General features: G+C 32.3%; 5 protein-coding genes across 6 annotated transcripts; 2 read left to right on the top strand and 3 right to left on the bottom strand.

The window, feature by feature from the left end:
- Window positions 1–1256: 1256 nt before the first annotated feature.
- LOC124360395 (DNA-directed RNA polymerase II subunit RPB7-like) lies at window positions 1257–10443 on the bottom strand (the record flags this gene model as incomplete). The annotated part of the gene is made up of 4 exons (XM_046813997.1): window positions 1257–1368; window positions 2165–2198; window positions 5906–5977; window positions 10324–10443. Coding segments are annotated over 4 exons (246 nt in total), but the record flags the coding sequence as incomplete, so codon positions are not given.
- A 7556-nt stretch (window positions 10444–17999) lies between these two features.
- LOC124360394 (conserved oligomeric Golgi complex subunit 2-like) lies at window positions 18000–25246 on the top strand. The gene is made up of 5 exons (XM_046813996.1): window positions 18000–18134; window positions 19144–19300; window positions 20233–20506; window positions 21585–21762; window positions 21923–25246. Exons 3-5 carry the CDS (start codon window positions 20238–20240, stop codon window positions 22016–22018), a joined length of 543 nt encoding a protein of 180 aa, XP_046669952.1. The 5' UTR covers window positions 18000–18134; window positions 19144–19300; window positions 20233–20237; the 3' UTR covers window positions 22019–25246.
- Window positions 25247–25494: 248 nt separating this feature from the next.
- LOC124360393 (dnaJ homolog subfamily C member 17) lies at window positions 25495–44639 on the bottom strand. 2 transcript variants are annotated; one of them, XM_046813995.1, is made up of 8 exons: window positions 44356–44639; window positions 44067–44183; window positions 40611–40739; window positions 37077–37235; window positions 32155–32364; window positions 30818–30898; window positions 26929–27156; window positions 25495–25664 (listed from the first exon to the last, which is right to left on the bottom strand). In XM_046813995.1, exons 2-8 carry the CDS (start codon window positions 44133–44135, stop codon window positions 25560–25562), a joined length of 981 nt encoding a protein of 326 aa, XP_046669951.1. In that variant the 5' UTR covers window positions 44136–44183; window positions 44356–44639; the 3' UTR covers window positions 25495–25559. The 2 variants fall into 2 exon arrangements, with proteins under 2 accessions (XP_046669951.1, XP_046669950.1); XM_046813994.1 differs by having other exon boundaries at window positions 44067–44638.
- A 29175-nt stretch (window positions 44640–73814) lies between these two features.
- LOC124360392 lies at window positions 73815–84274 on the bottom strand. The gene is made up of 3 exons (XM_046813992.1): window positions 84101–84274; window positions 79022–79144; window positions 73815–76758 (listed from the first exon to the last, which is right to left on the bottom strand). Exons 1-3 carry the CDS (start codon window positions 84147–84149, stop codon window positions 76583–76585), a joined length of 348 nt encoding a protein of 115 aa, XP_046669948.1. The 5' UTR covers window positions 84150–84274; the 3' UTR covers window positions 73815–76582.
- A 2527-nt stretch (window positions 84275–86801) lies between these two features.
- LOC124360391 (signal recognition particle 54 kDa protein) lies at window positions 86802–117230 on the top strand. Its single transcript, XM_046813991.1, has 9 exons — window positions 86802–87048; window positions 93303–93479; window positions 98982–99211; window positions 103618–103768; window positions 106124–106272; window positions 109377–109638; window positions 111630–111738; window positions 113618–113884; window positions 116201–117230. The coding sequence occupies exons 1-9, from the start codon at window positions 86971–86973 to the stop codon at window positions 116305–116307; spliced, it is 1530 nt and encodes a 509-aa protein (XP_046669947.1). The 5' UTR covers window positions 86802–86970; the 3' UTR covers window positions 116308–117230.
- Window positions 117231–117818: the final 588 nt, after the last annotated feature.

Here is a 117818-nt window from a genome sequence, read left to right as displayed (position 1 = left end):
CAAAGCAAGTGAATTGTGTACTGATACACATTATACATTAACCTGATAGCTGACCCAACTGACATAATGGCACAATATGCCATTAAATTATTCCAAAATGTGAATTTTTTAAAATGTCTCATTTAGTCTCATATCTGTCTAATGTATGTGCAAGCAGTTAATTGATGTGATCAAGCTAGTGTGACTTGTGTACTGATACACTGTAACATAAGACCTGAAGAGCTGACCCAACTGACAAATGGCCATCCACAACAATATGCCAATGAATTTTTAAAATGTGATTTAGTCTCATATTTCAGTTCTAAATTTATTGAATTTAAGTGATGAGCAAAGACAGTGAATTGTGTAACTGATAACACTGTACACATAAAACCAGATGAGCGGACCCAACTGACTTATGGCCCATCACAATATGCCATGAATTTTTTAAAATGTGATGTTAGTCTCATATCTGTTCTAAAATGTATTGACTTAATTCTGATGTAGCGAAGCACGTGAATTTTGGTACTGATAAACTGTAACACATATACCTGATGAGCTGAGACCCAACTGACATATGGCCATTCACAATATGCCATGAATTTTAAAATGTGATTTAGTCTCATATCAGTTTCTAAATGTTATGTTGACTTAATTTGATGTGCAGAGCAAGTGAATTGTGTACTGATACCCTGTAAACATAACCTGATTGAAGCTACCCAACAGACATATGGCCATCACAATATGCCAAGAAATTTTTAAAATGTGATTTAGTTCTCAAATCCTGGTTTCGAAATGATATTGAATTAAATTGATGTGCAAGCCGTGAATTGTGTAAACTGATACACTGTAACATAACCTGATGAATTCTGAACCCAACACTGACCTATTGGCCATCACAATATGCCATGAATTTTTAAAAGTTAATTTAGTCTCAATATCAGTTATCTAAATGTATTCGACTTAATTGGGACTTATTTAATAACTGATTAAATTGTCCTTCTCCGTGGACTAATGGTTACAGTCTCGGCTCTCTAACCGAGAGATCACGGGTTCAAATCCCGGGGAGGTCCAATCATGTACTTTGTACTTTAATAAAAAACCAGTGCACTTCAAAGCCGGCATAGCCGATGCTGAGGCTTAAATGAGATAAAAAAAGACTGATTAAACATATGTCACATGTAACTTTTCAAATGTTAAAACACAACAATCATAATAATTCAATTACATAGAAGACATATTGTTAAACATGACAAAGGAATAATATAATAACACTGTTTCAACAAATTGGTTTATTTTACAAAATGTTTAATAAAAATAAATTATAATTTCTTTTCAATCAAAATAAAACTAAGTGTTTCTGTCCCATTCAGTTGTTGCAAACCAAACCTGAAAATAAAAAATACAGATTATTATGCATTGTACAAAGACAATTGGATTAAAATATAACAACTGATATTGCTGATAAACAATCAACTTTTTTAACAAGAACCCACAACCACTGTTGAATGAATATTGCTTTCCATTTAAAGAAAAAGTACAAAAACCTATGGTCATGGCCATAATAGACTTGTGAGGGAGAAAGGAGAGAGAATGACCAATACTACAGTGATTGAGATATGGTTTGTAGGCTACTTGTTTCAAGGATCTCATACCGAAAAAAACTACTATGTCCGATATTTACAAATGAGTGAGTTTAAATAATGTATATAGTGTAAAAAAATTACTGTACCTCAATTTTCATTAATTAAAAAAGTCTCAATGTTAATTTAAAAGTCTTAAGAGTGTCTGATGTAAAGCTCTACAAACTTTTATACTTTATCAGGCGTTCAGATCTAAAGTACATCTGAATGTATCAGATTACTGAAGTCAAAGGTTTACAAATGAACACACACTTGGCTTCATCAGTGTTTAAGGTTTATATACTAAAATGTGATGTTAAATAAGTTGAAAAGTACTTTGAAGAGGTGGTCTTACAAATGCATAATAAAAAAGATGTAATGGTTACGTGTTTTTTTTTTTTTATTTATTAAAACCACTTAATTTCCATATGACCCTTGAATTTTTATATCTATCATATACCGTGGAAGCCCTTGTTTTAGATATTAAAGATCATATCACCCATAAAAAAATCATAAGTTAGTTGTTTCACCTCAGTTGTTTGTTATTGTAATAGGCCACTCACCTAAGTAATCGTCCATTAATGTTCCTATGGCGAACTGAAATACAAAGAATCAATTATTAAAACTATGTAGGTACATACATCTTAATAATAAATAATAAAAGAAAGCTACAATTAATAGAATATGCCTAAATTTGAGGATTTATATTTTAAAAACTAAAACAGTAAATTTTTAACAAAAATAATGAATTATTAAACTCTTAAATATTAACAAATAGCAATGTCTGTTAATTTCCTAAATAAAAATGCAATAAAATATTACTTAATTTCATTTCTTACCATATTAAATTGTTAATTTTACCCTTTAGTCATACTAAAAGATATTAAAATACAGTACAAATATATTTCTGCTTACAAGTTTATCAGAAATATATGCTAACTAGCTGTTACCCACGGCTTTGCACGCTATATTTAGAACCGAAGTCCTTATATTACTTAGTAAAAGCACTTATGATGTAAAATGATGGAGTTCTATGAAAATTTTAAAACGTAAGTAGGCATACATCAAGTATATATTATTTAAGTTCATGGTAAATATAATCAGAGTGTAACTTAATTATTACATCATATTTTGTACGTGGAAGAGCATTTCTGGTTAAAATTAATTAATTATATTTGCAATGTCACAGCTGAGCCTGCATTATTATTATGATCAATAAAATATAAAATATACAGGTCTCGGAAACCTACTTCGGTCAAAAAGCGTCTATTTCTAGCCTTTATCACATATTTCAGGTCTAAGATATTTCCAATACCATAGTAGAGTTTGCCTTGTCCTGATGAAAAGATATATACTTACGTAGGACCGAGAAGCCTACTTCGGTTAAAACGTACCCTACTTCAGATCGTTTAAATTCACTTACTATGTCACATTTCAGCTTGCAATATTTCTTCAATCAAATTCTAGATACGTTCGATTATGCAGTTCTTGGAAATCTACTTTGGTAAAAATCGTCTACTATCGGCTTCTGTAATCTATTTTCAGTTTAAAATATTCAGGGACATAGTTGTTTGTTTTGTTGTCCTGATGAAGAAAATATACACATACGTAGGACCTATTACGGCCAAGGGGAAGTAATACTTACTTCTTATGTACTTTCGGTATAAGGGGGAAATCCTTATTAAGGTTATGCAACATTCCAAAATAATCGTTATTAAAGTTTTGCGTTACACTTGTTTTTTGGACTGTAGCCAGGGAAAGAATGAATCATTGAGACATTTTAGTGTTCATTTCTGTTTTCCAAAAGCCACTGTTAAAATGCCATATCACAATGTCAAGGAAGCCCACAAGTTTAAAGTAACTTATGTGAAAACATTCATAACTTTGCTCATTAAGGTTGATTACATAGCAGTGTTTAAATAATATTTAAAATGCATTAGATGATTTAAATTTGTCACTGGTGCGATCTGGAATAAAATTTTGATATTAACTTTTTATTTATTATCCGCATTGCACTACTGATCAAGCACTGTTTACTTAATATTTGATCAAATTTAAATGTAAACAGATGTTTCAGCCAATTTGTCGACAAAACTGAAGGTGTGAACAGCTGTTTAGTGCCAGTTTAATTTGGATTATGAAACGTAAAAACTACATTCTTTCTGAATTTCAAAATATTCCAGGTAACCTTTCTTATCTATTTCTTCATAAATACCTTTCTCAGATTTCAATGAAAATTTTACAAAAAGAATTAACCGAATTGGTCCAGCTGTAGAGATTTGCGCTTGCCAACACATTTTGCGATTCATTTTTATATTATACATTACCAAACATAATGATACTTCAACATACTTTACGTTTGGGTAGCCCTTTCATCATAATTTTTATTTTTATTTTCAGACTATCTTACTTGGTAATATATTCCACTAGAACATAATTACCTACAGTGACATAATATCATGTGAAACACTCCCCTATATTAACTTGCAAGTCAAATGGAACATGAAGCTCTAAACAGTTAGTCAGAATATTTCATCAGACTAATACTTCTGAACTTTTCAAATACTTGAAAATTAAATTTATTCAAGGAATAACTAGAATTGAGATATAGATATTGTTCTAGTGATTAAAAAAGTATGGAGGACGTTTTGGCCTAAGCAAAAATAGGCTGTACACCAGCAAAACCCAAACATTTAAGCAATCTGGCTCCCTGATATCCAGGTTCTAATGTGGGAACATATCATTTGAGTAGGGACAATATCCTGAGACTTTCAGCTCTCTATCTGGTAATCAACAGATGTCCACCTTCTAAACTTGCACTCACTCTTATATTGTCATTTATATCAAAATTTCAATAGTAGTTGGAAGTCGGGTTTGGTATGCCATCCAGGCGAATCTATTATGTGTTTGGATATCCTGCAAATAGACTTGCATTGTATATTAATTATTCAGTGTTTTGTGCAGCAGCTGACACAGCTGAGAGATTACTGTGCGACACTCCAGCCATCAGAGTTGTTGTTTATTTACGTATAGCACCACCCAGGTACATACAGCTTAAGGACTGTGGCAGAAGCGAACAACACCATCTCCAAATTGGAGATATTCTTTCTTTGAAACGATGATCCACTGTAGTTTGTGACCCTTTTCTGAAGAAGATTGTGTAGATACTTAAACCTTTCCAGATGAAACACGGCCACTGCCCATTCATATCTAGCTTCACTAGCGAATGAAACACGGGCTCTACAAGGATGGTGTAACGTTCATACAACGCTAGCCATGCAATCAAGGTGAATCGAGCAGCAACAACGGCTGTCCTAAGTGAGCTATCTGCACATGAAATACATCCAGTAAGGATGGCTGTGTGATCTAAGGCACTACTCATAGACTCGGGAGTTAGCCTTGGAGTCGTGGGTTCAATTCCCACACCTGACATTAGGGACTTTTGTGTTCTGGTGTACATTTATGAGTCACTGGTCTGTGTGGTAAAGCCGGTGGGACACCTTAAGTTAACGTTGGTTGGCTTTGGTGAAAGTTGACGGGATCAATGATTTTCTCATATAAGTGTACCAGACCCAAAACACCCGCTTTGTATTTTTTGTCTTCACTATTAGAAAAAAAAAAACCACTTGATTTATGTTTATTTTATGCTCTATGAGACATTTATTATTGAATCATGACCATAATAATAGCTTTCAAGATTTAAAAACCATTTATACTACTTATACATCATAAGTACGACGTCAAAGGATTAACTGAACATTTAAATACAACCTGATAGAGAAATGAGCACTTTGAGTCCTAAAAGGATTCACTGGAATTTTATATATTTGTAACATTGTTGAAAATTATTTGCTTTAAATACAAAAATTTACATAACAGCACTAAAAATATATCAAACAATGTTATAAACAAAAAAATACTTGGTGCTGTCTCTCTAAACAACTACTACTCCTGGATCACTGTGCAACTGAACTCACAGCGGTTAAAGGATTAAGAGAGAAAACTTATATTCCTTACGTTTCTGGATCTCAGTATGGATATTTTTATTGTTATTATTATACTACAGATTGATAAAACTGATTCTCTAGAAAATCACTTAGAGGGTATATTAACTATGGTAGTAACTGTCAGTTGTTGGAATCCACACTGAAAATAAGTACTTTATATATCATTCTTTACATATTCTCAGTGTAGATCGGATGGGTTTTAAACATGGATTAATCAAATTAATATTTTACTATACTCAAAATTATTGTAACAATGATAATGATAATAGATGAACACATAGTGATCTTGTTACTTACAATTCCCGAAGCATCAACTCTTGTACCAACAATCTTCAATCTTATGTCATCATCTTCTTGTATAACAACATCCTGAAAGCAATGTTGCCATGAATAAGCTGTTATAAGAGTATCAAAATTCAGTGCAACAGTATGAAAATAATATCAATACTAAATGTGTTTACACACAGAATTTTAAATTTGTCATTTATCTTCATATGTAAAAATCCATTGAAGAGATTTAACCCTCCGGCTGGCGCGCATTTGAGCCTTGACTGGCACCCTGTTTTGAAGCTTCGTGCAGAGTTTTTAATTTTTTATCCTGTACAATTAATTATTGGAGAAAACAAAAAATCTGTATACATCAAATTACTCTGCAGAATATGTTGTACAATATAAACATAATTATAATTTGACTTGCCTAAATAATGGTGGATGTTTGATGATCAGAACTCAAAACTTTTTTTTTCAAAAAAACACTTTTTTATATTAAGCCATTACAAAAAAACTCAAAATTAATTTTATTTAAAAATCTAAAATATGCATAATGTTCACTTACTTATGCACAAAAAGAAAATACATAGTTATAAACACTTTTATTTACAAATAAAATTACAATTGAAAAAAACAAGACTATATACAAGCACTAACAGTTGCCGAGTCGCGTCACGCGGAAGTAGTCTGGAGCTTTTAGCGGCCAGTAAAATAACAAATATTCACATATATATATAAAAGTGAATACATTATTAGAAGGCTTGGGATCTTGTGATTAAAGTGATATAACTTTTATGCGATTCGAGCGGTAATTATCGAAACTATGACGTAATTAGTAGACGATGTTTAATGAGTCGTATATTACGACTCTGCCAGTTCACGGCGGGAAAAAATGAGTCGTAATTTACGACGTTGCCAGCCGGAGGGTTAAGAAATAGAACCTATTGTCATTATGGAGAAAAACCATAGGCCCGATAAGAGATTAATTTTTTTATAATCACAACTCTTCGTACAGTTTATTATTGACAATGAATAATTTGAAAGAATAACAGGTTTCGTACGTTTGCCATTGTTATTTGTTACACAAATACAACACTGTTTTGAGTATTGGAACCTATCCTCTACTTAAAATGTCAAAATCCTTCGGGCATAAGAATACGCAAACACAAAAACTAATAAATACCTGGTAATCAACTAGCCCAATTCAAAGTTAACAACAGAACAAGTTGCACGTCGCAAAACTAAAGCATATACCTGAGGGTCTGAAAATTATTAAAAGTATTAGTCCTGCCACTACACAAAACAGGCACGCTAAACAACAAATTAGCAAACAACAAGGAAGGAAAGAGACTAAGGAAAAATCAATATAGCAATTACAGGGGCACATCATCTGAAACAAAGAGGAACAGGAGGTGTGTCTGATTTAGCACACCCTTGCCTGTAACATCAGTTTAGCGTCACAAAAGAAGGTGCTAAATCAGTGCAGTGGCCGTGTTTGTGTTCTGAATAGGCACCACCTTTTAATATGGGGGTCCTTATTCAGCACCTTGACTGTGTCCATGTCCTGATTCAGCACCCCCTTGGTTCTATTTTTAGCAGTCATGAGCTTGCTGCTCTCATTTTACTTTAACCTTTTTTTCTTCACTCCTGCTACAATAAATATTCCATGCCACAATGTCCAAAAATCTAATTATGGGTACCTAACATTTATATATTCATAATTTAGTTATTTAAACTGCATTGTATAGCAATGTTTAAATAATATCCATAATTTACATTGTCGTTGCTGTCAACAAGTACACTTTTACCCCTAAAAAATGCTTGTTATTTACTGTTTTATTTGAAACTCTACTATATGTTTTCCATAAAAAGATTAATTTGGAATATTGCAGAATTTCAAATTGTAAATAACCACACCGATCAAGCCTTTCTTACCAATGAACAACATTTTATTTTTATTTATATATAGATAAAATCACAGATAAATTATTTTACGTTTTTTACATCAATGTGACCATGTATTTTACAGCTAGCAACAATATATAAATCAAGCATATTATTTATGTTATTCTGCTCAATATTCTCAATAAATTACTCAAATAATGCCCTAATTACGACATGGAAGTTTTTCTCTAATGCCACTGGTTATATATAGTACTTGCACGTTTCTTTACATACAAATAAATTTGCCAGTTAACACGGTTTATAGGTAACAGAAGAATTGGCTGTTATGGCATATTATTACTTGTTGTGATAACAGTTTTAAATATACGAGTTTATCATAATGTATGTATTAACCACGAAACAGTAGCGGAGTTTAGACATTGTGTGAATTAAATCTTAAAAGGAACAACTGCACGTTAATTGTCACTAATGTTTATTTCCATAATAGCAACTCCATGAACACGAAAGACTGGTACCCCTTAACATTACCGCATTTAATCTAATATAACACATATACTAACGAATACTCCAACGCTCAAAGCGCAGTATTTTATATTTATAACATTAATGATGGAAAACATCTGAAACCTCATTATCCTTTGTAACATTGGTGATAAACATTTTGGTAGGTCTATTGCAAAAGAATGCATTAGTCTTAAATGTATGAAATGACTAGGCTATATTGAAACTGAGTTGTTCTAATTCAAGGCCATGACAGTGTCCTTGCACTGAATTAGTACCCCCTTGAAATCAGGGCGTGTTAAGGAAGCGTCCCAAAAAGGATGGCAATGGGTGGGAGGACGCCTCCAACCCTACGTTTGTGTTCCTGATCTCAAAGTCAATGTATGTATTCAAATTCAAACAAAGACAAATGTCTGAAAATCACTACTCCTTTCCTGTTGATTTCACAATGAAATTATTCAACAAGAAACAATATACAAGACATAACAATATCTTCCAGTTCAGGTTTATGACCCATCACATTAGCTTCTCATTCATTTGGACATATTATTACAATTAAACAACCCAGCACTGATAACCCCATAGGCAACTTCCTCTTTTAAAGTACAGGCAGGCAAAGGTCACTCACAATGGTTTTGAGAACGAATCTCCACTCTATAAAATGTAAAATGTTCAATTATATTTCTAATAAATTTATAGTTCTTTTTTTAATATCAATATACGATTCCAATTTTTTATTCAATTTAAAACATCATGAATTTTTGTATTTTTTATTGTAAGAAGGGATATGTTTAATATCTATAAATTGTTTAAACTTGTTCAATATTATTTTAAGAATTATTTATTTCTGAATTAATGTTATAATCATTAATGTAGATATTTTTATGTGAAACAACATGCATGTTTAATATAATCAAAAATATTTTTTTTAATAAAATGTTCTCCCTTGATTAGCAATGCTAGAGGGTTAGATATAGTCATATCCACAATGTAATAAATGCTTTTCTGAAAATAAATTAACTTTGAATTTGAATTTATTTTATGGAGTAGTTTCTTCTAATTAACTAAACAGAAAGACAAGATGCAAACAAATTCCTCCGTCCATTCGCTGGATGAACGTTTGCGGTGTGAGGTGGACGTCCAATGCACAAAATCCGTCCAGTGGATGGATGAATGTTTGGTGTGAGGCGGCTTTAAGATTTAACACATATTTGAACCTTTTGTCATAGTTATAGAGGTCCTGACACATATTATACTCAACCAAATTTTATTTAAATACTTAACAATAATATATATTTATAATTTTTTTCTCAAGGTATCATTAGACAACTAAGACAAAGAGACCAATATCTGCAAATTTCTACCAATAGTCAGTTTGTATATGAGTAGCTATCATGGATTTAACCATCATATATGTATGCAACACCTAAATGTATCAAAGTAAAAACAAATATGATATGAGAAGAAATTATTGTTTGATATTTTTAACCCGTTGATATCCTCCTATTTCCACCTCTACTAAATCTTGCTAGCTGACAATAGATTTTTTTCTTTGGGAAGAAATTATATTGATTTAAAAAAAACCCCAGGTTGTGTACTTGTAACCAGTTCTCTGTACTTGGATTATTACTTTACAATTTATCATCGCTAAATGCAGATTATTTCTTAAACCTGTATAAATTGGAAATGTTTATTTTTACAACAGTACAATGCAGATTGCTATTACTCTGGTTAAAATGATTATATATGTGTGTCTAAAAGTTTAAATAGTACCTAATCAAAATTTTATCCACTTAGATAATATAATGTTCGGACCATTGTGCACCGCCAAACATAACAAAATAAAAAGCCGATTTTGTTGCTGTAGCTTTCAATCTATCGAAAATTAAACAAAGATTTCATGAACTTAAAAAAAACATAAACAAGTCTATTACTCCTTTTATTAGGAAATGAAGTCAAATGCGGGTTTTTGAGTTCCACGTAAAGCAATTTTGAGATTATTCTTTCATATTTTATCTTTAATAATGAAAATACATTACCTCATCTTTAGACTTGTAGCAGGGAGGATTGAAGTTTGGACAAAACTGCATATCTGCTGGAATAGACTGAAACACATAATGATAATAAGAAACAATTTTTGTACTCTTAAATAGATTATAATAGACAATAGACAAACTTCTTTATTTACATATTCATTAAGAACAGTTATAGAGTCACATAATATTATTACATAAATATGGATGATGAATGTTTATACATTTGTGTTTCAGTTAAAAAAAAAAAAAAAAGTCAAGGTACATTTTGAAATCTCCATGTTTCATTGCAGGCGTTGAGGAACTCGTCCAGTGAATAAAATGGTTGATTTACTAGGATGTCATGCAGTTTTCCTTGTAGGGCACTCCTCTTCAATCTTCTCATTGTTTCTGGGAGAGCGTTCCACAACTTCCGGCCGATATAAGATGGTTTTTCTCCATAAATTGCTGTGCGATGTGGAGGCAGAACGTAGTTGGCTGCATGGCGAGTGTTGTATGAATGGATATCTTTCCCTGTTTGAAGACCCAGGCTGTGCACATGTAGAATTACTTCTTGGATGTATAGAGCAGTGACGGTCATTATGCCGAGGGTTTGGAAGGCTTGTCTGCAGCTTTGTTGATGTTCAAGGTCAGCGAGGATTCTAATGGCTTTTTTCTGCAGGACAAGCACCTTGTTGAGGTTTCCGACAGAGGATCCGCCCCATACAGCAATCCCATACCTCATATGGGTTTCTACTAATGAATAGTAGGCTGTTTTGGCATTTTCTAGGTTTCCAATCCATTTTATGCGCCGAACAGCATAAATACCTATGCTGATTTTTTTGCAAAGGCCATCCACATGCTCTGTCCAGCCGAGATTTCCATCCAGAATGATTCCAAGGAATTTAACATGGTTTTCAATTTCTACGTCAGGTATTTTTGGAATGTAGTCTTTTCTTTTACTAAAGTTAATCTGTATGGTTTTTTGATGGATTTACAGCCAGGTCATTTTTTCCTGCAGTATGTCAGTGCTTTGCAGAGGGAGTTGCAGGCGGTTGTATGTACTCCTTCTGCAGTGTCATCCTTTATTAAGAGTGTTGTGTCATCAGCATACATTACACAGTTGGTATTGTGATCTTGGATGTATGCTGGGAAGTCATTGACAAATAAGACAAAGATGACTGGGCCCAGGACTGATCCTTGTGGCACTCCACGTGTGACTGGTTGTGGGTTTGACTGGTAGGTGTTTTTATGGCCAAGTGTAATGTTCTGTATTTCAACTACCTGTGTTCGCCCTGACAGATAGCTCATAAACCAGTTGTTTGCTATGCCAGTAATGCCAAGAGATTTAAGTTTTTCTGATATGAGGTCATGTCCTAAACAGTCAAAAGCTTTGCTATAGTCAAGGAGGAGAGCAGAGATGTACTTTCCTTTGTCTATTTGGTCAATTATGTATTCTACTAAGCTGATGATAGCTGATGCTGTTGATTTACCTTTAAGAAATCCATGTTGGCAGTTAGTAACTATGTTATGCTGCTCTAGGTAGGTCATAAGTCTATTGAGTACTACTTTTTCTATTATTTTTGAAAATGTTGGACGAAGTGAAATAGGACGGTAATTTTGAACTTCAGTGGTTGGTCCTTTTTTATGTTTTGGATACACTTTAGATTGTTTTAATGCAGTAGGAAATTTGCCAAGTCTAAAAGATTTGTTTATTATGCTGACTAGAGGTGGTATAAGCTCATCAGCACAATACTTTACAATTTTAGCTGAATATTCATCCATTCCACTGGATGGTTTTGATTTAAGGGAATAGATGGCAGCTCTTACTTCTCTGAAATTTGTGGGGCCTAAGTTAAAAACAGTTTGGCAGTTGTCTACTATAGACTGGTCATTTTCATTTTTATCCTGATTTCCAACTGTTTTCTGGTTGCTAAGTTTCAGTGTCGTTTCAGCAACTTGAGAGAAGAAAATGTTAAAATGTTCTGCAACTTCAGATGGGTTATTCACGACTTTGTCATTTATTATAATACTGGATTGAGATGGGATTTTGTGTTGTCCTTTTCTTTCATGGTTAATGACTGTCCATATGGCCTTGGTTTTGTTTGCAGCTGACTCAATGAAGTGTGAGTTTGCATTTTGTCGTAGGGTTCTAAGTTTGTTGTCATAATTTTTTTTTCCTTTCCACCATAACTGCTTTATCTTGGATATTTCCTGTCATTTCATATTTGTAAAGTGCCTTTAAGAAAATATCCTTGAGGTATTTTGTCTCATTGTCATAGCACAAAGTTTTTTGGTTTGTTTTCCTGTTGCTTTTCTTCTTGGGGCAAGCAATGTCAAGGGATAATTTCAAGACTTCCAGAAAAATATCGTAAGCTAAGTCAGCATCAGGGGCAAGATTGATAGTATCCCATTTTTTGTTCATCAGAAGAGATTTCAAGTTATCTAGGTTGGTTGGACTGAATTGTCTTTTGAAGGAAGTTTGTGGCAGAGTGTTTATTTCATAGCCGTTTATCTGACATATCTGAGCAGTATGATCAGAAAGTCCTGTTTGTAGAATGACTGTGTCAATGTTATACTCAGGTATGTTGGTGCATATACAGTCAATTGAGGTGGCTGTGTCATGAGTAATGCGGGTGGCAAGTAAGGGCAATCTTTTGATGTTGTGTGTGTGCAGTTCAGTTTCTAAGATTGTGTTGTCTATGGTTTTTTTCATCCTGTCTATGTTAATATCTCCGATCAGCACTAGGTGTTTATTGTGTGCTTGTGTGTAGTCTAGGATGTTTGACAGAACATTTATACTTGCCCTTGTATTTTCTCTGGGTGACCGGTATACTCCCAGGATGTGTATGTTTCTGTCAATTGATTCTACCGACACCATAGCCGCTTCACAGCAGAACTCTTGACATAGGTGGGATATAGCGGTTTCTTTGGTGCTGTCTGCTAGAGTGTCCTCTGCATAAATAGCTACACCTCCCAGCTTATGGCCTTCTCTGCTAAAGTTTGCTATTAAAGAGTATCCTTCGAGTTTAGTACTCTCTAATTCTTTGCTTTTGAGGCCATATTCGGTAAGCACCAAGATATTGGGATTTTTATTACTTAGAAGGTGGTTTAGCCTATCAATCTTTTTATCAAGTCCACGAATGTTTTGATGCATTATAATTAGATTTTTTCTGGGGCTTTTTTGAGGTTTGAGTTTATGAAGTATCTGGTTTTGAATTTGGTCTGCTTCTGGTAGGTGTGGACTAAAAAATGTTCATGTGGTTCTGGCTGAGATTCCGGTACAGTTATGAGAGTTGAAGTTTGAGTGGCTTCACTTTGTGAAATTCTATTAGTGTTTGTAGGCAGTTGGGATTGCTGGATGTTGGATTTTTCAGCAGCTTTTGCCACTTGAAGGGAGACACTAAACTGATTAGTCTTTATAGTCCGTTTTTTGCTCATTCCTGTTGTTACTGAAAGGTTTTGTTTTGTCCGTGGTGTAGTCAATGTATGCTTCAGTTTTTTACTACAGGTTTGACTGACTCCTGGCATTGTAGTTAGGCTTGCATCTGTCATGGTTAAGGCAATAGTGGGCTCTGCCTTTGTTGTCCTTGCAGGTATAAACAGTTTTTGGTTGCAGGTTTGACTAACTCCTGAGGTTGGGGATGGATTTTTTTCTGTTGGTGATGTAGTCAGGGTATTGTTCAGTTTTTTTTTCTGCAGGTTTGGCTGACTCCTGGCGTTGTAGTTAGGCTTGCATCTGTCATGGGTAAGGCAATAGTGGGCTTTGCCTTTGTTGTCCTTGCAGGTATAAACAGTTTTTGGTTGCAGGTTTGACTGACTCCTGAGGTTGGGGATGGTTTTATTTTCTGTTGGTGATGTAGTCAGGGTATTGTTCAGTTTTTTTCTGCAGGTTTGGCTGACTCCTGGCGTTGTAGTTAGGCTTGCATCTGTCATGGGTAAGGCAATAGTGGGCTTTGCCTTTGTTGTCCTTGCAGGTATAAACAGTTTTTGGTTGCAGGTTTGACTGACTCCTGAGGTTGGGGATGGATTTTTTTCTGTTGGTGATGTAGTCAGGGTATTGTTCAGTTTTTTTCTGCAGGTTTTGGCTGACTCCTGGCGTTGTAGTTGGGCTGACATGTGTTATAGGTAAGTCAATAGAGGAAGCTGCATTTGTTGTCTTTGTAGATAAAGTAAGTAATTTGCTACAGGTTTGACTGACTCCTGCGAGAGTGTAATTTATGTTTTGGCAAAATGCACTTGAAGCCATGGTCTTAATAGATAGCTCCATTTGGTCAAGCTTTGAGTTCATTTTTGATATTTCCAATAGTACAGCGGTTTGATTAGTCTCATATATTTGGGCATCCCCCATAGGAGAAGTCTGTGAATATGAGCTCTTGCATACTACAGCTGTTATTTCTGTGTTTTGAATTTTTTCTTGCAGTATGGAGTTGCTTTTTTCTAGTTCTACTATTTGTTTTGCATAGTTATCAATCATTTGACCCAGTTTAAGGTCGTTATCCTCAGATGAATTCTGGATTTCTAAGCGCAGTTTCTTCTCGTTTTCAAGTTGGGCTTGAATATCTGAATTTAACTGTAGAAGATTTTCAATTTTTGTCAAATATTTGCTTTCAATGTTTTCCATCTCTTCCAATTTCCCCTCCATACTGATAAGTTTGCTTTGGAGTGCTAGTTTCTCTGATTTTAGCAATTCGTTCTCAGCTACTAATGCTGATCCTATTTTGGCAGCCATTTGGAGGTCGTCCTCTCGACTGTTAGAGCCTTCTATTAGGTTGTTTTCAATAAGACTCATTTCTAGTTCCAGTAGGGTGTCTGAGGTATTTAGTGTTTCTGAGTCAACAATTCGGTTTGGTAATGGTGGTGTTTTAGATATCCTGCATGCCATGCAGTGCCATTTTTCAATTTCATGAGTGGCCCTTTTTTTTAAATCTTTTTATAAAATATTTTGGCATCCTGCATGGTACCATTTTGCACATAGGCCTGTGCATTTAATACCAGAATATTTTACTCCAATATTGCATATACCACATGGATATTTAGTGGGCATTTCAGAGTCAGTTTAGTAGAGGTATTAATAGAAAATTCTTAGTAAAAATAGTCTGTATTAAGTAAAAGTAGAAAATGATAAATAAAAATGTCAGATATTTAAAACATAGATAATTACTCTGTAAGTAGTGATTTGCTACAAGCTAAGTATTTGCTGATGACAGCCAGTAAGTAGAGGCCGTGTTGTCTGAGGTCAGCGTCACAGACGCATTGTCAGCAGGTGTCGAGCAAATATTCCCATCTGCTTGACCTAATAGCTGGCTCTATCTGTTTTCTAGCAGCTGGTGCTCTAGATAGTGTCTTGTTGGCTATGACGTCACTGTTTTGTTTAGGTTTTATTCAGCCTGTTATTTATTTACTTGTTGTCAGTGGAAAAAAATAAATATCAGTAGTGCTATAAAATAATAAAATTAGTTAGAGAATTGCTTGAGTTTGTTATATTATGTGATATATCTTGAAAAAAATTGTTGCAGTTGTTGATCTAGTTCGTGATGTTTACTTAAAGTTTTCTTGGATTTTTATTGTCTTCAAGGTATTTAAATGTTCCTTAAATAGATGATACTAAACTTACAGTTTAGAAGTATTGATTGGTGTGCAGTTAAGTTGGTACTTTGTTGATTTTCCCACTTAAACTTCACTAAAATGTAGGATCACTTTCACACTAGATGATGGGTGTCCGCCATGTTGGATTTACTTTTTATTTGTAAATCCAGGTACAAATAAACCTCACTTTGAAATGGGGGGGGGGTGGGGGGGGGGGGGGGTGGGGGGGGGGGGGGGTGGGGGGGGGGGGGGGTGGGGGGGGGGGGGGGTGGGGGGGGGGGGGGGTGGGGGGGGGTTAATCTAGATTACACTGGATGGCTGCTGGGTAAACCAGATCAACTGTTTTTGTAGTCCTAGGTGTCTCTGAAATGTGAAAATGATGCAAAGGGTTAGTTTTTAACATTTTCATTACTGAACTCTTAGACCTCTTCAGATTGCAGGAGTCAAGTCTGTGACATTGTCAGATTTTGAGCTACACCAAACAGAAGGTGAAGTTAGAGCTAAACTCAAAATTTGTATTGAAAAAACCCCTTCTCATCATGGCTGTTATGAGTAGATGTGACAAAATCATAAAGGTACCACACATATAAAGGTACCTCCATATTCATTTAAAGATTAATTCCTTAACAGTGCATTGTATTATGGATACTATAGTATGGAATGCAATACTGTAGTTGCAGACATAATACAGCTGATGGTGACCATTGAGTGTTACTGTCCTTGCAAGCACTTCGCCTGCCTGGCCATTAGTGGTGGTTCAGAAGTTACCTTTAAGCTGTTGATCTCCAGGTTATGTGTTAGAGAGAGCTTCTTAGTCCTAACTTTTCCCAGTAAAATATAAGACTTCCTTAAACTTTATATTAAATGAAATAAAAACATTAAACCATATTATAATGAAGAAATTCAAAATATACTCTTAATATTTGTGGATTACTTGTGTAATTCTTTACTGTATGCTTGATTGTTTAAAAAACACCTGGTTACCACTAACATATAAGAACAAAATTACACTGTGTTCATAAACAATTGCATAATATAATAGGATCAATATTGGCTGTCGTAAAGTTTATTCTAATTAAATGCAAACTATTGTTCAAACTTCATAATTTATGGGGTCATTACTTGCAGTATTTTAATTTAATACCACATGTTGACAGATCATTCACTTATAATGGGAATGATAGTGATCTTCCCATATAAGTAATGTACACTATTACTGCAGCATTTGGTACATCAATATAAAACTGGTGACTCCTTCTACTAGTGGTTTTCGGGATAGCTTTTGTACCTCAAACATTTATGTGTAGTTGATTATTAGGCATAAATTAAATGTTAGGAATGAAAATTAACTCAGGTATTTATGCTCTAAAACGATTATCATTTCTTTGTAATTTATTCAGTGCTTTAAACTGTATTTCATGCCCATATTCAGTCATATGTATCCTATTGAAATAAGTGTCTATGGCGGGACCTCAAATCAAAATCAAAATAAAATTCTCAGCCTTCAAAAAAAAGGTGTGAGAACCATTTGGCGATTAAGAAGTGACGATTCAGTCAAGGAACATTTTACCAACTTAAGAATATTGACAGTGTATATCCAGTATATTTGTAATACAATCATTTATGTAAAAAATCACAAACTCAAAATTTAAAACTTTTAAAGAGGTACACTTTTACAATACCAGAAACAAAAACACCATTATATTACCTCATCATAACCTAGAGAAATTTAAGAAAGGCACCACCTGTGCTGAAATAAAATTGTTAAACTATATTCCCAAAGCAATTAAGGATATAAATGAATTTAAAAACAGAACAAACTATTATTAAAAGATTTTCTTTTGAAGCATGCTTTTTATTCACTAGATGAATTATATTCATTAGGACAGTCAGTATAACTCATAAACATACAATAGTGTTTTTAAGGGTTGGTTACAACATATTAGGTCTTACAGTATGAAGTAAACATTGTTAAATAGTAGTTTTTAATGTACTTGACACTATTTATTGTATATTTTATACATACTAAATAAAGACTTTTTGATTTGATTAGTATTACACACATTCAGATGGCGTTGAAGGGGACAAAATTGCTATTATAAATATTGCTCTACTACCAATTGTTCACACTGCATATTATTGTAAACTTCAGATTCTAATAACATAGTTATGTGACTTTTTCAGGTTTTGGAAGTTAAATTTACAAATATTGGGGACGATATTTTACTTGGAGCAGTGAATTACTAAAGGTAATGTTTTAAGCTCTTATTAGCTCTTTTAAATATTAAAAATATTGATGTATTGAAATCACATCAAAGTTAACTATAAAATTAGAAAACAGGGAAAGGTTTGAATTTTTTTCTAATCATCATAATTTGTCTTTAAAAAATAATCAAAAGCTATTTAAAATCTGTATGTAAACATTATTACTGCATATGTATAGTATGTTTCCTTGGGACCCTTCCCTGATCTTTTTTCAGTACACTGCACAGTTCTGATCATGTTTATTAAAATTTTAAAAGCCAATATTCTTTTATAAGAATGTCAAAAATATCAGCATATAATGAACATGTTGCCTTGAGTAGTCTCGTCTCAAGATTTTACTTGATTTAAAACTGCATCTTTGATTGCCAAACGTTTTATGACAGTTTTCTAATGAACATAGTAGTATGTTATGTATATGAACATCTGATGACACCATACTGTACAGTAACATTTGATCCCAATGATTATATTCTGGACCACTAGCAGACCAAGTGCTGTTACATTTAAATAGAAAGCATACATTTTCATGTCATCATATAAGTTTTTCTGCTGATGGGTGGTCAAGGCAATTGTCCAAAAATAATAGGGCCTTTAAGCTTATAGACTGGAGTTGATTCCTTACAGCAAAAACAAAAACATTGTGGAAACAGTCTGAAATATCTCCCTGTTCATCCACTCACTTTTCTGGCTAAAATACTCTACAGGAAACAATACAGTTCTTAAATGTGCTTGGATTTTGAATTTTGTCTGTTAACGGAAAGTCCCAACTTGTGGGATTGAACAAAGAAAAAAAGTTTACTGTTCTTTGCTAATTTTTCACCCTCCAGTTTTTCTTGCCAAACAAGGAGTTTTCTTTAAAGTGATTTCCAGCAAAGACAGGGAAAGTTACTCACAACCTGCTTGTTATTGTTAGTTATAAATTTAAAAATATTATTTTTTTATTGTTGTAATAATGCCAGACAAGTTATTTGTGAGTGATAATCATCTGTGCAGAAGTCAGAAGAGAGTAAACTGAAGGTTGAGATAGAAACTTGGGTTTACCTGTACTCAGACTTGACTGCCCTGGCGGAGAGACTGGACGAACTGTTTACTGTGGCCAGTAGTCGTCTGCTGCCTGCAGTCTCTCAGACCACGCGGGACCAACTACACAGTATGTACTAAAGCATTGTAAATTAATTACTACAAATATTCAATATCATATAAAACAATTTTTTACTAATTACCTATTTGATATAAACTGTTGGAAAAATTATAAATTTTTTCAAGTAAAAAACTTGTAAATAACAACTATATTTAACATACTTTTGCCATAACATAAAGACAATTAAGATAGAAGTCAAGGAACAAAGTTTGAAGCTGAGACATTCGCTGCTCTGCTATGTATGTAAGTAAATTACTCATAGTTATACTTATTGTATAATCGTGCATTGTTGACACACGATTACTGTGATGATTATAGATCATATGATCAGTGAGTGGATGGGTTGCAATGGCCTTAAAATTAGCTTGAGAAAGTGTACTATTTTTATTGTGCTCCACACAGTCTATGCTTGGCGTCATGCTGAACCGTATTCTTTGATCTTATCACATATTCCATCTAACATGTTATAGACAGTCAATGTAAGTTTTAGTTTTTTGTATTATTGACTTTGTATATCTTGGAAAGAGGCATGGAGCAAATTTAGGCACTTCAGAATTCTACAGTTGAAACAGTTTGATTCGATTTGTGTTAACTCAAGATGCTGCTGGCCCCTTACCTCTAAAACCGTACTTAAATTATTATTTACAAGGCATTATCACCATCATTGTGGAGCTCTTGTAATGAAGGAACCACCATGTTTCTATTAAGGCTACTTTACAAACATTAAGGTGGAATTGGAATTGAGAGATTTTATTTTGGCTCTAATAGTGTTCAAAAATTGGTATCTTTTGTGAAAAATATACTTTTATTAAGTAGAAAACTGTTCAAGTACTATCAGGAGTTAGCAAAGAATCGTCTTTCTCAAAATCTTGAAAGTTTTTACCTATTTTCTTTTTACTCTGCCTACATGAAAATCATTACAGAATAATCTATATTTTCAGAGTGCATGGATGAGTGGAAAGAGAAGTTGAAATCACAACTTGGACCAGTAAGTGGGCGTCTAGTGCGATCTGTAAGCGTAGGGAGTGTGGCAGCATTGAGACAGGTGAGCGAGGTGCCACGACTGTACCGCCGCACCAACCGAGATCCTCCCACCAGAAGTCTGCCATACATAGATTCTATGTTGGAGGCTCCCTTGGCCTTCCACTTAAAGCATCAGTCACACCCTCACACCTTGTTGTGGCTACAGAGTATATTCTCAGACATCACAGATCAGTAAGTCGTTTTACTATGTTATTTGACAATTACCAGCAAATCTGAGAGAAAGAGTTATTGTACAGACGACGGACTGATCTTTTGACCCCATAATCAATAGGCATCTTCCTTAGGCCAACTTATAGATCAAGTTTAAAATTTCTAGAACTTTAGCATCAGGGGTTATTGTACAAATGAACTCTTGAAATGAAAACTAAAAAGCCTTTTCACCTTCAAAATCAATAGTCATTTTGCTTGGGTCAAGAGGAATTTATAGATCAAGTTTCTAGGACCTTATTATAGCCCCATTAGAACAATGTTAACTTCAAACACTTAATATCTTATTTTTAATCGTAGAGTCATATGAGATGTATCATTTTAAAAATCTGGTTAATAGGCATCCAAGCACTTAGATCTTTTCAACATTTTTATTGGATATTTAGGAAACCAAACACTTTTGTGTTTCATTGGTTAATTTTTATTTTACTTTAATGGAAAAATTAAAAAGCATTTTAATGCATATTCATCATACCTTTAAAATGAGACACCTACCATATAACGCTACAATAAAAAATAAGGGTGTGGAAGTGCATGAGGTTTAACATTGGTATTATGGGGAAAAAACTCAAAATCACTTCTCTACAGTCGGCTGTTTATTTACTTAAACACACTTAAGTAAATAAAGTTCAGGCTTTTTAGGAGATTAGGTGATGCACTTAGGAATTTTGCTCTTAATTGGTGCTGTCTGAGATCGTTGTACTTTTTGTCATATTCTCGACCTTCTACTTTACCACCTATTCTCCTTATTTTGTTCTGTAAGATTCTCTCACAGGCCAGTGGCCATTGAGGACAGACAGAATAAAGGCATTGAGGGGCTCCTTTTTTAAATATATTTAAAAACGGTATTAAATGTACTTACTCAGCAAGCATCAATTCTACAAGTAAAGTATTCCAATTATTATTTATTTGTGTTTAGAGTTGTGTTTTACTTCTGATCCCTTGCCTACCAACAAATTTAATAAATGGAAGTACTGCAATAAACTATCCTATGATATACTGAAATAGTGATTCTCTGTGTTATTGAAATAACTTTTTTCAGATATTATGTTGCGGTTATGGGTGTTTTAACATCCGTCCAGAAAACAGAAGAGAGTTTAAGAAGATTGAAAAAAATTAGAGATAAGTCAATAGCCACTGGTTCAGCCCCTGACAGAGGGGGTGATGATGATAAAATAAGAATGCAACTGTATTTTGATGCAAATTATTACTGCAAGAAGGTAAAGAAAATGTTTATTTTTAATTTATTGAAACTAATTCATGGAAAGGTATTCAGATTATGTTCTTATCATATCATGAATCTATATGTGAAATTATTTTTATTAATGAAAGTCTGCATGTATCATTTTGAAGTAATTCTCTCTTTGATTTTATTTTCAGATAGAAGAGCTGGGAATAAAAAAAGAAAATGTTGATCATCTGAAGGATCTACTAAAATTAGTTGAAACACTGCACAATAAAAATGGATTGAAGTAGTAATAGTTTTTGCTAATTAATTCCTGCTTTAACAATATACCATTTGTACAGTAAGTTTAAAACAAAATGGGGATACAACTTGCTCACAAGTGTTCACATTCTCTACAGCCTCGATGATTTATTATTTAATTTTAGTCAAAAGTGATTATGTCTTCGTGAGTTTCACTAAGTGGAAGTTTCACATGTTATAGTGATATCAAGTGCCTCTTGTAATATTAGTTGGCTGTATAAGAACGCATCTTAGTATTCTTTGATTATTTTTATTTCCCTCGTCTTTATATTATTATAACAATATTTTATTTATTCACAAGTCTGGCTTTTACTCTTAAATTAAACATTTTATTATTTAAGGATCAGTAATTTATCAGGAGACTATCAATATGCCAACACTTTATCAACCTTCATACAGCTTTTGTTGAATTAATCCTTTTAACCCATCATTTTATTTCATGCATTTGCCAAATTTCTAGGTAAAAATGGTTCATAGTGTAGAGGTGAGAAAAATACATATAATTTTCTTATTTTTGTATGATAATTTTGATTTCATTTTTAAATAAGTGTACTTTAAGTAGAATAACCAGACAAATAATTTTACATAAGTTCAAATTTAAAAAATTATAAATGTCTGTAAACAGTCTTGTTTTAAGATGTATTTTTGAGTTTTGACATTTATGTAAGGTAGAAAAAATATGGCATGCATTAGAATGTACTTTATGAATACACAAGGTATAGCCAATTAATTGTATTGCTTTGTAATTTTTTTACACAATTTCTCAAATATATAACTATAATACTATAGTCTACATACTTTTTTAATTCCAAAACATTGTATTGTAAAATAACACTGAAACATGTTATATTTCTGAGAAAATACATGCTTACATCATGTGATGGCTAACACCAACAACTAAACTGCTCTCACACAGATACAATGCCAGTTGCAAGGTTTGTGGTTTTCGCATGTAGCTGATTTCTTGTCTAATTTCTTAGCCTGGTTGCATTCGACATTTTACAAGCCAGTTACATTCAAATATAGAGAATTTCGATATAATTGACATTGGGGTTTTTTATTAGACCATCTCTGTCTGATATATCCAACTCTGGGGCTAAAAGGATTAACTCATTGTTCACTGAAAAAGAACTGTGTACGAGATACTTTATCATGCAACGTTATTCTTTTGCTTTTTAATATTGTTGTGTTGCATATAAATAGTGAAAAAACTTTAATCTAAATATTAGTGCCTACATTTATTTTGTTCTTCTATTTTGAATATGTTATGTTGACAACAAGGTTTTTGTTTTTTTTACAATAAATGGTAAGCTCTGCTAGCATTAGTGTTGTATAAACCTGTGTTGCTTGAATTTGTTTACAAGATATCTTTCATTGTATAAACACCACCAATTAATATTAGATGGTTATTTAATATAATTTTATAAATTGTATTTTCATTTCTAATGTTTAGAACAGAGCCAGGCAATAAGGCAATGATAATGTGCTGATATAGGAGTAAGCTATTCATGGTGTGGGAGTAGTGTAACTGTGATGTAGACCTGTAAACTGATCTTTGGAAATGATTTATAAAAAAATAACTAGTTCACAACAGGTTGATATTTGTACATATTTTGGAAATGTCCAAATTGTCGTAAATGGTGGATCACAAAATTTATTTTGTTAGCAAACTATAGGCAAGTATCTATAGTATGAAATCTTTTTTGGAAATTTAAATACTGTTCAAATTTATCAGTTATTAAAATTCTCAATTATTTCCAATTATAAAATACAGTACTATTCACTGTATTTTATAAATAACAATTTTTAATTAATTAATTAGAGCAGTGTTTGTAGTTTCCTGAATATTTGGTGATTTAAAGACAATAGTATCAGTGTTTATGACAATTTTAATTTATGTCAATAGTACATAAAACCTACCTGGTAAATTAAAAATCTAATTGAAATGCCAAAAGAATCCAAACTTGTTGGACATTAACAACAATTTCAGAATTCTCATCATATTATACAGTAGCAACACCATGATGGCACCTTTAAGTCTTGGAAGGATTGATTTTTATTTAATTTATAAATGTCATTAATGTTATTGTGGCTTTGTATAACTGATATTTGTCAAGTATTTTGCCATCAACTCATTTGATAATGGAATATTGTCGTCAGTTCTTATACAGATATAATTTATTAGTCATAATATATTTCTCATTGTAGTGGGTTTTTGTATTTCCTTGAAATCATCAGGTTATTGTATTATGTGATATTTATTCAATTAGTGTTGTGTTTGTTGCCCTGTTTATTTTATACTGATACTTAAACTTTCAACAGTTTCAACTTTCTGAATAAACAAATATTATGTTAATTACTTAATTTTTTGTCCACAGAGCTACAGCCAAAAAATATGGCAGACAAAATTATTGTAAAAGTATTAACAGTTTATGTTATTCATAATAGTTTGCAGTAAATCATAAATTTGTAGTAATAATGATGGGAATGGTTAATTTATTGTGAATATATTGAGTTAAGCTCCATTTTACATTTTGCTTAGTGCAGCATTTGAATGAAATATGACTTTTTGTGAATCGTTTTAGGTAGAAGTGCATTTCAGATTCCAGGAGTTTATGTACCATTGTCAGGAATCAGATGCTGCACTAAACAGAAGGCGAAATAGAGCTAATCTCAATATTAACATCTCTGTATTGTTGTAGATGTTTAGGTCAAATTTAGAGTAGCCTAATGCGTTCATAATTAATGTTTTTGTGAGTTTTGTCAACTATTCAGAAGTAGCAATTTGTTATTCTTCCTATATGTGATTTACAAGTTTTTGAATTGCCTAGTTTGTTATCTGGTTTTGTTTAAAGGAAAAATATATTTCCTGGCCACTAATTTAAATATGGGATTTTACAGGCATAATCATTTTAACAAGAACAGTCATAGGGTTAGTAATCTTTAACTAAAAATCATAATTATATCATTATCATAATTAAATCATAATCACTTAAAACACTCATTGTTAAAGTAGTCCTTTATTATTGATTTCCAAATATTTATTTTAATTGCTGTGTTATAAATGAGTATTGAGAGCAAATATTCTAGTTTGTAAGTAGGCCTACATATTGTATAACATGTATAGTGTAAGATATGTACATAATACGAGTAAGAACATATATTATTAACAATTTTCATTTTGTTTGTATAAATAATGAATAAACATTATAGATCTACTGTGTTTTATGGTTTCTTTACACAGTTGTTAAACAAATGTACCGAATCTCCCAATTAATGTCAACTCATAATAAAAAGAAATAATAGGTTTTCTATGAAAGATTACTAAGGAACATTTAACAGATACCACAGTAAAATTGAGACAGTTTCCCGGAATCTTTCAGTCAAACATTGCTTAGTTAAAATTAATTCACTACTAACACTATAGGAAGCAAAGGTTGTAGAAAAGAACAATAGACACTGAATATACACTTGGAAAATATTTATGTACACAAAATTACAATAGATTCAAATAATTTGAAATTGCTAGTGTCAACTTCCTCCTCTTTCTACTACTCTTCTTTTTTCTTCTTCTGCCTGCCTCATCCTTGATAGAACTGCTGCCTCAAAATCCGTTTCTTGTTTTTCTTGTCTATTCTGAAATGAAAACAATTTATACAGAAGGTGTAACAGTCTATAAGCATAGCCAGTTTATCACTACTCGATCCATTAATTAGTATTTAAAGGACTCCTGATACTACTAAATTTCTTTTAGATTAAGGAAAGTTTAATTCTTGCAAAACAAAAATTATTTTTTTGAAAATATATGTAGTTTTTTTTACCCTTTTTCAACTTTGAGACTAGCACAAAATACGCAACTACTTCATAAGTTGCTTAAGTCAAAGTGATGATGTTTATCAGAAATGTCAATCTTTTTGGAATAGTTTAGTTCAATGGAACAAATAGATATTGTTTTAGTCTGGGTTAAAGCCATGTTTTATGTTTAAATAAATCATATATGTGGAGATGACAGCGACTCAAAATGAGTCACTGGCTAATAGGCGGGTTAAGTTACATGAGAATGATATAGAGAAACTTGTAATATTTTCTACGGTTTTTAAGATAAATTTCTAACTCAAATAAAATTTTGCAAAAAGTGCATTTTTTAAACAAGAGAAATATTTTTAAATGAAATTTAACGTACAATACTAGAATTTAAAAAGTGTTATACGTAATATTCTGGATTTTTTTTAAAAGCAACATTCCAAGCCAATTTTGGACAAAATTTATATTTTTCTAAGTTATCAAGCTATTATGTTTTGATGTTATATTTTATTAATTGTAGCTTACAGAAGTACACAAAACAATATATATTTTTTAAATTAATGTTTACAATAAAAGATATATATATATATTTATTTATATTATATGTATATATATATATATTTATTTATTTATATATATGTATATATATTTATTTATTTATGTATATGTAAACCCCAAAAAACCAAAAAGATTTCGTGTCTCAATCTAAGGAGTGCCATGGAAATGCAAAATGCAGGCCTAGGTCAATATGTATATAATATTTAAAGTAATAATTATTAGAACATAATGCCCCAAACTACACTTAAAGGTTTTATTCATTATAAAATGGAGGCTGTTGAAATGAAATCAATATTTAAACAACAACCATTTTAAAGGATCAGTGTTTTTTTTAATCACTGTTATAAAAAAAAGTTAGAGCTCTTTCAGTACTTAATCAAAGTGTACTATTTTCTAATTTATAAGTTTTATTAAATAAAATTTGGATTATTAAATATCTTTGTGTTGGCAGCACAGTATATACAAGATTACAAGATCCAAAAGAGTGACAGTATAAATTATGTTTGGAAATTACTAAAAAATGTAATAATAAACTTACCTTCTTAAATATATCAGACCCTGGATGAAAGCAAGGGAACACTTTAGATTGGGAAGTAGAAGTGTTGGTTGGTACAGAGGGGAATATATTCATTCCAGGCTGAGTAGTAGTCACATTTGGACCTCTGGTTGCATTAAACGGTACACCAACACTGGGAGGCCTTCCTCTCAACCAACTCACTGACAATGGGTTTGACAGAAACCCCTGTTCCAGCCGTTGTGCATTTATCTGTAAAATATATTGTAACCAATAAACTATTCATCGTTTGTATAAAATAAAGTCACCCTGATTACCTTAAAAGTATCAATGATATTTTCTATGGAACATAAGTCGCTGAAACTTTGTAATTGTAATAAAGACATAGTGAGATTAGATAGGGTCACCTTTTTTACAGTCTTTTAGTTTCTTTAATCTAAAATGTATCATTAAAAACATAACTTAAAAAAAATTATATATTGTTTTTCTTTAGCCTCGATATATTGATATATATATATATATAATATATATATATATATATATATATATATATATATAATCTACAGATGTTGTTCTGAGGGCTATGCCCTAAAATTTTGCCTGAAATTGAGAGCCAAAGGCAAAGGTAAAATCGTAGTCTTAAGAGCTGTGAAAGAGGTGGAGCAGGTGGCGTTAGCAAGGATCTGATCTTCAGCCAAATGTAGTGTTTGTTTCTTGTCACAGTTGGCAGAGTATCCAAAATATTCATAGTATTTATGGTTCATGGCTGTCTTTTACGTTTAGTGGTCCACTCTTTTTTTTTTCTTTAATCTTTTGAGTGAAGATGGCTCTCTACAACAAGAATGAAATATTTCAACATTTTAATTGTGTTGGCAATGATTTGATACATAGTGAGAGCCAGAAAACTTACATCAAGCCTCAGGAGTTCCAAAAGTACATTTATTCTCCAGATATCTGCTTCTAATAAAATGTTATTACCTAAATGTGAACTTCAAAGCAGAGACATTCACTTCTTGTATTTAGATCATATAACAAAGCGTTGATTTAAGCTCCCCAGTACTTAAAAACATTTGTACTTGTTTGTTTCCTTATGCTTAGTCTCAGGAACTTTGGTAACCTTGTCATTACTCTAATTACCTTTTTTAGAGATTAATAATTCTGTCTACTATTATTACCACCAAAAGCTGCAATTTTGTAAGATGAGTGTCAACAACAACAAATAACTGCACTAACTTTTTTTTTGGTGGAGGATGAAAATTTTTTGTGTGGAGGATAGAAATCAATTTATTTGTTTCTTCTGCTTTGCTTTCCTACTCTTCCTTTGATATTTATATGGTTTTCTGATCGTCACTCAGCCTAATTATTCATACAATGCACATAATGAAGACTAATAACATTTTCACTCTCAGACAAAAATATTTGACATAAGCATAAAATCTAAAAGATTTCAGCATTTTGTTCCATATACTGAGTAAAAGAAAGTGATAAAAATTATCATCTTAATATACAGGGTGAATGGAAAGTATGGATACCTCATCTATATATATAAAAATGAAACTGTTCGTGTGTAACAGCATCACTCACAAACGGCTGGACGGATTCGCCTAATTTTTTTTTTAATTTGTTCGTCTTGATCTGTAGAAGGTTATAGGATACTTTTTATCCCTTTCCCCGATTCAGGATTCCGCCCCACTGGTTACAGAAATACCCGTAAGAAATGCATTGCAGCAAACATATGTTATTAAGTGAAAGAGTCTTTTCAAATTTTTAATCAGCTGTTCTTTGTAAACATATATAATGCGACAAAAAATATATTTATATATAAATTTCTTTACACTTATAGTTTTAAAGCATAGAGTAAGCTTAAGAGAAACGACAAATTTTGTTTAAACTGTTTCTGCAATCATAATATATAAAAAATGAATGTTTGTGTGTTTGTCCTTTATAGACTCAGAAACTATTGGACCAATCACTATGAAAATTTGTATTTTTCTATGTAGAAGGTTTATTACGCAATGCCCATTGATGTAACTAACCACCAGGCTGTACTGCAAGATATAAAAGTTATCAAAGCGCCTGCACATTATAAAGTGCAATTACAACACAGTAGTTACGTATATTAAAATATCCAAACACTATTTGAAGGCAAAGAAATATACGGGCAAAGCTTAAGAGACGCGTCCGAAGCCGCGGGAAACAGCTAGTATTAACTATTTAACAACCACACCTAGAAAACCAAACTCAGCATACATCTGCAGTGTAGAAAACTACACTCTTTGATTATTATGACAAGATTGCCCCTGTCCCCATAATACAAAATTGAGTAAAATTTACAATATTTCAATGTAATCCTTATGAAGTTACACATTATTTTTAAAGTTCTTTATAAAAGAACATTAACAGTGAAACTTAGTTGTCGTTATCTCAAGCAAGTACTACAATATGGTGACTAAATTCAAATGTCAAATATGCTTATGCCTAAAATTGTTAAAAACAACAAGTTATAAACACAGTTATAACGTGTTTAAATGAATTATTTTGTATTGCAAGTGAAAAACATACATTCAAAAAATCAAAATGTTTGAAAAATCAAAGCTTGTTGAACTTGATAACCTGTGTTTTTATAACATAAGCTCAAACTGCTCTCTGTCAACAGTCTGGGAATGTGCAAAATTGTTGTAAAATCCTGTAGTGGCAAGTTGGATGAATTCCTGCACAGTTTTTGCACAATTTTGTCTCCAAAATCGTTGATGGACTGTTGTTTTCATTTTTACACATTGTTTTTAATATGCCCCACTAAAAATAATGTAATAGGTCAGTGTTGACCTTGCAGGCCACTCAATCTAACTGACCATAATGCAGAGGTGCTCCAACTTGCTGAAACCAGACATCAACCGAACAGCCTGAATAATCTGCTGTATATGATTAAGGTTTCCACAACGTAAAAGTGTGCAACAAATTAACCTCCTGCAATACCCAGCCAAATGTTTTAATGTTTCTGGATACTGTGTATGTTGTTCTTTCATCCAGTAAGTAAGGGTTAACACCAGACCAATACCAACATGCTTGCTGATATGCTGGTTTACATTGTCACTTAGAATAAATGACGCTTTGTCTTTGAAAACAATGTTATACAGGGCAATGTTCGCAAAATGAATCATCCTGTTTGGCATGTCTATATTTCGAAACAGTAGTAAACATATACAATTACTAATTTTTTTGGCTGATAGGGAAACTCAAAAAGTTTTTTTTCATACCTATTCAAAGGTGTTCAATATGTCCACCTTTAGATACACGGCATATGTCTATGCGGTATTCAAATTCATCCCACACTGCAGTGAGCATGTCCTGAGTTACTGATTCCACTGCTGTTGTAATGCGATTCCTCCTGAAATTGTGCATACCATCGTCTAATGCTCTGTGATGTAGGAGAATCAACACCATACTTATTAAGAAAGTCACGCTGAACAGTTATTACAGACTCACACTGCGAAAAACGTAGAACACAAAACGCTTTTTGTGGTGCAGACGCCATTTTCACTAGAAATGAAGTAGGCGTGCTGCTGCGAACTGGAACCTTGATGGAAACTCAAGCGCGCTGCTGCTACCTAGCGGGAACCATGTAAAACTTTAAAAGGTACTCTTTTCAACAGTACGTTGTTGGCGCATTTAGCTCAACAAACAGAATAGTTATGATTTTATTAAATCGGATGATTCTTTTTGTTACACCATGTATAATGCTAACTGTATTATTGTCAATACTCGTCATTATTAATGTTGTAATTATGTTGTACAACTCCTTTAAAATAATTTCATTTATAATATTTTGGAAATACACAATTCAGTTATTAGGAAATTACTTGACTAAACTTACAAACAAAAAACGTTTTGATTAGAAAGCTTAACTACTTACTGCAGCTGTTGAAGAGTTGAATTCTAATAATGCTGAACCCTTTTTCTTGTTTGATACAACCAATGCAGATATTTCTCCATACTGAAAAGAAAAACTTAATTAATCAATTATATCACTCATAAGCTTTAACGTCAGTCTTTGTACACATTACAAAGACAGTAATAATGTTATCAAAACCTTCAGTTGTAAATCACAAAGTTACTATTTAACCCTAGACGTCACGGGAGACTAATTGAACAGGTGTTTGCTTCTCTTATGATCAATCACACTTCATACCTAATAGTCGAAATGTAGACCTCATTAGGGATAAAATTTAAACTGATATCTGAGACCTTTGACCTGTACAGATCAACTGATATCTGAAGTGGTATGCCAAACTGGCTTTAAAAAAATTCAACAAATGTGTTGCCCAATGAGATTAAAAAAAATCAACATTTTCTACCAGCCAATCTAGGTGCTAAGACTAGGGTAATTCGACTGTTTATAATGTTATTTTGTGCCTTAACCTTCTTTGATGTTTGCAAAAAGGAAGGGACAAACTAACCTATAGTTTACCACACTTCTATTCCTCATGTACAAACAGTTACAATAAAATGCCTCTTTCATTAATATTGTACACCTCTGTGACAATGGGTGTGGAGATCAGAATAAGAACAGTGCTGTGATGGCTATGATTCTGAAATGGTTTGCGACTGCAGCTTCAGAACACATTCAGGAAGTAGAATTAATTTTTCAATCTGAGGTTACATTTACTTGCCACCAGATACTGATTGGAAATACTAAATAACTGTATCAGAATAGTTTTAATAAATTGTAACACCTGAAGAATATAACAATATATTTAAAACATTTACAATATTAATGAACATTTATTTAAAATCCAAAATTCTAGGGATAACTGATTGCAATTAAACTTGGAATAGTGGTTATAATTGCACAGTTTTAGGGGGAAGTTAACAATCTAAGCTAATTATCTGATTTCAAGCTATGATTTACTTTATGGGAAAATGTAGTGAATGTATTGGATTTGTTTTAGAAAATTTTAGTATCAGATTTTATACCTTACAAGTTCAATATAGTTACTACTCTACATACAATAACATTACGCCTGAAGCTCAGTACCGTAAAAGTGAAGAGTAAGTTGAGTATCCTTGTATTATTGCTAAAACAATTGTTTTAGCAATTATTCCTAACAATTTTAATTATTCTTAATACTTTATAACGCAACTACACAAAATAAATTGAGTTTTTCTCAATTTTGTGATACTTGTCTTAATTACTTTTTAATGCATATGGCTTTCAGTAAATTTTTAAGTACTTAAGCTACATTTACTAACCTTTGAAAATATTTTTGTCAGAGATTCATGATTGTAGGTATTATGTGATTGGTCACCTTCTGTAACTTTCCATTTTACTTTTAATCTGAATAAATCAAGATCAAGCTGCTCAGAATCACAATATTTTTCACGTTGAATCTGCGAACGGACAAACTCTATCTCTTCTTCCAATTGTTTTGAACCCTCCTTACGAAGTCGCTCAATCTCAGCCTAGAAGCATCACAAGAACACAATAATAAAATTCTGAAATATATATATATATATATATAATTCATAACAATAGGGTTTAGTATATATACAAACACACATACATACCTCATTGTAAGAATAAGACTACCACAAGGCACATGCAAACTAATTATTCCAGATTTTTCAAGCTTTTTTTAAGTTTTCGGTTATAACATAATTTTTACATTTTTGTTATTAATTATATTTCCACAGTAACTTTAAGAGTATATTTACAGTAACTTACAGTACATATATTTAGAGTATAATGCATCACAATAATTTACATGTGAACAGTAAATTTTAGTTTTCAAACTGTTTCGTTTTAACTCATTAAAGTCTTTCCTTATGAAAAACAACATTTTAAATTATATAAAAAGATCTACTGGTATACAAGTATAAACCTATAAGTGAGAAATTGAAATATCACACGAGCTTATTTAAAATGCAAAAATACACTACATCATTAAAACATAACAATTAAGCACTGACAAGGAAATGTCCATTTTTAGAAGTGACCAATAGACAAACCTTAGGCTCTCAGACAGATAATGAACAACCGGCCAATAGCTTTTTTCCACCATCACAACTGATGTCAACTTCACCACAATTCGGCACCGTTGTCTTCTGCTTATTATATTATAATATAGAAGTTCTGTAAACACTGATTATAAAGGCTTATACATGATTTTAAAGAGAAGCAAAGAAATACCCTAAATTTGTGTCAATTGTTATTGCTGTTCTTGGTGTTATTCTATACATGACATCTATTAACTATGGCTTGTTCACAACATTTTTTTCTGAAAATTTTCAGGCTTTTAACATATATGATATCCAAAACGGTTCAGATAAAATTGAATTTTTTACAGCGTTTTACTTAAACATTTGTATATATATATATATATATATATTTTATATTGATAGTTGAATATCTAAAAAGTAAACATAATTATATACAAATCCTGAAAATTTCGAAGAATTTAGAGAAACAGTAAAGTCACTCCACTGTCATAGCAACTGAGCCATGGTCATCCAAATCATTGTGATGTATTTATACCCAATACTGTATGAAAACCTAAAATAAAGTACAAAACGTCATTTTCACTGTTAAGGAAATTTAATTAATTAACCATTGGTATATATAGACGTCACAAAATTACGTAACAACAAAATATTGTTGCCAAACAGTTTTCAGAAACAAGACACACAATGATACATTGTTGCAAAAGAGCAAAGGGCTCTCTAATCTGATAGCCTCCTTCGAATCGAGGCTTCCTGATGTCAAAGTTAAAATAAAGTCTTTAGAGGAATCCAAGGAAGCTGGCTGTTCACTACCATACGAGAGCGTCATTGAAGAGATTAATAAATAATCAAAGAGAGAAAAAAATGTGATAATTTTAAATTTTTCTGAATCACAAATCCCGGATAATAATCACAAAAAGATTCATGACAGGTCAAAGATCGATATGATCTTCTCAAAATCTGGTAGTGTTGTCGGAGAGTACACAACTTTCTTTCTCATTAGGAAGAAGACCCCCAACAAGCCATTCCCCATCAAGCTAATTCTCAAGACCAAAGATCAAGCCCTTGCTCTTTTAGACAACTTCAATTCGAAAAACTTGCATTGCAAGCTTTGGATCAAGATGTCTTAGACGTGAATATCTCCAGTGACCAAACCTCACAAGAAATTGCTTACTTGGAGAAGTCTGAACTTACAATCAAATATTTAAATAGAACCCCCAAAGTTTTTAATAGAAAAAATGAGTTATATTAATGGTTATAATTAATTGAGAATTCTTTATCAAAATATTAATGGCCTAAGAAACAAGTTAGGTGATCTAAATATTTCTTTAGGTGCTTGTACTACTGGTCTTGTTGTACTTCCAGAACCTAACTTGACTCCAGACATATAATTCTTAACTTGACTTTCTTAACCACAGAATTTTCAGATATAATAGAAATCTCACTACCAGTGTCCAGAAGAGTGACGGTGGTGTCCTCAGCCGTGGGGAAACAGTATCCCAGTTCATGTGGTTGGATTTGATTCGGTCTCTCTGAGTGTGTTATTGTTACTTTAGATCTCAATCAACACAAGAAGCTACTTATTGCTCCTGTTTATATACTCTCTTAACCTGGTGGAATTATGAAAATCTTAATGCAGTAGTGGAAGAAGTGGTAATCACACAAGAGTGTTCCTACTGAAGTGATTTTTTTGGGCAACTTTAACGTTGATTGAAGAGAGGCTGATTATTTGTGCCCTAAATAGCAGTCTCAACCGGTTCAGTGACTGGCTGTTGGTTTAAATCTCACACAATTTAATCACAGAAATGTTCTTCTGGACTTGGTATTTACTGACATAAATCTCAATGTGTTAACAGACTCTCTGCCCTTATTACCTATTGATGCCCATCATCCATCTGTATCCATCACAGCTCCATTAGGCTCCTCAAGTGGTATCCATTGTTCCTGATTTTTGTAGGTGTAACCTGGAGTGAGCTCTTGCTGACCTGCAGTTAATCGACTTTATGAGCAACATTACAGGTGGTGATGTAAACCAAATGTTTGTAATTTTGTGCAATAAGATCTGATCGTTTGTTTTGGAATTTACCCCAACTAAGAAATTGGGGATTTTGAGGTTCCCATGCTGGTTTTCCCGTGAGTTGAAACACAGCTCACGATCACGAAGAAAGTGCTTCAAAGGTTTCAAACAAGACTAGCATATGCTAAGTTCTCTCGAGTACGAACACAATGCCGCTTGTTTTCAAGAGAATGCTTTCAAGTGTATGTTTCGCGTGTCCAGGAGGTTGCTGGCACTAATACAAAAATCTTTGTGAGTTTTCCAAGAATTATCAGAGACAAAACGCTGTGGCCTCCACCCTGAACTTAGATCATTTTATTACTTCAGACTGAAACGACTTGTATGAACTTTTCTCATCACTCTTCTTTTCAGTGTTTACTACTCCTGTATCCTAACAAAGACTGTGGATCAGACAACATTCTACTGAGGGTGCTGAAGCACTGTACATTTCTCATTTCTGAGCCATTGCCATACTCTTTAACATATCAATATGTACTGGAGCCTTTTCAGATGCACTCAAACTGGGTCATGTGATGTTAATTTACAAATCTGGTTCAAAGGAGGATGTGAAATATAGACCGGTTGTTATTTTGTCTGCCTTCACTACAACCTCTGAGAAGCTTATTCTACTGAGGATCTCACCTCTTATCAAGAACATAATTTCATCAAAGCAGCATAGGTTTTGTCCGGGCATGTCCACCGCCATTGTTTTTTTATAGGATGCAATAGTCAGCTCCTTTTGTTGAAAGGTCATAAACCGATGTTATATATCTAGATTTCTCGAAAGCTTTCGACAAAGCCAGACACAACCATCTCCTTATGAAACTAAATGCAAATGGTATCCTGGGAAAGCTTCATGACTAGTTCTGGAGCTATCTATCAGATCGCAAACTCATCATCAGGTTCATCGGATCTTCCTCCTTTTTGCAGACATCAAGTTTTTTTACATGAATTTCCAGCATTGAAGACTGTAGAAACTTACAGGATAGCTTGGTTGCTATAGAAAATTGGTGCAACCTCAATAATATGCCCTTGAACATGACAGAGTGTACAAGCATTACCTTTAATAGAATAAAGTTTCTGATTGTTTTTCAGTACCACCTTCAGAGACAAGTGCTCAACTGATCAACTTCCGTTCGTGACTTGTTTGTAATTTTGACCCAGGATCTAAGTATGGCTCAACATGTTGACACCATCCGTCCTAAAGCATACAGATCTTTGGGCTTCTTAACTCGAACCTCAAGCTACATGGGCTGGACTCTAAAGACTTTGTTTTGTGAGGTCATATCTCGAGTACTGTTCAGAACTTGAGTACTGGCATGGTCACACACCAGGCCACTGTAATAAAGAAAATTAAGCATGTACAGAAGAAATTCTTCTGTTTGGTTGGTTTTTAAATAGGTTTAGATTTTAGAGACGTTCCTCACTTTGAGCTGCAGGCCTTTCTGAACATGAGCATGTTGGAACATAGACGATCTGTAAATGACGCCACTTTCTTATTCAAGATTCTCAACAACTACATTGGTTGTATTGCTATACGCTGCTGTGGTCAAACAAGGTCTCAAGAACTTTTTGCTCTCCACCATAACCTTACAAAAATACAAGGCTTGTTCTTAATTTCAATCACACCTTGTTATTTGTATTTATCATCTCATTATGCATGTTATGTCATTTAAGCAGTATCTTGCCATTTGTCAGCGTATATTCTTGTAATGAATAGTTCGTGAAAATGGCTATGTCCACTGGATAAATAAAATTACACTATATAAGATTTTCGTGTAACATACCATGAGTTGGAAAGTGACAATATGATATGTGAACTCCCATCAAATTCTAATTCTAATACAATAGTTTGAAGAACAAAAATGTTAAGTATAAGGGTATGTTCTTGGTAGAAAAGGGTTTGTAATAAATGTAATAAAAACTAGGCAATATTACAATTGTGCACCTTTGTCAAAATTAAATGTTTCATATTCTCTTTAAAACGGTTTTGAAGTATATTTAATGAACAAAGCAAACATGCCTTTGAATTAAACAAATAATATAAATAAACTAACATACCTTACACGATACTACACAGTAAACCAATTTAAATTCTATTAATGTGCCAATACTGTACCTTAAACTTTTCCTCAGCAGACTTTTCCCTGATTTCTTCAGTCTGTGCCTGTCTTTCTTTAGCTTCAAGATCTTCTTTCAGTTTCTTTCTTTTAGAATCAAGCTCTTTGTTTCGAAGAGCTGCAGCCTTTTTAGCATTTATTACTTTATCATATGCAGCCTATAAAATCACATTACATTAAAAATTAGTTAGTATGTTAAATGACAATTAAAAAGAATATTCCTTTTATAACAACCTTAAAAAGAGTTTTCTGCGATAAATTAAATAGTTAAAGCAGAAATTATTGTAATTAAAATAAAGTACTTATCCAATGCTAATTTTGTACTTACTGTTTAATTCGTTATTTATATCAGATTACCCAAGCACAGTTGTGTTGATGTAACTTAATGTGGCTATTTTGTTTTTGTATGTTTTGAAAATTTATAAATATTATATAATCATTAAATTTGTATAAATGGCAATAGCCTAATTTAATTTCAATAAACATTGAATCACAAAATATACTTATATATTGAAATGATATACATGTAATCATACATACTATACATATATTGATTGTATTACATTGGTGACTGATTGATAAAATGATATTTCTTTTCTACTTATATGATACTGTTAAATTTTAAAGCATCTGCTTTTATAACGTTTCTCTAATATTGGTTTAGTAATTCAACTAGCTGACCCGGCGAACTTTGTCCCGCCTTAAAGGCAATATCACATGATCACATTTTTTACTTTTTAAATTAGGAATAATTGTAAATAAAAAAGTATAATTATTCAATGATTCTTTATTTGCCATTTATTGTAGCACCTTGTGATAAACTACATTTTTTTTTTTTTTTTTTTTTTTTTTTTTTTTTTATTAGGCGCGAAAACCAATTAACGTGATGGTCTTCCGACCCGTGGACATGCCACATTTAATTGGCCATGGGAAAAACATGGATGTTTGAGATTAAGACCACAAACTTTCAAACGATTGACCCTTGTGACTTATTTACAGTCATGACGGATCGGAAATTGAAACTGTTTAAACTCAAATGGCATGTCGGGTGGCATCGGGATCCTCGGAATGAGAATTTCCTCACCTTTGAGTATTGTGGTGTAAATCAAATTGTTCATCAATTTACTTACCACCAAACTTGTTCCGTTTGCACAGTTTTGGTTGGTATAAGTTTCGAAGCATGATTACTACAGAACCAATATTTAGTTGTAAATTGTGCCAGGTACATCCAAGGAGTTTAAACATTCAATTGGATAGTTGGTGGCATCATCTTCATTTGTTACACAGTCAACAGATTTGAAAGAATGCAGTGTATCAATGATCTCATTCTGAATTATGTAGTTTAAGGTCATCTACATCTTTATTCTTAGCTGCCAAAATTGCTCGCTCACTCAACCATTCATTATTTTTGAGGTTAGTAATGATGTTTGGGAATACTTTGTTGATGAGTTCGTCTTTCGATGAGACAAAGTTACAGATATTCCGAGGAAAATGAAATCAATCCACTCGATTCGTCGACAGGTACTCGACCATTACCGATAGTCCCAACAATTACTCAGAGAAATCTTCAGCAGATGTATCGTTCAGCAATGCAACTCTCATGTTTTGTTGTCAGCTGAAGTTTCCTAACATAGCGCCATAGATTCGATGATTTGAGGCAAGCGTTTATTTTGTCGGCAGCAGTGGATCTGGGAATTACTGGCAATGTTTGGCGGAAAATCGCCAGACAGTAAAATAGTTGCGCCTCCAAAACATTTTGAGTCATTACGTAGATCTTGCAATGTTCGGTTAAGTGCTTCCAATGCACGTTTATGCGCTATTGTGCATTCGTCCCAGATGATGATCTTCGATTCTGATAAAAACTTTTCGCCATAGCGGAGCGCATTGTAATGTTGCACGTTGGTTCTTCAATATATTGAAGATTTTAACGGCAATTTTAATGCCAGAATGTGCCGTACGACATCCTTCTAGCAATGTGGCTGATTATTCCAGAAGAAGCGACTGAAAACTGCAATGTTGGATCTTGCACGAACAGTGGCTAAAAACTACTGACATGAGGAATGTCTTACCAGTTCCACCATGTAAATATAAACCACCGTTTCCATTATCAATTGCCTTCATTAATGTATCATAAACTTCCTTTTGTTGGGGGTTCATCAGGGTTTGAACTACTAAATCTAATTCCTGGTGATCATATTCACGTTTCCATTCCAATTCTCGATTAAATGCGTCATTCATTTTACGATTTGGCGCTGGCATTCCTAACCTGACTAATAAACTACCACACATGAGATAACTCATGTCTTCGATCAAGAGTAAGGCCCGATTATGTATCTCCTCATTCATTTTAAGATCGGAATTTATTGAACTGACACGAATTTGATGTAAAATATCTTCTGCCATATTATCCTTGTATTGTGCCACAGGTTAGGTGGGTTCGATGGAAAGCATGTCGAAATGATGATAGCAAATAATGTACGTATCTGACTTGGAGATGCAGAGATAACTGCTTTGAATTGTAAAAAATTAAAATTTGATTTGTATTATCTGGATAGTAAAGTCTATGCTTAATAGTGATTGCAGAAACAGTTGAAACAAAATTTGCTGTTTCTCTTAAGCTTACTCTATGCTTTAAAACTATAAATGCAAAGAAATTTAAAATGGTAATTAAATGATATAAACATAATTTCTTTTGTTGCATTATATATGTTTACAAAGAACAGCTGATTCAATTTGAACAGGCCCTTTCACTTAATAACATATGTTTGCTGTAATGCATTTCTTACGGGTATTTCCGTAAACTTTTAGAGACCAGTGGGCGGAATCCTGAAATCGGGAACGGGATAAAAAGTATCCTATGTGTTTTTCCCAGTTCTTAGCTACCTCCCTACCAATTTTCAGCCAAATCGGATCAGCCGTTCTTGACTTATAAATAGTGTAACTAACACGACTTTCTTTTATATATATAGATTAAAATATTGATACTAAACAATTTCCATTCAAAATATTGATTGGACAGCATGATTTAGCTTCGTTAATTTTTTCTTACTACAGGTTGGTCTGTCCCACCTCTAGTAATAAGATTTTATTTCAAATGTTCCAATCAATTATGCTGAATACGTATATAAATTGGTCATTATTACACTGCAAACAATTATCAAAACTTATGTTGTATATAATATATAATTGAAATTAAGATTTTGGCATGTGTAAGACATGAGAGTATTTGGGTTCATACAATCTTTGATAGTTTGGATTACAATTCTCATAATATGTGTAAAAAAACAATCACAGGAAGGGAAATTCTTATTCATATTTCTTTTGTACCATTGAAATGAATCAAGTCTAATTCGTTTGAAATCTTTGGTTTCTTACAAAATTTAATATATTTATACACTATATATTCCCAATTTGCAACTGGTCTGGTTCCTCTCAGTTTTGTTTAATAACTAAACCTAGTACTTTAATTCCAGCTATTGCGGAACATACTCCGCTCTTAGAATAGTGTTGGAAACTAAAATAATACAACTTACCCTAGCTGATTCATCAATGAGAATTTCTAATGCCCTCGATAACTGATGAAAGAGCTCTCCTGCTCTTGCATTATCTGGATTTTTATCCGGATGGCACTTGAGAGCTTTCTTACGGTATGCTTTCTTAACCTGAAATCATGAAATGGTCAAATAAATGAGTAAACAGTAAAAACAAACACACAACACCCATGACATTATATTAAACAATAAGTTTTAAAAAGGATTGTATCTATACAAGTTTTTGTTAATAAATATTGCTCGGAGGTGTGTCCTACCATTTGCCTCTGAGGACACAACTGTCAAAGTGAGTTGTTTGATTTTAAAATCAGGTACAGCATTATTTTTTGAAGTTTTTGCAATGCTTACTCTGAAAGAGGCACTTTGAATCATATGGGGATTGGACCATCAAGAAAGCTGTACAGAGTTTCAATCAGGTGGTATCCTTACACAGGTAAGCCTTTTGGTTTATCATACTGTAGACTAATTTTTATTACAGATACCAACTTTTAATGTACCAAACATAGGAAACAGAATGCAAAAACTATTTTTCACTGTGATTCAAGTCCGATAAGCCTACCCTCTGCATTCCAAGATTACTATGAAACATAACCATGATGCTTTTTTGCAGTAAACAGAAATTGATATGTAGTCGGAGTCTATAAATATGTATAAATAATTAGGCTATACTTCGCAATAAAATGTCTTTACACATTACAAACATTATTACATTAATAAATATGATAAGTGGTCTGTGGACTCAATACACACAGTTTTTTACGATAAATCTTCTGAATTGTTATCTACTGAAGGAGTAGAAGATCTAGCCAGGTTGTGACTTCACTTCCATAAGAAGCCAGCAAAACCTTGATTAACATTATTGACATTTTATTTTAACCTAATAAAGAAAGAAAAAATATGAGGAAAAGGCTAAATGTAATAACTACGGTTTCACTTGTGAAAATCTAATAATTAAACTGATACAAAACAAAATACTACCGAATATTTACAGGAACATGATTATATAACATGTAAATCGCAGTCAAAATTTAAAAAGGGGAAAATTGTATTGTATTTTGCTGTTGTATGAATGAAGTTTCATGAGTCAATTCATATATTTTAAATTTAGGTTAGTATCGATTTTTTAACAGTAATGTATCATTTCAGTATAAACATGACACATTATGACTTACATGGAAGGGAACTAAGTAATAAATTTATTAGGGGTGTTCCTCAACAATGTAACACTAAAATCAGACTTTTCATCAGACCCCCCTGCATCCTCCCCTTGTAACGGACTTGTAACAGTAACATTAACCTCCCTCAATAATTAGGCTACATAACACTGCTATTAATAAACCTCAAATTTATATTATTCTAAAAATTCTGATATAATAAAAACAATTTTAAACTCCAAAATAAATTGTGTTTTATTAATACAAAACTGGCATTCCTCAACTGTAGAACGTAGTTTTGAACTGTTTGCTGTTTCTTCTCGGGATGTGCATTTTTGTAATTTAAAATCATTAATTAAATAGTTTTCCCTGTCTATTTTTTTAACTTTTTAACTCAAATCTATATGCAACCATAACTTAGCAAGACAATCACTACACAATTACTTGGTCACTGTACTGTTAGGGCAATACCATCCGTACCAAAAAATTGTGATTCTGTCCGGCAGAATTTAATGTTACTAGAGAAGCAGATATCTTACGGCACTTAATATGTGCAGGATTTTGGCGTGTTAAACTATTGGCAGACAAAACACTCATCAATTTTATTTTTAAGTCAGTGTTAAAACGGACAAGGAAGAAATCATTTATATTGGTACATTGCACTTGCTGAGTTATAAATACAATGTGGTGAAATTTTTATCTGTAATACTTCAGCCCAACATCTGTTCATTTATTTTATAGTATATTTCTTACAACTTACATTGTAACAGCTGGACTTTGCTCTACTTCCACAAAAAACTTATCCATATCAGTTTATTGAATAAAATACTTCATATCCAGGAAAAACAATAACCTTTGTCCTGATCATTTCTGGTCGATAATGTCTCGAAATTGCCAGCAGGATCACGAATCTTCAAATTATATTTTCCATATATCAAACTACTTTATTTCATTGATTTAATTTAGCATAATCTAATTTTTAATTTTATAAAATAGTTCATAAATATGTGTTAATTTAGCCTAATACATTCTTTTACTGTCAAATAACCCCTTTTTTCTTTTATTTATAACTGAAACATTTTGTAATATTAAAACACTTAATTATTATATAGGCTAGTTGTGATAAAAATAATTGTATTGTTGTATTTGTTAGTATATAGGCTATTACTTGTTTGAGTTTATTTTGATAGCTAGGCTATTATACAGACAATGTTTACTTGTGCAATATTGATATTTAAAATCAATTGTTTACCTGGTCTTTTATGGAAGTGATAGATTAGGTACATTTTTCTTAGTTTCTTAAATATATTACAGTAATATTTTTTACTCTTAGTGTTTTAGTAAATTTTTGGATAAAGTTACAGGCAGAGGTATGGTACTGTAAGCAAATCTGGTTTTTAACATTTAATATATCCCTGTCACTGACAAACAGCATTTTATGTTGTTTTTTTTTCGGGGAGACTGTAATACACGGCCTACACTCTTTATTCGATTGTTTTTATTGAACAATTCGATATATTAGCCAACTTTGATACGTAAAAAATCGTACACAATAAGAGTTTTAATGAACTACTGTAACAAGATGAATCTCTTACATTACAATTTTAAATACACAAATTTTACAATAACATTACAAAATAACAAAACCAACTATGGTCTAGACTTGGATACCAAAGAAACATTACAATATTTATAACTTACCCAGCTTGATATCAATAAGTAACCCCTTTGATGAAATGGAGGAAAGAATTCTCCCCATGTATTACCAGGAGGCAAACCCACATTGTCACTTGTGAGAAATATCTTACATATTTTCGTCATATTCATCGCCATTTTCAAAGTCTCAAAATATTAGTTACTTCTTATTGTTTATTGTTTACGTTAAAATAACTAATAAGCTGAAATCATATGATAAGTTAAGTAAATTGTAATAGGCTATAGAATTATCCTTCAGATAAAAACAATCAAATTAAACGATAATAGCAATCGAATAATGAGTGTAGGTCGCTTATTAAATACTACCCGTTTTAATTCAAATGGAAAGTGCTTGATACATGACTAAGATTGCAATATTAAAGTGGCGAACTAAAAGTGATGAAAGGCCTAACAAAATAAAATGTCTGATAATTACAATGTATTCTATAATAATATTGATGTTTACTTTCACATATCAATAGGCCTATTAACATTTGAATTAAAAAATTGCAAACTATTGGTTTGCCAGCTCTTACACAAGTACAATCAAGTTCAATGGCTATAAATAGGCTACTAGAATTAGACTTACCTCCTGAACTGTAGCTGAAGGCAATATACCCAATAATTCATAAAGATCAATCTTCGTGATGTCATCCATACTTCACAATTTTTAATGAACTTCTCAAATTTTTAGGTCAGCTACAGCCTGTGATTATAGAGGTAAAAGTCCTATTAATAGGCAGCCTCTAGCACAAGTACAACAACCTCTTCTTGCTAGTAAAAATTAGTAGCAATCCAGTTTTTAATATTTTATCTTATATTAAATTATTTCAATTAACACAAACATTGTCTATAATGAATTTAATACCTAGGCTTACCTATAAATACACAAAACTAGATTAGGGTGTATATAAACAACAAAAGACCATTTTTAAACAATAGAATATGTATGAATTGTGATAAGTATAACCGATGAAATAATCTAATTGATTTTAATACAAGTTATAATATAAAAAACAAAAATATCTTTTCTAACACATGAAAAGTTTTGGCTCTCGTTCAATTTAGTACTTTAACGCTTCATTCACTACTAGGTTAGTTTTTCCTATGTTTATGTTGATGTTATTTTCACTTCCATTTTGCACAACCAACCAACCAGAAGCTAGAAAGAAACCACCAACACTAAACCACCGTGAAGTTAGCGTCACTTTATCGTCCGTTTGTATTCCGTGCAACAATGTTGCAGTCAACAATCTGAAGGCGCTAACAAACATTCAAAATCTAAAATAATAGTATAAAACGAATTAGTAAAATACGATTTTTCACAAAATCACACAGTTTTTCGTATTTATTATTTACCACAAAGAATTCCCGATAAATTTATAATAAATAAAAACCCAAATATAATAACTAAAATGTATCCTTAAAATGGCGTTCTCTACTTAAAAACCCACTCCTGAGACTAAACCAAACAAGTGCCCGCAATGAAACTTTGTACACAGATGCTCTGTAAGCTGAAATTAAATATACCAACGTCAAAAAGATGGTGTCGGCCGTCAGAGGTGCTATCGTCTAAATTAAATGCACCGTTGGACGGGCGTACCAAAGAAGTGCCCGCAATGAAAATTTGTACACAGGTGCCCTGTATGCTGAACTTTAATATACCAAGGTCAAAAAGGTGGTGTCGGCCGTCAGAGGTCCTATCGTCTGAATTAAAATGCACCGTTAGACGGGCGTTCTCGTATAAAAGTCACTCCTGAGACTAAACCAAACAAGTGCCCGCAATGAAAATTTGTACACAGGTGCCCTGTATGCTGAACTTTAATATACCAAGGTCAAAAAGGTGGTGTCGGCCGTCAGAGGTCCTATCGTCTAAATTAAATGCACCGTTGGACGGGCGTTCTCGTATAAAAGTCACTCCTGAGACTAAACCAAACAAGTGCCCGCAATGAAAATTTGTACACAGGTGCCCTGTATGCTGAACTTTAATATACCAAGGTCAAAAAGGTGGTGTCGGCCGTCAGAGGTCCTATCGTCTAAATTAAATGCACCGTTGGACGGGCGTTCTCGTATAAAAGTCACTCCTGAGACTAAACCAAACAAGTGCCCGCAATGAAAATTTGTACACAGGTGCCCTGTATGCTGAACTTTAATATACCAAGGTCAAAAAGGTGGTGTCGGCCGTCAGAGGTCCTATCGTCTAAATTAAATGCACCGTTGGACGGGCGTTCTCGTATAAAAGTCACTCCTGAGACTAAACCAAACAAGTGCCCGCAATGAAAATTTGTACACAGGTGCCCTGTATGCTGAACTTTAATATACCAACGTCAAAAAGGTGGTGTCGGCCGTCAGAGGTCCTATCGTCTAAATTAAATGCACCGTTGGACGGGCGTTCTCGTATAAAAGTCACTCCTGAGACTAAACCAAACAAGTGCCCGCAATGAAAATTTGTACACAGGTGCCCTGTATGCTGAACTTTAATATACAAACGTCAAAAAGGTGTGGTGTCGGCCGTCAGAGGTGCTATCGTCTAAATTAAATGCACCGTTGGACGGGCGTTCTCGTATTGAAAGTAAATAAAAATAAATCAAGTGTGTTTTTTTACTAAATGGATTATTTATCTCAGTAAGTGCTGATTATATTCAACTGCAGTGCTACAAGCTTTTTAGGAGTTTTACAAGCATGTATTGAAAGTAAATCAAAATAAATCAAGTGTGTTTTGTTACTAAATGGATTATTTATCCCAGTTAGTGCTGATTATATTCAACTGCAGTGCTACAAGCTTTTTAGGAGTTTTACAAGCATGTTTTGAAAGTAAATAAAAATAAATCAAGAGTGTTTTGTTACTAAATGGATTATTTATCCCAGTAAGTGCTGATTATATTCAACTGCAGTGCTACAAGCTTTTTAGGAGTTTTACAAGCATGTATTGAAAGTAAATAAAAATTATAATATATTATATATTATTATACACTTTATTATAAGTAAAGTGCAATATAATACACATATTTTTTAGCAAATGCTACAGAATAAGGAAATAATAATTACAATTACTAATTGTTGCCTGTTGAAAAGTTAACGGTTTTAATTTTTTGTTAATATCTTTTACATTTAGTATAGCCTTTACAAAACTCACTCAAATAAAATTACAGAATAAAGACAAATTTATTACAAAATATATACAACTTCATTAGTTTTTTAGCAAAAAACAGGATCAAAAAAAATTATGGTTGCCTGTAAAGTCGGTTTTACGGGCGAAGATTTTACGTGACAACGTCTTTTCTCGGTAGAATATTATGAATATTATTAAATTGCACAATAGGAACATGATATGAATATTGGAAAATTGCACAAATTTTAACTATAGAAATATATTTTGTTTACTAAAACATTGTACATAATTTGAAATTAATTAAAATTTGTTATTGTAAATGGTAAAGTTGAATAAAACATTTACTAAAATTGGAAATTTGAAATTCTTGCTAAACACAGTTAAATTCTAACTCCGCGCGTGGTGATTGGTCGGTTTAGTTCGTTTGTTTGGTCGCACTGTTATGACAGGTTAGAGGTTATAATTTGTTATTTTAAATGTTTGACTAGCAATACGCGCTGTTTCTTCTCAATCGACTGAATTACGATTGATTGCAGAGTGATTTAAACTAATAATTTACTTAACACTATCAACATTTGTCAATAGTATGACATAACCTATAAACTCAGTTTCTCAACTTTTGTGTCAATCTAACAATTAATGAATGAATCAATCATAGTTTACGATAATGAAATATCAGTGTACAATTATTTACCTTTATTGTTGTAGTTGTTGTAAATGACGAATCTAAGCACTCCACATTTTCACGAATAAACATAGTTATCTGCTTTATCCCGTGCGGCGGACCCACAGTTATCTGCTTTATCCCGTGCGGATCCCGTGCGGCGGACCCACTGGACGGGCATCGTAACGTTACCGGGCGTTACACTTTTTCATGAGTGACTCCGAGCCGCAACCTAATTTAAGACGTTGTCACGTCAAAAGTGTGTTGTTTGCTTTTCCTAAAACTCTGGCAGATTTGAACAATTATTTTAACAGATGAGTTTTATAGCAACAAAAAAGAATCGTTGGTATATTTAGGTATATTTTCATGATTTAAAAAGCTAAAAATCTTTAACACCAAAAAAATAACTTGCGTAAAGAGTGACTCCCATAAGAAACATTGATTCCAGCTGACGATATGCATATATAAAATTATCTGTAGTCTAGCCACACTCTATAGTTGAATTGATTACAAAATAGGACTGGCGCTCGGCATAGGAGAGGGAGCGGCGTTGCCACGTCTATGTCGCTTGGCGTTAGAGGGCACAGCAGATCAGCTAGCCACGCGCCTTTCACTGACCGTTTATTGAGTCTTCATTGATTATATTATTATTTTATTAATTTCTTCATTATGGTTAATATTTTTGAGTGACTTTTGGGTCATTTACACAAAATTATGATCAAGTTCACTCATGACCTTGTATGAACTTGTTTTCTCATACTTTTCGTTTTGGTGTTCATAAATGAAACAAACGCACGTAAATAGTAATTTAAATAATGACATAAATATTTGGTTGCACATTTTATTTTAAATATCATTACAATTGGGTAGATAATAATTGTGATGTAATTTTAAACCAGTATTCATAAAAATGATTTAGAATGTGATTTTTAAGTGTATAGTTTTGTCGTATTTGCATGCGGAAATAGAATTCAAAATATATTCGGTTTATTTTTGCTTTCTTCATGTCTGCTTCAAATGGGATGTTGAATTTCTGTAGCCATTCCACCATCAAACATTTTTTGAAGCCATTGTTGGGGCCTTGTCCAATACTTTTGAGTGGTACTTAGCATTATCAAATACTATGGTTGAGGATTTTCCAAATTTGGAAGAAGATTGTTTACAAACCAGCCTACAAACTTTTCGTGGTCCATTTCTTCATGGTAATCACTCGTGTTTTTTTCGAAGAAAAAAAGTAGAAGGCTGTTTGGAATAAACCCTTTAGAACTACTAGCGTGAAGCAAAATCATTCTTCCCCCTTTACCGAGAGGTACGGACATTGTACCTTGAACAGAGTCATCTGTCCAAGCGTTTGTTTGGGAGTGGTTTGTGTTAAACCCATGTCTCGTCAATCCAGACTACTTCATCTAAATTTAAGTTCTTCATTTTGACGAAGAAACCTACAGCGCCATGCAACTACATCTGGTCTTTCAAAAAGTACTTTCCATTTCCCAACTGACTTGTACTTGAAGCCAAGTTGTTTTAAAACAAGTGAAAGAGAAGATTTGCAGCCGTTAAATAAATCGGCATCCTTCAATGATTGAATTAGTTTTTTTTAAAGTTGGATATTCCTTTCGTCTATAGTATGCATACGCATGACGACGGATTGCATCTTTTTGGAAATTATCCAGGTTTGTAACTCGTTTCTGACGTGGAAGTTTGTTTTTGTTTGGGGTATGTACTTCTCCACTTCCTCCCTCATCCATGTTTTTCTTTTTCTCTGAACAAATTTTTACAACGCTATTTTTATTTATGCCCAGGGCCGCTGCAGTTCGTTGTACAACTTTGGCAACGGGTAAGAGTGGCCCATTGTTTGTTTTTTCCTGCTGGAAATATTCTTTGGCAGTGCAAACAAGTTTTTTGGCTTGACTGCGCAGAGGTACACCAAGGTCCTACGTTCTGATAATGTAAACGCTTAAGATGAATGCGCGGACGCCCACGACGATTCACAGTTTGATTTTCTGCATTCATGATGTAAATATAATCATTAACTACCAGTATGAAGGTTATGAAAGTACAAAATAGTTTGTTACACTACTGTAGGCCTAAGTCACAGCTAAGTCCTGGAAAGGACTGTTAAACAACGGTAACACCACTACAGTTACACAGAACACGAGACTACAAAGTGAAACGCACGAATCGGTTACTGGACAGAGACTGAGACTGAGGGGTGACGTGTGGATATGAAAACGGCAACGCTGTGCGGTTTACTCGAAGCTGATTGGCTGCTCTAAGCCGTCGACCGCGCCCCCCTCCACCGGTCCCAGTCCTATTTTGTAATCAATTCAACTATAGTTAAGATGGTATTAAAATTCAAAATAATCTTTATTTATAGATTGTACATCAATACAAAGAATGATATCATATGTCAAATGCTAATCTAAAAGAACTAAATATACTACACATTTAATAAGACAGCATTTAATTTTGTCAGAAAATTATTTGCATTGGAACAAGGTGAACGGTAGACACCAGCGAGTACAAACTGGAAAGAGTCCAATTTACATTCAGCCAGACAACATTCAAATTCTTTTTCAGTATTAAGACTATTAATTGAAAGTGTATTTAATCCTTCAACCGTTACATTGTACTTTGATAATATGATAACTCCACTACTACTATAATCCTTTTGTGAAAAAAATTATCTTAAATAGTATCTAGAAATATTGAGCCGTTCTAATTCAATACTTGTCATTTTGTGTTCTCAAAGGACAACTATATATCAGGGTTAATTTCTTGGAGTGTCACTTCTAATGCTTCAATTCTAGTTGGTAAATTCTGGATATTTTGATGGAATATTTTCAAAAAAGAACTTTTTTCAACTTTGGCTTGCTCTTTGGCTTATGCTGTATGTTGTGATACTGGTTCCCCTTGGTTTGTTGGTTATTTGCATGTTGTATTTTTATGTAATTTTATATGTGTTTGTAAATGTTATTAGTCATATCCTTCTATATATCTCTCTACTGTGTATAATTGAGTGTAGAGTGTGTAGTTTCTTTAAAATGTGACACCCTGAAAGAAAGTTTTTTAAACTAGCTGTGACTTTTGGATACAATTAAAGTTGAATAGCATACTGGTGAATTGTCATTTTATAGCTTCCTAATGAAGAATTCTTGATCCTCCAATATTTGGTGGATAACTATAGAACTTATTTTATGAAAGTACATATACTATGAAATTAATCATAATGTTTACAGGCTATACAATTCTGTCTACTGGAGACATTGTCAATACTAAATGTAACTTTTAAACTGTTTTCTGTGTAGGCACCCAGTTTGGTACCGTGGTCACGCTGTTCGTAGCCGGGTATCTGAATGCAGGTCCATGGGGTTGGCCCAGTATCTTTTACAACACTGGACTGTGTGGTGTGTTGTGGGCAGTGGCCTTGCTATTTTTTAGGTGCCAATTCCCCGGACACCCATCCTTCCATCAGTGACAGCGAGCGGGAATACATCAAGGCAGCCTTTGTTAGCAGCTCAGATCAAAGCAGTGTAAGTAATTCAAATATATTTTTTCTGTCTACTTAAAGCTCAATATGTACATAAAGTATCGCCAAATTATTCTCTACACTATTACCCTGTTGTCAGTTTGGGAAATCCAAAACTGAAGAATATGTGTATCAGTGACAAATTTGGTCGCCCAGATTTGTTTTTGCTATACCCAGTATAGATTCTACTGGCAGGCAAGCTAGGAGTGTACCCTACTGGGGTATCACGTTGGGTTTAGTAAAAGACAAAGCTACATGCAGACCAAAAGTCCAAGAGGTTACATAGCCCAAGGTCCTTCTCATGAAAGGCTGAATGGAAGACCACACATGTTATGTCAAGGCAACAAAAGGGCTCAAGACAATATTTATTTTGCAAGGAGAATGGAGTAACAAAAGGAACCATCTACAAGTACTGGACAGTGACTCCACCGTCCCAAACTAGTGATTGCTTTGAGGCTAACAACACCCAGCTCAATTTCTAGAATTTGCTTTTCTAGAAATGATGCTGTACCATTCACATTGCTATTATTAACTGTAACATGTATGGGGGCTATTTGGAAAGTATCCTATGTTCGATGATTACTCCTTATCTACAACCGCTATTGTTGTCAGATTCAGCATTTACTATCTTTATATACTTCTACTTGCTCTGAGAATAGCTTCCATTCATACCTTTAATAAATTGGTTGTTAGTCAGTGTTCAGTCTGCAGTTTCTCTAGCCTTCATCAGATTTAAAAAAACAAGATGGAACTTGAAGATTAGCATCGTTTTGGTTCAAACCCAGGAGGATGTGTGCATAGACCAGTCAAATGATCTAGCAAGCCTTTCAGGGGAAAGGCATGACTCCAACTTCCATAAATTACTGGATCATCCATTTAAAAAATGCCCTTGTTTTGGTTGAAAGTGATCTACCAGCTACGTTCTGGTCAACCTTCCTTAACGCTAACCCACAAAATAATCAAACGTGTGAGGTTTGATAAAACCGGACAATCGCTTAGCAGTGCATGATATGGAGGAAGATTGGGATGTATGAGATCCTGAATTCTGTCTGAGGAATTACGTTTGAAATGAGTGAATGTAAATTTCATCCCAAAATTGCTCATAAAAAAAAGGAAATTGCACAAGACATGTATGAAACCATAACAAATGACTCTGACATCTAACTGTTCCTGAAATTGAAGGCAGAACTTGTAAAATCCCGAGGGTAGATTTTACAACTTATTTTTCAAAGTGAAAGGTTCGTTTGAAGAAGTGCATTATGTCTAATGGAAATTACTTTGAGGAAGACTAAAGTTTGGTTGTGATTGGTAAGCTAGTTTTCTGAAATATCAGACTTGTCAACTTGTGTCCCCCATTTTCCCACACGGTAACTTGCTAATATTGTGTTTTTCATTTATCATGATAAGCTTATAGATTTTTTCCTTTATAAACACTACGTACACCACATTCTGATCTAATTTAATGGCATAACTCATCCTAACCCAAGCTGGCTTAGCTATTGTTATCAATAAAATTTAGGTTAGGTAGTGTCTATAAAATTCAAAAGTGGTAGTCTATACATATAACAGAAAATATCCATGCTTTTTACAAGCACTAGACTTACTAATTTTGTACATGTGTGCCACAGGAAATAACAACAAAGGCTGCTTGGCGTTTCTTATAAAAACTTTTGCAATTTATTTGTACAGTATAGCTAATGATCTCTAATATAGAACAATTTATTGAACAAATTTAAATCAAAGCTTTTTTCCTGGCTTTCAGCTTTGAAAACTTGTTTATAATGTCAGAAAAGTCTGTACCGAAAGTTAAGTTGTTTTCACAACACAACAATATTAGAGAATTTAGTTTCTCTTGTAAAATAGTTTTTCTCTTCACATTCTTGACACAGGGTTAACAGAAAACCCTCTTTCTGCAGTCCAGTTAGTGATGGGTAAAAATCCTGAAGGACACTTCAAGATTGGAAAATCTAGTTTACAGATAATTTTTTGAAATACAATCATATAACATCATCAATATGATAAAAAAAAGCTGTTTGAACGTTTAATATATGTATATCAGGTCCCTTGGACGCAACCCTCATATTATAAATAACTTATACTAAATAGTAAATTAGTTTAATTAAATTAACCGATTTTAGTTTTTTTTATCTGAAACTGTTTTTTAAATTTAGCATGCGACGCTAGATTCTTTGATAACCTTATATTATAATGTAAACAAAAATGTTATATAAGTTCATAATAATAAATATATTAAATATAATAATAATGATGTATTCAAATGATTGAAAGGCCAAAAATATTTAAAACTTCTGTAAAAAATATTTAGAATCTGTTTATTTTGTAGAAGTTGTAAATATTGTTGATTTTTTGTGAGTGGGTAATGTATTGATGTGGACATCACTCAATCTTTTTGTCATTAAATCAAAGACAAAAATTGTTATCTTTCACAAATAAATTAATCACTTCAAATTTCCAAGGACTCAACCTTTAAAAAAACCCATCGTGACAATATTAATTAATGATTGAAGTCGACTGTTTTAAGAGTTGTTTATTTTCTTGAAGATGTGTTTTACAATTTACACAGTTTTACCATACATGAACTCATTTGTTTAAAAAAACATTTGTAAATTTGTCACTTTTTCAAACACTCATCACTAAATACTGTTCATTTAATACGTAATTTAAGTAAACTAGTAATCATTATTAATGGATAGGAGAATCATCAGGCTTACCTTGAAAACTTTCTTCTCGGGTTCACTGATTTGAAAGGAACATATGGATCTAACTATTGATACTATATTTGAGTAGTATGTTATAGTACTATACCTTGTACGAATAATATTATAAACAATACTTTACCTAATACAGATATATAGTACTAAATTTGTAGCATCAACAGTGTCCAGAAAAGTAAATTGGCTACCCTACTACCTACCTTGATTCTGAAACTTAAACTGAACTGGTTGAGATAGATTGCTGTGCAATGAAACATTTCTAAATATGTCTTTATGTGTTTCTTTCCAAATCAGTGGCCCCAGAAGGATATTTTTAAGGTAAGTCTGATGATTCTCTTATCCATTACTAATATTCATTGGTTTTCAACCCTAATAATTCAGTCCTAGACTAATAATAATTAAGTGAAGTTTCGACTTTATAAGCATATTATGTTCACCCATTATCTGATCAGACCATATTCCATTGATGAAAAAATATATTTCTTACCAACCTAAGTTTCATATATAAAAAAAAATGTAAAATATGAGGATTTATCCAATAATAAGCAGAATAGCACTGTTGGGGGTTGCAGTCTTCTGTCAGACATGTATAGCACAAGCTCATAATTTTTGTTGACGAATACATATTTTTAAAATATTCTGGTTCTTTTGGGTGTCCTCATGCAATATTTAGTATCCTAGTCTGAGGAAAATAGATGACAAAGAAGTATTTTATGTTATTTAATAGTTTTTAGTACGAGACATAACAATGCAAGCCTGGGTTGTGGCGTGGTGTTGCCAGCTTTAACGGAAGAATAACTAGTGATCAGATAATTGATTGAATTCAACAGGCGAGTGTTACTGCTCATCGTTACTGCTCATCTATCTTCGAGAAACCTTTACTGTAATTATTTACACTATGACACAGATTGTGAGTAAGAAATAATAATAAAATTAATGCGAAATAATTGAATGCTGAAGAGCAAAACAGATAAACACAACCGGAATGAAGCAAGACATCGTCGTGTCGCCTCATACTGAGAATCAGCTGATGTAACAATGTGGTAACGCTGCAGGTTACATGGGAAGTGAAGAGTGGTAACTGCACATACAGCCAGGCTTGCAATAATGTGCCTCGTACTACATTAAGATCTGATACAATAGAAGGCATTACCATTGTGTAAGAATGAATGTAATAGCCTAGTTTTAATTAAAGACTAGATTATTAGACGTAAGTGCAATATCTTTGTACCTGATTGACTGAAAAATACCTGGATTAGCCATTACAATTAGAAAGAATAAAAGTAAAATTAATCATTTCAAATAGTTTCACTACCGTTTCTTCTGTAATATCAAAACACTCAAAACTAAATCTAAAAATTGAAATATTTTTGTACGATATCTAGACGTTCGTAAGTAGTTAACTTTATGCACATATTTGTACGAGTATTCAATTAACTCAGAGAAGGTTTGATTGTTTTTAGCAAAATTATGAAAAGATTTATCCAAAATGTTATAAATTTAAAACATTTTACCAAATACCATGATAGTTTGTGCACATGTAATATAATTGGTGGTTAGTAACAGTTTGTATATTTTTTTATTTCAAAAGCATATATCCCATTGGGATCTTTAATTTTTATGAAGTAATTAAGTTCATAGGGGCCCAAAACACTTTTAAAGAGCTAATTTTAAGATTGCATCTCAGTTTTGTATAGTTTTTTGGAAATCTTGTCAAATTTCATGTAAATAAGTAGAACCATCTCTGAGTTAATTATGTAAAAGTGTAACTCTTGAGGCATATCCTATTACTCAAATAAAGTTATGTTGTATTAAAAATCATATTTGAGTGTTAAGAGATTGCACAATAAACTAAAAAATTAACACATTTTATAACTAAACCAGGAAATGTTTCATAATTTATATAGATTTTACCATTGTTAAAAATTTACAAATTTTATATAATGTTGTTCCATGCACAGTATTACCATAATTTTACTATAAGTTTGTTATTGAAATGTACATTTATAATAAATATTTTAAACACAATATGCTTATCACAATGTTTATTCCGTGTCTTAGTTTACACATTAGAAAATATATCTATCCATAGTCCCATAATTATAACTGAACCTCACATTAAGTAAAATAATACAGATTTTGACGGATATCTTTAGAAATGTAGTTTTAATATCCATTAGTTTTGAATCTTAAAAAATTTGTTGGTAAAGTATCACACTCACATGGCTTTGTACACAAAACACGTAGAAGCATTAATTAATTGTTCTCTTTCGCCTCATTCGGAAAACGTAGATAGGTTTTGCGACAGCTTAAACATTAGTAATTTATTTTCATAGGATTTACAAGTACTCAATATCTTGAAAACTGTTTGAAGATACTAAAAAATGTTTATGACAAAAAGTTTAGGAAATGTTATAAGCATACAGAACAGTTTTTGTTTTTTCCTCTAGGTTCATAAATAATGGAGATGTGAATTCTTAAAAGGTAAAACGGCTATTTTAATGGAAAGGCATGGAGTACCAATCTGGTCAAGAAACTTAAATCAATGTATTTAAAAGGTCAATATTTGTACCGAGTTTGAACTTGTTTCAACATTCCTACCACCAGTTCTTTGTGGTAGAAAAGTTCTTATGGGATTTACGTTTAATCAGTATATCGAAAACCATTTGAGATACAAAAAGCCTGACTTATTACCATATTTTTAGTAAACTTTATAAATATTCCAGAACACTTTTTGTTTTTTCTCCAAGTTCTTAAATAACGAAGTTGTGAATTTTTAGTTTAAACGCAGCCATGTATTGAAACGAAATGGTGACAAAGTAGTTAGTGATTGTACCACGTACAATTTTGAACGGAGTGGATTTGGGCTCTAGAGATCATTTTCAATGAAGTTATGTAGAAATATTTGGTAAGTGCTACCGTGAGGGTGATTACAATAGGCTGATTTTGTAAAGAAAATCTCACCTTAAAAATTTACACATTACAACTCTTTATTCCAAATTTAGACAACTGAAAGCCTAGACATGCCAGACAATGAGAACCTGTGTGTATACCACAAGCACACTCGCAGCACACACCAAAGTTTGTTACTTGTTCAAAATTCAAATCTCACAATTGCTATTATTCTATTTTTAGTTATTTATTATTTATGATTTATTAGTACATATAACTATATGTATGTATCCTTCGTACTTGGGTGAAGATTGGCAAAATATGTTTTTGGAATGGGACAACATTTTGTGAAAAAAACATGTTTTTTTAACTATAAAACTTATTGTGTAATAGTAAGTTTGCACCAACTAATATTTTTACCATTAAAAAGTCATGCTGATGTATCTGCCTCTGGTTCTTACTTGACGATAATATTAGCAAATATCCATCTGTTATCATTAGTAAATTCTTTGTGAATAATACTTTTATGTTACCTACTCAAGGGATAAGAATAAAAGCAATTAATTTGAGTGAAAACTATTGCTTTTAATAAGATAATATGAGCTAATAAACACACAAGGTGTACAAGAAATCATTATGAATATACCATAACAAACAATATATCATACTCAAAGTTCATTGTTTGAGAAAGTTTTGATATACCCTCCTTTGACAGCTGGGACCACCCAAAGTGACTGCAGTATTACCAATTGAAAACACATTTATCTTACAAATAGTCTTTAAAGTAAGGCTTTGGTAGTTTTTGTGAACATTTTTGTAAATTATTTCTAATAAATGCAGTTTCAAATGGAAAATATACTAGTATAGTTTGTGGATGATACATGTAACATATGTGAAAAATCTAATCTTCAACGTATGTATCAGCAAATTGTCTGCTTCAAGGAAAGTCATTAGCGGATGTGCTTGTATCCATCCGTGAAGGATAAATACAAGCAATAATTTAATGCGGGTTTCTAAGTAGGCAAAGGAAGCACTTAACAATTTCCATACATTCTGTTTAAGATCCTCAATTAATTATGTTGAAGTTTCCAACGTTTATTATAGTTATGTTCATCTAGGACAACAAGATGAGAATATCTCTCATAACATTTAGTCGTAAAAGACTCTTTGCTCTCCTTCTGGATATTCAGGATGGGTAAGGAGATTTGTTGAGATCTCATGATGAGGGATAACGAGCACTTTCTCAATCTTAACACCTTGGAGGAAGAGGAGGTTAGTTCTGTTCCAGCCTCTCCCATTCAAAGTGAGTAGGTGAACCAACATTAAGGGAGTCCATCCGTTCCAACAGTCATCCTCTGCAATGGACCAGACCTATTGATGACTTCCAACCCCCCTCCCCCCATAAATCTTGTCATTCACAGTTCGCGAATTGCCACTCCTGGACATCTATTGGGTTGCCTAGATTTAAGTGATACTGGTTATTGTTGTACCCAGCTAGCCAATGCTAAATAGCTGGTAGTGCCAATTGCCAATAGTGTAGGTCCTGGCAGATATAAGCCATCCAGAAGTGAGCTCTCCTGGAAACCTTTTTTATTGTGCTATGAGTAACAAAGAGCAGAGGATATGAAGAGTTCAACAAATTTTGACACGCCTAGCTATGGTTTACTTTTTGTATAAATCAAACTATTAGTCTAGAAGTTGAAAGCTAATTTGCACTATGTAGAACATTCAGCCGATTGTTTGTGAAATTGGCAGAGGATTTTCCGCTAAAGTTGTCATCTATTATAGTTTTCATGGAGGTTGAAATGGAAGAATGTCAAAAGTCTTAAAGTATATCGAAATGATAATATTTTACTCTGTTCATATTTTGTTTTAGCTTGACTTACTTAAATCTAATAATTATCAGACATGCAATAAAGTTATGTCATCAGCCAACTTCCACGAAAACTGATGACTCATTTCTTTCTTAGGGAAAAATCTTCTGTCGATTTCACAAAACACTCGGCTGTAAGCCAATATAATAAAAGTTAGCCCTCAGCTCCTAGACTAATAGTTTGAATTAATTGTTCCAAAAGCAAAAATTAGCACTATTGGCTCGCAGAGTACACCAATAACCGATGTGTTACTAAAGAGTTGTCAGAAAATGCTGAATTTTAGTCGGTCTCCGTATTTTTGGCTGATTCTGATTTAACTTTTCTTTATATCTCTGTTTTAATTGTCTTAAACTAAAACCAATTGACTCAGGAAAAAACTGTTCGATATCCTATTTCTATTCCCATCAGAATTAGCGTGACAATGTCTAAGAGAAAATTCCTCTATCTATCAATTTTATGAAAAGCTACATTGTGTGCTAATGCAATGCAATTTGGCTCTTGGCTCATGGACTACAGTATCTTCTTCTGTAAGGTACAATATTTTGAAGAACTAATTCCAAGCAAATCTTTAGTTCATTTTTATCCATAGTTCACTAAAGATATTTCATATATATTTAAAAAAACAATCAAAGAACACTGAACACAAAATTTACACACTTACCATAAACATGCACTATGTACGTAAGTTTAAATTTCGTTCCTCAAACACTTATATTACAAACATCTTACTATATATGTATACGTACAAAATTTTACAATTTTGTTTAAAAAAAAACTAACATAACGCATTGAAGGCATCATATGAGGGTGTATGACATGTGCTCGGAATTGACTTGTAAAGAATTATAACTTTATTTAACTAAACCAAAGGATATAGGTATATTATTTTTTTTAATATTCTCCCACCCTTAAAATAATTTTATTTCTATATAATTGGAAGCTTTTTTTTTATTTCCATCGTAAAGATTTAGTTTCGTCACAAGAAAAAATGTAATTCAAAAAGGCATCATTTTGTTGAAATGGTTTGAAGAACCGCTTCAAAAACATCCAATTGATGTCACTTGTCATCCTGCGATAACAGATGTGGAGCTCACCAAGAAGACACATTGTGATATCCCAAGTATTCTATCACGATCTCTTGGACACTACTGTAACTGATTCTGAGTTCTTCAACATTTTAAAAACAAGTTATGCGCTGATCTTCCTCAATGAGATTTTGGACTTCCTCAATGTTGATCTCGGTTTCACTCGTCCTTGGGCGACAATTGTGGCACTCATTCTCAACCCTTTCACATCCCTCAAAAATTTGTTTGTGCCAAGTAAACACACATGTTTTTCGCAAGATATTGTCCCTGAACTTTTTTCATCACATTACAAAATTTCGGTTAGGCTTACTCTTTCCTGAGCCAAGACTTAATAATGAATTTGAGAGTTGCGGTTGTTTCTTTCTGTCCCCAACAGTATATAAGCTACGTACACATCAAGCAATTTTAGGTCAATGACTCATTCGGAATTTTTTAGATAACCAGTCTCGTTTATAGTTTACTTATTCTTGTAGTAACCTTTAAGGTGGTCAGTTGGAATAACTTTTTTTGATTCCAAAGAACTGGTTGCTCTTAGCCCTTTAATATACTACTTCTGAGGAGAGGAACATATAGAAAAATTGTTTTCTTACATGAGGAGTGTTAGGAATTTGATATAAAAATTTGGGGCTTATTCAGACTCAAGGAAAAATGGTTTAAGATAAGGATATAAACTGTTTACAGTATGTACATGAGAAGTGACTGAACTTTATGAAATATTACTATTTCCATAATAAATACTATTTAAAAACCAATTTTAAACTTAAATTTAATAATAGGAAATAATTATCATGAAACCTTGAGTTAAAAGAAAATAATTCACTAAAGCCAAATTAACTATTAGTTAAATAAAATTGTTATTACTGTATAACCCTCAGTGGCAAAATAAATGCACAAGTTGGCAACATAGACTATTATTAAAAATTTAAGCTTAGCAGCCAATCAGTAAAAATTCTGATTAAAGCCCTTCTAAAAGTTCATAACAATATGCAACAAAGTCTGATTTTGGAAAATGCATCAAGATTTCTTTATGTATTTTTCTCTGTAGACAACAGATATACTTTACCTTACAGTGGTCACTAGAGTAGCCAATCATGTTCCGTGATGTAATGAAATAGGGCTAGTTATAATTATTATATTCATCACAATAATGATCACTGACTTCAGAAATGCTATTTTTGGATATCTACTCATACTGAAGACCTGTCTTTGGCCTGTGCACAAGAATCATCCCAGTTATCATCAATATTACCTAGAATTCCTGGTGGGATATGTTTTGAAATAAGGTCTCTTCTCAACTCACTGTAACTCCTTTACATCGCTATCTCCACACTACCTTTCAAATTGTATTGTTGGATGGAATTATTAACATGAGAAGATTTCTTCTAATAACTTCAGAGGTTGACTGTCACTGCTGAAAAAATGTTTTGATGTAGTAGAGATTACATTTTCTAGGTGTAAAAACCGATATTTGTAATTATTTGTCAAAAATCTGGCATTTTAAGAGCTGCTTAAAAAGCTTTTAGATTACAGTTTACAATTATGTCCTGTATAAAGATTACATAATGTTAATAGGGTATCAATTATTAATCATAAGCATATTATAAACCACCCCTACACTGTGAGTTGATAGCAAAGGAAAGAGGTTTAATCGTTATTCTTCATCAATTTTGTTTTTTATATAATCTAGACAAGTAAATAGTGAGATTTAAGAGAAAGTTTTTTATTGTTACATTAGAAATTACACGATTGAATGAATGACAAAAATTACAAATATGAAGATGTGGAGAGGAAATACATCACAACTAAATCCATTTATCAGCAACCCCAGTGACTTGTGTTCAAATGAAAAATGTAAGAAATAGTGGTGAGCAAACAGCCAATAGCTTACAACGTGAATTTTAGCAACTGGTGCGTATCCACAACGTGCCTTCAGATTGAATGAACATTGTGCAGCTGCAGCAAACGGGAATTTAGGTACCTGGCGATTATCCACAACGTGACTTCAGATTGGATGAACATTGTGCAGCTGCAGCAAACGGGAATTTAGGTACCTGGCGATTATCCACAACGTGACTTCAGATTGGATGAACATTGTGCGGCTGCAGCAAACGGGAATTTAGGTACCTGGCGATTATCCACAACGTGCCTTCAGATTGAATGAACATTGTGCAGCTGCAGCAAACGGGAATTTAGGTACCTGGCGATTATCCACAATGTGACTTCAGATTGGATGAACATTGTGCAGCTGCAGCAAACAGGAATTTAGGTACCTGGCGATTATCCACAACGTGACTTCAGATTGGATGAACATTGTGCGGCTGCAGCAAACAGGAATTTAGGTACCTGGCGATTATCCACAACGTGCCTTCAGATTGGATGAACATTGTGCAGCTGCAGCAAACAGGAATTTAGGTACCTGGTGATTATCCACAACATGTCTTCAGATTGGATGAATACTGCAGCGGCTGCAAACAGGAATTTAGGTACCTGGTATGTATCCACATGTCTTCAGATTGGATGAATAGTGCAGCGGCTGCAAACAGGAATTTAGGTACCTGGTATGTATCCACAACATGTCTTCAGATTGGATGAATAGTGCAGCGGCTGCAAACAAGAATTTAGGTACCTGGTATGTATCCACATGTCGTCTGATTGGATGAATAGTGCAGCGGCTGCAAACAGGAATTTAGGTACCTGGTATGTATCCACATGTCTTCAGATTGGATGAATAGTGCTGCAGCTGCAAACAGGAATTTAGGTACCTGGTGCATATCCACCATGTGGTGGTAAGATCCTTGGTATGTCTTCTTTACTGTATTGTATATCAGTAGTCTAGGGGCTATCAAGCAGGATTTTAGAATGTTGGATCCTCTGTTGAACTGTGATGGGTGTAGATGTTTGTTGTTTGACTGTTTTATCATTGTCCCTGGGGTTTTCATTCATTATTTTGTATCTCCACTTGTCTCTTCATATTAATGTACAGTTTGAAGGAGACGCAAATTTTCAAAACTCTGCCGTTATTACAGTTAATGGCTGTTGGAATTTATTCACATCTTGCACATCAAATTTTAAGCACAACAGGATTTTCTACTAGATTGTAACAGAAATGTTATCTACTCATGTTTATGTCACTTCCACAATTTAAATGAGTTTTTATAAATCATCTCTATAGTTACAATACAAAATTGTCCAATTGTTGAATAGAAAAGACTTAATTTGAGATCTGAATGAATACTATTAATTTGTTAAAAGTTTGGTTGGTAGTGTTGATTCAGAATATATTTTTAAAATTATCATGTCCCAAGTACTATTTTTAGTAACACAAAAAGATTAGATTTAGTTAAATAACATACTAAATGTTTATGTATATTTCTATGCAAGAGTTTTTAATACTTTGACTGTGTCAGACACCTTACGGCATAGAATCAGAGTGATAGTATTAAAGTTTACTCAGTGTAGAGCCACAATAAAGGTGTTAAACATTAAATGTTCTATTTAAATAGTTCATTTACTGGATAAACTATACAAGAGTTTTTAATACTTTGACTGTGTCAGACACCTTACGGCATAGAATCAGAGTGATAGTATTAAAGTTTACTCAGTGTAGAGCCACAATAAAGGTGTTAAACATTAAATGTTCTATTTAAATAGTTCATTTACTGGATAAACTATACAAGAGTTTTTAATACTTTGACTGTGTCAGACACCTTACGGCATAGAATCAGAGTGATAGTATTAAAGTTTACTCAGTGTAGAGCCACAATAAAGGTGTTAAACATTAAATGTTCTATTTAAATAGTCCATTTACTGGATAAACTATACAAGAGATTTTAATACTTTGACTGTGTCAGACACCTTACGGCATAGAATCAGAGTGATAGTATTAAAGTTTACTCAGTGTAGAGCCACAATAAAGGTGTTAAACATTAAATGTTCTATTTAAATAGTCCATTTACTGGATAAACTATGCAAGAGTTTTTAATACTTTGACTGTGTCAGACACCTTACGGCATAGAATCAGAGTGATAGTATTAAAGTTTACTCAGTGTAGAGCCACAATAAAGGTGTTAAACATTAAATGTTCTATTTAAATAGTCCATTTACTAAGACTTGGCCTTTCATTCTCAAACCATCATTTGGAACAACTCTCTTATGGTTTGTAAAAATATGATTAAACTTTGAATCTCATATGTAATATTTTGGCAGTAAAAGTTTATCTCTTAAAAATTACGGATTGTATAAATTAATTATTTCAATTGTTCATAACTACTGAAACTAACACGCAGATTAACTTCCAAATATCACAAAGGAATTTGTTGAGTGAAAAAATAGTTTTTTTTACTACTTAACCCAAGTCCATCCTGAACCCTTACCTCGCAGCCTTATCTTGTCCATTTGAAAGTGCTGGTGCTATTTGCTTTCCCCACACATCCACTGATGTCTTTGATATCTTTATCGTCTATATACTTTTTTACAGGCACTTAACTGGTCAGATTATATGTTTAGCTAAGTTACTTTATAGCCATGCAATTGCTCAATGCAGGAGCCAACCGCAAAATCTTTAGTGACTTGCAGAAAAGACAACATTATTTTCTTATTTATTTTTTTGTTAAGAGAGGCCAATCTCCTTTTAAGCCCTGTTCTGCCGTCCTCATGGACGGATCTTATCAAAAAGAATAAGAAGGAGAGTCGATACAGTATAATGTAATTAATTATTACTTACTGATAAAAAGTGGAGGCTACAGAGAGGCCACTATTTTTCCTGCGCTATTTTTCTCAGATCCAAAATTCGACGTTTAAACCGCTCGCCATCGCGCTTGTAATTTATTAGTACTTACTTACTGCCGGGGCGTAGTAAGTAAGTAAGTACTAATAAATAGTAAATAGTAAAAATAGTAATTTATTAGTTCCAATATAAATTAAGTCACAGAATTTTGAATCATTTAAATTCACGGCATTTACATTTTTAACTGTAAAAGCATTCTGTATACATTTTACTTAGGAATAAGCGGTCACTATAATAGTTCACAAAGTATGTATGTCCAGTTACCGTTCGTCTCTTATTATATGGCAGCGTATTGATGACGTCACGCTAAAGCCATATTTTCTAAGGCGACAAAGTGAGAGCTCCACCATACTGGTATTTTAAGGTTAATTTTTGAATTATCATTGTCCTTTATTTTGTTACCGCTGGGTTAATCAAAATAGATGTAAAGTTTAAATCCTTTTAATATTTGAACGTTTACTCCCGGACTCCGAGGTGCTTAGTCACTGAACTCATATCCTCTGTAATTTAATTCAAAATCTGAGTCTTACAGAAACCTACTGTCGTTATATACGGTTTGCAGTTTAGAAAAGACAGCTAAGGCCAATAAGGGACTCTTACCGCATTTAAAATTATACATGGTGTAACAAAAACGGGATTGGGGATGAGGATGATTCCCGAACGATTACAGGTATAAATTACTGCACCTATAAATCTACTTTTAGAAGTAACTACCATTTTTTGTCATCTCGGGAGACGACCTGAAAAGAGTCAGAAGGAAATCTTACATTGAAGGATAGGTCGAGTAGTACATAACATTAAAGTTCTCTATTATTAGAATACAATGCCGCAAATATAACCTGAAAAGGTTCATTCTTTAAAAATTACGCTGGTTCAAAGTTTGAAACATTTACAATGTAAGTCCTTTTCTAAGTGGTTCCTCTAAAGTGTTCCGAATATATTCGTTTTTGTTTTACCAGGCGTGACTGCCTTAAAATTACATATTTTGCCAAGTTCTTTCAGTTTCCACAAATACTGGTCGATATTTTCACCAAGTCCTTGCCTTCTAGTCGCCAACAAACTGGTGACGGAACTATATTGTATTAGTTGGTTTTATAAAAAGTTTGTCGAGGATAGTTATAGGTTCAGGATACGAATCAGCTCCTGATAGTAGTTCATGGATGCTGAAGTTGACAAAGTTTATAAGAAGCTTTAACTTGCTTTCCTCAGCAGCGCATATTGCTTCAGTAAAGTTTTCAAATGTTGCTTTCCAGTGGTTCCAATGGCCATCAGCATGATGTTCATTTGGGTCAGGCATAAGCGTTCTGAAGATTCTTGGAGCAATTGGAAAATTCTTTAAATATTTAAATATAAGCGTTCTGGCTTAAAGAATTGTTCAATTAATGCCCTTAATGTGAAAATCTCTTGTAATATGATTAATACAATTAAGTTGAATAAAATTGTTATGAAATGGATTAAAGTTTAACCAAACTTAAATGGTATTATTCAACTTATTACATTAGATAATAGACTTACAGAAAGTAAACAGTAAACATAACTATTGGGAATTGATAAACAGCTGTTTAGAGACAGAAAAGATATAAGATAATAGGCTATTACAATACCACACACAATAACATACACCATTATATATGATAAAGAAAATAATGAAATGCTTCTCTAATCTAGTAAAATGTTTTACAATGATTTGTTTTCTAACTGTTAACCACATTTTTGACGTTGGTATATTAAAGTTCAGCTTACAGAGCATCTGTGTACAAAGTTTCATTGCGGGCACTTGTTTGGTTAAGTCTCAGGAGTGACTTTTATACGAGAACGCCCGTCCAACGGTGCATTTAATTAGACGATAGGACCTCTGACGGCCGGCACCACATTTTTGACGTTGGTATATTAAAGTTCAGTTTACAGAGCATCTGTGTACAAAGTTTCATTGCGGGCACTTGTTTGGTTTAGACTCAGGAGTGACTTTTATACGAGAACGCCCGTCCAACGGTGCATTTAATTTAGACGATAGGACCTCTGACGGGCGACACCACATTTTTGACGTTGGTATATTAAAGTTCAGCTTACAGAGCATCTGTGTACAAAGTTTCATTGCGGGCACTTGTTTGGTTAAGTCTCAGGAGTGACTTTTATACGAGAACGTCCGTCCAACGGTGCATTTAATTTAGACGATAGGACCTCTGACGGCCGACACCACATTTTTGACGTTGGTATATTAAAGTTCAGTTTACAGAGCATCTGTGTACAAAGTTTCATTGCGGGCACTTGTTTGGTTTAGACTCAGGAGTGACTTTTATACGAGAACGCCCGTCCAACGGTGCATTTAATTTAGACGATAGGACCTCTGACGGCCGACACCACATTTTTGACGTTGGTATATTAAAGTTCAGCTTACAGAGCATCTGTGTACAAAGTTTCATTGCGGGCACTTGTTTGGTTAAGTCTCAGGAGTGACTTTTATACGAGAACGCCCGTCCAACGGTGCATTTAATTTAGACGATAGGACCTCTGACGGCCGACACCACATTTTTGACGTTGGTATATTAAAGTTCAGCTTACAGAGCATCTGTGTACAAAGTTTAATTGCGGGCACTTGTTTGTTTTAATCTCAGGAGTGGCTTTTATTAGAGGACGTCCATTTTACGATACATTCCTACGGTTTACTTAGGTATTATATTTGGGATTTTTATTCATTACACATTTAATGGGAAACCTTTGTGGAAAGTAATAAATAGAAAAAACTGTGTTGATTTTGTAAAAGATCGTTTTTATAATTAGTATTATACAATTTATCTCAGTTTTTGAATTTTTGTTAACGCCTTCAGATTGATGACTGCAACATTGATGCACTAGACGGTCTGGACGATAAAGTGACGCTAACTTCACGGTGGTCAACACTAACCTCCTCAACGTTTTCTTTTCGTTTTCTGTCAGTCACCACCATAGAGTATAAAATAAATAGAATACAAGAGTGGGATCTCCATTTTAAAGTGGCAATGTGTGGTCTCAGTTCACTTACTTTGGTGTGCAGATGTTTCGCACTAATATTAAATAATTATTAGGATTGTATTAAAACAAATGTAATGTTTATATTATATTGGATATGGCTTTTCTTAATTCAACCACTACTTGGTCATGTGTCTAAATATAACCTTGTTATCAAAAAGCTCCAGAAAACATTTTTTTACATGTTGTTTGTTGTGATTTTTTCATATACTGATTGAGTCCATGTTATGGTTTAGAGAAACTAATTAAATCCAAACGTTTTGTATGTTGGGATCTTAAACTGAAGAGGTGATATAAATAATGAAGTTGTTGACTTGATTTATTAAACTCTATTTACTGGTAATTCCATTGCCTCGTAGTCTTGTGGCAATAAAAGGAAAAAGACTACTAACATATAAGCAGTGACGCGTCCAGCGCTGTTCTATGGAGGTAACCGGAACACCGGGGAGTCGGAGATACAAAAATTTTACAGACGAGCAAGGAGTCCGTGAGCGCTCTCCGAAAATTTAGAAATATTACGTTATTTCATACCTATATTAGGTTATTATAGCACTTTTGAACTAATGAAAGGAAGGCAAAGATACGGTCAGAACGTATAATTTAGAGTAAATCCACCCTACCATCAATCACCAGGAAGCTTATATATCGATTATTAAAATCTTCTGCAACAAATACAGTTTGTATGAATTATATTTAACAGAAACCAAATATAATCTTACAAAATTATATATATATATATATATATATATATATATATAATTAAAATAAAAAAATACTGGTTTAGACCTTGTTTTTTTTAACCAAACCGCAACTTTTAAAGTTCATAACTCGGAAACTATCCGGTTATTACCAGATGTTTATACAAAATAGATATAATTGTAATTTTACTGAGAACGTATTTTTAGAATAGTATGAAAATAATTTGTTAATAATGGGTAGTCCGTGTAATACGGTATTGGCCACGTTATGATGCAAAACCTCCGCATATCAAAGTAGGTGAATTAATCAGTTGTTGGTAATATCAATATCGTATTAGAGAATTTGAAATTGGTGCCAAATATAGAAACCAGAAACTAGGACATCCCGTTTCCGGTGAGCTAGGTAGGATACTACAACGCAAGAGTGCATTGAAACCAAATCTTGTCAACAACTTTATTATTGAGTTTTCACTTCATTTATGATTGTCTGTTTTACTCTTTGCACCATACCACACCACCTCTCCCTTTGGAAACAAAAAAAGGAGTAAATGAACAAAGCAACTAAGTATAGAATAGAACATTTATATTATTAAAAGTAAGTATATGTCAAAAATCACACACTCTCACGGTAATAGAATCATGTAATCAAATTCAGTTATTCGGGAAGACATATCTTTTGTAAGCATGAGTTCTTTAGACGACAGATTCCGAAGTGGAAAGGAACAGGAACGTATCCAGGAGTTGTGAAATCAACACAGAGGAAGAACCCGTGGGCTGAGGAGATTACGGAAAAATCTGTTGGGCTCTTTCCAAGTAAGCAAGGAACACACAAATAAGGGAGGACATTTCAGAGCCACAAATGAAAACATTTGAAAGGACAATGGGAACAATCCTGAAGGAATTGATAAAAAATAGAAAGGTAAAAGTCTTGCAAAAACGAGAATGGAGGGACGAAGTGATTTAGTAGACGTGCAGTAGGCTGTCGTTAACGTAAACCTCTTGAAATCGTCAGAACACTTACATTTTTTTGTAAATGTATATTTATAGTCTAAGAATTTAATTTGTTTTTAAACCTCAATAGTACGGATATTTTCTCAATTCATATCAAAATTCCAATTCTATATGATAAGCATTTTTTCAAAACGAAACTTTTATAGTCGAATTAAACCTCAGTAGTGCGTAATTTCACTTTTTAAACCCGTTATAGCAGAAATTCATCTTGTCTAGTGCATATCCCAATAAAGTGAATACGTCAAGTTCATATCATATCCTGCGTATTTTCATATCATGTCACCAGGATTTATCTAATTGTTTTTATAAATGTATCACTGGCACTGTTGGAATTTAACCTGTTACTTGTGCTAAAATACTTTTGACTCATCTGATAAGGATTTTGGGGATAAAATAAATTATTGATATAATACTTCATGTGCCTGTCACTGCCTCAGTTGAAGTCTGTGTTGAAGGTAAGCCTGTTATCTTGCAGAACTGAAATTGGAAAAGCTTGTCTACATCACCCACAAGCTTAAAGCTGTCAATGAGGGGTTGTGCAGGCTGTGCTGTTGTCCGTTAACATAGTGGGAAGGCTGCAGGAGCTGGTCTGGATGAGTAGATTGATTGAACATATGAGTAGCTCACAGCCTTACGACTCATTGTAACTAATTTGGTTTCTTTCACAAGTTGAAGAATGGTTGCTCCAAGTCTGGTTGGTTTGACATTCTCCAGAAGTGGAGCTTCCAGCAGTCCCCTTCAATTAAAAGCCAGCGATACACAGTCAAAAAAAGATATGCTTAGCAGTTTCAGTTTTTTGGCTGCAAAGACCACACAACAGTTCATTGCTATAGAATCCTATCTTTGTCAAATGATTCCTGAAGTACACAAGGACCTGGCAAGCGTGGTATTGGGGCTTGAGAAGTTTCTTGCAGAGTTATGAAAGACAAGGTTTTGGGTCCCTTTGGGCAGCTTCTTACTCCACGATGGGATATGTCAGAAGTATTCTGGAGGTGCCTATGTTCACTCCCACACAGAAGCCAGAGACCAAGAACTCACAGAGTCCATGAATCTAAAGGGTGAAAGCCTCCTTAGTCAATAAGCTTCCACAGATCATCGCCCTGATTCAAAAATGCATTCCTTAAATTAAACCAAATTTCATTGTTCGATTGAGCTGAAGTTTTGCATGTAAAACCACACCCCATGACATGTCGTAAAAAATTCAAAGACTAAATTACCCGGGATCCGTCCCACTTTTCTCTAAAGTTGAAGAAATGCATTAGTGAATAGTCTAAATTCGTCACACGTCTATAGTAAACTTTGCATCACTACAGTGGTTTTATTAATATGTTTGTGAACAAAATTTGATGATCATTATGTATATTATTGTTTATTGATTTTTTGTTAAAAATGTATAGAACGTGTGCTCGTGTTTTATACTTTCATCACACATAAATATACAATTAGATTAGGACTAAAGCAATCCCTACAGACAACTAAAGCAGGAACAATGTTCAATTGCAATACATCAAAATCACCTTTAATACTCTTGTTGATACAGTAAAAACAGTAATATAATTCAGTGCTAAAATTTAATAACAAGTAGTCTTACAAACCATAACTTTCTGATGTGTAAATGTTAACATGGGAATAGATTGTTACTATTAAAAGTAATGTAATTACAAATATATATTTTTTTACAATATAGAATTTTATGAGAAATAAAACAAAATCAAAATTATAACTCTATCTTCTACAATAAAAAAGTTACAACTTTTTAACAAAACCTTTACAAAATTGATAAAAAGGGCTCCGAGGTTTTCGCCAGTACTTGTTCAATAAAGGCCCAAGTTTTTGGTAGTGACCTAAAATTTTACTCTCGAGTGCAAAGGGTTAATACTAAAATAATATTTCAAGCAACAATTGGACAATATTGTTACCATAGTAATATTGATTTAAAAGTTCATTCAAAATACAAACTTGAGGCAATAAACACTATTAGATGTTGTGTCCCCTTTAAGTTGATACTAGACAAACCAGCCAAGCTTCATTATATTTTACACTTTTTATGGACTGCTGGTATTCATATTTCAACATCATCGGTCGCTAGACATCAGAGTTCCTTGTACAACTCTTAAGTTAAGAGATACATCCGAAGTCTCACACATAGCTGCCTGACGTCACCTACGAGAAGTAAAGAAATATCGAGTAAGATGCTTTAAATCCCAAGTCTCGCACTTCGCATCCAGCCATTACCTGCGAGAAGTAAAGAAATATTGAGTGAGACCCCTAAATCCAAAGTCTCGCACTTCACTTCCATCATCACCAGCTAGAAGTGAAGGAAATTTTGAGTGAAATCCCCTAAATTCAAAGTCTCGCACTTCACGTTCTGTCATCACGTGCTAGAAGTGACAAAATTTTGAATGAGATCCTTTATATTTAAAGTCTTGCACTTCACGTTCAGACATCAACTGTGAGAAGTGAAGAAATGTTGAGTGAAACCCTCTATATTCAGTGATTTGTTTTAGTGTACACTATTTGTACTATTTGGACATGCTGCACAATGAAAAAATTGTATAATCATATATTAAAGGAAAAGAGGATTGTGGATGTTTGTAAAATAACTAAAATATTATATTTCAAGAGCTGATAGGATATTTTTTTATGCAGAAGGACAATATTATTCATCTCCATAACACCCTTTTATACATAGGCTTGCTTAAACGTAGTGTATAGCAGTTTTTGTAAAATCTTTTAGTACGAACAGTTTTTAATTCTCTAAAGATTTTGAAAGAAGTATACTTAAGGTTCTAATAAAAATACCAAATGTTATCAAATTCAAATCACCTTTATCATATTTTGGTGTAATTATGCAAAGACATTCACAACACAACACAGATACAGCTTATAATAGGACCCAGCTTTTAATCAGGGTTTCCAAAATACATAGTTATTTCCACAGAAAACTGATTTTCTGCTCTAGTACAATATGTTTTCAAGTACTGTGTTTTTTATACTCAATATTCTTTATAATAATAATTAAGTATGTCATATGTATCTATAAAAAAAAAAAACTAAAAATATAATTTCAAACTACTAGTCCAAATTAATATTTTTATTAAGTTAATTCTAATACTTTGACCAAAAGAGCATATTCTGCAGCATTGCCATATTTATAAAGGTATTTTAAACAGTATTTATTTTATACACTAAATACTTAAAAAAAATCAATGTTAATTTTCAGAATTTAATAAGGTAAAATAAAGAATGTCTTATTTCACCAGGTGAAGTTAGGGCTTAGAAGCATTGTCTGACTCAACCTGGGGACCAACGGACAAAAAGTAGTTTACCAAAGGACAACAGCGTATTTAAGAGGGATAGTATTTGTTAGGCCCCAAGACTTTGAATAGTAATAATTATATCTTCAAGCAATCCTATAACTTATATAAAAATAATACTAATATTCATTTACTTCAAGCAAAAATAACACTCTATAGCAATTTTAAAATTACAGATTTATACTGCTTACTTTGACCCAATCCCAAGACCAGGAAAAAATTGCTGAGATTGCAGTTGTCATTTGTTTGGTGGTGAATGCACTCTCATCAAATTGAGTCGGGTTATATCTTTAGTAGTTATAATTTGGATCCGTAAGTTTAATTATTTCTTAATAATTATTTCTGTCATAATTATAAATATTTTAAGTGTTATAATATAAATTTATATGTAGGATAAAAGCAGTGCTAGTTTGTATCTACTCAGATTTATTGGCTTTACAGGTATATTTTCACCCCAGGTAGCTGAGTAGTTAGCGTCTCATCACTCAAGGGGCCTGACTTCATATCCCAGTGTAGCATAACACATGCTAACAAGTAATCATTTAAGCTAGCATGAAGTAATTATCGTAACTGATTCCAGACTAGTTTGAGATAATCTATGAAATAAGACAAATATCTTGGATACCGTTTGGTCTAGAAGTGTTTACTAGACTTCCAGGGAACAAACTTGGGAATGTTTTCCCACAGGGGGAATGTTTTTTTTCTGGGGGGGGGGGGAGTGGCAATTCTGTTACTGCCACTCACAGTATTGTTTAGATTAGATTACAGCTACAAAGAAGGACAGATGTAAAACCTGACCCATTTTTTCCTCATAATTTTACAAATACCCAGTACCTGTAATACAAAACATTAAAAATAAAAGATCGACCTATTTCATTATCCCATCAATTCAATATGAGATACATTTGGCCTCCTTAAAGTCAAATCCAGTAAACACTAATGAGTAATGATAGCTTAACGGTACCGAAAGCAGGATTAAACTCCTGCTACTCATTATGGAATCTAAGCATCTGTTAATTACTTGGTTATAAAACTGACAAACGTTTCTTGAGTAACAAAATAACAAACATTGGCAGATTTTAGTCATTTCTTGATAAACAAAAAAAAATTTTATTCATTCAATGTTAATAACCAGTGATCTACACTACACAAGAAGTATTAAACTGTATCCTGTAGCAAAAACAAACTTATTTTAAAATGCAAAATTTTTATTTCAGAAATGGTGTTATAGAAACAATATTACATGTCATATAAACATATATTAATAATGAACTGGCCCATAACTGCCCCCTCTCTCATCCTCCCCACCACTCAGTATCTCTTTCTCCTTTCTTTCTTTTGGCAACAAAGCTTAAGAAATCGCCAAAAAATATTACTATTACATAAGTTTGTGCATTATATAAAGATGTTGCTTCAGCAGATTTAGAACCTTATAGTCTAGATTTGTTGATCTGCCAATGGTGTACAGAAAGAAATAACTACTTGATCTCATTTAATGAAAGTGATAAAAGTATGACAATGAAAATGTTTTGTATAAGCATTTATTTCAATATTTACAAAAGTATTGAACAAAATAATCATGTATTATTTATAAGTACATATTGCCTATTTTAGTAAATTTACAATGTTTAGTTATAAATAATAGTAACATTACTTTAATGGTAACATATTTTTTCAAATTAAAAATGTCTGATCTTGATCTCATAGAACATTAATTTAAAACTAACATTAACAAGTTTTAAAAATATTGTCACAATTAAAGCCTAGTTTCACTAGATGCCGACCTGTAGATGTGGCATCAGACCATTGTCAATAACTGTGCCAGCAAAAGTATAACGAGCCACTGCGGTTTGTACATCAGTTTAGTGTATCAATACAATCTCCATTATAATAACATCAGCTTGATGCATATTGTACTACGCATAGCACCATTAAAATGTTCTAGATTTTAGAGTATGTAGTGAAACTTCTTTGGAGGTAGTTTTTTAGTGTTTATGGAAGAATGTTTAATTTAATCATTGTAATAATCCCATATAGATGGTTAAAACAGGTGCAATAGCAAAAAGGGTACTTGATATCCAATTATAGAACAAATGAGAGTATACTAGGTTATTGAGCACCGATTATTGGTGACAGATACTGCAACTGATGCTATAGGAAGGCATGCAAATTGCAAATCAGGAATCACAGCCCTGCAATTAACCACTGAGACATTGTCTGAGTTTTATATTTAAAGTTTTATGTGAATTAAAATGACAATGGATTGACCCTAAAGTTACATATTACTGCATCTGAGCTTAAATTACAGACTAATAAAAATTTAAATGAACACCAGTTCACTAGGCTTGTATGTTTGTTATGGTCATTGAGCTTAATTCAATCTCTTATCATGAAAGGGTTTTACACATTTCAGAGATACTTTGAACATGATTCTTAATGGGAAGTACTATATTAGTCAGGTTTAATAGCAGAAACGCAATTGGTCCTTTTTGACTATTTTTGTATAGAGGGAGTATGTCATAAACCCTGTATCTTAGGAATACCTGTGGTGAATGACAGCTTACATATTACTGGGGTAAATAATTAAAGTCCCTGTTTGTTTCACTTGATATATAATGGCATGCTACAATGCCAAACCCTTCCCCCCCAAACTAGTACTGTATTGACAAAAACATATATTTGTTTGTAAAAGCAAGGCTACTAATCTCTTACTGTAATTAAAATTATCTATTGCCCAAACTTATTGGTTCATCTCTCATTAGACTACAAACAATATTTCATTTACAAGGAGAGACCTAGTACACATAGTTTCTTTTAAAAGGTTTCTACAAAGTAAAATAACAAGTTTGAAGATTTAATTTAAAATGGATTACACAATTCATAATTGCTAACTCATTAGAATAAAGTATACATTCTAAAAGAAGCTAAAACCACCATCTGTTGGTACATATAAATAGTTTTAACGTAATATATCACACAACTTTGGATTTTCAAACATATATTTCAGACTTTCATCACATTTGACAAGAAGAATAAAAAATCCATAAGGCCTGGTAGTGAAGCCATGCATCTTAAAAGGTTCACTTTGGAAATTTCCTCAAAGAATATGTTTAAAAGGTTCAAACTAATTAAACCAATAACATATTTCTCATTTTTTAAATTATATTAAATTAGTCCACTATCAACATTTTCTAGTATTTTGGTGATTTTCAAATTTTTTACTTGTATGTATTTGCTTGACAATGCAATTTTGTTTATTCAGTTGATTTCATAGTTCAGGTCTAAATTACTTTAATTATGTAAATTTTGGTATATTAGAATTTTATATGGTAGCTCAAGACTAAGGTCTAGTTAAGATCAAACTGCCAGCATTCTATAACATTTGGAAAGTTTAACACTGGTTTACAAACCTCATAGAGTAATTTAGGAGCTGAGATCCCATATTTATTATTGGACAACCTAGTTTTTATATAATAGACAGAGGAATGTTTCCTGACAAAAACATTAATTATCAGTCACGCTTGTTTTGGTGGGAAATAAAATTAGGGTATATCAAAAGGGTTAAAAATGTAAAATGGGTGGTGTTTTTTAGACCATGTTTTTTTTAGTTGTACTCACTTAAAATCAACCATCACAGATATGAATAATTATGAGCCAAACATATGAAGACCAACCGTTTCGCTAAAAATGGTGACTTTAAATTTCTTTACCTCATTTACTGATGGAGAAATAAATATTATGTATGTGACTACCTAAAAAAATGATGTAGCTAGACCATATATTTATAGTGTCTTGATAAAAAATTATGTTTTGTTATTTTGAACCTTTTCATTATCCTCTCATTTTGACTTTCACAAAAACTAGCACAACTCATTCTCTATGGATTTCACAAATACTAAGTTCTGTACTCATGTGATGCAAATAGGCTTCAGCTCCTGGACTGTACTACTCAGCCCAGTAGATGACAATGTATTACAATATTTATGTAAGTGAGAAAGTTGAAGGTCGTTCAAAAATTCATTCATGAGATAATATTTATATTATATTTTATTGCTTTACTTTCTAAAGATATACTCTTTGAAACTTACTTGTCGTAAGTATGAGATTGACATGTGGTCCTAATATAATTAATTATTGTCATGATTAGAGTGGCTCTTTGCTTTTTGGTAGATTTACAAAGGAAGTAAAACTCAATATAAATCATTAAATCTATTGGATTAGTATTGTACAGTTTATATTTTCACTAAACACCTACTCATTTTAAAAGCTTTCCTTCTAAAGTATTAACAGATTATCAAGTACAAAAAAGCTTCTTAATTAGCAAATGTATAAAGTATTTATAGGAAGATATGGCACAGTAAGTATATTCTTCAAGTATTGAATTTGAATATAACAATTATAACTCAGTATGCTTAGAAGGAAATTTCTTTAATATTGCTACAAACAAATTATAAAAGGCATAAATACTAACACATATTATCATTAAAAACACTACAGCAAACACAGCACTGAGAAAGTTGCCATCAATGATACTGTCAGATGGAGTGGTTTTCTTTGTTTTGCCTTTTACTCCTGCAACATAAACACAACTTATGTAGTCATATAGATTTGTTTTTTAAATTTAATTTTTATTTGATACATTACTATTGAGAAGATACGATGCATTAATATTATATCCAAATGATATTGGTATAACACAAAATACCATGAGTTGGAAATATGAGTTAATAATTTCAATGGATAACTCACATTGATGTAAAGATAAGAGAGATAATAGTTGAAACATATGCACAGTTAATTTAAAACGTTACTGTCCCATCACCTGTTTGAGAGTCTTCCCATCCCATTGTGTTGTGACATCTAGACAACTCGTGTCAGATGTTTATGTGATTAACTGTTTTGGCATGAAAGTTTTAATGTTTTGGTTACTTCTGCAATGAAAGGTACTTTTAGATCATGATGTAGTGTTATATTGTTAGTATTTGTTGGAGGAAGAGTTATAATTATAAGCCTGAATAGTTTAGCTTGGTTAGTTTAGAACAGCGTTCTAACTACACTTAACAGTTAAATCAACAAAATTATGATTCCATGAATCGACCAAATCTGGAGGGGGAAATCACAAAGCTTCCATGCACAAAAAATAAAATAGAAATATACCATATATTTTTTTATCGCTTACCATGGCAAAGGAATGTTATAGTTTCTTATTTATCAGTGATAGTTCTAAAGATTACCATGTATCTATACTATTATACATGTATCTGTATATAAAATTTCATGTATTATGCTATGTATCTATAGCATATGAAGTGTAGTTCACTGTGGTTGTTGCTTACTTATATTTAATGAATGGGTAGCTATTTTAGAATGCAATTGAAGTAAAACTGATTAGATTATTGCCTCGGTTTACTTCTTATGTGTAGTTCACAGTGGATTTTGCTTACATGTATTTAATGAATGAAAGGCTATAACACTAAGGTGATTTTTGTAAACACTAATCCTCCAATAATTATGAACGATTTTAACAATTTGAGGTGTCAAACAAATTTCCTTGATTCCTAGTTGTGTAAAATAGTTTTTGATTTGACTTATTATCATTCTGAAGGGCACATACCACCTTTAAAGTGTGCTTTTTCCCATAGGATAACATAAATATCTATTTAATTTTATTTTTATTCTGAAACAGCTGTTCATTTATTACATCTTTATATATATATATATATATCTTGTGTGCGTGTGTATGTCACTGAACTCCCCCTAAACGACTGGACCGATTTTGACGAAATTGTTTGTGTGTGTGGACAATTTGAGAATGGTTTAGATTCACAATTTGGTCAAATTTAAATAGTTTAATTAATTAATTTGTTGTTTATAAATTGTTGATGTTGGAGTGTTTTACATTGGATCCGGCAGATTGCACTATGACACATAATACAATTTGAACTGATTCTTAACAGCTGTTAATACTTTCAGCTGAAGTTCATCAAAGAAGCAGAAACATTTGTTTACATTTAAATTTTTGTAAATATTCAATTATTGTAAAGTGTTTGATCAGTACAGTAGTGTCATACAGATTGCAAAGACGAAGTTATTTAATTTTAAATTTAGATACATTTAGATTTAGATCATAGTACAAAGCCGTGAATTTTTGCACATAAGGTAATCGAATTTGGTTAGATCGAAGGTAAATGAAAAGGAAAGAAGACGCTTTATGATCAAAATTGGTTTTTGTTGATACATTTTCATGATCGGAGCACAAGGCAAACTCCACAATAATACTGGAAATACCTTAGATAGAAAATTAATTTTAAGAGACCGAATTTGATTCTTTACAACCTAACTAATTTATCGAGATTCATCCATATAAATTAATTGTACTGAATAACTTATCAACACCTAGCAAAAACCACGAAAGGTAGAGGCATGGTACACACCTTCATAATGCGTCCAAGAGGCTTACGAAGGAATGACTATCAATTATCTCAGGAGTGTTTAGAATGTGATAGAAAAAGAATAAGTGAATATAGTGTACTGTTTTTCAACAAGAAACTGCCTGTGAAGCCACGGGCACTGTTTAAATTATCAATAAAAAGGTTTCAAAGATTATATTCCCTAAAATTATTTAAAATTTAAAATTTTTATTTTCGTTTTACTGAACATCTATACTTAAATATCTATAGCATTGTTTCTTACAAAAAAGTTTTATCTTGCATATTGGAGTGTTGATCAACACTCACTTGACTTACAGGAAACTGTATTACAGCAGCAAGTTCAAGTAAAAACACATTCTTACTGTACAATCTAGTTTTATATAAATCTGCTAAGGTATATTTACCCTTCTCCATATCTTTAACACTTTCTGTCACAAGGCGGTTCATCATCTCAACATTTGCACGGAATTCTTCAACAGAGATATTCTCCTGATCTCCTGTATCAGAGATACATTGTGATGTGTAACCTGAAAAAATAAATGAAATAATGAATTTTAAAACTAAAAAAGATCATCTGAATGTATTTCAAAAGTGTATTCTGCACAACTAATCCACAAAATAGAAAAGATGCTCTCAAATAATTGTAGGATCTTGTACAATGTCTATAAAAAAATCCTTGACTAAGAATAGGAAAACGTTATTACATAATCAGTAACATAATTATATAAGGATTCAATAATAGTAGCAATTATTGTAATAATAATAATATATAGGACTTAACAACCAAAGAGGAAAAATAAGATAACTAAATTATAAATTTTATTTTCAGTCATATTATAAGCAGAAGTGATTATTATATACTTGTAGACAATTTTTATTTTCAGAAGTGGGTATTGTGCAGTGAAGTGTTCTTGAATACACCCAATTTATTGATCTCTGAGGGGAAAATGTAATATTTTGTAGTTTTAAGTTTTAACATTTTAAAGTTTTTACATTTTCTTAATGAAATCCTGCAATAATCAACCAGGACTATCAAATGCGATAGCAAATAACCAAATATTGAAGCGATATTAGCACATTTAATAACATACAAAATGTATGTTAACTCGCAGGTCTGGAGAAAAAATTGGTGATAACTACGAATTGAGTTCTGGTTGTCAGAAAAGAACATGTCTGCAGACCAAATTTCCCAGTCTCTGGACCCTGGATAACATAGAGTTTGCCTGGTAAGAAGTGGAATGATGCCTCTTTCTAAAGAGTTCCTGTGACCTAGTGCCTTTCAATGTTCTGAAGATGAGTTGGAGAAGTATTTGAATAAAACTAATCTTAAAAAGTCTAAATGTTCTCTAGTAAGTGTGGCAATTGTAAAAGAAAAACTATAAAATATTAACAATGATGTGGCCAAGCGCTTGCTTAATCCTATTGAATGAAGTGGAGTGGTCGGACAGGTCTTGTGACGTCACAGTATCAAGACTGTGTTATAGTTTGGCTTTGGCAGATCGCAGAGAATGGAAACCAGTTTTATTCAAATATTAGAATTTATATAACATAATATAAGTTATGGTTGATTATTGATGATAATACAATTTAAAATACTGATTACATATATTTCTTGCTTTACACATAGATGCCAGATTATAGCCCAAACTTTCACCAAGTATTTTGATTTTTATAAATTTGGTTCAATTTTGCAAAACAGATTTTTAAAGTGCATTGCAGCTTAACATTGTATATGGGGAATTTGTGTTAATATTAATATAATTTAACAAAACTGCACTTTCAAATACTTCTAAATTTTGGTTGGCGAGATTTTTATCTCAACATATTAAGATCACTAAAATTGTAATACTGCAAACTTAGAACCATTTCATTTGTATTTCCAAAATTTTTACTAATAAACCATATAAATGTTTATCAACATCACTCTAGGTATAGGTATTAATTATACAAAATAATCACAAACGATATGGAATTACCATCAGAGGGTGGTGCTTAAACAATAAATAAACTTCCTTCTTACATATTGTCAACAAAAAACCATGTTTATCACAAAGATTTTATTGACAAACTAAACTTAACAAACCTAGAATATGTTTTGTATGCTAAACAAAACAACATAATACTATTAATCTTAAAAATTGAATAAACCAGAAAATGCAATGAATTTTTAAGAAATGTTCCAGCTTACAAGTTCACATTTTTACACAAGTTGGCAAATTGCCAGGCTATTGAGAGGAGCAACTCTATCATCTCTGGTGAAACAACATGATTGTAAGAAGTTAAAGATTTCTTAGCTCATAAATAATACTGATGCAAACTTGAGTTGTTCTTTATATATTTTTGGGCATGTGGCCACATTGAGCCATTATGAGTTTGGTTTTCTACTCCAACAACCTGAAAAGTTACAGACTTTTAATGAACTCTGTATATATTATAATGATATTTTGATGAATTGTTGTTCTCTTTATTCGCTTATATACCTTTTGTTTTGTAAGAATATTTAAGTGGAAATACAAAGAATGGATTCTGGAGGGCTTGTTGATAATGGCTATTATCGGATTACCATATTTTTTGCAGTTGTTGGTTTTATAGTTTACTAAGAAACGTTTAATTGTGTTTTTCAAACAGATCCAACTTTTATATGCACCCAAACAATTGTCCAGATGGTTGTGTCATTGTAAATTATGTATATCTTACAAATTGAAGGCATTGTCACAAGAATAAAGTTGACAGATTAAAAGACCAAAGAGCAGTCAATGACAGTGCTCAGTAACATAGTACACACAGGTGTCTTTAATAGTGTCTCCCAATTTTTTCTACATTTATTAACTAAGGTACTTACATACATTCAGATGTCATTTCACTTGAATGTAAGATCTTTACTGAATATTAAAATTAGGTTTACATTATAGTACATACTTTATAAAATTCCCTGAATTGACATAAAAATTAAAAAAAAATAGTAACTCTTAACAAAAACAATGTTAGATGATAAGGACAGTTTTGATTAAAGATTTCAATTCTACTCATTGAAATACAAAACATGGGATAAAACATGTGGACCAGTGCAATATATATAAAATTTAAGTTTTAAATTATTTATTGGCTGAGAGTTAGTGAAGGAACTGGCAAAATTTTTCTTCTGCTTTTCTGTCCGTTCCATGATATCTCAAGAACAGATTGCGCTATAGACTTGAAATTTTACCAGTAACCTTAATTTTCACATAGGCAAGATCTAGGTTGATGATAGTACTTGTCCCCTCTATAGGACTTGATTGAGCGTCAGCAAAGTGTATCACTCAGGAGATGTCTCAAGAACAAGTTGAGCTCTAGACTTGGAATATATCATAACACTTCATTTATATACATGTGAGATTTAGTTCACCAATATTGCATGTCTATATTTGTGACTTAATGACACTGTGATTGTGGAATACAATATATTCATTTTGGTTGTTATAGGCATCTAGGAACCCACACTGATTCAGCTCAACTATTTGTTTTAATAACATGTGCTGTATTGAGAAAAGTAATCTTTATGTTTTGCTTGTTTTAATAAAAGCCATTAAGCCTAAGATATTATTTTATAAAATAGTTCCTATGTAACGCTCTTTTGAATTTAACAGAGTAATATTTTTATGTAAACACTTTAAAAATACTTGTTGTAAAAGTTGTTTTACAAAACCATTTAGTACTTTAAACATGTTACCTAATGCCCAACGTAGATAAAACAACACATTTTAATAAACTTAAACAAGACACAATGGTGTTTAATAAAACTCATCTTTAGGATTATGTTACTCATTTCATTTCATACAAATTTATTATATATATATTTTCAGCATGGACCAACTGAAACAAATTATTTTTAAGTAACTGAGACTCTGAAAATGTCAGTGCAGAACAGAACGGAGATCAGTGCCGGATTTACAAATCTTGAGGCCATAGGCCAAATTTTTGTGTAGCCCCTCCTCCATATACTATCTGAGGTTAAGTTATTATTATTTAATTAAGCATATAATTTACTTTTGATGACCGATTATTAGATTAACTTAAAATAAATCTTATAGAGTGAAAATTGGCTGCCCAGGGCAGTTGAAAGTGGTGAATGCTCTCACATTTTAGCTATGAGACCATCAAATTTTCATAGTAAAATATCTCTTGTTCAAAATACATTTGCTACTCTTCAAAAGGCAGGTGAACCAGATGACTAACATACAAACACAAAATTTTCTGTAGACATGAAGCTAATTCTCAGCTTTATACCCATTTAAAAAACTCCATTGCCACAATGGCCCTGTAGCGGTCAACAGAGTTATATTTCTTTAACACCCTGGAGGTTGGGGTGATACTATAGCGAGATTTTGTTATGTAAAAATTTAGGAATTAACTAAACCGTTTAACTTATAAAAGTTACCTGTGAACAAATATATATATATTATAGTTTCATATTATAATTTGCTATTGTTTGTATTTTATAATAGTTGATTTAGAATCTACTTATATATGCTAATTGGTTGTATATACCTCAGGAGCTGGTTGCTCTTTTGTATCAATTTATTACAATTTATAACAATAATTAAAAGGTGCATTTTCATTAGACTTCTAATGATAAGCCTACATTGATTAAGTGAACATCATCTTATTTTTATAACAAAATTGAAATAATTTTTAATAAAAATCAGATGTATATTCAACATGAAAAAAAAACACTTAAAAAGAACAGCACTATTGTATTTAATACCAGTCACAGTTTAGTAAGTAATGTTTGATTTATTTATCTGAATATATATTAAAATTATAATTAAATGGACTGTTGCTTACATTCTAATTATCTTAAGCAACACCTGTATATTGAAGATTCTTCCATTTTTTGTTTGAGATTTTCTGAATTTCAATATTTGTATACTATCTTGCAATTGTCATGTTTGTATAATGGTAACTACTTACCAACATATACAGCTATTATTACACAGTTTTATCACAGACAACTAACAGTCTAGCCATACTGCTAAATGGCATCTTGTTAAATGAGTAGATAATGTAACTTAATCTGTAGTATTACTTTGGGGATGAGTGACAAACTATACTCAATATTGAAAATAAAGGTGTGTAATAATGACTGGTATGAACGCTTATAGGTTTACCACAAATTAAGTTTTCATACTGTTTCATAAATAGGATTTTTCTATACATAAAGTAGTTAGTTATATACTATTTACTTATATAATCAGTTTTAAATTTCCTTCTAATGGAACAATATTATTATAACAATTAACTAAAACAGCTACCAATAGAAAGGTACACACAGAAAATTAATCTTATTTATGAAATGGTTGCTGATTGAAAGCATACTATATTAATCATAGTAGTCTAAATATGTTTATTTAAATAATTAATGACACAAATAACGCATATATATTTAGTACAAGTAATTAATTTTGTGTATTATTTCGCTCGTTCTATAAAATTAATTCACTTACCATTTTTTGAACCACCTTTTGAGACATTTTTCGATCTTACTCCCGTCATTTTCTTTTATTAACAGATGTACACTTACTGTGCATTGAAGTACAGCTAATGTGATTAGCAATCTAAATTAACAAAAATATTTTCTCTAGGCAATGCAAATTCAACCACAAGCAGAAGATGATACCTGCGCGCGCACACACATTGAAGGGGTGTGAAGCGGAGGAGTGGGGCTGCAACAATCGATACGTATTGAAAAGCTGTCTAGATGCAGTCAATAAAAAACGAACTAGTAGAATATAAAAGTGGTGTATCAATACACCTGTATACACCTTTTTTATTGAACGCACTTACGATTAATCTCTTATCATGTTTGGGAATTGTAAAATACCGACCTATGATTGTTTTCCGATACATGGCTCTTTTGAACAATTTATTACTAAATACTACAGTGAATTTAACGATTATTTATCTAACTTTTCAAACTGACATTTTGAAAATACAAATGTGATGTTAAAAATTTTCATCCATTGCAAGAAGAAAGAAAATAATCCAAAAACAGAGGAATGACATTCAAAATACGGGAAGAATAGACCTTTCAATGTTTAAATTACTATTCAGAAAGTGTGTTGCTCCACAGTGTTAGTGATTAACAAAAAACATCTCTCGTGATATTATTTATCAGGTACCACATTAAAATTGCAAAAAATCGTATTAAAATAACTTCGACCATTAATGCAGATTGCAGCAGCTCGCCCTGTTGGTGGCGAAATATAAGACCACCTCAAGTGAATATCAGATAATTTATCAAAACTCAATAGGATATAACCACAAAGGACTATAACAATGAATTACATTGGAGTGTTATAATTTCAAAGTTAAACATTGAAGGGATTGATCTTTTCTGTTTAGACGGTCATTGCTACTATGTTTTGACAATCACTTTTTTCTGACAAAAACATATGCCTATTAAAATTAACATAATCTATCACATTGAAAAATAAAATGGAAGTAGTAACTGGTAAATTCAATATTAATCCTAGATATTCTTCTTACGTTGTTTCTCCTCTTCCAGTAAACAATATTGAAAGAAAATGTTATAGTGAATGGATAGAGCGTCCATTTTTGTTATAGTTCAAACAAGTATATTTGCGTGTTGGGGAGGGGGAATGGTGAAATAGATTAATTTTGTTAAAATTTTGAATGGCATTTAGTGTATTTTTAATTACCGATTACCTATAATTTTTTTATTGTATTTAATAGTTTACAATGTTTCTCAATTGCTTGAGATTCACTCATTTTGTGTTAATGATTTCCTAACCTGTGTTAATGAATAACAATCCTGGGATAATAAATTGAGTATACCCAAATGTTTTTTTTTTGTTTTTCAGTTAGTAATAGACAATTAATTTTTAGAAATTGTAATTGAAACTGTCTTAAAGAACATATTGAGGATATAAATTTCAAATATTTCACGTAGATTCGTACACCTACTTATTAACCTCTCCAGTGAACGCTTTCACGTTTAAGATGTTTTAAAACTGAACAAATAATTATGTTTTTATTGAAGTTTAAGTATATAACTATGTATGGTTTTATCAATTGAAAAACCTGTATAATTTCAAACACTACAACGTGTACAACACATTGTATCATAAATTTACCTTTGTGTAATACAGTATTGAAATACAATGTCTATCATGTAGAAGGCTTAACCACTATACATACACACACATATATGTGTGATTGATATATATATATATATATATCAATTGATATATATATATATAGGTACTTTGGGATTATACCGACCACACCCAGACATGAATCGTTATTTCACATTTCGTTTCTACTGATTACTAGATTAGCGTAGAACAATATTTCGTCAATATAAAACAGGAATTGTCTTATCGCAAACCCCTCCCCATCCTCAGACAGAGGTCAAAGTCGAGCGTCTAGTAGATAACGTGATTGCAGTCTCGCCGCCCGTTCAGCTGGTGCATCGCTTTGTTGTACTTCCGTGTTTTACCTCTACATTTCTCCAAACACAAAAATTCAACAAAAACAATCATTTACCAAACTAAACTCTTTATTAAAAAAACACTAAAAACTTGTTTTTATTCTTGATCACATTCCGCCACCCAAAATGCGAGTGCCTCCGGCCATCAGCGCGGGCATTGACAGCACCTTCGGTGCTGCCCCGCGCTGATGTCGACGAAAGAAAAACATCCCTCGAGATAGTACCTATCAGTAAAATATCAAATTCTAGAGGGGCTAATCAGAAATATAAATTGAATTGTAATGGAAAGGCAATTATGTACCGTGCAAATCACGTGATGCCGCGCGGCCTGCCGTAATCAGGATTCTCGAGAAAGATAAGATAACAGCGATCACAATACCTGGAAATGCTTGTAAGTTTGTAATTTTGTAATTGAAGAGTTGTTTTTTTTCGTTCTATCATGTTTGTTTCTATAAATTTCTATTTTTGTGTTCTTCATACTAGTGTGGTCGGTATAATCCCAAAGTACCTATATATATCAATTGATATATATATATAAATATATATATATATATATATATATATATATATATATATATATATATTTATTCATAGTATTATCCGTCACTGCCTATTAACAACAATCTTAAAGAGGCGGTGAAAGCAGGCGAGCTTAGTTGGCTGAATGTCAGCTGTTCTGCTTGCCATGCTAGCACTGACTGACAGTCCCATCTGTCTGTAGTGTGTTGTTCGTATGCGTTGTCTGTAGTAGTGAGAAAAACCTAGTGCTTTTGGATGCGAAAGTAACCTAAAAGTAGGGTAAAGCATTAATTAATTGGACTCGAAAATTTTTGTTTAGTTAACGTACATTTTTAATCATTCAAAATGGTGTTAGCAGATTTAGGAAGAAAGATTACGTCTGCTCTCAGATCTCTAAGTAATGCGACTGTTATCAATGAAGAAGTAAGTGAATTGCGTAAATTACCAAAGTTTACATAAAAGCTTGTTCAGAGTTACGTATTTAATTTGTATACTGAATTATCTATAAATAGTTTTGCCAGTTATGTATAACTGGGATATTACTACAGGTTAGCATAATACCAAAATGAAAGCACACATTATATTTACAATAAAATATTGTCCATGTTTGCAAATTAGGCTACCCAGGCATACAATTTAGTCTTCAAGAAATTGATTGAAATGTTACTTCAAACCCTTTAATGTCAGTCCCTTTAACCAGTTTAAATTGGGAATTAGCCTATAACAATTACAATGGTAGTTTACAATAGCCTAAGAAAAACATAGGCCTAGTAGCCATTACATTGACCAACAAGGTATAGGGTATAGACAACTTTATTAACCGTTTAACAAGTAGCATACATTTAATAGGTTTAGTCAGTAGAGGCTAAAAGAACAATCATGGCTAAAACTAAAAACCAAAGGCTATGTAAAAACCATGCAGGATTAATAAATACTAAAAGTAAGTACTCCATGCATTAGAAGTAAGGGTTAAAGTCACTCTGAGATAAGGCAAGAAACTCACTTTGATTGTAGAATGGGTTTGCCATAAAGAAAGCAGTCAGTTTGTTTTTAAATTTTGTTGTCTTCAAGGTCCGAACTGAGCCTGGAAGTTTATTTATTTTTTTTTAAATACAATACCTTGGTGATGCAGATTAGATTTAGATTTAGTGAGCCTTTTGTATGGAATATCAATAAGACTTTTATTCCTAGTGTCATGTTTATGGACTTCACTTCTTAATATTAAGCTCTCATAATTTTCCTTAATAGTCATAATAACATTAAAAATATATAGATTAACCACAGTCATGATATTCTGGGTTTTAAACAATGGTCTACGGCTAGTACTTGAGTTAACTTTACATATTATTCTAAGACCTTTCTTTTGAAGTATTAAAACACTATTTACACCAGAACTGCCTCCCCTTAGACTGAGCCCATAGTGGATTAGGGGTACTTTGGGATTATACCGACCACACCAGTATGAAGAACACAAAAATATAAATTTATAGAAACAAACATGATAGAACGAAAAATAACAACTCTTTAATTACAAAATTACAAGCATTTCCAGGTATTGTGATCGGTATTGTTGTCGCTGTTATCTTATCTTTCTCGAGAATCCCGATTACGGCAAGCCGCGCGGCATCACATGATTATTTAAGTTTTTTGCACGGTACATCATTGCCTTTCCATTACAATTCAATTTATATTTCTGATCAGCCCCTCTAGAATTTGATATTTTACTGATAAGTACTATCTCGAGGGATGTTTTTCTTTCGTTGACCGTTCCCGCGCTGATGGCCGGAGGCACTCGCATTTTGGGTGGCGGAGTGTGATCAAGAATAAAAACAAGTTTTGAGTGGTTTTTTCAATAAAGAGTTTAGTTTTTGTTTGGTAATTAATGTTTGTTTTTGTTGAATTTTTGTGTTTGGAGAAATGTAGGGGTAAAACACGGAAGTACAACAAAGCGACGCACCAGCTGAAAGGGCGGCGAGACTCTGCAATCACGTTATCTACTAGACCTCTCGACTTTGAGCTCTGTCTGAGGATGGGGAGGGGTTTGTGATAAGACAATTCCTGTTTTATATTGACGAAATATTGTTCTACGCTATTCTAGTAATCAGTAGAAGCAAAATGTCAAATAACGATTTATGTCTGGGTGTGGTCGGTATAATCCCAAAGTACTGGATTAGGCTTTGAAAAAATGCAAAATATGCTGTCTTAACATAATCAATGGGCCTTAGTTTTCTCAAGAGATATATTACTCTAGATAACTTGCTACTTAAAATATGTACACATGATCATGCCAAACTAACTTACTATCTAAGGTTATGCCTAGTAGGTTGACGGTATCTTTAAAAATATTTACATTACTCAAGCTAAATATCATTTTCTGTGTTTTATTCATGTTAAGCATAAAAAGGTTGGCTCGGAACCAACTCGAGACAGAGTCAAGTGAGTCCTGTATCGATACGACTAAGTCCTGTATATCAGCATTAACATCAATCAGACTGGTGTCATCAGCGTAACAAATTACATCAGAGTCGATATTACAAGATAAGTCGTTTACCATAACAAGGAAGCGTAATGGCCCAAGATAGGTTCTATGGTAGGCTACATAGTAAATAATCCAGTAACTAGTGCCAAACACTGGTTATCACTATACTTTATATTAACATCATTAATAAGTGTGTTGAAAAACAGGAGCACCTCTATTTTGGAAAACTGACTCCTAGTACCAAATCAAGTTGAACATAAGTGTGTTAAATGTTATTGCTTACATAATTTGTAATGTTGGTCAATTATATATTCGGGTAGGGTATGATAAGCGGACCCGGTTTTTATATCGAAATTGGCAAATGATATTACTTAATTATAACCATCGATATAATCAATCGATACTGATTAATTATTTTGAATTATTAGCTTAAATAGTCTATATCAACAGCTGTAAACACTAAAATAATACACGTAGCGTAATATTTTAATTTTACATAAGTAATTTTAATTATTAAAAATGGCAGTTAACTTTAGAAAACTACATGACATTGCTTTGAAAGATGATAAAACATAAATAAAATATATTGTTTTTGTGGTTTCAACATGATGTACTCGTACCGAAAACCCCATTATGTGAAATTTGTGGGAAAGAAACAATTGAGGATTCAGCGGCTAGGGAACAACATTCCATCCACCCTCGATATCTCTAAAGCATCCAAATCTGCAATAAAAAGCCGGCTTGCATCACTGTAGCTGTTATTATTATTGGCTCGTCTCTACACCTACCCCGTTCGTCACTATTAGTAAAGGGTATTGATTGTCGGAGGAATTTTTGTCAACCTGTTAACTAAACTACTTCTTGTATCAGGTTTTCAAAATATTTCCCCTTTCTTAAATGTAATTGTATCTGTAGTTTTTATTTTTATTTTAAGTGTTTTCCTTTTGAAGAAATAACAAGTATTGTGTAGTGGCAAAGTAAGCGAAACATTTACTAACATCTCATTCAGTAAACCTGAGAACATGACTTGTGTGTTTTTCTAAATTGTAGTTTAGGAAATATATATATTTGTGTTTCATTTAGCAATAAATATACAATATAAAATTAATATATGTCAGTTTTTATTTTGAAAGTAATGAGGAGAAAAAATGGACGAACCACTAATTACAGTGCTAGAAGCGTACTTAGTGTGAATTTCATGAAAGAAGTCTAAGAATTGTCTACTGGTGACTCTTGAATTAACCACTAAGTATTGTGCGGTATTGCCAAGTTGTGCCTTATTTTTTTTATTCATAGCCTATATTGTGAATAGGCTAAGGCATGAGTGTCTGAAAGTGTGTGACCAAACAACACATTCTTATTTTTTGCAGTTCAACTGATGTCCTTGAAAAAGCTGTTGAATATCATCAATAAATGTTTTGAAAACAATCAATTAGACTCCTCCATAGCCTAGTTTAAGCCCTTAGGTCTCCTTTGAAGATATATATTGAATTCTGGGTTACAAAAATGTACTGTAACATCAAATATAATATACAAAGCAAGATGTAAAAGCAATTAACAATGAATCTTAAGGTAATGAAGTTAAAAATTAATAATTCAAAAAAATTTACAACTTTTAACACGTTTACGACGGCGTGTACCCCATCGGGGTGCTTCATTCTACACTGATTCCAAAAGGCCTTGTAATAAAGAAATAAATATTGGAAGTTTTTTTATTTATTTATCATTGATAGAAACACTTTTTTCCAATACTCCAAGATTTTTCATTTTAATTCTGTGTTAATTTTTCTTAGAACAACGGAACATAGCGGTTTTTCCTAAAAATACAACAACGCCATTTGATCCACGTTTATGTTGAAATATTTTAATTGGTCAAGGTACATTTGGCTTAAAATATTGGTTTTCTTCAAGAAAATGTCCACTCTAAACCAATCAAATGAGTCAGCTAAATGAATGTAACTGGAACAATATGTGTGGTGTAAGATTAGTGCAATAATCATAGTAGTCATATATTTATATATCAATTTCCACTAAAGTAACTAATACAAGCCCCCATTAGGGTTAACATATGACTGGTTAACCTACCTACCAATGGAAATGACACTGACTGTGGTAAAACCCAAATGTGTCACTTACATCTGGGCAAACCAATGGATTACCCGGAGCTACACATCGATAACTGTAAATATTCAGATATTGGGGGTAAAGAGTTAGTCAATAGGTCTAGTTTACAGGATGATTGAAGTTGGTGGAATTCCCTTAGTGTCAGTTTGTGTGTGGGTTTAATGAGCCTAAACATGAAGGAGTAGTCTCCCCTGCCCGCACTGACTGAAAGAGGCTGGAACAGGGATAACCTCTTCTTCTTCCTAGGTAACATGACAAATTGTGACCGTTATCTCTTCAAGACTGAATCTCTCACTAGTTCACCGAAACTAACATCTGTTGAATTAAGATTGCTCTCTACAGTAAAACTAAAATATTTCAAAAATGTAATATTTGTTTAAGCATAATGTGAACTGGAAGTCTGAGATGGTTAGTGACTGAATATATGATTTAACAGTTTTATTATATCAATCTTGTTTATCCCATTGGTATACATTCCTTTGAACTTTTTCTCATACAGTAGAACCCCTCATATCCGGTCACCACGGGACCGAGCCCCTGGCCGGATAACGATTCGGCCGGATAAACCAACCTACAGTACACAGCACTTGACGAAACAAAACAATTGTACTGTACTAACCGCACTGGAAATAATCAACGAACTGTTTACAGGTTAAACCTATTAGCTCAACTGAGGACAACACAGGAAAATGTAAACAAATAGATACACCAAAATAACGCAAGAGTCGTGGGAGACTAGTGCGTGCAACTGCACGTCTGCAAGCCGTGGTAAATAAATTTCGATATTGGCTTCCGGGAAGTGGCCGGATAAACCGAGGTGCGGTAAAACCGAGGCCGGATATGAGGGGTTCTACTGTATTTGTTTAACATAACTTTTGAAAGCATATATTTCTTGATTACTTTTGAATAATTTTGCTACAATTTACTTTGATTGTATGCCATTAGTTGTATTTGCTCTTGCCTATTTATTGATCACCAATACAAAATAATACTAGCATCTGTAAATTGTATTGCTTGACAACTTGTAAGTTTATATTTCAATAATTTTGGCCTTTAAATTTTGATCTCCTGATTGTAATTAAATCCTTTATTTTAATATAATTATTGTAATTATCATCAATAAATATTTTCACATTTTATAAAAAACCACACAAATGAATTTTTATTTAAGTTTTATTTATATTAGTACAAGTCTTTTTAACTTCACTATATAGGAATAGAGAATACTTTTCTATGTGCGTTTGAAACAAAACCAATCTGCTATCCTAGATTATCAAGCTATCATCTCCTGTTATAATTTTTATAAACCTAATTTGTTAAACTGGATATAATTGACAAATCAGAAATCAATATTGAAAAGAGAACGTACCTGTGGTCAGCAGAGAGTTAATACTGTCATGGCTTCCACTTTGGCCACCATTACTTTTTACTGCCAATGTTAAACATTAATCGTGGTCAAATATGACGGCATTAAAAAAGTACATAACATATTATATTAGCTTATGGTTACATAAAAAAAAATCATTCAACTTTTTGATCCGTAACTGATTAAAAAGTGTCAAATTAAAACACTTCAAGATGTATAAAGTTCTTTCAAACAGATAATTCCTCAACTTCTTCTTAAAAAATTATTCAAAATCAGTTAGAAATTATCAGGGACCAGTTTATGTACACGTATGGTTAAAAATGTGATCAGAAAAGATGATTAAAGGAGTTTCTAAATTTAGAACTTCTCCTATTTAATGAAGTTAAAGTGTGGATTACAATAGTCGATAACAATATGAAGCTGAAGTCAACTAATCCAATCAAAAAAACGGTACTATCCATGAAACCATTCATGTAATTTGGGAGTTGCATGGGGCTTTTGTATCTTCTAGTTTAAGTCAAATGATGTAATAAGCCTAATTGTATCATGTTCTAGTGATACCTAGCTCTGAACTAACCCACCCTCATATTCTATTTTATAAGATCACTCACCCTTTTTTAATACCTCATGAAAAGCATAAAGACAATCAAGTAAGTTTGTGTACTAAAATAAGAATGTTATCTAACTACAGTATTAATCTTGTTCCAGGTCCTCAATTCTATGCTGAAAGAGATTTGTGCAGCACTGTTGGAAGCTGATGTGAATATACGATTAGTAAAGAAGCTTAGAGAAAATGTTAGAGCTGTCATTGATTTTGAAGAAATGGCAGGAGGATTGAATAAACGGCGTATGATTCAAAGTGCTGTATTTAAGGAGTTAGTTAAGGTAGGTGTTAAAAAATAAGCTATATCTGATACAATATATGTAGCCTACTCCTGTATGTGTAAAACTCGGCCTGGAGGCTGGCCTGTACTATAGATTCTCTCTGTATTTAGTGATTGTGTGCTCCTGTGTCATAGGTCATCACTCCCCCATTCCTACCCCCCCCCCCCACACCTTCCCACCGTCTACCATCCAGCTCTCTATAGTAACACATTCATTAATTTACACCTCACACATAAGGAACCAAGCTATGATTGAACATACATTTAACTTAATTTCTATTTTACTTAGTGGTTTTCTATAAATTAGAATAACATTTCATTACTCCACTACTTCTTACTTCAATAAAGTTTTTATGACCATACATAGAAATAAAAATTAGAATAAAAGAAATTATGCCTGATTATTTCCATTAGTTATGGACAACAGTAACAATATTACTGTGAAAAATTAAAAAAGTCTCTATTTAAATTAATAAATGACCCTTAGCTTACTGAAGCAATCAGAATCAGAATCAGAATTTTATTGCCGTTACAAATGTGGTATGCATTGCATCGTCATCACATACAAAACAAATTGTATTATAAAAGTAAAATATTCATAACTAGGCTATGTTAGCTTCAACATGATCTATAACTTCATCTAAACTGTATGCTGCTAGATTTACTAAGATATTTTTTAAGCATTTCTTAAACCTAATAAAATCTAGACATTTAATATGATTTGGTAACATGTTATAAATTTTAATACCTATCTCTACAAAACTATTTTTGGTACACTGGTAGGTACAGTAGTTTACTCTAAGATTAGAACAATTTTTAGTAAAGTAATTATGTATAGAGCTATTTACTGTTATTGTCTGCAAGTTATTTTTAACATACAGTAATACATCCAGAACAAATATAGAAGGCACAGTCAACACCTCTAATTGTCTAAACAAAGGTTTGCAATGGGTTCTATTGTTTACATTACACATTATCCTAATAGCTCTCTTCTGCAATATCAAAAGTCTTTTGGTGTTAGGATCATTGCCCCATACAATAACTCCATAGGACAAATGACTCTGGATGTGTGCATAGTATACTGCAGTTAATGTTTCAATATTTACAATTAATCTCAATCTTAACAACATAAAAATGCCTTTTGCTAATTTTTTACATAAAACTTCTATATGCCTGTTCCATTTCAGATTCTCTTGGAGGTGAACACCTAGAAACTTTACATTATCATGGTTTGGTTTATGTTGTAAATTAAAATTAATCTCCTGAGTTTTCTCATGGTTTACACAGAGGACGTTCGCCGCACACCAATCATTCACAATTGAGTTAGCGACTTGTAGAGAATCATTTACTACATTAAGATTTTTACAATTCAGTAAGATTGCTAGGTCGTCTGCAAACATGTATGATCTTGTCACATTGTTATTTATGGAGGCTGGCAGGTCATTTACATAAATTATAAATAATACAGGTCCCAAAATGGATCCTTGTGGAACCCCTGCTGTAACTGCATTGTATTGAGAAGAGCTTCCATTAAAAGCAACCATTTGATATCTCTCTTTGAGATATGATTTAAAAAATTGTAAAGACAGATCATCAAAACCATAATACTTAAGTTTATCTAACAAAATTTCATGATTTACCGTGTCGAAGGCTTTAGACATGTCGAAGAACTTGCCTATGACCACTTTTTTATCATCTACACCATGAATACAGTTCTTCATAAATTTTACAATAGCATTTAGTGTTCCTCTCTTAGGCCTAAAACCAAACTGACTATCTGATAACAATAGGTTACTTTCAAAATACTGAATTACTTGCCTATTTATTATTACCTCAAACACTTTTGAAACAATTGGAATTATCGAGACAGGTCTAAAACTCTTATGTTCTTTCCGTGTACCTTTTTTATACAGTGGTATAACCTTTGCCAGCTTAAGGCACCTTGGAAATGTACCATTATTAATACAAAGATTCAAGAGATAGGCTAGAGCTTCGGCAATAAAAGGTGCAGCAAGTTTCAACAGCTCAGAATTAAAACCATACACATCCAGACATGAACTATTACTTAACAAATTAATAGCATCATATATCTGTTCAACCTTTACTTCAGTAATACTAAATTCACAGTTAGACACATTACAACTTAACTTACTTAAATAGTATGACATAGACTGACTAGCATGAGATCTGACTATTAGCAATGAGATCATTTACACTATTCACAAAAAAGTTATTGAAATCACAAGCTGTTAGACTACTTCCAACTTCTGTACTTTTAGACCTATCACTATTACTTATATTTTCATTAATAATAGACCACATAATTTTAGGTTTATTTTTAGCAGATGACACCCTCTCACAATTAAAACGTAGCTTACAACTTCTAACATCGCTTTTATATTTCTTCTTTAATTTCATATAACATTCTTTAAAGTAGGTTATGCCTGTAGACTTATACTGAGCATACATATATAAACAACTTTCCTTAAGTTCTTTGAGGTCTGTATTATACCAAGAGGGAAGTTTACAATAATCCCTAACAGCTGGTACATACTTAATAGGAAAAGCAATATTCACAATGTTCATAAATTTATTTAAAAAATAGTCAAATTTATCATCTATGCTATTTAACTCATACAGAAGCAACCAGTTAATTTTACTAATTAGAGTGACAAAATACAATGAATTGATATAATCAATTGTTCTGACAATTTTAAAATCTTTTTGCTTAGAACTATTTACATTGGTTAGCCTACTATTTACATGACTGGTAACGTTATCTTTCCTTGGTAACAATTTGCATTTTAGAACAATCGCATGATGGTCTGACATAACCATAGGCTCCACTGCAGCATTCTCAATTCTGTCAAAATGTACAGTAGTGGCAATGTTGTCAATACATGATCCGCCATCCACAAAATTCGTACTAGGCCTAGTTACATCAGAAATGGTTGTCCAAAGGTTAAAACCTAAAAGTAAATCTAAAAACTTAGCTTTCCTAGAGTCATTGACTAAAATATCAATATTAAAATCGCCACACAGCATAATTGATGCCTTATTCTTATTACTATTCATAAAATTACTCAACAATTCATACATGTGCTCAATAAAATTGTCAAAGTTCTGACCGTCAGGAACTCTATATATTTCGATACAAACTAGGTTAATCTCCTTTATAAATACGGCAGCTACTTCACAGATATATTGACTAGACAGTTCTGTTAAAAAAGTCATCTCCTCGCCCAGCCATCTGGATCTTAAAAATATTGCAGTGCCCCCTCTTTGGCCCGAAGATCTACAAAATGCGCTGATCAATGGTTTTCTTCTTTGGGAACAATTGTCAATTATTTCGTCAAAACTTAAACTTAAAGGTGTGAGCAGCAAACATTTTGTCTTTTGATATGTATCAGCTGTAACGAATTGTCTGAGTTCTGAAAATAATATTTTGCTCATCACGGGTCTGTTGCGTATATACCCGGATGATACTTAATTGGCATTACGCAAAATACAGAACGCAAAAACGTGATTTTGTTTTACTTGTGTATGAAAACTCGTTGATAGATAACCTAATTAAAAAATTATCATAAGTTCAGTAAACCAAATTTGCTTGCAGTTCTGTACATGCTTCGCCGTGAGTCTGCTAGGTGTAATCACGAGTATGCAAAGTACTGATCGCTAAAACTCGTTGTCGTCATATTTTGTGTATGAAAAGGTGTAGATATATTACTAAATTAACAAATTATTATGTTTTAGTCAATGACATTTTACTTTTAGTTCATATTTGTCTTGATGTCGCCAGTCAAAATTTTCCTAATTATTTGCAAGTATTAAAATGCTATATAATAACATTGCTTGACCTGTTAAACACTACACACATAGTACAGTAAAGTGATAAGATTTTTGTTGTAAAAAATGTTTCTTCAATCTATGCATATATTTCCCAGTTTAATTAATGAAATATGCCCTAAAATATTGTTTTATAAAGATTTTACTTTTTGTATATTATTTTTGTAATGCTTGTTTAAAATTTCATCAAATGTTACTGATATTTTTCTTCAAAGGTCACTGAAAGTTACCAAAAGTCACTCCTTAGCTGTAGACATCATGACGTCTTGTACTTGTTAAATTTTTATATTACATTAGAATATTCCGAAGACACAAGACAAGTTTTTTTAGACTTTCAGGAACTTTCTGGGTTCGGGTTATGAATTTCAAACACCCTAATATACTGCACATACAGGGATATCATTCTAGTTTAACTTTAACTGTTCTACTTGTAACTTTGTCCAAGTATGTATTAGCCTTTTACTGACTTATTAAACTTACTATTGTATTTTGAATAATATGTATGATTGTATTTTGACACTTACATTATTTATAAATAACTGTTTTAACTAACTTATAAAACCCATTGATTTGATTGATTATAGGATATAGAAATTTTTTTGCTATGGAAAAGTCAGCGAATTTCTTCGTCACTTTGCTAGACACCCTTTAAAACTTATAAAACATCTAGAACAATATTTTTATTTTATAATTATGTTTGTATGCTTAAAATTGTTTATTATTGGTTACAAAATCACTTTTATGTCATCAAGTGGATTTTGCTGTCCCAGTATGTCATTTATTAAAATTATTACAGTTCTCAGATAACATTACAATCTTGAACACTTTTTCTAATAAACAATCAGTTTTGATAGCTTTAAAAAAATTAAATTACTATTGTAAACAAGTTTCACCACTTTTTTTACTCATTCCGCCGTAACTGCTATCAGTTGACAAAAGTGTGTTATTGTTTTGTCTACAACAATCTTTAAAAAGGTTACTTAGATGAAATAATAGAAGAATGGGCCACAAATGGAAAAATTCATAATGGAGTTGTTAGTCAGCTTATTCATATAATATAAAATCATGTCAAGGGGCTAATGGTATCCAATACAAATGTTTAAAAAAGATGCTGCATATTTCTTTGAGTATACATTTTGTCACTAGAGAAGTGTTAATCATCACATCCTTGCTCTATTTTATCAATTAAAATAGTAATCAGAAATGTATAAACACAGGATTCTTCAGTAGGAAATTAGGCTAAGTAATGTAAAAAAAAAAAAAAATAGATAACTGAATGTATGTTGTTTATTTAACATTTATTTTTGTATTTATACTCTATAATAATTGGTGCTTTTGATTTGGAATCCATTGAATGTGTTGACCTCTAAAGCATATAATTTTGAGATTCTATTGGGTTTATCCCTTTAACTGAATTTATAAAACCTCACTATGAGACTCTCAATTAAATAATGCTGTTCTCATTAGAAAAGTATATTCATTCATTCAGTCATGGAGAACATGTGTTTACTTACATAATTAAAGGTACTTTGTCATGTAAAATTGGGTGATAGATGGTGTTATAAACAATGAGCAATTTTATTCACACAAATGTCTATTTCTTTGTGGACTTATAACTCATATTCATGTTATTAATTCAATTAGTTTTGTATTACAGTTGGTAGATCCAGGAGTGAAAGCCCATCAGCCTGTGAAAGGAAAACCAAATATCATAATGTTTGTCGGTCTCCAAGGATCTGGTAAAACAACAACTTGTACCAAGCTTGCTTATCATTACTTAAAAAAGAATTGGAAAGCTTGTCTTGTATGTGCTGACACGTTCAGAGCTGGTGCATATGATCAGCTGAAGCAGAATGCCACCAAAGCAAGGATCCCGTTTTATGGCAGGTAAACTTTATTGAAGAGCTATAAATAATCAAAATTATAATTACTATATAACCGATAGTTATTCTATCCCTTTTATGTTTAGTCTCTGCTCCTGTAGATTGATACTTTTTGAAAATTCTGTTTTTCTTTTTTAATAAAATAAGAGTTTGAAGTAACATGTTAGTTGGTATTAATAAACTATTAATAATTTGGAAAGTTAATAAATAAATAAGGTATGAAAGAGCCAGTTATCAAGAAGTCTAAGTCACTAAACTAAGAGCCTGGATCGGCGAAAGATTAAGTTCAATTGATTCCTTTGCATTAGTACTCTACCAGCATTGGTGTGTGTATGTATTTAAAACTTCTATTCCTCTTTACATTTACACATAACAAATTAAATGAGATGTAATTCACATATGATAACACACATAACTAAATGTGTTTTATATGTACAGTGTGAGTTATATATATGCCATTTTGTACTGGTTTGAGATAGAAAGCTCTAGTTTCCACTGTTCTTTTTCTTTTATCAAGACCTTTCAAATGAGGTTTCACTTAATGGGTCTTTCATTTAAAAACTTTGAGCCCCCCCCCCACAAAAAAAATCCCATTTTGGAGAACTGGGCAAAGTTATAACAGTGACTAAAAAGTTCACTTCTATTTCCTAGAAAGGTGTCCTGAGTTTCATCCCTCCATCTTTATCCATCAAAAACTAAACAGAGTGTATCCATACTTTTAACTCCCCTTTGCACTTAAATCAGGCATTTCATAACAAATAAGGGACAGAAAAAGAAATAGCCATGAGGTAGCATCACTTATCTGATGCAGACTCTGAATTACTGCAGCCAAAACATGGGAGAGAGAGAGAATGGCAGCTCGGGTAACAACAACAATACTTCAGTTATTTATGAATTTGTTGTTGGATATAGATTTTTAATACAGGTATGTATTCCAGTAGTTATTGGCATGCTCAATTTCTTGCAGAATCAAAAGGATGTTTTTAAATGGCATATCAAACACTCCTGAGAAATATGATGGCTCTGGAATATATTCCAGCAGCTATCCACATGCTCAATTTCTTGAAGAATCAAAAGGATGTTTTAAATGGCATTCGAAACATTTCTGAGATATGTGATGGCACTGGAATGTATTCCAATCTCCTGATCCAGTTTAGAATCATTGGACTTGAACTTTACAGAACAGTGTTTTTGGAGCTCTGATGTAGGAGAAAGAAAGAGGTTTTATTAGCACCAATGAAATAACGAGAATTTCTGTGTAACATTCCATAATGTTTTATTGAATAGATACAAAAACTTTTAGTAACACAAACTATTTTAGGCCAATGTGGAGAATCCTATATTTGGAGTCTTCTTAGTGATAGCACTTATGATATAATGTGATGGAGTTCTATGATAATTTTGAAATGGAAATAGACATATTTGCAGTATAATTATTTTTGTGTTCATACAAAGTTTCAACACGATCCTACATAGTGGCTCTTGCTTAACAGAAGCAGGAACATTGTAACTATTATATTTACAGTTATTTTGCCCCCTAGAAGGACACATGTGTCTATTTTGTCCACCATTTGGCTCTCTTTATTTTTACTCTTGAAACTTGTTCGAAAGTATGAAAAATTATAAACATGATAAAATACCATTATGCAGCTCATTTCCAATGTCTGTTCGCTATATCATCTTATTTATATAGATGAGTCTAGGAATTATACAAATTTTTATATTCTTATCAGTATTGTACACCTCATCAGTACAAAATGGATACACTGCTCCCTCAATTTTCTCAACCTTTTAAAAATTGGACTTTATATCTGGTGCATTGATTATTGATTCCATTCAAAGTTTTGCTTTTTTTTCTCAAATTGTAGTGAAAGCGCAAATGGTTCATCAAGTCATGTTAGTGTCTGGCCCTCTGTTTTTATTCATTCAGCCAATGTATATGTAATATAATTTTATAACAGTGTGTGATGAAATAATATCAAGAATAAACTAAATGATTTTAAATTAGTCTCTTTCACCATCTAATTAAGAGTTACATAATGTTACTCTGTCATTGTTATTTGCAGTACAGTATTACCTCACAAAAAACATGGATTTTTCCATTTCCATAATAAACTAATCTCTTGGAAGCTGTTATAGCTAATTCTGTTTTCATTTATAAGTTGGTATTTGTTACTGTGTAAACGACAATATTATGTTGTCTACTATGCTAACTGATAGAAGAAATCATCATCATAGTAATGCATAAATTCACAGGCTAAAGAACAGAAAACAATACATAACTCTCATTTATCCAATATTTTTAATCTATCAATACAGTCAAACCTCGATAACTCAAATATCAAGGAACTTCAGGTTTGCGTTGAGTTAGGTATAGTTTGAGATATGAATTGTTCGAGTTATTAAGGTTATAGTTTTATGGAATTGGTCTTATAGAGTTAAACGAGATAAAGAGAATTCAAGAATTCAAGTTACAGAGGTAAAAACTATGTTGTATTCCCTACAACCAACAACAAAATTAAACCTAAAACTACTGTGTATCAAAATGTAACCCTGATACTTGCTTTAAAGTTTTCATAGCCTAGGAGTTTAGCAAAGCGTGTTTCCTTGTCTTTTAGCAGTAATGTTCTTACAATTTTTAATACTTAACCTATTGAACCCCAGGCCAAACTATTGGTGGTGGGAAAAACGTACCAAAACCATTTGACCTAAGAACTACAGAGAATCCCCGGAGCAGAAACAGCTGTATTGCATACTGTTCGTAAAAAATTAATATTTTTGCTATTTTTTATACTATTGTCTTGTATTACACACCAAAATGTCCAGGATGAAATTGTGTACACAGAAAAAGTTTAGTCTGAAGTATAAAAAATTGTTTAACAACATTAAAATAACTTTAAAATGAATGTTTATAGATTTTTAGGTAAAAAAATAGATTTTAAGATTTTTTAATTAAAAAATTGAAAAATTTTTATCATGGGTATCCACATTTTATTTTTCTAAATTTAGTTTTATGTATGTACAAAAACAATTATATTGATATCTCTAAAGATAAAGATTTTGCAACCGCGATCTCACTGAGGCCAGTTGGGTATTGTGGCTGCCGCGTTACCTCGAGAAGTAGATAGCTGACTAAATGGCATTTCTTTGTCATCTGAGTCCGTGATAGTTGGCCTATAGGTAGGATCAACATCAGTATCATCACTGAAAATTGATGAGACGTCAGACCAATCGTCGTCTGATAGGTCAACATCCAGTTGTCTGTCCAATTTACTCGGGTGATTTACAATGTTGTCACTCATTGTTCACAGAACTCGGGGATACTCGCATCTTCATTGCCGACGATACATCTTCGCCGCGGGGATCTTCGCATATTTTCTCAGCGACGATATTTCGTCGCCTGGGGTTCAAAGGGTTAAGTCTCTTCGTCATGCATTCCTAAATATCAGGAAACTCAACTTCTCTCTTTCTGTTACGTTTATGTTACCTTCATTAGCTTGAGCTTCAATGTTGTCTGATTCTTCAGAATTGTTGACAGAATACTACTCAGGATGTTGAACTCAGCAGATATGACCATCTTCTTGCGTGATCCTTCATTCACTAGCTTTATTATTTTACACTTCTCACCAATAGTCAACATTTAACCTTTCTTTGAGCACTCATTGTCAGTCACATAAGTAAAAGCACAACCAAAGGTTAAGTACAGTATCATAGGGTGTAACTTGCAGAAAAAGTGCTGGCAGGCAACAGACAGATGATTCACCAACTCACAATACGCTTCTGTAAGCCTACATTGTATTCCTGGGGTTTTCAAGATAGCGTTGTTTGAGAAAAAAAATTAAAAGTTATAGAGGTAGAATTCGACTTGTGGAGGTGAATTTAAAGAGAGTTAGACTGAACTGTTGGATTTTGAGTTATTGATATAAAATTATTCTGAACTTCGACTTACAGAGGTAAAATTTAGTTGTAAGATTATTTTGAGTTTTCCACGATAATTGTTTTAGATTTACACAAGGGATTGGTAAAAATTCGAGCTATCAAAGAATTTGAGTTAAAGATGTTCGAGGTATCGAGGTTCGACTGTATGGTGATAGGATTAACCGGAGTAACATAAAACAATATTGAAAACCAAATGATTGACAATCGCATTTAAAAAATTTACTTTACTATGTAGTTGATGCTGGTTCATTTAAAAGTTTAAGCTATTATTACTTTGTAAATGAAGAGTTGTTCTAATATCCTTATATTGTATTTGATTTTGTCAAAACTTTCATTACTTTCTCAATAACCCTTATATTTTAGAAATGTTGAATGATTCCACTTTTGTCTCTTGTACTTTTTTGTGATCTCGTGGGATTGTACACCTTTTACCTTTTTTACCTTCGGTGTACCTTTTACCAATTTTTTCAGTTACACCGAAGTCGATCCTGTTGTCATAGCTCAAGATGGTGTTGAAATGTTTAAAAAAGAAGGATTTGAAATCATTATTGTGGACACTAGTGGACGACATAAGCAAGAGGAATCGTTGTTTGAGGAGATGTTGCAAGTGTCAAATGCGATTGTGAGTATCTGACAATTATACAAACATACAAGTATGTTTTAAGATTCTGCAATTCAGAGAAGAAAATATAGTGATGCATATATTAATACATTTTCCTTCAAACTGGATATATCTTTACTAAAGATGTGCTTAAGCGTTTAAAGCAATCTTAAAAGTAAGAATTCAAGCATTTTTCTTCTATTAAGACCAGGTGGTATTCATTTTGATCTAATAATCATAATAATCATACTATAAGTAGCTACAAACTAGTTCAATGTCTAAAACTCTCGAGATATAGACTAAAATGGTATTGTTCTAGAAAAAAACAGTATTTATAATGTAAAAGTTGGTTTTACAATTTTTTTTATTACATATTGGTATTTACACTACAATATCTATATTAATAATCTGTATTTTATATTCCTTTTTATAGTTTATACAGATTTAAATTTATCTTTATTTAAAAAAGCTTATTTATTATTTATTATCATGTGTTATAGCTATGAAAAGATATCAAGATATGGTTTTTTCTAAAACATAAAAATATATAATGATCCTATCAAATATCAACAAAACAAAATACTTATCAATTCAAGGTTGTCATATATAAATGCGCATTACCAGTAAAACTCAAAGTGCAGTCTGAATAGGGTTGCAATCTGTGGAACTGTTCCAAGTGTTCTGTGGAATTTCTGTTTGTGAATCCTCTAGTAACATCTTGAGGTGTGTTCACACTGACCATACAAAGGTGGAGATTGCAAACGAGTTTAAGGATGAGTAGGCTGGTTCTACAGTCACCTTCCCGCTTGATGGTGTCTGATCTTCTTTCCTTAAGTCAGTGATTTTCAAATGTTTGGACTCAAGACTCCCTTTAGGTTCGTACTCCTTTCTGTGACACCTCACCCCTCAGCTCCTCTCAAATAAATTGAAGAATAACAATAAAGTATTGTGACTTTATAATTCACATTCACACATTTATATATACATAGCCAACAATCAATTCGACATGGAGTTCTGGATAGATTTTGAAGAGAGATCCGCAAATGTATAAAATCCCTTTACATAATCTTATTAGTTCAACTATACTTAATCATCTAGTTTAATAATTAATTAAATCACTTTAAAAATTATTTATTAACTAGCAGTTCGTTAATTTGGACTTAGAATAACAATCCTTGGTTTTGTTAGATATTAATATTTTAATTGCCAAAAACTTCTACAACCACTTCTGTTGTAGAAATTTTCTTAAGAAAAGGTTTTCTTCCTTCAAATAAAATAAACTAAAATAAATTTAACTTCTTGTTTCGAAAATAAAATCGAACTAAAAATTTACCTTTCTTATAGTGTTTATAATTAAATAAAATTTATAATGTAATTCTAAATAAAATTTACTTTTCTCTATTATAAACGGGGCTAAATAAAACTGAACTAAAACTTCCTGAAAAATTCTTTGTTCCCCCCTTAAGTCACAACCTGTTACTGTTGGTACAGACTCAAAGTTCACTCTTTAATTTAACTAAATTTAATACAAAAATCTTTGTTAAAAGCTTTATCTTGATGTAAAAATTATTCTGACTGTTGAAGACTGAATAGTTATTAGTAGTAACATTTAAATAATATTAAAATGGAAAACTTTACTCTGAGCTATACTTGCAATGACATGTGCTCTCTTGAAAACTTGGGTTAGTTATTAAGTGGATTCAAATCTTATTATTTCCCTTTTTGTGTAAAAATTTATATAATATCCCTGTAAAGACAGCTACTATAAGTAAACAGCAAAACTCCCATCTGAAAATCGTAATTCGACTATAAAAGAGCTACTTAAGCAAAATCACTTGCAGATGGGTAAAGGAAACTATGAGATGCAAACCACCAACTAACTAAATTAACCACAAAATAAACTCCACAAAGACACCAAGAATCGTGTGTCATAGCTAGTTATACCTCTCCTTCCAGTAAACCAGCTAACTAAAAATCAAGCCTTTGATTGGCCTCCAACTATCCAATCACAAGGTCAGAGAGAAAAAGTAATCTTCAAACTACCCCTATTGTAATCACGTTAACAAACTAGACTACCAGAAAACCCTACTATCTCACTGTATAATCCTATATCCTCCTTTCTTAAGAAATTACATAATTTAATTTACCTATACTTTGACATCACTAATTAACTTCAAAAATCTTTTTGCATATAATTTCTCCCATCAATATTTAATAAATACATTTTTAATTTCCTATGTAACAAATTCTACAGATTTTATTCTTTTCTGTTATGCATAACATCCCAGATAGCATTAGCAGAATTTTGTCATTAAATGTCACAATTAAGTAATTCCAAGTAAGTTTTGATATGTAATGGTCGGTTCAAACTTGCAGAGGCCTGATAATATAATCTTCGTGATGGATGCTACAATAGGTCAAGCTTGTGAAGCTCAGGCCAGAGCCTTCAAGGAGAAAGTAGATATTGGTAGCGTCATTGTCACAAAGTTGGATGGACATGCCAAGGGTGGAGGTGCTCTGAGTGCGTAAGTAAACAAATCATTGCTCTATTAATATACTGTTAACATTCTTAATCTGTACACTGGCTTGCATAATTGTAACTATAATAGTGTTACATGAGAGAACAAGGTCTGGAGGTGCTTCCTTGAAAAAATTGTAGGCTTCAAACATAGTTTTTAAGATTCTTCAAAGTAGCTGTTTAAAAGTAAATAAAAATAATTTTTCAGCTGTATTCAGAAAACTGACAGACAGACTACCCTTTTACTTACTTACATGGAAGAGACTATTAAAAATTGTTATAGAAAAATGGCATAATTATAAATTTGTTTCATTCACATTTTAATCTGTCTTTTATTTGTTTCTAATTCATCCAATAGTTTTTTTATATTAAGAAAATGTATGTTTTTTTGCTTTTGTGTCTTTTTACAATTTTGTCCTAGTGTTTTTTCTGATCCTGTTACTTACAAGATAACAGGTATGCCACACCATATATTCTGTAACAGGCTTTGTTCAAGTCTATAGTTTCATTTCATTCTAATTATGTTCCTCGGACAAACAGACAGACGGAAGAGAAATTTGCTAGCCTATTGAGTGATATACTTCAATAATGCTCAGTCAGATCCCATTGATAGATATACATCTTCATCAAACTAACTCTTGTCTTTGCCTTAATCCTTACCGATAGCTAAGCAAAATATAGAAAAATGTAAGGTTTATAGCTCAATTCATTTATGAGATGTCACCTTGAGTTAAGCTCAATTCATTCATTGAGTTATAGGTCACTAATAAATTCCATCGAGGTGTTGGACATACATAATCCTTACTGATAGCTAATATAGAAAAAATGTAAGGTTTATAGCTCAATTCATTCATTGTCACCTTGAGTTAAGCAAAATATAGAAACATGTAAGGTTTATAGCTCAATTCATTCATGAGATATCACCTTGAGTTATAGGTTTCACTAATGCTCGGCCAAATTCCATCGAGGTGTTGGACATATACCAACATCAAACTAACTCTTGTCTTTGCCATAATCCTTACTGATAGCTAAGCAAAATATAGAAAAATGTAAGGTTTATAGCTCAATTCATTCATGAGATGTCACCTTGAGTTAAGGAAAATATAGAAACATGTAAGGTTTATAGCTCAATTCATTCATGAGATGTCACCTTGAGTTATAAGCTTCACTAATGCTCGGCCCAAATTCCATCGAGGTGTTGGACATATACCAACATCAAACTAACTCTTGTCTTTGCCATAATCCTTACTGATAGCTAAGCAAAATATAGAAAAATGTAAGGTTTATAGCTCAATTCATTCATGAGATATCACCTTGAGTTATAGGTTTCACTAATGCTCGGCCAAATTCCATCGAGGTGTTGGACATATACCAACATCAAACTAACTCTTGTCTTTGCCATAATCCTTACTGATAGCTAAGCAAAATATAGAAAAATGTAAGGTTTATAGTTCAATTCATTCATGAGATATCACCTTGAGTTATAGGTTTCACTAATGCTCGGCCAAATTCCATCGAGGTGTTGGACATATACCAACATCAAACTAACTCTTGTCTTTGCCATAATCCTTACTGATAGCTAAGCAAAATATAGAAAAATGTAAGGTTTACAGCTCAAGTCACTCACGAGATATCACCTTAAGTTATAGGCTTCACTAATGCTCGGCAAAATTCCATGGAGGTGTTGGACACATACTAACATCAAACTAACTCTTGTCTTTGCCATAATCCTTACTGACAGCTAAGCAAAATATAGAAAAATGTAAGGTTTTATAGCTCAAGTCACTCATGAGATGTCACCTTGAGTTATAGGCTTCACTAATGCTCGGCCAAATTCCATGGAGGTGTTGGACATATACCAACATCAAACCAACTCTTGTCTTTGCCATAATCCTTACTGATAGCTAAGCTAAATATAGAAAAATGTAAGGTTTATAGCTCAATTCATTCATGAGATATTACCTTGAGTTATAGGCTTCACTAATGCTCGGCCAAATTCCATGAAGACATGTTGGACATATACCAACATCAAACTAACTCTTGTCTTTGCCATAATCCTTACTGATAGTTAAGCAAAATATAGAAAAATGTAAGGTTTATAGCTCATTGCAGGTGAAAAACCTCAGCACTAAGCGGGTGGATACCCGGTGGCCGGAATTATTTGTAGTAGCAGATGTGTGGTGTCAGTAGACTGCCCGCGGTTTGTAACCAGTTTACTCGGCAGTAGTTCTTTATTCTATTAATGGCTATTCTAAAATCTATTTTTCCACATCTTAGATACATTAATTTGTACTATTAAATAGAAAACCAAAATATACTACTCATATTTGTTTGAAGCTCTGGCGTGAATAAAACACATGATTAACCATCATTTAACTTACAAAGCAAACAAATGTAATAGCACATTTGAGCTCATTCTACCAGATTTTATATTACTGTGAAAACAACAAAACACTAAACCTAGCTGAGAGCATACAAACCCATTCTAGCATAAATGTAAAAAAATACAATGGTTATTGCTAAACGCTGAACAGAGGGCAAAGCATTTGTGCCTTTTGGCCTCTGGTCCGTTGAGTGGTGGAATACACATGCTGTGCTTTTTGCTCACAATGGGTTAAATGTCTTAATTGTGCTCAGTCTGTTCACAAATTTGTTTATTTTATGTATTTCTCGTTACTATCATGGTTACCTATAAGACCAATGTAAACATTTTCACCTACACACAACCAAATGTAATGGATTGACTTGCACCATCATCTATCTCAATGTTCCTTTTATAGAAATGAAGCTTCATGCAAATTTTCAAACATGTAGGTCTGTTTGTTTTTGAGATATAGTGAGGACAGATAGGTAGATATGATATTTTACCCTCGAGTGATAGAGTTTGTTAATGCTCAGCCATTTTAAGAGATTTTATGTCTACTTTTGAAGTATGTTAAACTATAAAAAACTATTTCAACTTTATTACTATTTCAAATTTGCTTCTGTCGTATGAAAAAATATAGAGTTATACTGGATGCTGATTGTGCTCGAATGTGTTTTTAATAAACCCACAGAAATGTTTTGTAATTCTTATGTCCTGTATCCTAACATCAGTATTTTATTTGCTAGGGTGGCAGCCACGAATAGCCCAATTATCTTCATTGGTACTGGAGAACACATTGATGATCTAGAGCCATTCAAGACTAAACCATTCATCAGTAAACTGCTAGGAATGGGTGATATCGAGGGCCTTATAGACAAGGTCAATGAGCTCAAGCTTGATGACAACGAAGAACTCATTGAGAAAATTAAACATGGTCAGTTCACTTTAAGAGACATGTATGAACAGTTTCAAAATATCATGAAGATGGGTCCTTTCTCACAAATAATGGTAAGTAACGTATTAGTGTATGCAGTGAGTGAAGAAGCTAAGTAATGTTCACACAATGCAAATAATAAATGTACTTCATCAAAATTTACAATTCTAAAGAAATAAATATTTTTATTTTGCAGTTAGAATTGTTCAACTCATCAGGAAAACACACAGCAGGAATTTCCTAAAATTTGAGTAGCTTATGTTTATGTGTAGAGATTTTTTACTTTTATTGTTTTGGCAATAAAATTTAATCCGATTTCATAAGGTTGATATTCAGATAAAGAAACAAATATTACAATAATAGTATTGAAATAGAAAATGTTTATTGTTGTAGTTATTTTCTATTTCATTATAACAAATGAGAAACTAAATATTTTGTCTTTTTGAAGTTTATTTTTATGTTCCTTGATCATTTTTTGTTCTTACATTTGTTTTATTGATGTGGTATAGAAATTGTAAAATATATTATTTGTTTTTATGAAAAATACACACATTTCACAAATCGGATATATTACATAAGGCAAAATAGAGAATATGTTTCCTGGAACTGTTTGTTTTATGTTCTTGGTTCTACAACCATTTCCCAAAGTCGTACCAACCTCTCAAGGTGATTATTAAGTCCCCCTTCTAATTTTTGAATGGTTGCAGATAATCATTCCATTCATATTTATATTTGAATGAAATTATTCTAAATTCTAATTAGTACTAGCCGTTAAATATATTTGTTTTGTGTTTCAAAAATATTGTTTCTATGTGTTTGTTCCCATCCATATAACATTGCTTAGGACATGTTATAAATATCATTAAAAATTGAAATAAAAAGACAAAATAACTGTTAGTTCTATTCATCTGGCAGGACCATCATGCCATCAAAACTGTAGAGGTTTTAAATCAATTTTATTACTACCACTGCTCACTGAGCTATTCGTAATTATCGATGTTTAAACTTTAATAATTTTTACTTGTTAATAGCGTACTATTAAGATGTGGACTTCAACAGATATAGGGTTATGTCTGATCACATTTTTCATAGTTACAATAACAGTACATCTGAACAGTATTTTACATATTTACTAAACATGAAATTAAAAATATGTTACAAGACTACCAGCACAGTAATTTCAACACATTTACTAGAACAACCAAACATTCAAATATTACATTATTACAAAAGACATGTTCATATACAAAGATGAAATAATTTTTAGAATATGAAATCCACGAAATATCATTATTATTGAACTGCTATTACACTATTTAAAAATACAGTTATCTCATCATTTTACACTAGGTATATAAACTTTAATTATTTGTCTTCTTTAAAAATGTCACAGTCAGCTCAAGAATTATATATAGAAAATAAAATTGTTTGGCACACATATATTAATGCATGTTTTGGTCCTCCTCCGTAGACTAATGGTTATAGTCTCAGCTCTCTAACCAAGAGATCACGGGTCCAAATCCCGGGGAGGTCCAATAAAAAAAAACCAGTGCACTTCGAAGCCGGCATAGCTGATGCTGGATGCTGAGGTTTAAATGAGAGAGAAAAAATTCATGTTTGTCTTGTTATGTAAATTGCAATAGTGATATATTAGTTTTTGGAAGTATATATTTCTTGTGTAAATATTCTTGTATATATTTCCCAATATCAGGGATCTAAGGCCTACAAAATTTCAGTTGCTACAGAACTGTAAAAGGATCTTTCATTGATTGGTTACTTAATTTACTATATTCAAGGTCGGTTTGATACAAAACAATTAAAATTAAAACAAAATTTATATTTAAATGGTTTTGTTTTATAGATTATACCAGTAAAGTTGTATTTACAAAGACAAAGTTTCATTAAGTTGTCTATTCATAATAATTGTATTTTGTCTTAGTAATTGTGTGATCATGTGAATGTTTACTTTCAAATATTTATTTAAAAATATGAGTATGGAGTACACCAAACATACCCATCATCTTGTACAACTAAGACTATTATAATTACTAAATGGTCTTTACAGGGAATGATTCCTGGCTTTAGCCAAGATTTTATGTCCAAAGGAAGTGAGCAGGAATCAATGGCAAGATTGAAAAAACTTATGACAATAATGGACAGTATGAATGATGCAGGTAAGTTATGCTGTTACAATTGCTTTTATTATCAACAACAATCAGAAGTATTTTGTTCTTGTCAATGAATAAATTACATGGAAAGTGACATAATTCGTTATTTTGAGTCTGAATTCACCCCTTTGAAACTAAGGATGGGCACGTCCAAAACCAAATTAACGACCATGACGTAGATTGTAGAGCTAGTCATTTTTTAGTTATAATTTTGTTATTTCAGAGTATATATGGAAATTATTGTGTAATATGTTAATAAATCAATCTATTAACCATGTAGGAAATTCATCTCTTGTATTGTATTGTTGGGTTCAAAACTAAGTAATTATTGTGAAGGAAACAGGATTTTTACGGACATTTGCCATCATTCAGTGAAACAAAAGATCAGTAACACTACGTTTCAAGATCTGCAATCTGATCTCTTCTTTAGGTAAATAACTAACCTAACACATAAATACAAACTATGTTAAAATGAACAAATCATACCTGAGCGTTGTGACACGCCTATTTCAGGAATCACAACCACCATGTTGCGTGTCAACTTCACTAACTCTAAAACATGCACTTAATAAAGAACTAAACATAACACTGACTGTAGTTCAGTTTTAATAATTAGTGTTGTAGAGTTGTTAAGAGCCTGAACAAGACCACAGTAACTACAACCTAGTTTGAAGCCAACGTGTAAAAAAAATGCTAGCATTGACAATAAATGAAGTTCTATTGAACAGCATCCTTTCAAGCAACTTACAACATACAGTCAGGAGGGTTATTGATTTGAGTTAAAAATGTTCTAGTTCTGGAAGGGACTTCTGAATCAGAACTTTACAGAGACGCTCACCTTAAATTTGCTAACACCCTCTTTGTTAAAATGTTGTTTATTAAAAAGTATATGTATCATAGAAAGAATAGATCACTATAATAGAAGTCTATTCAAATTTGTGCCTTTTTCCGTTAATATAATTGTTAATGTTTCATTTTCTTCTAAATTTGGCCATATGAATTTAGTTTTGTTTCTTTTTAATGATATATGACACTTAGGGAAATTATTGTGAAAGCAATTATAAAGGTTTCATTAAGTTGCATGATTTATATCTGAAAATATTTACAGACATAAAACCATTGCTGTGTTTATATATAATGTATATCACATTTAAGATCATACATAGTATAAAAACTGTAGTTTAGATGATTAATTTACTTTTTTTATAGCTTATTTATATATATATATATATATATATATATATATATATATATATATCATTTCAATAAACATTGAATCACAAAAAGTACTTGCTCCGCTGGGACTCAAACCCGGATTTCTCACTTGCCGGGTGAATGTGCTACCATTATACCATAGAGCTTACATTTTACGACTCAATTATTTTGTATTTGGCCCTATCTGTCACATATTTTTTAAATAACCAAACTAACATATGATCGGAAGACCAAATACCTGTCAAACAACTTTTATTTACATTAATTAAATTTGTATAAATGATCAGAAATTTCTGATCTTGTCACTTGGGGAGTTGCGTCTCAAAATTACTTATAAGGTTTCATACATTATATTTTGTTATTTATGTGTAGATAGTGTACATTTTCTTGTATTTTGGTAAAACATAATACTAAAGAATAGATTATAATTTACAACTTGACGTCAGGGATTACACAGGTAGTACTATGTCAGGCTCCAGCTAACAGATAGCAAACCTGAGAACTAGAGTGAAGCCTTTAATAAAACTTAAAAATTAACTTTCATCATACTTAAATATCTATTTGGTTGAAAACTAAGCTAGTTACTGTCATTGGTTTATAACAATATAATAATAAATGTTCTGTAGAGATCTTTATTGTCAAAATAAGAAGTAAGTTATTTTGTCGATAGAGCTAGACCACCGAGATGGAGCCAAGCTGTTCACCAAACAAACTGGCCGCATTGTAAGAGTGGCCCAAGGCTCTGGCGTCACAGAGAAGGAGGTCAAGGATCTCATCTCACAGTATACCAAGTTTGCTGGAGTTGTCAAGAAGATGGGAGGAATCAAAGGACTCTTTAAGGGCGGTGACATGGCAAAGAATGTTAATCAGGCACAAATGGCGAAGCTTAATCAACAAATGGCAAAGATGATGGATCCGAGAGTGCTTCATCAAATGGGTGAGTTTACATTGACATTTTCATCATATGTGAATTATATTGAAATGTGATTTGAAGAGATGTAATTCTTACGGTGAAATTAAAATATCCATTTGGTTTATTGATGCCTTTTCACTAGAATTCTATTGAAATATACAGTTACTAATCTGAAGATAAAATAATTCACTTTGTTTGTTACAAATTATAATCTTAAATTTGCTAAAAAATATAGGCTAGAACATTTATATTTTTAAAACAAAGATTCAGACTAAATAAATAATTCAGCTAATTTATTTCCCACAAATGAAAAAGTCTTTAAGCATTAAACTAACATAAAATGTGGTAGGCCGGGCAAACGCCTCGAAACGCCTCGGCAGGGCGCCTGGCGCTAAAGTCCAAACGCCTCCAATCCCCTCCAACTGCTTTATCAACCCTCTGCTTTGTGCTGCTATCATACGATTGTTTGGGAAACTAATACTGGAAATATCTATTGGCAGTGTCATTGTTGCCTTGTTTATTCATAGTTTTATGACTAGGGACGCTATCTAGGATTAATAATTTGAGACGGTTCATTGATTACTTCATTGTCGGTGATCTAGTAGGACAATTCTTTCTGACTGGTGCTGCTATCTTACGTAATTTTATGAACTATTTGGGACTTTTTATAACCACTTATTTACTGAAATCATTTCGTTAGTTCTTTTCGCAGTCTTTACTCTTGGTTCTGTACTTCATACATGGCAGGTTCAAGGTGTTTGCGAGATAGCGAAATTGATCACGTTATTATTTTAATAAATACAACGTTATTATAGAGGATTTAATCATCTCTGTAACGATGTACAAAACATAATAGTTTTATTAAAATAAAGTTATTGACTTAGTAAAAACGCGAATAAGTGTCCCCTCGCGGCAGAGCGGCCGATTTAATTCAGTCCAGTAGCCCCAAAAGCGCGTCACAGTAATTCGATCGGGAGAGAGGTTAATGCAATGGAATTATATTGGTGTCCTATTTACAAATATTACCTGATATTTAATATGTGGTAGAAACAAAGGCAATACTTGTACTCAAAATGAGTCAGTGACAGTCAATACAGATTAAGACAATATTAATTTACTTATATTATCTGTATTAATGTGACATGTACTGAGTAGTCCAACTGGCAGATTACTACTACACAAAGCAGCATAACTAGATTAATTTTATCGATTGTCATTATCTATTATGTATGTACAGATATTTATTATTGAACTAGGTTAAACCACATCTTTGATCCATATCATTACTATTTTACTATCTGATATTAAATTAAATAATATTCAAATTCAATTCAATTTGCTCATGTATTTTACTAAAACGCATTTATTAGACAATTTTGTTTTCCAACTCTTTGTGTTTTCAAATTATAATATTAATCTTCAACTTCACTACACTTAACTTCCATAAGGCTCAGTTTGGGTGTTATCATGATTCTTTAGGCTGGGATTATAGTAACACACAGGTTTAGATCCCTGAGTAACAACTCCTTTGGAAGCCTATCATGTTTTAATACCATTATATTTAAGAACTAGCTGTTTCCAGCGGCTTCGCACGCTTTTCATGAGGTTGTTTTCATAATAGCGTTTAATAGTATTTTCATTGCATTAGATAGTTTATTGATCATTGGTGCAATCTGAATTTAAAATTAGGCAATGACGTCTTCTATGCAACCTGCATTACACTACTGATCAAGCACTTTACAATAAAAATTTTCTAAATTTTAAATGTAAACAAATGTTTCTGCCTCTTTGATGAACTTCAGCTGAAAGTATTAACAGCTGTTAAGTATCAGTTCGCTTTGTATTATGTGTCGTAGCGCAGTCTGTCGGATCCAATATAAAACACTCTAACATCAACAACGATTTATAATTAAAAAATTAATTAAATAAACTATTTAAACAGCCACCTCTCTAAAAGTATGCCTATGTTACTTCCAGAAACGTGTAGAATCACTGTACAAAATTTCACGATGTTTCGTGCATTGGTTCCAGAGTTATAACAGAACATACAAACAAACATTCGCATTTATATATATATAGATACTTTTGAATATCAAACATCACAAAAAAATTAAATCACTTTACTTTATTTATCATAACCCCCTAAATAGTTAAACATCTCACTTCTATTGGGAGTTTTTTGTTGTTGTGAATTTACACTTGTCAAGTATTAGGAGTAGTAGTACAGACCTTATATAGTTTTATACAGATATTTTATATTTGATCTGGAATATTTAGTTTCTGGAGTTTGACGGTAGTAGACTATGACAGATTGTACAAGAGAGATGAATGATTGCACAGGTGGCATGTCCGGGCTGCAGAACATGATGCGACAGTTGCAGCAAGGTGCTGCAGGTGCTGCGGGCGGACTCAGTAACCTGATGGGAGGCTTCGGTGGCAAGTCGTGAGCAGCTCTATGCAACAGTTGTGTACCTCGTGTTTGTGATTATACATGACACTATGACCAAACTGAGAATATTATATTGATTCGATGCAGTGCTCAACAAATACAAGTTTTACTTTAAGTATGGAGTTAAATAATTTGATATTCAATTATTTTAATGAAATAATATATGCAATGAACTAAGCATCTATAACAGTTCATGAATAGTACTCTATAATATTTGAGAAAACAGTGAAATTTTTTATTGTATTTTTTCTGGTTATTTAATTTAGGTGTTTATTGAAGAGTTAAGTTTTACTACTTATAGTGCTTCCATTTTTTTCAGAAATCTTGAATTAATCTGTTTTTGCTTTTGATATTTTCATTCCTTTTAAGATTTATTTTTATTTACTTTTTTATTTCAATACTATATATGTATTTTATGATATAGGTTCAATTATTTAACACCGTTGTTTTTATTTGTGAGAAATCTGTTCCTATAACCATTATCTTTAAAATTTCTAAAATTCAACAATTTATTAAAGTTGTATACATACATACATTCTGTATCCTTAAAAACAAAAATTCTGTGTGAAGTAAAATCTTAAAGATGTCTAAGTAGTATTTATCAACATTCCTTGCTGTTATGAAAATAAATGCTTTTACGAATTTTAAATGTGCTCAGAGACATTTAAATATATTTTATGTGTTTGAGGTAAATTTATTAACTGAGAAATTTTAAATAAAGTAGGAAAACTTGTAACTGTGAGCAAACAACCAATTGTACAGCCTTGCTGTAGAAGATCTGTAGGTTTTGGTATTTGATATCACTTTACAGTGGTAGAATTGAGTTGGTATGTGTACAAACTGTCAACCACATTTCAATGCAACTATGTTGCGATATTTTTTCTTTGTAAATATGTTTAATAAAATGAGATGTTTTTAAAACTGTGTATTTATTTCACTAGTCAAAATCATCTTAATTATAAAAACTCTACTATTCTTTAAAAGTGCCTTATTAAGCTGTAGGAAATTATATTGATAGCTGTAGCAAATATATAAGAGATGACTCATCCACTGCTATAACTTGGGGTACAGAAAAAGTGAATGCTGGAACTGCCCTCTTTAGATTATTTGCAGGCTCATTCAGCTCAGATAGTAAATATTTGAACAGTGACAATCAAAGTTATATGGTGCTGCCCTAGTGTCGGACCTCAGAACTAACTGAAATAATCTCCCAGACCTTAGCACATATCATCCATATGAACTATTCATCTCCTCTGTAACTAATACAATCAAAGGTAATACTTACTTACTTACTTACTTACTCCTGTGGCCACTCGAAACCCAGATGGTTTTTGACCTCGCCAACAATGTCTCTCCAACTTCCTCTATCTTGAGCCACTTCCAGTGTAGCGCCAATCGTTCTTAAATCCTTCTCCACCTGATCTCTCCATCGCATCCTAGGTCTGCCCAATGGCCTCACTCCCTCTGGTTCCCCTCGCCACACCTTCTTTATCATTTTATCTTCTCCCC

This window comes from Homalodisca vitripennis, chromosome 4 (genome assembly GCF_021130785.1).
Source record: "Homalodisca vitripennis isolate AUS2020 chromosome 4, UT_GWSS_2.1, whole genome shotgun sequence".
NCBI lineage: Eukaryota > Metazoa > Arthropoda > Insecta > Hemiptera > Cicadellidae > Homalodisca > Homalodisca vitripennis.
Note: the sequence above shows the minus strand (reverse complement) of the source record. Positions and strands in the feature narration are given on the sequence as shown.

Excerpts from the sequence above, each read along its gene's own strand:
- LOC124360391 (XM_046813991.1), top strand. The coding sequence starts at position 86,971 with ATGGTGTTAGCAGATTTAGGAAGAAAGATTACGTCTGCTCTCAGATCT. Across the intron at positions 103,769-106,123 it reads TGCAAGTGTCAAATGCGATT|AGGCCTGATAATATAATCTT; the intron begins GTGAGTATCTGA and ends TCAAACTTGCAG. Across the intron at positions 113,885-116,200 it reads GAGAGTGCTTCATCAAATGG|GTGGCATGTCCGGGCTGCAG; the intron begins GTGAGTTTACAT and ends ATGATTGCACAG.
- LOC124360394 (XM_046813996.1), top strand. The coding sequence starts at position 20,238 with ATGGATGAGTGGAAAGAGAAGTTGAAATCACAACTTGGACCAGTAAGT. Across the intron at positions 20,507-21,584 it reads TTCTCAGACATCACAGATCA|ATATTATGTTGCGGTTATGG; the intron begins GTAAGTCGTTTT and ends AACTTTTTTCAG. Across the intron at positions 21,763-21,922 it reads CAAATTATTACTGCAAGAAG|ATAGAAGAGCTGGGAATAAA; the intron begins GTAAAGAAAATG and ends TTTTATTTTCAG.
- LOC124360393 (XM_046813995.1), bottom strand. The coding sequence starts at position 44,135 with ATGGATGACATCACGAAGATTGATCTTTATGAATTATTGGGTATATTG. Across the intron at positions 30,899-32,154 it reads TGACAAAAATATTTTCAAAG|TATGGAGAAATATCTGCATT; the intron begins GTTAGTAAATGT and ends TTTTCTTTTCAG. Across the intron at positions 25,665-26,928 it reads GGTCTGATATATTTAAGAAG|AATAGACAAGAAAAACAAGA; the intron begins GTAAGTTTATTA and ends TTTTCATTTCAG.
- LOC124360392 (XM_046813992.1), bottom strand. The coding sequence starts at position 84,149 with ATGACGGGAGTAAGATCGAAAAATGTCTCAAAAGGTGGTTCAAAAAAT. Across the intron at positions 79,145-84,100 it reads AAAAGGTGGTTCAAAAAATG|GTTACACATCACAATGTATC; the intron begins GTAAGTGAATTA and ends TTATTTTTTCAG. Across the intron at positions 76,759-79,021 it reads TGTTAAAGATATGGAGAAGG|GAGTAAAAGGCAAAACAAAG; the intron begins GTAAATATACCT and ends TTTATGTTGCAG.